This window comes from Lygodium microphyllum, chromosome 25 (assembly GCF_053477565.2).
Source record: "Lygodium microphyllum isolate KBCC chromosome 25, Lygodium_microphyllum_v1.1.10, whole genome shotgun sequence".
In the NCBI taxonomy this organism is placed as follows: domain Eukaryota; kingdom Viridiplantae; phylum Streptophyta; class Polypodiopsida; order Schizaeales; family Lygodiaceae; genus Lygodium; species Lygodium microphyllum.
Window position 1 is genome coordinate 12708398 of NC_141159.1, and position 144179 is coordinate 12852576.

Here is a 144179-nt window from a genome sequence, read left to right on the forward strand (position 1 = left end):
TAGGCACTTTGCTTACATGACTAAAGTGAGGGGTCACAAAGAGTTACAAAGTTCAGTGAAGTAGTTGATGATGAGAATTGGTGTGTAGCCATGGATGAAGTATATGCTGTATTGGCTAAAAATGACACTTGGGATTTGGTTAGGTTGCCTAAAGATAGAACACCCATTGGCTGAAAATGGGTATAAAAAATGAAATGAAAAGTAGATGGATCTCTAGAAAGATACAAAGCACCATTGGTGCTAAAGGGTATGCATAGTAGTATGGTCTTGATTATGAGGAGACTTTCAGTCTGATTGCAAAAGTGGTAATCGTGAGAACTATCATTACTTTGGTAGCACCAAAGGGATGGAAGCTTTGGTAGATGGATGCCAAAAATGCATTTTTATGGAGATTCTATTGAGAAAGTGTATATAAAATAGCTTGGGGGTTATGTATACCCTGATTATCTGAATCATATGTGCAACCTAAAAAAGCACTTTATGGGTTAAAACACGCATCGAGAGCATGGAATGATTAGATTAGCTCCTATTTATAACAACTTGGATATCAAATGGGAAATTCAAATCATAGTCTGTTCACTAAGTAGATAGACACATGCTATGTGGTATTGGTTATTTATGTAGATGATTTAATGATTGGAGATGATAACCATGGTGCTGCTAAAATTAAATCCATGTTATGGGTTGAGTTCAAAGTGAAAGAATTGGGAGAGCTAAAATATTTTCTCGGGATCGAGGTAGTGACTACACCTTAAGGAATTTGGCCTCTATAGAAATAATATGCATAGAATATGTTGATCATGGAATGATGGATTATAAGCCCATAGAAACACTACTAGATTCAAACATAAAGCTTGGAGTTAATGCTGGTAGTGAGATAGAGAAGGTTACAATGTAGAGGTAGATGGTGGGTGGCTTGATCTATCTTACCATTACTTGTCTTAATATCCATTATTCAATGGGATTGATTAGTCACTTTATGCAAAAGCCACACAAATCTCACTTGGATGTAGCTAGGAGGATTATATTGTATGTGAACGATACTTTTGATTATGGGCTATTTTAGGATTTTGGAAAGCCACTTGATTTGATAGGATATACAAAAGAGGATTGGGTTGAATGTGCATATGACAATTGGTCAACTAGTGGTTATGCTTTAAGTTTTGGAAGTATTATGGTCAGCTGGATTAGTAAAAAGTAGCCTACAATTGCTCTCTCTAGCATAGAGGTAGAGTATAGAGGTCTAGCCTTAGCTGCATGTGAATCAGTTTGGTTCTTGAAACTATTACATGACTTGGGTATACAGATGGATAGGAAGGTCACATTATATTGTGACAACATGAGTAGTATCTATTAGGGCTACCAACCCAGTTTACCATGCTAGATCAAAGCACATAGAAGTTCATTATCACTTCATCAAGGAAATGGTACTTGCAAGAAAGATATATCTGATTCATGTGAAGACTGAAGACTAGGTAGTTGATATTTTTACCAAATCACTTGGTAGAGATAAGTTTATTTACTCTAGGGAGCTACTTGGAGTACAACGGTTGACTTGAGCTTGAGGGGGAGTGTTGAGAATCAAGCTTAGTGGTATTCACACAGACTCTACTCAGTATAGTTATAGCTAGTTGTTACCAGTCATGTGTGGTATAATAATGAGTTGGTCAAACTAGGTTGCTAGAGATGTCTGGTTGGTTATGACTTACTTGCATATACTATCTGTGTCACTTAGACTTATAATATTTTGTGTGTTATATAATGAATGAATAATGGAAGAAGAGAGAGTACATTGGTCTTTGTTCATGGCTCCCATTCTTGTCTATCTCTTCCCCTCTCTTTGAACAAATGAGGATAATGTTAAGTGGGGATAATGTTAGCATTATCCATGCTTAGATGAGTGCCAATCCTATGGTACTCATTTAAGTGAGGAGGCAAGCTATAAAGGCTACATTAAGGATATAATGTGCTGGAATTATTAATGATAAGGTTTCATGTTCAAGGAGTGGTGGTTGTTGTTGATATTGATGTTCTAGAGAGTGATTGGTAGTCACATTTATCAATGAAGGGTTTGTTGGTAATTTTGCCAAGTGAGTCTAGTAAAGAAGGAACAATGAGCGACTGTTGGGATTATGTAGAGAAGGTAAGCACGTCTTTCATAAAGAATCCCATAAATCTAGCAATAGGAGCATATCTTATGTCTTTTGTACAAGACAACACTGAGAAGAGACCCATGCATTGTGATGAGGTGGATGCTAAAAAGTTGAACACTTATAGTTATTGGATTACATCAGGGTTTCACTCAATTCACGTAGCAAAGATATATATTCAAAGTAATACTACACGTTGTCTGGCAACCAAGCATTTATACACCATGAGAAATGCTAGAATATTACTTGATTGTCTTGTGAAAATGTACATTGAGCTTTCACGAATGAAAAATATGGAATCACATAATGTTATGAATAATGCCCCTTATGTTGAGCAACTTCAACAATTAAGAGATCAATGACTAGCATTTCTCTCCCCCCTCTCTTTCTTTTTCTATTTCTATCTCTTTGTTGCCTCATCCTTACACTAAAATATGAGATCAATGAAGGTCATATCCTTTTTCTTCAAATGGGATAAGGAAGACATGATTGATATGGAAATAAGGACTAAGCAAATCAAACAAAATAGGGTCCTAAAGGAGGAATTAGTCACTCTTTTCAATGCCTCATTTCCAGAAAAGTAGCGATGCGATGAAGACTTGGGAAGATCTTATTGATGACTATGATATCAATGATGAAGTCTACACAAAGATTTTAGGCATTTGCAATGATTGGGTATCAAAGAAGATCACATGTGGAGCTGATGCAGGGTCCCTACCAAATGGAGAAAAAGATATTATGAACTTCCTAATTTGAAAAAAGTAAAATCCCAATACATTCTTCTATAGACCTATATTTTGTGCTCTCCCTATGGGTATGTCTACCTCACATGTAGTGCAAAAGGAGTTTGTGCTAGTGCAATTAGAAGATGGGTCAAAACTCTAAGAAAGCTCAAAGTATTGTCCCATACTTGAGGACCCAATTGTTGAGAAGAGGTTAGTGCAATGAATTGATCAAGGTAATAGGTCATCCAAGCAAGCATCTTGACCTTAATGTGCCATGAGCCCATGTAGTGGGGGAAAGAGCCTAGGGTTTGAGAGCCTCTACATGAAGTGAGTGAAGATATATATATATATATATATATATATATATATATATATATATATATATATATATATATATATATCTCTCTCTGTCTCTCTCTCTCTCTCAAGATCTTAGGTAGCTTTGCATCTTGTGTAGCTCAATTATTTTGTAATGCCTTAATGCCAAATTTAAGAATCTTGAATCTTTTGGTTATGTTTGATTTTCTTGATTGTCTTTTGATTCTATGCCATGTAGCTTTGCCTTCAATCTAGTTGTTTGAGTGTTCCCTTTGATACTTTGGTCTTTATCATGCTCTTCCTCTAATTATATCTAAACTTGTAAAGTCCCCAAGCTCTATCAACCTTTCTAACAAAAATTCTTGCGATTTCGGCTCCTAAAGAAATTTAACAAGTGTGATATAACTTTTCTTGTGTGATCATTCTTGTCCAAGCCACTTGCTATGGCTACCTTGCTTGCATATGCCTTTAGTGACTTTTGTTTCTAGAGATACTTCTAGTTGTTGCAAAATTTTATCAACTTTGTGGCCTCTTTTTAGTGTTAGACTTCTAAGCTCATCTTGCAACAATTCATATAGCAAGGAGCCTTGAAGACTAGTCTCCTTCATACTGGGCTATGAATTAGAGTGTACATCTAGAATATTACAATTTTTTCTCTTTATACACTTGAGGATCCCTTTCTTTTTATTCATAGTCATCATTCTTTAGAGAATGGCTATAGGGTGCTGGCTAGACACCCTCACTAACTAAGTGTGACTTGCTACAATATCTTCGCCAAGAGACAAAGATACTTGGAGGTTGTGACGAATGAGGGGTTTGGATAGTTAGTAAATTTTTTGAGAAACTTATTGAAAGATGGCCTTGTACATTAGCCCCTTCTTGTGGGAAAGGGCAGAGGCTATATAATCAGCCTATGGGTCACTATCAAACTTGAGATAAAGTTTGATGGCAAAGATTTCCACCCATGGCAGTATAAAGTACAAAATGATGGAGAGAGGGTATTGGCCTTTCATTCAAGGCACTAGAGTTGTAAACTCTGCAAATCTGGTTGATGTAGAGGATGACCAACGTGCCCAAGCAATCATAATGTTACACTTAGATGAGTCCCTGATTCATCATGTTGATCAACTAAACACTGCTAAAGAAAAATGGGATGAGCTTGAAAAGCTCTATGGAGCCACTGGTAAAAATACTAAAATCTTCCTTAAAATTGAATTCTTTAGCTTGGAATATAGATCATGAGAAGATTTGGGAAAATTCATCTCTCACATGAAGGGACTTATGGCATAGCTTACCTCTGTACAAGCTCCAATACATGAAGAAGATGCTATTGCTATTCTCTTAAAAGTTGTAAAATAGGTGTTTCCTACTCTTGTAACCACTCTCACCAACATTCTAGATCCTACATTGGCAAGTACCATCCAATCTTGTTTGGATGAAGAAAAGAGGAACCACAAAGAAGGTAGCACTAGTCAGGCATCTTCAAATTCCCGTGATCAAGTATTGGTACATACAATTCTAACTAGATGTTCTTTCTGTAAGAAAAAAGGACATCTTGTAAACAACTATTGGAAGAAGTATCCCAAGAAAATGAGATGTAACAAATGCAAGAAGACAGGGCATATCACTAGTAAATGCCCTAACACTCCTGATGTACCCAAAGCATTGGTGGCCAATTATGCCTCCAATCCATCTGAAGATCGACTGTTTTGACTCTTTAAATCATCTACCTAAAACACTCTTGTAAGCCTGATTTATAAAGGCATCCTGGTTGTTTAAAGGGGGGGGCATCTTACATGCCTTGTAATCCAATGCCACCCTAGCATTGAGGGGGGGGGGGGGGGGGGGGGTGTTAAAAGATAGGCATAGGAATCCACTGTAAGCAAGGGTATATGAGGGCAGATGGGTGTGAATAGCCTTAGGGGCAGGGGAAACCCTAACCCTAGCTTGGCAGAGGCTATATAAATAGCATATGGGTCACTATCAAACTTGAGATAGAGTGTACCCAAGTTGTACCTTGAGCAACTTAATAAACAAGAATTTGTTCTTGTACTTTGAGCCTCTTTCTCCCTCTTGTGCACACATTCCAATGATGCAACTCTAATTTCTATCAGTGGCTACTTTCATCAATGTCTCTTCATATTCTCTCTTGGTTTCTCCTTCCACCTAGTTGATAACTCTCATCAAGCTCATTTTGATGGTCTCTTTGCCTAAAGGCATGAATGTGCTAGGGTCCTAATTCTTTGAACTTTAGTTTTTGCTTGTATCCCTTGAGTGAGTAGAGGAGAATTAAGTCTCCCTAATCAAATGATCTATATTGCACATGTTTATCAAACCAAGCCTTCCTGCATCCTTTCTCTAATGAGTGTGTGGGTGGTTAAAAGTTGGGATTTTGTTTGCCATTCTAATTCAGTGTGAGTTACTTGCTCTAGGCTTTGTTTCCTATGCAATGTTCTTATATTATGATGCATAGGTAGAGAATAGAAGACTCTATGGGCACAATAGTATCAGTACCATAGGTTAATCTAAAAGGGATTTGTCTTGTGCCCATTTTATATATTTTTTGATATGCCCATAGAGATGCCATAAGTCTATCATCCTAGTTTGATCATGACCTTGATACTCTTGACCAATACATTGATCAATGTTTTGTTTGTCAACTTAGCTTGGCCATTCACATCGATAATAAGGTGCCAACTTTTTGTTAATGATCGTGAGCATAGAGAGTAGGCACTCTACTACCTTGCTTATAAAATGCATTTCTCAGTCACTCATGATCTTTGTCAAGCATCCAAATCTAGACATCACATGTTAGGAATTTGGATGTTATCATTGTATCATTTTTTATTATAGCTCATGCCTCAAACCATTTTGGCCATTATAGTCAATAGTGACAATAATATATCTTGCCTACAAATATCGTGACATCGGGTTGATGGGTCCCATAAAGCCAAAATAACATTTGTCGAAGGGTTGATAGGCCAAAATTGGCATAAGTTCCATTTTATCTTACTTGATGTGCACTTTCATGCACTAGCATTTGCAAGAATGTTTTACACATTGTGATCCATCCTTGAATAGTGACTACCACCAATTTTTAGATTGCAAAACCTTTATGCAATAGTGGTGGCATCAAAATGGCTTCCATCTATTCCTATATGTGCTTCTTAGGACGTGTCTTCAATCTCACATGTGAATAAGAACATTCTCAATAATGCATCTTGCCCTAGCTTGTACAACTATGCTATGACCAATTTTTAATAGGACTTTGTTTTAATGACAATCCATGCAAGTTAGCCTTTTTTGTTGGGGATTCAGGTAGTCCATTTTCAAACATGTCTACAATGTCATCAGCCCAATAGAGTTTTAGGTCAATGCTCAACAACTAAGCCTCCTATTGTAGAATGAACAATTGTGAATCTAGAAGATTATTGTCAATCCTCATTACTTTTCCCCACACTTCACTTTGGACATGTGGTTTGTGATGCAATGATGTTTAGCCATTCTTACGAGACAATGTTAAAATTGAATTCGAATAGTAGTAGTAGCCATCTCACAATATGTGCTATGATGCATGGCTTATCCAACAAAATACAACAAGGCAATGGTCTACAAAGAGGTAAGGGGAGTAGTAAGGAGGTGGTCGCAAAAATTCTTAACAATGTGCACCATGCCAAGTCCTTCATGCTCTATGGCTTAGTCCATCTCAATATTCATGAGTTGCCAATTGGTAAATCTCACACAAAAATCCATGTTGGATTCTATATGGAAACATTGCTCCGATGGTAATTTTAGATATGTTATGGAATATTAGTTTCTAGTTAGGGGCTTATATAGGTGCACTAATTAGAGCATTTTTAAATTCTTTGTTAGCTCACTATCATTTGTTGATCCACTACCCATTCATCAAGAACTTGTACAGTAGTCTCATAATGGCTTCATAATCAAGCACAAAGTGTCTATAGTAACTAGCATTTTTGAGGAAGCATTGTACTCGCTTGACGTTTTTCGATAGCAGCAACTCTAAAATAACCTAAATTTTTTATGTTTAGTTGCAATCCCATTCTTGGACACAATATGACCTATAATGATGCCATGATTTAGTCAAAATTGAAATTTGAATGGATTCAATAACAGTTGTTATTTCCCATAGCAATGAAAGAACACTTAAAGAGAAGTTTCTCTAAGTGTTCACACCATGACGGATTGATGAAAAGATCATTGACAAACATCTTGAGGTACTTACAAAAAAGTATATCCTTGAATATCATACACATTAGGCACTAGAATGTTACACATTAATCGGCAAAGGTGACCTTACACCAATCATTAGAGTAAACCTACATCTATATCTCAAAAAGAGGTCGAGGAAGATATAAGAGAAAGATATAAGTTCTTTGCTTGCCACATGCTCAATCATACATTCTAATGTAAGGCAATAGATAGTGGTCTCTCTTGCTAGCTATATTCACCTTCTTGTAATTTATGAATACTTGGATGTTTCCCCATTTCTTGAGTATAACCATAATGGGTGATACCCAATCTATATGCTATATCATAAATGAACCCTACCTTGATAAACTTTTTTAGTTCTTCTCATACAAGATGTGCATATTTGGGATTCAATGGATATGATCTTTGCTTAGTAGATTTGGTATCCAAATTTATCAATATGGTGTGGGTGAGCATGTGTGGTGGTACTTCCTTGAGATTAGTATAATTCCATATAAATAAATCTTGGAATTCCTTAAGAAGTGAAATATGTTTTCTCTCATACTCTTTCAAAAGATCATCAATAATATATGCAGGTTTAGGATATTCTCCTTTACTTATTAGACTCGATTCCTTGATATTTGTGGATCCCTTGATTAGTTTGCTAGATTTTCCTTCTCATTTAGCTCCTAATAAAATGATTATGTGGTCCCCCTTCTTGTATCAAGTGAATCTTTTGGAGATATCCTACAACTTCTTTTGGCTATCATCATTAGAGCCTTAGCTCTTCCCAATTTCCTTCAACTTTCTCAACCTTAAATGCATAGGCAATTTCATTATAAATTGCTTGAATGAAGTTGGCTATGGAATCTGCAAATTTGAATCCATGCTATCGTCTAATTATGAGCTCGTTTTCTCTTATTATTAAAATGAGTCTTTATTCTTGCATTGTGCTTCTTCAGTCTAAGGATATCAAGAGCCGAAATGAGGTCCAAGGGGGCTGAAACCCTATTTGCTCGTGGTCAAGGACCTCCAACTATTATAACCATTCAAACAATGACTTCCACTCATACTACTCCTATATCCATATAGAGTCCTACTTTTTGGGATTTTGGATCTACTTTGATTTGTTCTAGACAAGAGGAGAGAGAGATGAAGCAACCAAGAGCACACACAAACAATGGAGACTTAAACACATAGAGAAGTATGGCTTAAACCGTTTTCTTCTTCTTTTACATAAAAAAATTTAGTCTATAACATAATAAAATACTATATGAAAGTACTAGAACAAATGTATATGTAGTCATGAAGTGTGAATCCACTAAGGATAGATGAGGTAGTTTAAGAAATGTTCCATAACCAAAAGTGGACTACATTGATGTAGTTGAGCCATAGAGTCATAGAGTACAATCCCCACTAGATGTGCCTTTGAAAGATCAAATTGCATATATTGAAGCTAATTCTAGATTTGTGTCACACGAAGCAAGAAAGATTGAGCAATATCTTTAGGTTCAAACTGCATGGATATAGTCTAACTCCCAAGTAAGCACAACTTCCTCGTAATTGTCATGCTCCCAATCTTCTAGAACATGATCTAGAATGTGGGGATGCAAAATAGCTCCAAACACCATGTACCATAATCGTTTCTACATAAAGCATGCTTTCATGACAATACTCCATGTGAGATAGTCAAGGCCATGAAGTTTATCGTTTTAATAGAGCAAGAGGGAAGTGCCATTTGGAGAGGATAGGAGAAGGAGATAAAGCAAAGAAGAGAAGTAGAGAGAGAGTATAGCCAAGACATTGCAATGTAAGACACACCATCAAATAAAAAAAAGATGATGACTGTTGCAAAGGGACCAAAACAAAGCCAGAATAGGAGGAAAAATGGCAAAAAAGACTTGAAAAATAGTTGTCCAGCCTATAGACACAATAAAAATTGAAACACAATGTCAATTCATCAAAATACATGCTATTTGAGCATTAAATGCAAGAAGACTTATGGAAACATGTCAATTTTACTAGCAAGAATGAAAACACAAGCACTAATGTAGTAAATGCAAATGACAGTAATCCAAAATGCAGGCTAAACAAGGAAGGAACATGCCAAAATTGGGCAATAGTAGGTCACTTGGACAATGAAAGACTGAGAAAACTGATCAAAAGAAATTTGTAGACCTACACTAATAATAGATTACAACAGGGCACCAAGCTCAAAATTTGATACCATGTCAAAAGTGAATGTAGCAACGAAAGTGTAGAAGAATGGTTTTAGTTTTTATCATACCCAATAACATATATAAAGGTATAGTATTCACTAGACAATATAAATAACTACTACATATCAAACTCCTGGTCCATTGCCTTTCGCAAATGCTCTAATTACAAAGCCACCTTCATGGAGGTGGGCTCCCTATCCTATATGGTACCATTTATCAAATAATAATTATTTGCACAAACAAGCTCGGTGGAATGTGCCTAGTTCCTTCTAGATCTATGCATGCTATCTTCTAACTACCACTTCTTAAGAACTCCCTCAATCCTTGCATCATGAAGTGTCTCACACAAATTTGTGGAACTCCCCTTATGGGACTCCGTCCTCATAGGTCCTCATAAATTTGTGGAAACAAGCTCCAAAGGTGCCTTTTCCCTCCATGAAGCCTTGCTCAAAATCACATCTCTATGTTTGTTGGTGCGAATGCAAAGCACACATAGTGGGTGACTCACCCTAATATATGGTAATCTACAAATTAGCTATCCACAACTTGCCTTCTAAAGATATTCATATGTTTAGAAGGCAAGTTGTGGATAGCTAATTCACGTGTCAAAGTGTAGTGAATGCGAAAGCGCACGACTAATTTGAAAGGCAAATAGAAACATAGAGAGAGAGAGAGAGAGAGAGAGAGAGAGAGAGAGAGAGAGAGAGAGAGAGAGAGAGAGAGAGAGAGAGAGAGAGAGAGAGAGAATAGAATACAAAAATCTGCAATGAAGAATGTTATAAATGAAGTAGATATGCACATGGGGTCTGTGTATGTATTTGAGCTTATATCTTAGCGAGATGCTATCTACCATTATCCATAGAGATGCATGTGCATTAATACATTGTCACACGTCCACATCAAATAAGGAAGTGCCCTAGCCAAAACCAAAACAAGGTAAATTTTTGTATTTAAATGCATAGATGGTAACCTGTTTGACTTTTGTAGAGCCTAATTTTGTTTTAATTAATTGAACTACGAATTTTTAAAATTTTTCAAAGTTCTATTAACTCATCCTTGGTGAAGGACACGTTGGATTTTGCAAGGAGATCAAAGATCTATATTTGCAAATATGACAAAAATGGAGAACAAGGTAAAATTTTGATACTATTAGCTCAAGCACATTCACAAGAAAAGGGTTCATGTGCAGTTGACTAGCAAATTTTCCATCACTACACTCGAGGGTTGTTTCCTTTCTTCTTCCAAACATTTCCATGCCAAGGGAAGGGAACATCCACAATTGCAACATCAAATGCACACTATAGGACACGATGCCCATTGCAGCTATATGCAACATAAACTAGATGCACATGCATTAAAAGAGAGAGCACCTCCCATTGTGCATGCACAATTTTCAAACTCACTATTGGAAATATTCTATCATGAGCCAAGAATCATGAGAGAGAGGAATAGGGGCAAGGCAAGCTTGAGGCTTGTGAAGGACTCTACCAACTCATGAGAAGGGTGTTTTGCTTTGGGCCCACATCAATTGGCCTAGTTTTTTTCTTGAGTGAATGTGAGAATTTGGACGAGATGGGATGATAACTTTTTGTTTTTCAAGAAAATTGAGGGGAGAGGCTAAGGACGTCAATAAAAAAATAAATTTGCATGTTGTAGTCATATTTAATTAGGCTAGGCACACATACATGACATTCATTCAAGCCTTGTTTGCTTAGAAGTACATCACATTACTTTACATGTGCATAGATCAACAAGCATGCATGTTTGAGCATGAATCATTTTTTCAAGCATTCTTTTATTTAGGAGCACCGCATTGTTCTCCTAATAATCTCAACACAAAAAAATTTCAAAGATTCAAAAAAGCTTGAGGAATTTTTTCTTCACAAGCAAGAATTGGAAGATTGTGTTGCCTTACATTTACAAAGGAAGGGCACAAGAACGCATGCAAGAGCAAGAAAAGGAAGAATTGTAAACAAATGTGCAGGCCCATGGGAATAGGTGCTATAAATACAAGAATCATTCCAGGAGCCGTCCCACCCACTAGAGCTCTTTTGTTGAGAAATAGAAAATGATGTATGCTCCATGAAGAGATGTCCTGAATCCCATATGGACAGTGAGGAGAGTGGAGAAGCTGAAAAGCTATAAAGACATGTACTTGGTTCACTTTTCAATGCAATACTATTTTTACTTTGTATTTCATTCTGTGTCCCTGTCATGGTCAGCTCAAGATTGTGTTTATGAGTCCAAGCCTACATCTTGGAACCTAATTCACTTGAGTAATAGTTTATCTTCTTGTCTATGTCACTATGAGTCTTGTTACAGACTTCCATCCTCCATAGTCAGTGCTATGCTCTAGATCCATGTTTTCTCACATGGTATCAGATCCCGGTCAGGCATGGCACTACTCCTCTAGCTTCATTTCACTCTTATCTAGCTCAACTTGAGCTCATACCAACTCAGGACACCAACTTAAGACAAGTATGGAACCCTAATTCCTAGTTTTTCTTCTCACTGCCCTGCTTGGCAGCCATAGCCAACACATTGCACCTACCTTCAATTGAGCACTTAGATCTCATTATACAAGCTATTTTAGCTCTTAGTTTCTTCATCAAAGTTTCTTCTTAGCTTAAGGTGCTCCTTGCTATCACATGAAATGATGACATTATGCCTTGCATAACATGGCATTATAGTTTAGAATACAGCAACAGTCCGTACATCTGTGCGCGTAGCTTGAGGCGCAATCCAAGCGGCCATCATAGGGCAATTGAATCCCAGTACCTAAGCTTTCTTTTCATTTAAAAAAACTCTGAAAATGATGGTGTATACAGCCAACATAGAGTGAAAAACTAGGCCCTTGTCCTGGAACCCTAACTGGCAACCATAGCTAAAGCTTGGAAACTTGATTTTTTCTCACTGTTCCTCCTCACTGAAGCCTCTGTCAATCAAACCTACTCAAATTCCAGCAAGATTTCCTCTCCAAGCCAACAAGAAAAAGCTTCAAGAAGAAGATTAAGCATCAATGCCCAACATTGAGCTCCAAGATAGTATCTCCTTGATACTCATGTAGTGTTGTTAAACACTAATCATCCCGTGTCTCTTGACACATTGAGAGACAACTTCCTTGCTGGTTATTTGAAGCTGATTGTTGTTGGTAAAAAATGGCAGAGCTTGAGCAAATAGAAAAGTTTAATGGGAAGTCTTTCATGCTTGGAAGAAGAAGACCATGTACACCTTATGTGGAAAGACTTGTGGGACTTGTTTGAAGATGAGGAAGAAGATGCAGATGACAAGAACAAAGATGTTGCAGAAGACCAACCTAAAACAAAAGCATGGAAGAAGATGAATGACAAAGCTCTAGGTATTATTGCATGGGGTCTATCAGGTGATGTATTACGCCACATCTCTGGCATCAAGGATGCAAAGAAGGCATGAGAAGAACTTGACAAGATCTTTGGTACACAAGCAAAGAACTCGAAGGTAAACTTACTTCAACATTAATCAAAGCCTCTCAATTGAAATTCAACATTCATTTCAGTCTTATTTCATCATGAATGCCACTTACATTGTTTTAATACATAACCCTAATTTCATTGTGTGATTCTCTTTGCCCACAAAAGAAATATTGTAAAGGATAATTACTTGCAATCTATGAGTCACTGAATTGCATTGGTAAATCCCTTAGCCAAATCCTATTTCTTGATTCCAATTTGCATCTATCAAATCTTGCATATCATTGAAGGCCAAAAGAAAATTTTAGTTATGTATCTCTTCCATGTTTGCTTAATTAACATGCTCTTACCATGCTAATATTCCCACCAAGGAAAAAGGTGGATGCTAAAGAGATAGTGGGGCATTGGGGAAAATTTTGCTCAATTTTTGGTGATTCGAAGACCGCGTAGGGAGCCTATCATGACATCATATCCCTCACCACAGGTACTGTGAGTGGAGTCATTAAAGATCTAAAGATTTTAGCAAGATAACATTGATCTAGACTCCATTGATAAGTTATAGGGATTATACAATTATCACAAGTTTACTATAAGAAAATTTCAGCCATTACCCTCCTTATAGCATGGGACAAGTGTATTCAGATGTGACAGGGCATTTGGACCTTGATTTCTGGTCCAATCCACTAAGGATTCCTTGGAGAAGTTTAGTTCTTCCACTAGAGATTCTTTGGACAAACTTAGTGCTCAAATCTCTATGCTTGTGGTAGCACAAATGGCAGACAAAGAGAGTAGAGATAAACAATCCTTTCAGCCATCAAATAATAATCCTCAACCAGGTATCATTGAAAAGAAGGGAATACACATAGCACTTATGAGATTGGGGAGATTTCCTTTAGGAATGATGAGCCTATTTTGAGCATTCATGGGTCCAATTCTCCTCAAGTAATTAGAAGTCAACCACCTATTCCTCTAGGCAGGTTTCAAACCAACTATCATAGGAGTGCCTCTAATCTTTCAAATCCCAATGACAGTTACATGGATATGTAGCCCCAAGTAACTAATGGACAAAGAGAGTAGAGATAAACAATCCTTTCAGCCACAATCAAATAATAATCCTCAACCAAGTATCATTGAAAAGAAGGGAATACACATAGCATAAATGGTAGTCAAAGAGAGTAGAGATAAACAATCCTTTTAGCCATTAAATAATAATCCTCAACTAGGTATCATTGAAAAAAAGAGAATACACATAGCACTTATGAGATTGGGGAGATTTCCTTTAGGAATAATGAGCCTATTTTGAGCATTCATGGGTCCAATTCTCCTCAAATAATTAGAAGTCAACCACCTATTCCTCTAGGCAGGTTTTAAACCAACTATCATAGGAGTGCATCTAATCTTTCAAATCCCAATGGCAGTTACATGGATATGCAACCCTAAGTAACTAATTGACAACAAGGCTTTGTTGAGAGTAAACTTTGTGATAAGATTGTGTTAACCGAATATAGTGGCCATTCATCATCACCAACTGATTTGGAGGAGTGGACTTCAAAGTTAGAGTCTATTTTCACATTTATTGAATGATCAAAAGATTCATTTGCTACACTTTACCTTACGGACTTTTCTCATTCATGGTAGAGGTACATAAAGAGGGAAAATCAACAGGTAGACAATTGGGAGGAATTCAAAGCTAAGATGGCTCAAGTATTTGTCTCTCCCATCGAGAAAGAAAAGTGGGCTAGAAGATGGTCTTAGTTGGGACAAAGAAGCCTATTAGTTAGAGAGTATACAAATCAATTTTTGAAACTTACTATATATATAAAGATTGTGAGCAATGATGCAAAGTTGTATAGGTGTATCTATAGTCTAGAGCCTAATTTGTTAGTTGATATTATGGCTCAAAAACCCACCACACTATTCCAAGCCATTGAGTTAGCAAAAAGGTATGCTCATACGTATATGAAGGACATTCCTATGTAGGCTTCTTTTGGATAGCAAAGGGTTGTTGCTAAACAATGTAACTTTGGTGGCAATTATGGAGGATACAATACTTCATTTAGTAATCCCAAAGTCCCTACATACCCTACTTTCAATGCTTCAAGATAGCAAAGTGCTTTAAATTCAACAAAATCAACCACCATAAAGTGGAGCCTAAGCAATATGACAATAGACCCTGAAATAATTTAGCAAACAATGGCAAGTTTATACCTATGGATATTTTTAAGAAACTAAATGAAAAGGGTCTATATTTCAAATATGGCGAAAAATATAAGACTGATCATGTATCCAAGTGCACTTACAAGAATGCTAAGACCAAGAATTACAATATAATAGTACGTGAGGATGTGAATGATGAGGTTATTGAAGAACCAACAATGAGTGCACAAACTGAATTTGAAGAGCATGATGAGGATCTTGATCCTAATAAATCTTATGAGATTGCAAATGGATTTCCATTTGACCTTGGTGGGCATGTTCCTTTTCATCCTGTGGGAGATATTTACCTTTTGCTGCCACTATCCTTTGTTCTATTTCTATGGATGCTTAGACAGGTTCAAAGAGCCCTAATACACTTTGTATGAAGGGTACCATTCATAGAAAGGATGTGTTTATCCTGATAGACAACAGCTATACATATAAGTTTGTGAGTAAGTAAGTTCTAGACAGGTTACATTGTTTTTCCACTGATTTATAGTAACCCATAAGAGTAAAAGTAGCTAATGGTGAAGAGAAAATCAAAACTCAAATGTGTCCATAGGTTCCCATACAATTAGCTCAAAATTATGCAGTACAGGTAAAAACCTAAATACCTTGGAAATGGGACCGATAGATATTGTGCTTAAATGTGATTGGCTGATGACTTTAGGAAAATTTACAATGGATTATATGAAATGTTTTAACTACAGAGATCTAAAAAAGATCACAATGAAGAACAAGTATCCAATTTCTAGAGTTGATGATTTTCTTGATGAGCTCAAGGAAGCTAGGTTCTTTATTTACCAAAATTGACTTGAGATTCAGATATCATCAAATCCATATGCAAGAGGGTAATGAAGTTAAAACTGCCTTTAGGACTGATCGTGGATTATAGTATTTCTTAGTGATGTCATTTGGGCTTAACTAATGCTCCAGCTACCTTCTAGTTTGATGAATAGGATTTTATAGGCTTTCCTCTTTCAATTTGTCCTTGTTTTCTTTAATGATATATTGATTTATACTAAGACTTTACATGACCATTTGTCATATATGAGGATGGTTTTTTTATGTATTGAGGTATCACAAAATCTTTACCAAGGAGAATAAGTGTTCTTTCATATATATTGAGGTAGTGTACTCATGTCATATTTATTATTAGTGGAAAAGGGATACATGCTGATCCTAAGAAGGTTCAGTGTGTTAGAGATTGGCCAACGCCTACCACTACTTTTCTTAGAGGATTTCTTGGTCCATTGTCATTTGGTTCATAGATTCATTAAGCATTATGTGGTTGTAGTAGCTCCGTTGATTGACAAGTTGAAGAAGGAATATTTCTTTTGGGATGTACTTGCAAATAGTAGCTTCAACCAATTAAAGGAACTACTTCCTTTTGCTCCTATTTTAGTATCCCCAGATTTCTTTAAAGAGTTTACCATATTATGTGATGCTAATGGCCATGGCATAGGGGTTGTTTCAGTATAGGAACATGAAGTTATTGCGTTTGAAAGTTACAAGATTACAGATAAGGAGATGGCTATGAATGTCTGACCAAGAGATATTGGCTATTCTACATGCGATACAGAAGTGGCATCATTATTTGTATGGCAAAGGTGATTTAGAGTTCAAAGTGATCATTGGGTCATAAACATTTTCTTACATAGTTTAATCTCACTCCTAATAATCATAGGTGGGTAGTTACCTTGAAAAACTATGATTTTGATATCACTCACATAAGTGGCAAAGACAATGTGGTAGCTAATTCTCTTTCTAGAATATGGGCATGTTAGGTTTCAACTATGACTAAGTTACATAGTGATTGGATTGAGAAGTTACAAGAGGCCTATCTTTTGGATGATGAGCTCAACCATGTATAATAGAAATTACAGTAAGGTCTCATGGAAAAAAACTCACATTATTAACTTAAAAATGGCAAGATTGTTATTCCCTCTACTTGTTTTTTCAAGCTGAAAATTATCAAGGAGTTTCATTCTTTGCCTATAACTAGACATTTTGGAGTGTTTAAGACCTATGATAAGATAAAAAAAAGCTTTCACAAGAAAGAATTGTGGAGAGATGTTAAGTACTATGCCATGAAGTGTATGCATTGTCAGCAGAACAAGGATAACACCCATAAGCCAAGCGGTTTGTTGTAGCTATTGCCTATCCATGAATGCAAATGGACACATATTACCATGTATTTCATTATTGGCTTATCTACTACCAAATTTTTTTGGAATAGCATTTATGTAGCAATGGATATACTCATTAAGGCAACCCATTTTATTCCTACCAAGGCCCAATTCACAACTTTATAGGTAGCTAGTTAGTTCATGGAGCAGATCTTTAGATTACATGGATTATTGCAGGTGATCATGGATGATAGGGATACCAAGTTCATGAGTAACTTCTAGCATGTAGTATTCAGCTCTATGGGTAGTAAATTTGCTCCTTCTATAGCCTATCATCCGCCACAAAGACTGATGGCTTGAAAAAAATGGTAAATAAGTGGTTGAAGACTTACCTTCACTATTTCTCTCATGATGTAAAACATGTGTGAGATTCATGGTTGCATTTGTCTGAGTTTACCTATAATGACTCCAATCATGCGAGCATGGAGTTTCACCCTTTGAGGATATGTAAAGCTATAAGGTGCCCCTACCCAGAGTTATTTCCAGTGAGAAGCTTTACTCTCATGGAAAAGAAGAACTCAAACGAATGCAAATCCTTCTTCAACAATATAAGATGAATCTTTAAAAAAGTCAAAATGAAATGAAGGTGTATGCTAATGAGAAGAGGCAACCCTTGGATTTCCAAAAAGGGAGAGTTAGTTTTATCAAAAGTAGCCAAGTCTCATTACTCTACTTTAAAGGATGGATCCATCAACAAACTTGTGCACATGTTCTATGGACCTTACATGATCTTCAAGTCTATTGGAGACTTGGCATATAGGTTAGAACTTCCCTCTTCCACCAAGATTCATAATGCATTTCATGTTAGTTTGCTCAAACCCTTTTATAGTATCTAGGTGGAAATAGTTGGTGAGTTGCCTCCTATGAATGAAGAATGACTCATTCAGTACATTCATGAGGAGATCATAGGTCAGTGCAAAAAGAAGCTTTGCTCTTGCTCTATCATTGAGTATTTGATTAAGTTAAAGGGTTTACCACTTGAGGAAGCTTCTTGGAGGCCAAATTATATTTTGGATGAGTTTTCTATCTATGGGATGCATTAGTGGTGGTTGAGACATAGTCAACAAGAGAGCCTATTGTGGTATAAAAATAGAGCCTAGATATTAGTTTGTTCTAGAATAAATTTTACTTTGTCTAATCTTTAGAAATATTCCTCCTATAGGATCAAAGTACTCTTCATTAGCTATGTTTTGACATGTGGCACACCATATTTGGATACTTTTACCAGAAGAGACTGATAACAACAACTCAAACTATGATGATGACTGCATAATTTGAGTTGCACTTTGATGTATTAGCTAGCCACCTAGCCATTGTTTGAGCTATGCTTTGGTTTATCAGCCTGCCACATGGCCAATTATGTATCATCATTTTTTTTTTTGGATTGATACTCCAATTTCATAAATATTAACTATGTCACTAACCTATTACGCTTATGTTCTCAAAGTGGCTGCATATATGGTGCATCTATCTAGTGTATCCATCGAGTAGTGTATGCAAAAGTGAGTGAGTGAGTGTGTGTGTTGTTTGAATGAGAATAAGCGAGAAAGAAAGAGAGGGAGGGAGAGATGAGTGTTTGAATGAGTGAGAATAAGTAAGAGAGATTGAGCTAAGTGAGAGAGAGATAGAGAGAGGGAGTGTGAGTGTTTGACTAAGTGAGAACAAGTGAGAGAGATTCAGAGTGTGAGAGAGTGTGGTTGATGATGGCTGAGTGAGAATAAATGAGAGAGAGAGAGAGAGAGAGAGAGAGAGAGAGAGAGAGAGAGAGAGAGAGAGAGAGAGAGAGAGAGAGAGAGAGAGAGAGAGAGAGAGAGAGAGAGAGAGAGTGTGTGTGTGTGTGTGTGTGTGTGAGCATTAGCATTACAGTACAAGAACATGTTCTAAATTGCATGTGCGAGCATCATTGTGCGTTAGGGCAGTGTAGTTGAGTTGTATACTAGTGCACTAGTACATTGATTTAGTGCTTGCACCCTAGAGTGTGATGATGTGGTGGTTAGGTACACTAGTGCAGAAGTTTGCACTACCACTATGCACCATGCATTGTGGTATGTGAGGGTTGATCTAATGGGTTAATGGGATACAATGAGGGCTATAGTCCACAATAAGTGCACTCAGATCAGGGGAGAGATGTGCACATGGGTACTTGTGGATGGGCATATTAGTACACATGTGAATTAGTGTGTGTGCATCATGAACTATGCACTGTGCACTAGAGTGGGACTAGAATTTGCATTGAAAGGTAGGCTAACATTCTAGTATGCTAAATTAAAGGTATAGTGCATGATGAGTATATTAGGGTGATTCTAGGTCGGTTAAGTGGTGGTGGAATATGAGCAATTGCACAAGTGCACATCTAGAATAAAGTGTGTGCATCAATGTATGTACATTGTGCACTATGCACTAGTGCATGCAATCTTAGAACTATTTAAACATTAGCAACTAACAAATCCTCAGCCCATATTTGAACAATTTGGTACGATTTGAGTTTATGAGATAGTGGTCTTGTACTAGGCTATGTGCAAGTTGGTGCCCCCTTGTAAACAAGGTGGGGGGGGAGAGAGAGAGAGAGAGAGAGAGAATAAATAGACAAAAAATAGGTGCACAAGTATGCAAACCTTCTACGTGCATGAAGGTCTGTGTATGTGCATGTGCAACATGATAGGTTAGTGTACAATCAATGTGTAGTGCACTTGCACTAGTGCACAATGCACAGTAGTGGGGTTATCCTAATAGTGGAACATGTATGCTTAGGCGTAAAGATATATGTATATGATGATGTACAAGATGGTAGGCAAGGTAGATATGTGTGTCTATGTGCTAGGGGGTGTGGTGTGTGGAAGGGTATAGTACAATAGTTTAGTGCACTAAGATAGGATAGTGCTCAATGATGTGCACGAATGAAGGGTGCACTAGTGCAGGTTAGTGCACAATGCATGTCAGTGTAGTATTCAAAGGTTAGTGCACAAGAGGACTATACTAGGATAGATAGTTGGGACTAGTGCACTATGGAGTAGACTGGGATGCAAAGTCCAATGTAAGGAGGTAGTGCACATATGCTACATTGTAAGCATGTACATTTGCACCAATATAGTGCATTGTATATGACGGTTAGTGTATAGGGATGGGAGTCATTCTAAGTACTATGCAACAAGTTATGGTGTGGTGAGTGCACTATTATAGAGCATTGGGGTGGATAGTATGGTGCAAAAAGGTACGGTGTGATTAATGCATTATTATAGAGCATTGGGGTGGATAGTATATAGTGGTACTCACTAGTATGTATACGATGTGCAATGGTGTAGTGCATTAGTGCATTATGCACTATGAACATGCATATGTGTGCAGTGATGTAGTGTAGTAGGATTGGTGTTTAAGGATAGGGTGAGTGCACAATTTAGTGCACTAGGTGCCAAGCAAGGTGTCTCCTTTCTTCTTCCTCCTTCCTTTGATTCCCCTTGTGCAAACAAGGTGACATCAGGGTCAAGGTGGAACAAGAGACAAAATGAGTATACAAGGTGCCTCCTTTCTTCTTCCTCCTTCCTTTGATTCCCCTTGTGCAAACAAGGTGACATCAGGGTCAAGGTGGAACAAGAGACAAAATGAGTATACAAGTGTGTTTGTACTCTAAATGCCAAGAGGTCTGCTATCTGTGTGTGTGCAATAGGACACGGCTAGTCTATGACGGTGTGTACTAGTGTACATGTAGTGTGCAATGTGCACTCTACATATATACAAGTGTAGTGTGTGCATGTGTATATCGTGCAAATATGCATTGTGCACTAGACAATGATTAGAAAAGTCAAAGAATTTAAAGCATCTTAAGCAACTAAGGAATATTAATAATTAAAGATTGTTAGGCCGCCAAATGTTGACCTCCTTCCATCCATTCTCTCTCCTCCCCCCTTGCGATTGTTAGGAAACCAAATGTTGACCTCCTTCCATCCAACCTCTCTCCTCTCCCCTTGTGAACAAGTTGGGAACTAAAAAAAGACAAGATGTCAAGTGGCTCCCCCTTATGAAAAAGGTGGGAGTCAAAAAAGACTAGGTGTCAAGAGGTCGCCCTCTTCCACTCTCTTTCCTTGTTTAATGCAACATGCCCTCAATCAATGATGACAAGTAGACATAGCTCAATGCTTGAGAGGAAGATACACAGTAATAAATACACTTGCAATAATGTGACAATTGTTGCTCCTCTTTGCCTACTACTGATCCTAGTGGCTCCTCCTCTCTATCAGTGGCTCTCCTCCTTGTGTGGCAACTCTACTCCCTCCTCTTGGCATCCATGGTAGGATGGTAAGGGTTGAGTATGGGGTATGGTGGAGATGTCAGGTTTTCCCCCCCTTTCTTTTTTAGGAAGGTAGCATTGAATTTTCTTCCTCTTGCATTTGATCCCTGTTGATTATTATTGCCATATGATGCATTTTGCTAGCCTCCTCTGCCATAACCATAGCCTCTACCATGGCTGCCATGACCCTGTTGATTGGAATAAAAAACTGCATCCTTACTTTTGTACTACTAGAGCCTGTACCCAAGCCAAGTTTAACCTCCTCATGGATAAGCAATGCAACCAACTCGTTGAAATCCGGCATTTTAGCCCACACAGACACAGAATTATCAAAAGACTTATACTCTGGACCCAAGCCATTCAAAGTCACAGCAACCATATCTTCATCTTCAACCTGAGTACCAACATATGCAAGCTGATCCGCAATGGTCTTGATCTCTATTACATAGTCTTGTATGGACCTGCCCTTTCTCTCCATGTTGTTAAATTTATGCTTTAATTGTATCTTCCTAGCACTTGTAGTGGTGCCATAGTACCTGATCAAAATATCCCACGCATCCTTAGGAGAGTTGCAGTCCATTATCTGCATTACCATGGCATCTAATATACATAGAGACAGCCAGTGCAACACCCTACTAGCTCTTTCTGTCCAAGCTCAATGTAGTTGTCTTTGATCAGGTGTAGGTCTCTTTGGGAGTTCAAGTTTGTCTTCTACTCCATTCACCAACTCCCAATATCCTTTTCCAATTAAGAAGTTCTCCATCTGGAACTTCCATATGGCATAATTAGGGCTGTCCAACTTCTCCCCCACAATCTGGGTAATATTGTTTGTCTTGTCAGCATTTGCCATGTCGTATGTTCTGCCTAACTACCTGCAAGCCAAAATCTTCTTGACAATTTAGTTTCAGCCCTTGCAATTGTTTATGATAGTTTTCAGCACTCTATGAGCTTAGACATTTTGTATTTTAGCCTGAAAAACAATGGTACATACACCTCCTAACACTTGGCAAACACCTAGGTATTGCAACCATGCAATGTATAGACTGCATTCAATGCAAAACCAGCATGTATTTGGGCAACCTATTCATGTATAGACAAGCAGTCTGTAGGATGAAAAATAACAGTAAACAGTAGCTTCTCTTTGAGCTCAACACAGAGGGTATGTGCCCCAAGAACACTTACAGCAGTTCAGAGATCTATCTCTCCATATAGGGTTCCAGACATGTCAATTTGACACTGAGTACATCATGTACTGCAAGTACAAGGGTAGAATATTCTATCTGCAAATTTCAGTCATCCAAGACCAGCCAATCACAATGTATTTCAGCCCACAAAACTCCTCACAGTGTCACATGCATATGCCACCATACATGGGAGTCAATACATGACCTGACAGCATCCAAGAGTGTCCTGTGTTTCGAGATGCAGTGGCATACAAAGCATTTACTATTCATTCTTCATTGACATTCAAGACCATGTCAAACCATTTTCTTTAGCTCTAGACATTTTCATCAACTCCATTCTCATTGCTCAATACATTTGACAGACAAAACTCAAGTCATCAAGTACTTAGAGCTAACCAGAGTCATCTAATTCTCTTCAAGAGTCAAGAGATACATGTAGCCTACAAATTTGACAGTTTTCAATCAATTAAAATGATTTAGATCTGAGTGCATTTGATTAGTAATCTTCAGCTCCAAGTCATTCAAACCAATAAATATGGCTTTCAGTGTATGACCAAGCTTCAGTTGTAGCCAAAGTACATGTCATATAGCTTGGGTGCATCAACAAGAGTCATGTATGTGCTACCTTGTCACTGTTCATAGCACGCCTGGACTATTTTCAGATCTGCATTCAACTGTCAGCAAGCTTATCCACAATGCATACCCCATGAAGCATTTAGAATGCCTATGATCCTTAATAAATCATCCATTTGACAAGAGTTCATTGAGGCCTAAACATAGTTGTGGCATTTAGAGACTGAACAATGGACTTGGACAACACCCTTCTGATCATTGGCACCAACCTTTCTCTCCCTCAAGAGCACAGGTTTGGCAAATTCAATCCAAAACAACATTGTTGTTGCCCAGTCGATGAGAGGGTGAAGCAGTATAGGCACACGGGGGGTTTTGCAAGTGCCTTATTATGTCCTTCTTGTGTGAGCTCTAGGTTCCTTTGGAGGAGTTTGGGCTTGCATATCTGGCCGCCACCCTGTTGTCCAATATCTCCACCTCTGAGAGCATAGACCACCCTCCTGCTATAGCACGCTTCTCATCTTCTTGCCGACAGTCGGCCCTCTTCATGGGTCTTCTTGTATTGGTTATCAATCCCCCGGTCAGTAGTAGCAGGCCATCCTCTTCAATTTGATCGAGGAGAGCGATGGCACAGACTCGTTTAGCTGGCTGACGTTGACTTCAATCTTGTAGAGGGAGAGCGATGGCATAGACTCGTTTAGCTGATTGACGTTGACTTCAATCTTGTCCCCCAGGGAAGAGGGGTGGAGGAGGATGGAGGAATCCTCACTTTCAAATGCATGCAGGGAGAAGATTCTCAAGCAGATGCTCATAGATCTAGAAGTCGCACTCTCTATGATTCATCAGCTTCTTCACTTCATCCTTCAGGTCTTCTTCCCACTTGCACTCCACAGAGCCCAGTCATGGGTGCTTTGATACCATGATGCAAGTGTGAGAAGATTTTGAGCAAAACAATGTAGAGCAAAGAGCTCACACAGACACACATCATTATTGTCAGCCATAACTCTAAAAGAGTACAACCTAAGGTTACACTAGGACCATTCACATCAAAGATAGCTAAGTAGAGCTTGAAGTCTAACATTTAAGATGAAATTCATCTCTTAAGAAGGATGGATTTTGTCAATAATGGGGATAATCCATCTACCCCAAATGTCGATTTGCATTTGGGAGTTGCAAATCAAGGATTTGCAAGTGGGAAATATAGCAAGACATGGAGGCATGGTATCTCAAGGGATGCAAGGAAAAAACATGCTTTGGCTAAAGCTTTGGAGGTTGCATTTATGGAAGAAAAGGTGGTGCAGCCCAAAGTTATGTCCCCCTTTTTTGTGATGATTGAGAGCTTATGTGAGGTGTAGATCAAGTGTGAGCCATTGTGCTCATGCCCCGACTTCCAAAATAAAGAAAAAGAAAAGAAGGAAACTTGGCATAGAAACATGTATATTATCTGTACCTAAAAGTATTGGGATTGGATAAGAATCAACATATGTTGATTTAGTAGCCGGCTCTCTCTTAGGGGCATCCATTTGTGCTTGGTTGGCCTAGACACATGAAACCCACTACCACTGTTCATTGGAGTGATCAATGTAATTTGGATGTGGATGTATTTTGATTTAGGCTGAGAGTGTGTCTTGGGCATTGTAACTTTTTTTAAAGTATTGTAAATAATGTTATGCCATTTTGGTATTGTTAGATATTATTGAAGCCCTACCAACAAAATGAAACTATTGCTTGCTTTCTTTATTTTCATTTTGGATTAAAGAATCATTCATATAGGTTGTATCTCTTTCTTGTTTTTTTTTAAAATTTGGGGGATTGTCCAATGGTTGTGTGTTCATAATTGCATTTTAGAATATGATATGATCTTGAATATTTACACTACCTTGTGGTGGAGTCTCATTAGCTTTTACACATCTCTTTTATTCCTTTCTATTTTGAATGTATCTTCCTTTTGGAATCCAGTTTCTTTTTTGGGCCTCCTCTCCCCTACATAAGTGGCCAAGCATAGATAAACAATTTTAAGTTGTTCACATTTTTGGTGTAGTACAAAAAGGTATAATTGATGAATGTCATGCAAATCATCATATTAGTAACTTAACAAATTGAATTAGATATTTTAAAGCTAATAATGACCCCTCTCCAAATGTAGAACTAAGACTCATATGGAGGACAAATCATTGGTTCATTTACAAATATGCTATAGTCATCCATGCCAAATAACCTATCTTGTTGCACATCTATTTTGAGAATAATTACACTTATGAGGTGCAAGAATAGGGGACTAACCATCACTATATTTTACTTGCTTTAACAGGACGGAACCTCAAACACTAGAGAATCTCTCAATGCAGATACTCAAAAATAAAAAACATATCTCTCTTTATCATGCAAAATGAAGCCAATTATGACAGTTTGGATTCCATATGCTAAGCATTGCAAAGAGATGGATGAGTTGGATATATTGGAGATGATCATGCCCATTGGACTTGGGTACTTGCATACCTATGGCATGATTACCACATTTGAAAAGAACTTCATGATCATGAATGATCCTCAATTCTCAATCATCTCATGAGTAAATCCATCTCATGTCACCTTTGTTTTAGATAGCTAGACACATCTTAAAATTAGGTGAGAAAGAGAAAACATTCATCAATGAAAGCAACTTTGGATATCCATCCCATCTTCTTTGATCAACAATTCCTTTTTAATTATCTCTCCTTATGACCTTCCAAACTATAGTCACCTTTTATCTAAAATCAAATTATTTGAGAACTATCTTTCTACATTTATATTATAGAATAGAGCTTCAAGTAAACCCACAAACATCCGAGTATCTTAGCACCAAACATCTGAGTATTTGAGAACTATCTTTCTACATTTATATTATAGAATAGAGCTTCAAGTAAACCCACAAACATCTGAGTATCTTAGCACCAATAAGCCAGTACCTTATGATGATTGTAATGTACCTACCCTTGGGGTTTTTAAAAAGTGAGTCTTTGGTTTGGACTTTTTAAGACTAATTTTTGTGTTGCCATGAATTTTTTTTTGAATTTCTTGAGTTATTTTGGAGATTTTAGAATGCATGGGAATAGTCATGAGTGTTGTGCAAATCGGATGCAAAACTTGCGTGTAGCGAGTAGAATAAGCTCTTCTTCACTCTCTTTTTCTTATAAAAATGAAAGCACGACTCATAAAACTCAAAGTAGACTTAAATAAGAGTAAAGAAAAATTGAGTGACACACTATTGGGTGCAATTTCCTCCTGTACATGGAGTGGGCATCTCCTCCATGTTGTATTTATAATATTAAAATGAATCTTGCTTTGCCAAAAAGTAGGCCCTTTACAATCACTCTTTTCGCAAAAGAGCTTGAGCTCATTGAATAGATGGTTGCAATCAGTTGCACAACTCACAATTGTTGAGAGCTATAAAATATTTCTAAAATATCTTCAATATATATCTTAGAATCTCAAGTATTGATAAATATTTACAAAGGGGATATACGCATGCCTTAGAATAACTGGTGATGCATCTATTTAAATAATTTAATGAAGAAGTTTATAGAATAAATTGTGCTTGTCATATCCAATTCATCTTACTCTACATATCAATTGCCAAAAATTTTGAAAATCATGTCAAAAAAATAAATAATTGAATAAATGTAGCTAGCCATAATAAAGCAAATAATAATTGAAATTTCATTAAATAATCAAATCATGTAAATGTTAGCACTTGAGATATGAATATTACGATGTCACCCACGTACAACTTCACTCGCTTCAGACCTACAAGTCTCACACTTGAAAATGATAGTTGTCCCCATCAATGTTTCACCCAAGATGAAAACTAATTCATTCTTAGGAATGTGCCCCATGCTAATTGAGAACCATTCAAGGCACATCCCATCAACGTGCACACAAGGGAGAACCATTGAAGGTGCTCATCCCCTTGTGTATCTGCCACTTGGCAACATACCCTTGGGGTAGGATAGCAATTGCCCTCAATTGCTATTGGCTAGATGTCTAGTCAATAAATGTGGAGAACTTTACAAGATAGTCAGGATAAGTATTGCCAATGCAAGTGGTTATATAATCAATATTAATAATAGATTCAAGGATTAAAAGCTCATCATCATCTTCAAGCAATGATGGAGAATCATGCATGGGATGGGTAAGTAATGAGCCTTTAAAGGGACGGAGAAGACTAATATGAAAGGTATTATGAATTTTCTAATGGGAAGGCAATTCAAATTTAAAAGCATTAGCATTAATACAACGAAGAATTTTGAATGGGCCATAAAATCTAGGTGCAAGTTTAACATTAGGATTATTCTCAAAATTATGCAATCTACGTTTCTCAAAGCGCAACCAGACATAATCACCTTCTGTAAAATGCTTAGCTCATCGTTTTTTATTAGCTTGCTTAACACAGTATTGCTGGGCTTTAGCAACCAATTGTTTAACTTGTTCAAAAATAGTGGAATGAGTATGGCCCAATCATTAGTAGAGGCACTTTGTGACTTAAATGAAATGTTGATGTTGGCATTTTGCAACCATATATAATTTCAAAAGGTGCTTGTTGGTGGTAGCTGAGGCGTACTATTGTAGGCAAATTGTAAAATATGTAAATGTTGATCCCATGTGCTAGGCGAAGAGATAGTTTAGGCATGAAATAAATCAAGAATAGTGCTATAACCAGCTTCTGTTTCACCATTAGTCACATGGTGAAAAACTGAACTAAAATAAATTTGAATACCAATGTTAGAGAATAGAGTTATCAAAAAATGATTGCAAATGGAGATCATGATCAAATACAATAAAGTGTGGCAAACCATGATATACAAAGATATATTTAAGAAAAAGATTAGCAGCTTCTCGTAAAGCAGCTAGAGTTTTCTTGCACAGAATAAAATATGCTTGCTTACTAGGTCTATCGATAATAGTCCAAAGCATTTTATTTCATGAAGAAGTCATTGGCAGACTAGTAATAAAATCTAATGAGATTTGTTCCCAATGTAAGTTACAAATAGGTAAAGGCTACAAACCATACTGCTTACCATGATGTCTTCTAATTATAGTTGGAAAACAAGACATTCAAAAACAAAGGTAGAAACATCTTGATTCATGTAAGGCCAGTAAAAATCTTCTTGCAGATTATGAAGAGTAGAAATGATACCATAATGACCCATATAAGGTGGATTGTGAACTTCTTGGAGAAAAAAATAATGAAAGGTTTGAGTAACACAATTTTTTTTTCATAAAAGAGAAATCCATCAGAGACAAAAAAATTATTAACAAAAATCTATTGGTTTTGAGAAAAATTCAACCAAGCATCATGAAAATCAGAGTCATGCAAATAAGTATTTTTTATAGCATCCAATGAAGATATAGAAAACACAAAATGTACTATGCTTCAAATCAAAAGGTTTCAACTTACAACTAAAGTATGCAATTGGCTTACATCAATACAGTACCAATGCCAAAACCACTAGTGTCAATAAATGACCAAAAAGTACGGTTTACTGAAATCAAGGGGTTGTAAATCAGACAGACATTAATTTGAAGATAAGTTAAGGAAGTGTTTGATTTTGTTATCTTGTCTTCGTGCCTGTGCCCTAAAATTACGTCAAGGAACCTTTGATTAACAGGTTAATTAAGGAAGTTGCTTTTATGTGTCAAACATAATGTGGTAGATAATTAGATAACTAAAACAACCCCCGAGGAAAGCGTGATGGATGTGACCAATGGGTCTATCCTATGGAAGGGTGGTCTCGGTTAGCCGAGAGCTTTCCTCAAAGGAAATGTTAACGAGAAATGTTAGAAAAAGTCGGACGATGACCTTAGACAATGTTGGGTAGAACCCTAATTCATACCATTTTAGGGGATCGGAATGGGATTATGCCCTACGTGCAGAGAGGTCAAGCGATGCCTTCCTCTCGTTTCCCATTCTCTTTGAACCAAGTGTGGTATGAGTCTGCTTGGGTCCAGTTGTATCTATGCAAAGTGGAGCGACTGTTGACCAATGCTAGAAGGCTGTTAGGAAGACTCGACTGCTAGGAACCCAAACTTCAGGTCGATCCTAGTGGGAATGGCCAGATAAGTTCCGTTGCGAGGCAGACTCGAAAGACCCTAGTTGGCAAACCCCGTGTCATTCCTTGGGAGTGCTGGGCAGCATCTTCTAGATTGATCTCTCGATGGGCTGCTAAGACGTGTCCACAATTTGAGGGGTGGGCACGTTACATTCTATCTAGTAGTCAACCTCCCTATAAAGCTCCTTATCGCCATTATCAGGTAGAACAAAAAGAAATCTAAAAACAAGTTAAAGAACTATTAAATAGAAAGTCAATCCAACCTAAAAACTCATATTTTGGAGCTTATGTTCTTTTAGTAAAGAAAAAGGATCAAACATGTCATATGTGCATAGACTATAGAGCTCTAAATAAAATTACTATTAAAAACCAATGTGCAATTCCTCATATGAATGATCTGTTATACAAATTGCAAGAAGTTACTATGTTTAGCAAGATATACCTTTAGTCTAGTTATCATCAAGTACGCATGGCTACACTTGAAATTTATAAATCTGCTTTTAGGACCCAATTTGGCCATTACGAATTTTTAGTAATGTTCTTCGCTCCTTCTCTCTCACTCAGCCTCTTCTTCTTGACGATGGTGATGGGGGCTGCGCTGAAGTACCTGAACCAAGGGGTTGCGCCTGTGATCATCGAGGGGGAGGGGATGTAGGGCTGTGGGTTGACATGGAGGGGGGGAGGGCTTGTTGCCTGCCACGAGATGGAGGGGGGGCGCACTGTGTCCAGGCGGAGGGGGGGCTGCCGGTGCTGACGGACGACCAGGGGGTGCCTTTATAAGGTGAGGAGGGGGAGGCTATATGCCAGGTGGAGGGGCGGGCAGCCATGCCACCCCCACTTGGCCACCATGGGGAGGGGGGAGGCCTTTGGGGAGGGGCCACATGGCTCCCTCTCCCATGCCCATTCTCTCTCTCTCTTTCTCTCTCTCTCTCTCTCTCCCCGGCATGCACATGGCAGGGGAAGAGAGAGGGAGAGTAAATTTTTTTTTGTCTTAATTTAAAAAAAAAACCTTTAAGGGGGGGGTTTCTTATGGGGGAAGGCACGGGGGAAACACCGGGGGATGTTACATCCTCTCCACCTTAGAGGAATCGAGATGTCCTCATGTCGAGAGAAACTGGGGGAGATAAGCACTAATGGGGCTTATGACCTGTGGGTTAAGACCCACCATGCATCCGCTGCGCTACTCTTAATGTTTCAAGTAGTGCACTCATATTATTTGAATTGACCATAGGTACAAGAGTAGGATTTATTCTCAATTGTGTTACATGTCGATTAAGCTTCTAGGAATTTTAGTCCTCCTAATAAGGTTTAGTGGGTTCTAGATCTTTGTCTTCATCTAATCCATCTATATATCCATAGACTGCACCTGTGTAGCTTTGTTTTCTTGGAGGTTCAATGTCTTCTGGACTTAGATCAGGGCAATCTACTTGGATGTGTCCTAGCTCATTACAATGGAAGCATTGACGGCGGTAGGGACATCTCCTACGGATGTGCCCTATCTCTCCGCACGTATGGCATCTCTTATCCTGATTTCCATAGTCATCTTTGTTACATTTTCCCGATTTAAGTTCTTGGACGATTGGATTCACTTGGAGTAATGCGTCTTGCAAGTCCGTTGGGCGCATTGATTCCAATCGGGTGTTTATGGGTGGATTCAACCCAACACAGAATTTTGACACCTGTTGTGTCATATCCATTGGGGGTGTATACTTTAGGAGTGAAACAAACTTTGAATAATATGCTTCAAGGGATAATCCTAGCTGCTTGAAGTCGTAGAATTCATTCATCTTTAGTGTGCGGTAGGCAGGTGGCAGATATCTCCCTCGCACAGCTTCCTTAAGCTTATCCCAAGTGACTGTCCCCTCCGAGATCGCTTGGTCTCTGCACCACTGTTTCCACCAAAGTCTTGCTTCGCCTGTAAGCTTAAGTTTGGTGAGCATGGCTTGGTTAGCAGGTGTAGTTCTTGCTACCTCAAAATAGTCCTCCGTGGACTCAATCCAGATCTCGGTGTCGGCTTGAACAGTCCTTCCCTTGCCATCAAACTCGGGTGCCTTAATTTGCTTGAGAAGAAATTTCTTCTCTTGCATGTCAGCATTCATGGGTGCAGAAGGTGCCTGACAATCAAGCCATACCACTTAGGTTATTTCAATTTAGGATATGTCTATGAACTGAAGACTAATCAATCATGTATCATTATGAAGTTTTGCTTTGATACCAACTGTAACATGCCCACCCCTCAAATTGCGGGACACGTCTTAGTAACCCATCGAGAGATCAATCTAGAAGACACCGCTCGACACTCCCAAGGAATGACATGGGGTTTGCTAACTAGGGTCTCTCAAGTCTGCCTCACAACGAAACTTATATGGCCATTCCCACTAGGATCGACCTAAAGTCCGGGTTCCTAGCAGTCGAGTCTTCGTAACAGCCTTCTAGCATTGGTTGACAATTGCTCCACTTTGCGTAGATACAAGTGGACCCAAACAGACTCATACCGCACTTGGTTCAAAGAGAATGGGAAACAAGAGGGAGGCATCGCTGACCTCTTTGCCCGTAGGGATAGTCCCATTCCGGTCCCCTAAAACGGTATGAATGAGGGTTCTAGCCAACATTGTCTAAGGTCATCGTCCGACTTTTTCTAACATTTCTCGTTAATATTTCCTTTGAGGAAAGCTCTCGGCTAACCGAGACCACCCTTCCGTAGGATAGACACATTGGTCACATCCACCACGTTTCCCTCGGGGGTTGTTTTAGTTATCTAATTACCTACCACATTATGTTTGACACATAAAAGTAGCTTCCTTAATTAACCCATTAATCACATGTTCTTTTACGTAATTTTAGAGCACAGACACGAAGATAAGATAACAAAATCAAACACTTCCTTAACTTATCTTCAGATTAATGTTTGTCTCCTGCCCATATAGGAGAATTAAGTGTCCCTTTCTGCCTCTACAGAAAAATCCTTCCGTACCTCGAAAATAAAAACCCGAAGGTTTATCCTACCAAGATTCTGCCTTGTAACTAGTATCAAGGCCTCGAGATCCCATCTCGAGTCACGTAGAACACTTGTGTAGGGTCCGGAGGCATTGGGATTTACATCCAGAGCCCCCCCTGGCACCCAAGCATCCTCCTACACCAAGTAATTTCCATGGAGAGACCTCTCGCGGCGGGTTCGGTCCACATTCCCGGCGCGGATTCATAACCCCCTTGGTTAGGGTTTGGCGGTTCGCGGGGGGTAGCTAGCGCCATCCTTCCTTATCTATCCCTTTAGGAAATCATCCACAACTGAAGCAACCAGCCCAATAGCATTTACTAGGGAAAACATCCCTTTTGTTCCCATGACAATTTATCCTTATAGTTCCCGCCATGAAATATAATCACTTGGATATTCATCCAAAACCACAACCAATCCTTAAGTATCCTTTCGGAAATAATCAAGCTGAAACAACCAGCCTAACATCCTTTAACTAGGAAAACATCCTTTCCTAATCCAACAAGTAACCACTCTGCCTAGCAATCACTTTTTCCATCTTTAACAAGATCGACCTTCGTTAATACCATTTCAATAGTTCTAAGCAACATGCTTAGCATAAATCAACTACCCTAAAGTTCGATCTCCCCCTTGAGTTAGGGCTTCGCAAGGTCAATTTAACAAATTCCTTCTAGATCCTTTAAATGATCTAAGTGATTTCACCTTGACCTTTATTAATCATGGCTACCTATTTAGGGTAGAAGATCAACCCATCCTAAGCCCTTTAATGGTGAATACATGCAATTCTACCTCTATTTCAGAATTCAAGATGCGTGAGAAGAATCTAAATCTTGGTACAACCTGGATATGAGCTATAGTTGTTGGAGGGTTGGTGGTATTCATGTCTCCGCTTGCATTGGATATGTTCCTAGCTCCGTTTGCAACTTCAGCACTTGTGCTCCTTGTAACTCGTCTCTTAGGTACCATCCTTGTGTGTTTTTGGTCTTGCAACCCTTGAGGTAAATCGACCGCTCTTGCCCTGGCAGAAGGAAGTGGTACGCGGGTTCACAAGGAGTCTAAGGCCAAACAATGTGACTTCAACATGCATAACTCTTCTTCTTCTTTCACCCTCTCCCCAATTTGTTTTCCATCTATCTCGCCCTCTCCATCTCATAGTCTTCTCTCCCTCTCTCTTTCTCTCTTGCTCTCCCTATATCCTCCCCTAATTATCTTTCACTTCTCTCTATCCCTCTTCTTCTTCTTCTTCTTCTTCTTCTTCTTTTCCTCTCTCTTCCTCTTCTTCTCCTCCTTTCTCCTCTTCTCTTTCTTCTTCTCCTCTCTCTCTCTCTCTTCTTCTTCTTCTTCTTCTTCTCTCCCTCTTCTTCTCCTTCTTTCTCTCCCTTCCTCTTCTTCTCCTTCTTCTTCTCCTCTCTCTCTCTCTCTTCTTCTTCTTCTCTCCCTCTTCTTCTCCTTCTTTCTCTCCCTTCCTCTTCTTCTCCTCTCTCTCTCCCTCTTCTTCTCCTTCTTCCTCTCCCTTCCTCTTCTCTCTCTCCCTCTTCTTTTCCTTCTTCTTCTCCTTCTCTCTCACTCATCCTCTTCTTCTTGACGATGGTGATGGGGGCTGCGCTGAAGTCCCTGAACCAGGGGTTGCGCTTGTGATCACCGAGGGGGGGGAGATGTGGGGTTGCGGGTTGACACGAAGGGGGGGAGGGCTTATTGCCTGCTGCGAGCTGGAGGGGGGCGCACTGTGTCTAGGCGGAGGGGGGAGGGCTACCGGTGCTGACATACGACCAGGGGGCGCCTTTATAAGGTGAGGAGGGGGAGGCTATATGCCAGATGGAGGGGTGGGCAGCCATGCCACCCCCCACATGGCTACCATGGGGAGGGGGGAAACCATTGGGGAGGGGCCACATGGCTCCCTCTCCCATGCACATTCACACACACACACACACACACACACACACACACATCTCTCTCTCTCTCTCTCTCTCTCTCTCTCTCTCCTCGCCATGCACACGACAGGGGGAGAGAGAGGGAGAGAAAAAAAAATTACCTTAATTTAAAAAAAAAAACCTTTAAGGGGGGGGGGGGGGTTTCTTATGGGGGAAGGCACGGGGGAAACATCGGGGGATGTTACATAGAAGGCCAATATGATGATACTTGGGTCGTGATGGAGGATGATGAATAGGCAAGTCAAAAGAAAAGCAATTAGAAACTTTATTAATAAAATTTTGCTACCTTATGGTTAACTTAGACTTAGCAGCTTCCACTTCATTAATTAATATGAGAAAAGCTTTAGATTGTTTTCAAATGGCATGCTTCGCTTGAGTGTGACTAATTAATGAGTATAACTTAGTGTCTGTTAGTCCTTCAAAAAAAAAACCTTCATGTTGAATATGCATTAAATGTGTGTCATAATCGATATTAGGATTAAATTGATGCCACCAAGGCATACCTAAAATTATATTGACAGATTGTAACCCTACTACTAAATTTTTTTATTTTTCTCTATAAGGTCTAATGTAAATTTCTAATCTATGTACTTCTTTAGTTCTGTTATATTATTGTCCTAAAAATGCAGCCTTGATTTTATAAGTGGACATAACATTTTTAAGTTGTAAAATTTTTACTATCTTTTCTGAAACAAAGTCATATTTACTTTTATCATCCTACAAAACAATCATTTCATTATTATGGATTGTGCAACTCATTTTCAATAAAGCATAGATAGATATTTTACCAACAATTTTGTCAGTATTGTTAGAGTTTTCTTGCATAAATGTGGCTTCATCAAAATCAGGCATTGGTTTGAGATATTTAGATGCTTTATCACCTTCGAGAGAATTTAAATGTGTAGTAGGCTTTTTCCAATCATGAGTGTCTCCCATAGGACAACAACTCACAATATGGCCAGAGCTTTTATATTTATAACAAATTACATTCTTGGAATTGGTATTTGAGACACTTGGATTAACATTTTTAGGTTCAAATGACTTAGGTAGATTAGAAGGCATATAAGAAATCTTCGGATTAGAATTTGAAGTAGGCTAGCTTATAATATGATAAAAATCTTACATCCAAGGTCGAAAATTAGGACGATTCTTTCTGAATTGAAAGTTGAAAGCATGAAAATAATCAAAATGAGAGTAGTTGTTACCCATATTATTTCCCATGGAAGTTGGAAGTTGCCACCGATCTTTACTTTATTTGTTTTCGGCTTCATGCGCCAAAGAGATAGCCTCATCCAATGTTGGGTTTAAACATGTTAACTTCAGCTTAGAAAAATAGAAGAAGGTCGGACATTTACTTCATTTTAAAAGTCAATTCGGCTATAGGCTCAACCATTTGCAATTGAAGCAAAGTCTTCCAGAATCTTTTAGTGTACTAAGGAATGGTCTCTCACTCTACATGTCCCATTGTTGTTGCATGTGAAGCTCAAATTGGGCAGAAAGAAAATTGACAAGAACCTTCTTACGAAATGCTTTCCATGTAAGAGGACGATCAGTGCTCTTGCGTGTGACATCCCACCATAAAGAAGATTTATCGATAAAATAATGTGAAGCACACTTGATTTTATCATTTTAAACATAACTTTTATTATCAAAATATGAGTTGAATTGACTTAGCCAAGAGACAACCTTACGACTACCATCATGCGTATTGAAGTGAAAGACATGTTTGCTTATATTTGCCTCTTTGGGAATGGATTGATCTTCAAGGGTGGCATTGATGGTATTGACCACAGCGTCGTCGAATTTTGGGGATAAAGGATGCTTGAGAGATTGTAGCTCTTGATCCAGCCTATATTGGAACTCTTCTTCTAGTTGCATGGCCAATAAATCCTTGCATTGCTCCATGGTTGATTTAGGAAGCAACAATGTAGAATCAAAATTTGCAGTGCTAGATGGTCCTTCATCAGATATGATGATTTTGTAGACGACTTGATGAAGATATCCGAATAATAAAGACATCTTGTAATTAAAAGACACTTTACCCATGGCAATAAAATTTTGGTGTGTAAGCACCAAAATAAAGAGTGGCTTCTTGACAAAATGATGAGATGGAATAGGCAAGAAATACCAAAAAAATTTATGGTATGTTAATGAAGTTTCTCATTTCTCTAAGAGTGACCACACAGGAATCCCCTCTTAAAATCTAAAAGTCAATAGTGATTTGAACTAATTAGAGAAGTTAGTAGAGGCAACTTGGTGTAGGAGAGGATCAAGTTGATTAAGTAGGCAACGACTAAGCAAGACTTTAGGCCTTATTAAAAAGCTTGACTTTAAAGGACAAGAATATTGCATCGATTTGATTTGCGATGGCCAAAAAATGCCCAATCACTTTTTTCTCAAAAGAGTTTGAGTTCACTGAATAGATGGCTGCAATCAATTGCACAACTCATAATTGCTGAGAGCCATAAAATATTTCTAAAATATCTTCAATATATATCCTAGAATCTCAAATATTAATAAATATTTACAAAGGGAATGTATGCACGCCTTAGAATAAACGATGGTGCATCTATTTGAACAATTTAATGAAGAAGTCTATGGAATAAATTGCACTTGCCATATGTTTCCAATTCATCTTATTATACATATCAATTTGCCAAAAATACGAAAAAGAATGTTAGAAAAATTAATGTAACTGAATAAATGCAACTAGCCATAATAAAGAAAATAATAATTGAAATTCCACTAAATAATCAAATCATGTAGGCATTAGCACTTGAGGTATGAATATTGTGGTATCACCCACATACGGCTTCACCCACGTTCACACCTACAAGTCTCACGCTCGGAAAGGATAGGTGCCCCCATTAATCTTCCGCCCAAGATGAAAGCAAATTCGTTCTTAGGAACATGCCCCATGTTAATGGAGAACTATTCGAGGCATTTATCCCGTGATGTGCACACAAGGGAGAACCATTGAAGATGTTCATCCCCTCATGTAGGTGCCATTTAGCAACAATGAGACTAGTTAAGGTTAAAAGTAATGAGGTATCAAGGTTTGATATTCCAATTGTTCTCTCTACTATACTTGTTTAAATAGGTGCATTGAATGACTAATAATAGATGTAAAGTCTTGCATATGCATAATGACAACTTGTGCATATATAGTGACATGTCAATATACCAACCAATTATGACTTCCTCAAATCCCACAAAAGTGTTTATTATTCATTATAATAAACCATACAAATATAACTTGTCATTTAAGTGCAATAATTTAGCCCCAAACCCTAAACCCTAAACCCTGAACCTTGTAAACATAGAAGTCCTCATTATTCGTAAATTTAGCCACTCAAACATGTGGTGTTTATAAATATTTACAAAGGGGATGTATGCACGCCTTAGAATAAATGACAGTGTGTCTATTTAAATAATTTAATGAAGAAGTATATGGAATAAATTTCACTTGCCATATGTATCCAGTTCATGTTACTCTACACATGAATTTGCCAAAAATACGAAAAAACATGTTAGAAAAATTAATGCAACCGAATAAATGTAGCTAGCCATAATAAAGAAAATAATCATTGAAATTCCATTAAATAATCAAATTATGTAGACGTTAGCACTTGAGGTATGAATATTGTGGTATCACCCACGTACGGATTCACCCACGTTCACACCTATAAGTCTCACACTCGGAAAGGATATGTGCCCCCATTAATCTTCCGCCCAAGATGAAAACAAATTTATTCTTAGGAATGTGCCCCATGTTAATGGAGAACTATTCAAGGCATTTATCCCATGATGTGCACACAAGGGAGAACCATTGAAGACGATCATCCCCTCGTGTAGGTGCCACCTGGCAACAATGAGACTAGTTAATGTTAAAAGTAATGAGGTATCAAGGTTTGATGTTCCAATTGTGCTCTCTACTATACTTGTTTAAATAAGTGCATTGAACGACTAATAATAGATGTAAAGTCTTGCATATGCATATGACAACTTGTGCATATATAGTGACATGTCAATATACCAACCAATTATGACCCTCAAATCACACAAAAGTGTTTATTATTCATAATAATAAACAATACAAATATAACCTATCTTTTAAGTGTAATAATTTAGAGTGAACCTTGTAAACATAGAAGTCCTCATTATTCATAAAATTGGCCACTCAAACATGTGGTGTTTATGCTATACTATATCTTCATGATCTCACTAGTGACAAGAATGGCCAAGGGAACTTGGATTCTATGCACATCATTGGCTCATTAAAGACTCTATAATCACTTTAACTATGATTTGTTATCCAAATTTCTCCTCTTATAATTTAGAATATGCATATAGGAAATGCCTCCAAATACTTTCAAACGAGAGACATTGGGATTGATAAAACGAGAGACATTGGGATTGATACCTGAAAATGCATCCTCTTGAGTGAGCTTATTGAGGGCTTGTATGAAACTTTTATTCATCAAATAGACTGAGTGAGATGTTAAGTGCTTCACTCCAATATACCTTTGGAAGATTTGATTCCTTGGGCATGGCTCTTGCCTTACCACTCTATTCTTACTCTTTTCCACTCCATTTTTTTGTGATGTGTAGGCGCATGTACATTGCATTGTGGCTCTCTGTACCTTTAATTTGATATGAGGAATTTGATAAATCTTCCACATTCCTTCTACACAATAGTTTTGAGTTGCTTAATATAGGAAATTCTTTAGATTTATTTTTAAAGAAATATAACCATACCTTCATTGACATGCTATCCACAAATGTCATGAAATAGTGAGCTCCTCCAAGAGATGTATTTTAGCTTGGTTCCAAAAGATCACTATATATGAGCACCAATGGCTACCTTGCACTATAAGTACTCTTGTTGAATATGGTTCTTTGTTGCTTGCCAGATTGGCAAGATGGACATGGGTGTAGTTCCTTATTGAACTAAAAAGATGATATAAATTCCAAAATTCATTCCTCCTTCAAGCGTTTGATGCTATGATGGTTGATGTGACCTAGTCTCTTATGCTAGATAGTAAGAGAGTTTGATGAAGCACAAAATGAAAATTTACCATGATGAGAGTATGTAGTTTCATCTTGGAAAGCCTTCTATTCCTTTTTATATGGGAAAAATGACATTTCCTTTATCATTTCTATACAATATGACCCCAATTGAAATCGGACTTTTAGTTATACCAAGGAGAATAAGAACGTTGGACAAGTCATTTACTTCACTTGTTGACATTATTCATGTGATTGTACCTTTCCCTTGCATAGGATATTGAGAAACATCTCCACTGAGGACTAAACTATCTCCTAGGTTGGGCTAAGCTCTTTTGATCTAATCAAGATGACGAATCATATGGTTGGATGTAGTTGACTCAAGATACCACTTGTCTTCCAATTCTTCTTGAAGATGAGCCATGTAAGTAGACAATAAAGCTTCCTTGTGTTGATTTGAACTTGAAGATGCATAACTGGATACCTCAATGTTGGCTGATCCATGCAGGACTTAGGGTTTTCCATTGGTGGTTGTGTTCCTTCAACAATCTCTTTACCAATTTCCAGGGATACCATAAATATAATAGTTACTAGGTATTCTTCCATTGACTCTTTTTATTGGACCTTGATGGTTGCCTCTTACTCTTGATGGTTTTGATTTGAATTTGATGAATTCATAATCCTAGAGTTGATGTGATGATGATTGTCTCTTCCGTACCCTCCACCTCTTGAGGTAAGAGTCTCTATGCATAACAAGGGCTGATTGTTGTGGCTTAAGCTTGATAGATATTCCACAAATACTCTAAGTCTCTCTTATTCTTGAACTAGAAGTGAGCTAAGATTTTCTAAATGATGGAAACTTCTCTCTTGCTATAAGAGTAGTGACAAAGTGCTTATAATCCTTTTCAATCCCTTTAAGGTTAGCTTGAATCATGTCTTCATCATTAAATTCCTCTCCCTTTGCTATAAGTTCATACTGTATGTTTTCAAGCTTAACCAAGTACTCATGCACACTTTCATTTGAGCTTTTAAGAGTGCATTGAGCTTGGACTTCAAATACATGACCCAAATGATACCTTTACCTCGAAACCTTTTTCCAAGATGCCCCAACCTTCCTTTGCTAATGTAGCACTCCTTATGTATCCTACCAAGTGGCCTATGACATTGATGTTGATGAAGCCTTGAGCTTGAATGATTCTTTTGTTCCAATTATTCCTTTGGTCTCCATAGGTTGGTCTTTGCTATTTATCTCTTGGAATCACCCACATCTTCTTGATTATTAGTAGAGTTTGCATTTTGAACTTCCAAGATACATAGTTGTTTTGGTTCAGCTTGCTCTCATCACCAAGAAGGGTTATTTCACTTGGAGTCATTTTTTGTGATAGTATACTAGATACTCTCTCCTCTTGGGTAGAATTCTCACATTCAAATAATGCAGGTAACTTAGAGGGCCAAGGCTAGAACATTTCTCTTGCTATTTCCTCATGTAAACTTTCTCTAATCATGTTTGAAACATGTGCTTATATAGAGCAGTATGCTTTGTTCAATGTGATAGTGTACTTTTTTAGTATTGTGAAATACTTTCCACTTTGCATCCCTGGGGGTCCACTAGGGTTTACCGTATGGTACCACATGAGTGTAAGGGAGGGGGGTTATTTAAGGGAAGGAAGGTACATGTTATAAGGTAAGGTCCCATAAATAGGGGGTAGATAAGGGGTATTTTCATATATTTCTTGCATGCAGGTGACGTCTCCTTATTACTACTAGTGAATCCCCTGTGCTTTGCATAGAGTGCTTTAAAATGCTACATATAAACACTTCATATAGTGATGATAGTAAAATGAATCAAGATAATCAAAAAGTAATATTTCAAGGCTTAATCAATATCACATGCATAATGATCAAATAAAAAAAACTTGATTAATGTCTTATGGCAACAACAAATACATCAAGATAAGAGTTTACAGAGATATTGATGAATCAATAGGAGAATGAGCTCTATCCTTGAATCTAAAATACTAGGCCAAGCCAAAAGCCCAAGTTTTCGCCTAAGTATAACTTCAAAGGAATTATTGGTAATCCTCATTACAAGCCTAACTCTCATTAGTCATTTCAATCCCTATTCATCTCAAGAAATCCTCACTATTGTCTCATATGTAATGTTTGCAAACAACAAGGTCATATAGAAAAGGACTATCATAAAAAATAGATTCAAAAAACATCACTCAAAGGGGTAAGCTCATTTTGTTAGCATTGGCAATTATGATACAGAAGATCAACTAGAAACTATCATTAGCCTAGCCACAAGTGTTTGGGTACCTCATTCAAACTCCAAAGAAGAATATATTGGGTTCCTAAACTCTAGAGCTACTCACCATATGACTTTTCATAAAGAATGGTTGGTCAATTTCAAAGAGATATCCACTCCACTCAATGTTACAATGGGGGACAACAACATTTACAAGCTCAAGGCTATGGCACCATTCAGGTGGAGCTTTCTTCCAATCACGTAATCAAGGTACATGAAGTCTACTATATTCCCAATCTCAAGAAAAATCTTTTAAGTCCACCTTCCCTCTCTTAACTTCCATTTTGTCAAGATTGTGCCCTCAGCAATGCCAGAAATCTTCCTTACTCCAAATTCTACTCCATTACAACTCAACCCCTTCAATTAGTACACTCTGATATTTGTGGTCCCATCAATTGTGTAACTCTCACTGGAGCAAAATATTTCATGGTACTCATTGATGATTACTCTAGATATAATGCGGTATATTTTCTCACAAGGACATCACAAGTATTTTCCAAGTTCTAAGAATGCAAGAAAGTAGTTGAAAATAAGCATGAATTATGACTCAAAGCTTTTTTGATAGACAATGGAGGAGAATACACATTAAATGAGTCCAAAGACCATTGTAAAGCTTTTGGTATTCAACATGAGCTTACCATACTATATCATCTGCAAAAAAATGGAGTTTCTCAATGTAAAAATCATACTCTACTAAATGTTGCAAGAGCTATGCTGTCACTAGCTCATCTTGGAAAAGAATATTGGGAGGAAGCAATTGCTATAGCAACTTATCTTCAAAAGAGGTTGTACTCTACCACTCTACACAATGACACTCCCTATGAACTATGATTTGGCCACCCTCCTAACCTATCACATTTAAAGGTATTTGGATGCATTACCTTTCTTGCCAATATAAATCACAAGTCCAAATTCTCTCCCTGAGCCACTACACAACGTATCTTTACAGGATATGGTGAGCCCTATGGTCATAAAGCTTATTTTATGATCCACACAAGAAGGCCTTCCTTTATGGTGTGTCATATTTAATGAAGTTAATCCCTTTCCTGTATGTTCCACCATCACACAAAATCAATCCCTGGCCCTTTATCTAGTTGCCCCATTTTCCACCACATCTTTGCATTCATCATCAAGCAATTCTCCTGTCATGCCCAGTATATCCACCACCACAAAATCATCTCTTTCTATTTCTTCCCATGGATGTGCTTGAGTATGCACCTCTCCCTTATCCCATCATAAAGCTTCCTCATCACTTGCCAAATGTGGACAAGCCCTAAATCCAACAATAATTAATTGCTCTACCTTAGCCAAATATTTCCAAGTACCCTCCAGCTCACGACTACATCAAAACAATGACCATCTGGTGCCATTCCTTGCACAAGAGTCAGGTCCAATCACACTTGCTCTAGCTTGTGACACAACTACGATTACAACACAACACTCCACACTATCACAATAGCCCACCGTAGATTCTAGTAAGCAGGATATGACACCAACTCAATCATGTCAACTTTCCACATAGGTAACCAGTAGTATCACTCCTAATCTAGCTCTTGTTAAAGCAACCATTTAAGCTTCTCATCCATCTAAATCCCCAAATACAAGCTCTCCAACTACCTCTTCACAATTATATAGTAGCCCCATGCTACCATCATTACATCTTCAAAAGCCCAAACTACTATAGCAAAACTAGCATATTTCAATCCACTCACAGTTACCTCTTTTCTCAAAAATCTTCTCCCTCCTTAATCATGAATGTCTAGGTTTCTATCTGGCTAGAGCGCAAGGACTCCTTGGCTTGGCATTACAACTTGTTGATCATTGAGTGCATGGCTAGGATTGGATACATATTTCTTTAGTAGGCTAGCAAGAAATACATTGTGAACTTTTACATTCTCCGGGAGTTGGAGTTTGTAGGCATTGGACCCTAGGCACTTGAGGATCCTGTAGGTCCCGCAATACCTTGGACTCTCCCAATGATAAGAAGCTCTTATTGGGTCATACATGAATAAAAACCAAATCTCCTTCTTTGAAGAGCCACTCTTGTCTATTTAGATCTACATAGGTTTTCTACTTATCCTTGGTGGCTCTAATGTCTTATCTGATGGCCTTGACCTGCTCATCCATTTCCTCTAGCATTTTCTTGGAAGCTTCTACTCTTAAGGTAGGATTTGAAAAATTCAATGGAGTACGATAGTCATGCCCATACAATGCTTGAAAAGGTGTCATTTGAATGCTTTGCTGGTAAGAAGCATTATAGGCAAACTCTACTAATGGTAGATATTGGATCCACTTATTGGGTTCATGGTAGCAATATGCTCTAAGAATATCTTCAATGACTTGGTTAACTCTCTCTGTTTGGCCATCAATTTGAGGGTGATAGGCTATATTGAATAGAGTTGAGTACCAATGGCCTCAAATATCCCTCTCTAGAAGTGAGATGTGAAGAGAGAGTCACAGTCACTAATGATCCATTTGGGCAACCCATGGAGTCTGAATATCTCCTTAATGAATAATATGGCAATATCTGAAGCTTTATAGTATGAGATGTGCAACCTTGGTGAGAATATCTACTATAATTACAATTTAATTGTATTCTCCTTGAACTGAAGATAACCCAACAACAAAGTCCATGCTAATAAATTCCCACTTCATTTTAGGAATGTCAAGAGGTCGCAGCTTCCTATGCATCTTGACATGCTCTGCCTTAATGCAGTGGTAAGACAAAAATTCCGTGACATATTTGAGTACATATCCCTTAAGTTTTTCCCAATGGTAGCTCTTCCTGACCACATTGAGGGCTTAACATATCTAGGGTGACCTGAAAAGGGGGAGTCATGTGCTTCCCAGAGTATTCCCTATTTTGAGTTTCTTGCTTGAGGGAATGCATAATCTTGTCCTAAAATAGGCAAGTCCCCCATTGACAGAGAATTCTTGATACTTGATCTTAAGTCTGGGGTTTTGGTCATTTTTCAAAATCCATTTATCATCTTTAGATATTTTGGGTCATGACTAGCTTCCTCCTTTAGCTAATTCAAGGATAGGGTTACTAGGCATTGACACCATAGTTGCTAATGATTCCACCATTGAAGGTTCCTCCATAATAAGAGAGTTGAGAAATGCCTTGCGACTTAAGGAATCAATGAACACTTTCTCTTTATCAGGCCTATACCTAATCTCAAAGTCATATTCTTGCAGAACCTCAATCCAATGATGTTGCCTCATATTGAGGTTAGCTTGGGTGAAGATCCATTTGAGGCTCTTTTGGTCCATGACCAAAGAGAACTTGTTGCCAAGCAAATAGTGTCGCCAAAGTTTGAGAGTATGAATAACTATTAACAACTCTAGGTCATGAGTAGCATAATTCTTTTCATGGCTTTTAGATTCCTTGAAGAATATGCTATAGGATGACCTTCTTGTATTAGTACACAGCCTAGTGCAAGTGAGCTAGCATATGTGACAGCTTCGAATTCCTTGCTCAAGTTAGGGAGTTTCAGAATTGGTATTGTCACTAAGCTATGCTTGAGTTGATCAAAGCTTGATTGTTCGATGGGCGTCCACTCTATGGCAACTTTCTTTTTTAATAGATTTGTGAGGGGTGCTGCAATTAAGGCATAGTCCTTAACAAAGATCTTGTACCATCCTGTTAGGCCAAGAAAACTACGCACTTCTGTGACAGTGGTTGGTGGAGGCCACTCTTGGATATCCTTAACCTTTGTAGGGTCTACATAGATTCCTTCTTCTGACACAATAAACCCAAGATATTTGATTTGTCTCTTGAGGAAGGCACACTTTTTCTTCTTGGCATAGAGCTTGTGTGTCCTCATGGTCTCAAGGACGATGCGAACTTGGGGTTCATGATCCTCCTCTTCCTTGGAATAAACCATGATGTCATTAAAGAAGACAAGTACAAAATCATTGAGATATGGTCTAAAAATGTCTTGCATTAGCCTATTAAATGACCATATCTAGTATTGAATGCCATCTTATGAATATCCTCACCCTTGACATGGATCTGGTAGTATCCAGACCTCAAGTCAATTTTGGAGAATATTTTTGCTCCCTGGATCGATCAAGTAACTCATATATCCTTGGGATAGGATACTTATTTTTTATGGTTACGTGGTTTAGGCCTCTATAATCGATGCAAAGGCGGTGTACCGTACTTCTTCTTCTAGAACAAGACTAGAGCCCCCCAAGGAGAACTACTGAGGTGTATGTACCCTTGATCTAATAGCTATTTGAGTTGTTCTTTTAACTCAATAACTTCAGGGATGGACATCTTGTAGGGAATTTTTGCAACTGGTGCAATACCTGACATCAACTTAATCTCATGATCCACTTCCCTAGGTGGTGCTAATTCTATCAGTTCTTTCGAGAATACATCCGCGTACTCATTTAGCCATAACGGTTCTTCATTGGAGTCCTCTACCTGTTCCAACTTGTTTAGCTTGATCAGATAGACAAGTAATCATTTTCTTATTCCTTGAGCTATCCTTGTTGCCTTGGCTAGCTGAATCTTTGGTTTACCAGCTTCTCCTTGAGTTGTAACTAACTCATCTTTAGGATTCCAAAAGGAAACTTGGCCCTTTCCACAATGGATGTGAGCATCGTTGGGGACTAGCCAATAAATCCATCCCGAGCAGGCACTCATGGACTCCTAAATTCATTTCCCTAAACTTAACAGATGTGGGCTCTTTTTCGAGTAGAAATTCCACCTTAGCAATTTGTCTAGTGCAAGTAATTTCTCACCCATTTGCTAATTTGACAAGAAAGGTAGGTGCATCTATAGTGGCTATTCCTAACCTTCTTGCACAAGCTGGTGAAATGAAGGAATGAGTATTGCCACAGTTAATCAATGTTTTGAATTTCTTACCTTGCTAATCCGATGGAGTTTGGATCACCGAAAATTGGCGATTTGGCCCCTTTTTATGGAGAGTGGCATGAATGAATGCCCTCTCAATCTTAGCTTCCATGGACGGGTCTTCTTCTTCATTGATTTCCTTAGTGGTAACGTTGGAAGCTTTTGCCCTTCCCATTGCTACACGACTGCGGCAACGGGTAACCCTGGCTTGCCCACTGAATTTTCCTTGATGACTGTCTTCGCCAAGTTTGGGACATTCTCTTTTGAAGATCCCTAATACACTTCGTATGAAGGGTAATATTCATGGGAAGGATGTGTTCATCCTAATAGATAGTGGCGGTACACATAGTTTTGTAAATAAGTCCATTATGGACAAGTTGAATTGTCTTCCCATTGACTTACAACAGCCCATAAGTGTTCAAGTGGCTAATGGTAAAGAAGAAATCAGCACTCAAATATGCCCACAGGTTTTGTTACAGTTGGTGGAAATTTATGAAGCAAAAGTAAACCTGATAACCTTGGAAATGGGGCCCATAGATATTCTACTCGGTTGTGATTGGTTGATGACATTAGGCAAAATCACTATGGATTTCTCATAGCTATATACGGGGTTTATCTTTGATGGACAACTCATCCATTTACAAGGAATTCCTAGTAGATCAAATTTTCAGCTTATCACCATTCAACAACTCAAAAAGGAGTACAAGAGACACTCACATATATTTGTCTTACACTTGAATAAAGAGATTGAAGATCAGTCCACAAATTTAGCAAGTCACCCAGTCTTGAAAGCTCTTTTTGAGGAGTATAGGGATTTGTTTAAGATGCCTACTTCATTGCCTCCTAAGAGAGCAGTAGATCATCCCATTGATTTGGAGCCCAATCAGAGCTATTCAATAAGCCACCCTAAAGATTATCCAAGTGTAAGTGGGAAAAAGTAGCCAAGAAAATCAAGGAGCTTCTTGAAATGGGATTCATTGAACCTAGTCTTGTTAGTTAAAAAGAAAGATGGATCTTTTAGGATGTGTATTGACTATCAAAATCTTAACAAGATCACAGTGAAGAACATGTACCCAAAACCAATTATTGATGTTGTTGGTGAGCTCAAGGGGGCTAGATTCTTTACAAAGATTGACTTGAGGTTAAGGTATCATTAGATGTATGTAAGAGGGTGATGAAATCAAGGTTGCTTTTAGGACTAATCAACACCTCTACCATTTTCTAGTGATGCCATTTGGGCTTACAAATGCTCCAGTTACCTTCCAAAGTCTGATGAACAAGATTTTCAAGCCTTTCCTCTTTTATTCTAGTATGCCTGGATTTTTTAAAGGAGTTTACAATACAGAGTGACGCTAGTGGCTGAGGCATTGGGGTTGTCTTGCCACAATAGCATGAATTGATTGCCTTTGAAAGCCATGGCTATAAATGTTTATGACCAAGATATGTTGGCTATCTTGCATACAATAAAGAAATGGCACCATTATTTGTATGGCAGCCTCTTCAAAGTTCATAGTGATCATAAGATCCTTAAGTATTTTCTCACTTAGTCCAATCTTACTCCTAAGCAGCATATGTGGGTAGCTACACTGCAAAATTATGATTTTGACATCACTCATACGAGGGGCAAAGACAATGTAGTGGATGATTCTCTTTCTTGTATGTGGGCCTACAAGGTTTTAGCAATGACTGAGCTACAAAATGATTGGATTGAGGAATTACAGGAAGCTTATCTTTTTTATGAAGAGCTTAGCCATAACTTTCAGAAATTATAGTAAGGTCTCATGGAAGATAACTTGCATTATCAGCATCAAAATGGCCTAATTTGGTTAAATGGCAAGATTGTCATTCCCTCTACTTCTTCTTTTACATGGAAAATTATGGAGGAGTTGCATTCTTCAAGTTTTCAAAACCTGTGATAGGATCAACAAAAGCTTATATTGTAAAGGACTATGGAAAGATGTCAAATACTTTGTCATGAAGTGCATGCCTTGTTAGCAGAATAATGAAAACACCTGTGACCCAAGTGGTTTGTTGTAGCTATTATTCATTCCTACAAGAAAATGGATGCACATTACCACGGACTTCATTTCTAGCTTGCTTACTACCAAAAAGAGATGGAATAGTATATATGTGGTGGTGGATAGGCTCACCAAGGCAGCCCATTTCATTCCAACCAAGACCCAGTTTACTACTTCTCAAGTGGCCAGTCAATTCATGGAGCTCGTTTTTAGATTACATGGATTACCGTAGGTGATTGTTCATGATAGAGATTCAAATTTCATGAGTAACTTTTGGCACAAGTGGTATTCACATCCGTGGGCACTAAATTGGCTCCTTCTACGGCCTATCACACTCAAATTAATGGATAGATAGCAAGGGTAAATAAGTGGTTGGAGACTTATCTTTGCCATTTTTGTTATGATGTCTAGAATTCATAGGATTATTGGTTACACTGGTTGAGTTTGCCTACAATAGCTCCACTCATACTAGCATTGGAGTTTCACTCTTTAAGGCTATGTATGGATATAAGGTGCCCTTACCCACAATCATCTTTAATGAAAGAATCAATTCTCATGGGAAAGAAGAGTTGGAAAGAATGTAGACCCTTCTTTAGCAGTGTAAGATGAATCTTAGGAAAGCCCAACACCAAATGAAGATGTATGCAAATGAAAAGAGGCAACCTTTAGAGTTCCAAGAAGGAGAATTGGTTTTGTTGAAGGTGCCCAAGTCTTGGCATTCTACTTTGAAAGATGGATCTAGTAGCAACCTTGCTCATAGATTTTATGGCCTCTACCGGATCCTAAAGTGCATCAGAGACTTTTCCTATAGATTGGAGCTACCCTCTTCCACTAAGATTCATAATGTATTCCATGTTAGTCATCTCAAGCCTTTCTATGGTAATCCTATTGATACAATTGATAAGCTGCCACGTATTGATGAAGAAGGCTAAGAAGGCCTGATTATATTAGATGAGTTTCCTTACCTAAGGGACACATTGGCGCGGCTGAAGCTTACTGACTATGGAGCTAGTTATGGTGCAAACACTCAGAACAAACTATTTTAAAACAATTTTTATTCTGCCTAATTTTAATATTTATGCCACCTACATAGGGTCAAAGTACTCTTCAAGAGCTATGACATGTGGCATGCTTCGTTTGGATACTTCTACCTGAAGTTATGGCAGATTTGGTTCAGCAATGTTTGTTTATATAGCAAGCTGTCTACTTCATTTTGAGCTTACTTATCAATTGAAGACTTTTAGGCTTCAAGTACTTTTGAAGCATTCTTGATCATGTATACAGCTGAGGCCTACTTCCATTCCTTCATTTCAGTCCATATGTCTTTCATCTTTCATTCATTTTTCCATTTGTAAAGCTGAAAACAAAGTAGTACTTTGTTCTATCCATCCTTTGCCAATCTTTGTAAGTTTGTTTTTGAGGGAAAAAACCCTTGGGATGGAATGGATTATAAGAAGGTGGGAAGAACAAGGATTTAGTGTTTAAATAATAGTGATACCATGTCACACTGACATAGGTATAAAACGAGGGGACATGTAAATTTTCTCATCTTTTAACACATTAATACATTACTGTCCTTCTGCTCATTACCTTGCTCTCAACTTCAATGGCTTCTTCCTCTTTTTTTTCTTCCTCTCTCCTCGTCACTCTCTTTCTCTCACTTTTGCACTTCATCATCTCTCTCTTTTGTAGTCTTCTCTCTCCTCTTTCTCTCTCTCCATCTCACTTCTTGACAAAAAGACATAGAGTTGTTGTTTTGACTTCATAATTTATATTGCCTATAATGAGAGCTTTAGGAATGCTAAAATCAATTCTAAAATCATATTTTCATGTTAGGAATATAACAAGGAATGAGAATGGATGTTTCTATGCACAAGATGTTTACAAGTGATTTAAAAAAATTTCTCTTATGGTTATGGTTGCTTTTGTATTCTGGTGTGATGGATTATATTTTTTTATAGATCTATGCTTATGATAGCTACACAAAGTAATGGATCCTATACTCTTGCAAGAGGTAGGTGTTTTTACTTTTTGGATCGAGTACCTAATAGGGTCAAAGGCCAAGTGGTAATTACCATTGTTATGTAGGATGCTATGGAGGCTCACAAAATCTTAGTGGGGATTTGAGCCACATAATTTCAAGTTTTCTATAGAAGGAGAATGGTCATATATATCCTAAGATTGTAGTTGGAAGGTGCCATCTAGGCATATGGTCTAAAAAGGTCCCTTCCACATGTTTATAGAAGGAGTATGGTCACATATATCCCAATCTTGTGGTGTTCGAAGGTCCAATCTACGTGAGATGGTTGTCTTCTCTTGGAGAAGAGACGAATTATGCACCACTTTATGGAGTGATGGTTTTGTATATCTTATGATGAATTGAAATGAAGCTTCTTCTTTTTTTAGGCTAAAGGCTATGTTAATGAGCTCCAGTGTTTTCCAAGAGGATAACAAAAGAAAACCATTTTTATATCTCAAATAGTGTGGTAGCATGCTCTAATTAATTAGATAACTAAAACAAAATCAACCAAGAAAGGTGAGAGACCTCATTATTGATAACCAAATGCTTATGGCAAGTTGGACTTAATAAGTTGGGTAGCTTTCCTAAACACTAGATAGATATGTTAGAATGTGACCTCTAAATTTCGTCAAATAATTATTGGGGCTTAACAATATTTTAGGGGATTGGTATGAGACTAGGCCTTACAGGAAAAGGGGTTGATGTTCTATTCCCCCTTTTTTCCAAATCTCATTGAGCCAAGTGTAGTGTTTACCCTACTCTTGCCTTTGATTGGTAGCAAAGTGATATTTCATAGAGGTGGGTGTTACACTACTATTAGGGGTGACCTGACTACGCTTGCTCTATGAAGTAGATTGGAGATTCCCATGCCTAACTAAGTCGATTTTTTCTAAGGGAAGATTGGATAGTGATGTGCATGGAATTAAGTTTTAGTCGACCACTAGAAAACTCCTATATGGGCTTACTAGAGGAAGAACATCACACTTCTTGAGAGAATTCCCTTAATCTTACTCTGCTTGCAATTGGTCAAGTTGCATCCCTTGTAGATTAAGTAGTTGCTCCAATTCTTTCAACAAAACCTTAACTGTCGGTATTTCTATTTCTATAGGAAGTAAAGCATTCTTCCCATAAATCAAATGATATGGATAGATTTGAATCCCTTTCTTTATAGTAACATTGTAAGCCCATTGAACTCCTAGAGTCCTATAATCCCATAAAAATCCTTGAAGGTCTAGATCCCAATTTGTTTTGTAGGCCTTCATGATACCATTATGTTGACGTACCATAGGGTAGTGTATCCATGTTTTGTGCCAAATTTACCATAGATGAACTTAGAAACTTCTTTCTCATTGACTTGTTGAATAGCATAAGCCTTTGCCCACTTTCATAAATATTCTACTACAATCAAAACATAGCTATTGTGGCCATTTGTATGAAATGATGAATAGCCTAGGATACTTTGCTAGCATCCTTTGAAAAGCTTTGTATTTGACAAAAGACAAGTTAACAAGTAGCATTTTTGAAACATGTGTAATATTTCCACACAATAAAAGTTAGTTGGTTAGTTCAAAAGTTAGTTAGTTAATTAATAAGTTAGTAAGATTACTAACTAAAGACTAACTAAGGTAAAAACTAACTAACATTAATTATTAATAATTTTTATTTAATTTAAAATATTTTATTTAGAAAAATCAAGAGTTGTAAATTCAATATTTTTTTCGAATTGGCAAGGACCGTGGCCATCCTTCACGTAAATTACAACGTGAACGAAACTTATGAGTTATATTAATCACTAGGATAATGTGTATAGTTTGGATGGTCTAAAAATATTAGACTTTTGGACAAGACTAGAATATTTTAGATATTTTAGAGATTATCTTAATTTTTTTTAAAAAAAAGAGAGATATGGAGATTTCTAGAACTAGATGTCATTTAAAAGAAAAAAACAAGTGATGTGTTAGTTAGTTTGAAGATTTTATAAAAAGAAAAATAAAGAAAAGTGACTGGCAAAATCGCGCGCGCCGCGATCGCAGTTTACAGGTAGTAGACAGCACTTCGAACAGAGAAAAGAAGAAGGAGTGAACTGAGAGCTTTCTAACCAAGTGTTTTGGAGTTTTACCCCCCTTTCGGAGCCAATGGAACCATCAGATTTATGATCTGAGCATCAGATCACTGATCTTTCCAAGATCCCCCTCCACAAAGAGCTCCACTTCTCAACCACAAGCCCTCTTCCCCAATTCACTATAAATATGAGGCATGGGAGAGGCATAAGGGACATAAGGAGACCCCGAGAGGCTGCGAGAGAGAAGAAGAGAGAATGAAGAATACTCCTTCAAGAGGCTGCGAGAAGCTAGAGAGAGAGAGAGAGAGAGAGAGAGAGAGAGAGAGAAAGAGAAAGAGGAAGAGAGTTAGCTCAAATCCCTTGTCTCGATCTTTAACTAAGCCATATTCTCTACCCTCTCTCATCTAAAATCTATCCCACCTTCCCTATCTCTCAAACTCCTCGTGGACGATGGCTCCAAAGCGACGAAGTGGAAAAACCATGGAAATCAACGCAACTGGTCAAGCAACGGGTATTGCCAATGATACGGGAGTGCCCGAGGTTGCGGGAATTGCCACCACAATTGGAACATCGGGTGTGGCTAATGCGAGCGCGAGTAAAGATGAAGTTCTTAATATCGTCATGCCGCCAAACCAGGTTATTCATTACTAGATTATCAATTTTACAATATAAGATAAATTACATAGGATATTAGCTTTCATATTCTTCGCTTACATATTAAATTGATAACTCATCTAGAAAGACATATTAGTTCAAGCATAAAACGATTAATCACTATGATTTCTAGCTAGAATAGTTGGGATACTAAGGCATAGAATCATGATAGAATTAATTGCCAAAGGTTATTGTACATATGTCTTTATGCGCATTCAATATAGTTATGATAAAATGCGACAAGGTTAAGAATTGATTAGTGAAGGTTATAGAAACTGGTTATCTATTTAGGAATCCTAAAGATCATCTCGTTGAGTTTATTGACACAATATATTCCCTTAACAGATTTTGCTTATGTTAGATAAGTGAATCCAAATGGAAAACTCATGCCCTGCTTAACATGTTTTAAGAGGTGTACTCAACACTTCTTTATGGGGAGAAGAATCCTCATTAGAATGAAAGGTTACCTTAGGATAAGGTCTACCTTGGCTATGTGAAACTGTGATTTACATGTTGGGATGATTGTCATTGCACTATTTGATACATATTTGAAAGGACTGTTTGTGTTTGCTAGAATCTAGATTTTTGATTGAAATTATTGCCAACAAAATAAAAGGAAGGATCGCGCTAGGCTACCCCCAAGCTAGCGGCGAGACCCTACTCCAAGGGGGTCATGATTATCGCTACGAGAGGCTTGGACCGGATCCGTAGGCGAAAGGTCTATCAGTAGGGATAGTCTCGGGCAGTAGGAATTGTAGGTGCCAGAGGGGGCTCTGGCTGTAAATCCTGCATTGTTCCAAGAATCTGACGAGCCCCTTCATGACCCAGGATGGGATCCTGGAACCCTAAATACTAGTTATGAGGGTGGAAACTTGGTGGACAGAATGTCCTTATGGAATTCTGTGTATCTTCCGCTGGGACGGAATGATGGAAATTGTAATAGACTTCCAATATAATAAAGAAGTTTGCTTTACTGTTCGAATTGTATGCGTGTTAGTGAGATAAATTATGTGAAGGAACGTGTGACTAAATGGACTAATTAAGGAAGCTGGTTGTATATGTTCCAATAAACGTGTTGTAGGTAATTAAAAAACTAAAGATGACCCATCATCAGAGGAAAGTGGGTGGGCGTAACCCCCGACGGGTCCGTCTAATGGTAGGGTGGTCCCGGTTAGCTAGGAGCTTTTCTACATCGGATATAGAAATAGGAAGACGATAAATTGACCAAGTAGTCATTAGGTAGAACCGACTTGCATTGTTTTAGGGGACCGGAATGGGATTTTGCTTTATGGGTAGGAGGGTTGACGTACCACACTCCCCTCCGTCTCCCATTCTCTTTGAACCAAGTGCAATGGCAAGTCCGCTTCAGATCGAGTAATCCTCTAAAAAGTGGAACTCGAAATTACTGACGCTAGCTGGCTGCTAGGAGACCCATCCGATTTTAGGAACCCAAGTCTTCAGGTCGATCCTAGTGGGTTCGGCCAGAACTCTCCCGTTGCGAAGTAGACTCGGTAGGGCCTAAGTGACAATCTCGTGATGTTCCAAGGGAGCACCGAGCGGCATCATTTATGGAAAAACCTACTGATGGACTACTAAAAGGTGTGCCGTGGATTGGGACTAGCGGACACCTCATAGTTGGTATCAGAGCCCACGTTAGTATAGATTACGACGTAAGCTTAAGAAAAAATACTATTTTTTCTAAGCATAGCCTAGGACATGTTTTCTTCTCTTTATTAACGTATGTTTTTTGAATTATGGCAGAGTAATGAATCTTGGAACCGATTCTTGATCTTTCAAGTAATGTTTATGTCAGCTATGCATTCATCCAGTTTTTCCTGGAGAATTCAGATGATGCGAGTACTAGATGAGTTGTACAACCCGTCGCCTCTATATCGTGAAAGACGGTGGATGATTAGTGGAGGATATTGCTATATTGATGCAAGCCGCCTAGCTTATCTTCAAAATAATTTGAAAAGGGTAAAATGGATGGAAGATCTTAAAGTTGTTAAGATCTATCTATTTCATGAGGCCACTGTAAACTCAACCCTGTATACTAGAGGCAAGAAGATCAAACTAAACCAATATATCTATGGGGAAGTTATGAAGATCCTTCCGGCTGACAGAATAAAAGTCATAGGTCGCTCTAGCCGCCGCAACTACAAAAAAGACGGATTTCCTGAACTCCCTCAAAAATATAGATTCCTAGATATTTACTCTCCGAATCCAAGTTACTTCATAAAGGATGAATCAGAGTGTCATACTTAGATTGTAGTAGGGAATCCTTTCCTGAGAGAAAATAAGATGAGCCTACGAGCCATCTGAATAATGTATTTCCTTCCATCTGATTACCTTGTACATCCGTTGTAATAAAAGATTGATTGATACTTTATCAATCAAAGAAATAATGCAATCTTATTTTTTTTGTCTTGAAACCTCTGAAATTGCAATTTAACTTTAGCATGGGAAGAGAGTTGATTTGAGAGTTGTTTCAATAAACTAAGCAAGAGATATTTTGAGTACTGAACTCTATTATTGACGCTACATAGAATTGTAAAATTTAACTTACGAATTACTAAAAATTTCCCAGAATCTCGCACCCACAACAATTCCCAACGAAGCTCAAGAGAAAAGAAATATTTTGAAGCAAGTCAAACCTCCAGAGTTTGATGGGAAAGGCGAAAATGTGGAAGCTGATGCAGAAATTTGGATCGAATCGATGGAAGATTATTTTACTGCTGTTGAAACTATCCCAGCCAACCAAGCCATGATAGCTAAGCTAAAATTAATTGGCGAAGCTCGACTTTGGTGGAAGCACTGGTGCCGAGATCAAGGTGTCCCTGAAAATACCATTACTTGGGACTTGCTGAAAGAAGCTGTAAGAGGAAGGTATTTACCTCCAGCTTATCGCACCCAAAAGATGAACGAGTTCTTCAATTTGAAGCAAATGGGACTGACCTTGGAAGCATACTACTCCAAGTTTGTTTCTCTTCTTAAATATGCACCCCCCATGGATACTATTCAACAAGTGTCCAAGTTTTGCAATGGGCTAAATTATCCTCTGAACACTCGTTTAGAATCAATGCGCCCCATAGACCTCCAGGATGCTTTGATTCGAGCTGCTCCTATTATGCGGGAAGTACAATCAAAGCCTAATAACAATAAGTTCTGGAGCTACAATAACCAGAACAAAGGAGGATTCAAAGGTCAAGCAAAAAGAACCCAAGGACAATTTTTCCAAGGACAAAAGAAGAAGGCAAAATCCAATGCAGTTGGAAATTTTGTTTCTACCCAGGGAAACAGGGATGGTCTTAGGTGCTTCCACTATAATGAGATAGGACATTTCAGAAGAGATTGTCCAAAGCTTGGTAGAAACCATCACCAAGGCCAATTTCGAGGTCAAGGCAGAGCTGCCCAAGGTCGTGGTCATGTAGCTATGGCAAGAGGAAGAACGTCAAATATTACCCTAAGAGAGACTAATAAGGAGGAAGACCCTACTATGGAAGAAGACATTGAAAGAGCAAGTGTTCATGCTGCATTCCACAGGAAAGGACCAAATCGTCAATATTCGGTAATATAGACACCGGCTAGTTACCAAGGTAAATCATTTAAAGTTTTGATTGACTGTGGAAGTACACACTCATTTATTTCACCCAAGTGTGCTAAGAAGATAGATATAGATACTGTAAATGCATCAAAGCTGCTTGTGGAATTAGCAAATGGAAAGGAAGTACTTTCTACATAGCAAACTGCCAAGGTAGAGTTTAATCTAGGGGAAAACCTTTCAAGTATGAGGTTCAGGGTAATGAACCTAGGAGCCTATGAATGTTTACTAGGAATGGATTGGCTGATTCCCAATGATGCTCATATCCATTGTGGAAAAGGTCAAGTCACATTTCAGGATTTGAATGGTGAAATAGCAACTACACAAGGTGAAACAGGGAAACCTAAAGTTCAATTGGCAAAAACTTCTCGAATTGTGAAAGGCTTGAAGAAAGGATTACCTATTTACTTGATCAAGCTTAACAAGATAAATCAAGATGATCATGCAGAAGAAGAACCATCCTGGTTAAAAGAGTATGCTGACATATTTCCTGAAGAGCTAATTGAGTTACCTCCGGAAAGAGAAGTTGATATGAGATCAAACTTGTTCCAAGAGCCGCTCCAATGGCAAAAAAACCTTACAAAATGTCTATTCCTGAAGCCATCGAACTAAAAGAGCAACTCAAGCAACTGCTAGAACAAGGGTATATCCGGCCAAGTAATTCACCATGGGGAGCCCCAGTATTATTCCAAAAGAAGAAAGATGGAACTCTCCGTCTTTGTATCGACTACCGAGGGCTAAACCAGGTGACAGTAAAGAATAAGTACCCAATCCCAAGGATTGATGAGCTTCTTGATCGTCTACAAGGAGCAAAGATCTTTTCTAAGATTGATCTTCGGTCAGGATATTACCAGATTAGAGTCAAGAATGAAGATATTCCAAAGACCGCCTTCAACATAAGATACGGCCATTTCGAATTCATTGTGATGTCATTTGGATTGACAAATGCTCCAGCTACCTTCAACATGTTAATGCAGGACATTTTTAGACCCCACCTTGATGACTTTGTCCTTGTATTCTTCGATGACGTCCTAACTTATTCTAAGGAGGAAGAGGATCATGAACCACATCTTCTCATTGTCCTAGAGACAATGAGAACACACAAGTTGTATGCCAAGAAGAAGAAGTGTGCATTCTTCAAAAGAAAGATTGAATACTTGGGATTCATAGTGTCTATTGAGGGTATATCAGTAGATCCTGCCAAGGTCAAGGATGTTCAAGATTGGCCACCCCGAACCACTATCAAGGAAGTGAAAAGTTTCCTTGGCCTAATAGGATGGTATAGGGTATTCATCAGAAACTATGCTCAAATTGCAGCACCTCTTACAAATTTACTTAAGAAGCAAGTTGCCATTAATTGGATGCCAATCGAACAATCTAGCTTTGAGCAACTAAAGCATAGTATGGTAACTGCTTCTATCTTAAGGCTACCTGACTTAAGCAAGGAATTTGAAGTTGTCACAGATGCCAGCTCTCTTGCATTGGGATGTGTACTAATGCAGGAAGGACATCCTATAGCTTACTCTTCAAGAAAATTGAAAATCCATGAGCAGAAATATGCTACTCATGACCTGGAGTTATTAGCTGTGATTCATGCTCTCAAATTATGGAGACATTACTTGCTTGGAAATAAGTTTTCCTTAGTCACAGATCATAAAAGTCTTAAGTGGATTTTTACTCAGCCTGATCTTAATATGAGGCAACGACGTTGGATCGAGGTTCTACAAGAATATGACTTTGAAATTAAGTTCAGACCCAGTAAAGAAAATGTAGTAGCAGATGCCCTTAGCCGCGTAAAGCCTTCCTTAATGCTCTTATCACTGAAGAACCATCTAGGTCGAAACTCTGGCTACAATGGTATCCATGCCGGCTAATCCTATCATCGAGTTGACCAAGGATGAAGCAAATAAGGACCCAGACTATCAACAATTGTTTTGGGAAGTTCAGAATAAGGAACAAGATCCCAAACTCAAGACTAAGTATCATGAATTCTCTATAGATGAAGATGAAGGACTTGTTTATTTCAGAATGAGACTATGCATTCCTTCAAGTCAGACTCTCAAGAGAAGGATACTTTGGGAAGCACATGATTCTCCTTTTTCAGGGCACCCAGGATATGCAAAAACTCTTAATGCTGTCAGGAAAAGTTATTACTGGCAAAAACTCAAGGGTGATGTACTTAAGTATGTCACTGAATGTCTAAATTGCCAAAGGGTAAAATCTGAACGTGTCAAGTTACCAGGAAAACTCCAGCCACTTGACATTCCCCAGATGAAATGGGAATTTATTAGCATGGACTTTGTAGTTGGGTTACCTTCTATATAAGGAGGATATAACTCAATAATGGTGATAGTAGACATGCTAACAAAAGTCGCTCATCTTCTCCCAACAAAAATCAATTACAAAGCTTCAGATATTGCTAGAATTTTTGTAAAAGAGATTTTTAGGTTACATGGGTTACCTAAAAGGATCATCAGTGATCGTGATTCTCTTTTCACATCACACTTTTGGAAGAGTTTATTTGAAGCCATTGGAACCCAACTTTGTTTCAGTACTGCTTATCATCCACAAACTGATGGGCAGACAGAACGAGTTAATCAAGTAATTGAGGATATTCTGCGTGCATATTGTAGCAAGGAACCTAAAAGGTGGATTCAGTATCTATCCTTAGTGGAATTTGCCTATAATGCCTCCTATCATCAAAGTATTCAGATGACTCCGTTTCAGGCACTATATGGTCAAGATTGTCGTATGCCACTTAATTTTTCCGATCCTACTCTAAGGGTAGAAGCCTCGAGAAAAATGTTAGAAGAAATGGATGATCAAATCAAGATCATCAGACAGGATATTCAAGCTGCCAAGGATCGGCAAAAGGCGTATGCTGATCTAAAAAGGCAAGAATGAATCTTCAAAGAGGGAGACATGGTCTTCATCCGTGTCCATCCAAAGAAGAGTTCATTGTCTTTAGGTGAGTTTAAGAAGCTAAGTCCAAGATATTGTGGACCCTATAAGATTCTCAAGTGCCTAGGACCAAGCGCTTACAAGATACTCCCTGAGAATATAAAAATCCACAATGTATTTCATGTTAGCTTATTGAAAGCATACGTAGCTAACCCTAACCATATCCTTGATGATGAACAAGTTGTAATACCTAGCCAAGGAGTCCTTGAGGTACAACCTGACAGAGTAATTGATGTAAGGGAGAGAAAATTGAGGAGTAGAACCCTTAGAGAATACCTTGTCCAATGGAAGGATTACCCTGAAGAAGATGCTTCATGGATAGATGAGGATGCTCTTCATCAACAATACCCACAGTTTCTCTCGAGATGAGGACATCTCGATTTCTCTAAGGGGAGAAGGATGTAATATTTCCACATAATAAAAGTTAGTTGGTTAGTTCAAAAGTTAGTTAGTTAATTAATAAGTTAGTAAGATTACTAACTAAAGACTAACTAAGGTAAAAACTAACTAACGTTAATTATTAATAATTTTTATTTAATTTAAAATATTTTATTTAGAAAAATCAAGAGTCGTAAATTCGATATTTTTTTCGAATTGGCAAGGACCGTGGCCATCCTTCACGTAAATTACAACGTGAACGAAACTTATGAGTTATATTAATCACTAGGATAATGTGTATATTTTGGATGGTCTAAAAATATTAGACTTTTGGACAAGACTAGAATATTTTAGATATTTTAGAGATTATCTTAAATTTTTTTAAAAAAAAAGAGAGATATGGAGATTTCTAGAACTAGATGTCATTTAAAAGAAAAAAACAAGTGATGTGTTAGTTAGTTTGAAGATTTTATAAAAAGAAAAATAAAGAAAAGTGACTTGCAAAATCGCGCACGCCGCGATCACAGTTTACAGGCAGTAGGCAACACTTCAAACAGAGAAAAGAAGAAGCAGTGAACTGAGAGCTTTCTAACCAAGTGTCTTGGGGTTTTACTCCCCTTTCGGAGCCAATGGAACCATCAGATTTATGATCTGAGCATCAAATCACTGATCTTTCCAAGATCCCCCTCCACAAAGAGCTCCACTTCTCAACCACAAGCCCTCTTCCCCAATTCACTATAAATATGAGGCATGGGAGAGGCATAAGGGACATAAGGAGACCCCGAGAGGCTGCGAGAGAGAAGAAGAGAGAAGGAAGAATACTCCTTTAAGAGGCTGCGAGAAGCTAGAGAGAGAGAGAGAGAGAGAGAGAGAGAGAGAGAGAGAGAGAGAGAGAGGAAGAGAGTTAGCTCAAATCCCTTGTCTCGATCTTTAACTAAGCCATATTCTCTACCCTCTCTCATCTAAAATCTATCCCACCTTCCCTATCTCTCAACTCCTCGTGGACGATGGCTCCAAAGCGACGAAGTGGAAAAACCATGGAAATCAACGCAACCGGTCAAGCAACGAGTATTGCCAATGATACGGGAGTGCCCGAGGTTGCGGGAATTGCCACCACAATTGGAACATCGGGTGTGGCTAATGCGAGCGCGAGTAAAGATGAAGTTCCTAATATCGTCATGCCGCCAAACCAGGTTATTCATTACTAGATTATCAATTTTACAATATAAGATAAATTACATAGGATATTAGCTTTCATATTCTTCGCTTACATATTAAATTGATAACTCATCTAGAAAGACATATTAGTTCAAGCATAAAACGATTAATCACTATGATTTCTAGCTAGAATAGTTGGGATACTAAGGCATAGAATCATGATAGAATTAATTGCCAAAGGTTATTGTACATATGTCTTTATGCACATTCAATATAGTTATGATCAAATGCGACAAGGTTAAGAATTGATTAGTGAAGGTTATAGAAACTGGTTATCTATTTAGGAATCCTAAAGATCATCTCGTTGAGTTTATTGTCACAATATATTCCCTTAACAGATTTTGCTTATGTTAGATAAGTGAATCCAAATGGAAAACTCATGCCCTGCTTAACATGTTTTAAGAGGTGTACTCAACACTTCTTTATGGGGAGAAGAATCCTCATTAGAATGAAAGGTTACCTTAGGATAAGGTCTACCTTGGCTATGTGAAACTGTGATTTACATGTTGGGATGATTGTCATTGCACTATTTGATACATATTTGAAAGGACTGTTTGTGTTTGCTAGAATCTAGATTTTTGATTGAAATTATTGCCAACAAAATAAAAGGAAGGATCGCGCTAGGCTACCCCCAAGCTAGCGGCGAGACCCTACTCCAAGGGGGTCATGATTACCGCTACGAGAGGCTTGGACCGGCTCCGTAGGCGAAAGGTCTGTCAGTAGGGATAGTCTCGGGCAGTAGGAATTGTAGGTGCTAGAGGGGGCTCTGGCTGTAAATCCTGCATTGTTCCAAGAATCTGACGAGCCCCTTCGTGACCCAGGATGGGATCCTGGAACCCTAAATACTAGTTATGAGGGTGGAATCTTGGTGGACAGAATGTCCTTATGGAATTCTGTGTATCTTCCGTTGGGATGGAATGATGGAAATTGTAATAGACTTCCAATATAATAAAGAAGTTTGCTTTACTGTTCGAATTGTATGCGTGTTAGTGAGATAAATTATGTGAAGGAACGTGTGACTAAATGGACTAATTAAGGAAGCTGGTTGTATATGTTCCAATAAACGTGTTGTAGGTAATTAAAAAACTAAAGATGACCCATCATCAGAGGAAAGCGGGCGGGCGTAACCCCCGATGGGTCCGTCCAACGGTAGGGTGGTCCCGGTTAGCTGGGAGCTTTTCTATGTCGGATATAGAAATAGGAAGACGATAAATTGACCAAGTAGTCATTAGGTAGAACCGACTTGCATTGTTTTAGGGGACCGGAATGGGATTTTGCCTTATGGGTAGGGGGGTTGACGTACCACACTCCCCTCCGTCTCCCATTCTCTTTGAACCAAGTGCAATGGCAAGTCCGCTTCAGATCGAGTAATCCTCTAAAAAGTGGAACTCGAAATTACTGACGCTAGCTGGCTGCTAGGAGACCCATCCGATTTTAGGAACCCAAGTCTTCAGGTCGATCCTAGTGGGTTCGGCCAGAACTCTCCCGTTGCGAAGTAGACTCGGTAGGGCCTAAGTGACAATCCCGTGATGTTCCAAGGGAGCACCGGGCGGCATCATTTATGGAAAAACCTACTGATGGACTACTAAAAGGTGTGCCGTGGATTGGGACTAGCGAACACCTCACAACATGGGTCTCTTGTACATCCTTTTGTAGATGCATAAATGAGGCTATTTCTTCCATGATCTTTTCTCTATTATCTCAACTCTTCCAATATTCCTTTCCCTTTCCTCTTTCTCATTTGAAAAAAACATACTTACATCATCACCACTACCATTAAATCCTCTTTCCCCCTATAGAAGACTTTCTATGATCATGTTTTAAGTTTCGTATTACCCCCTTCTATTCATGAGGGTAATTGTGCCCTTAGCCCAATCTTGTACAATTCTAGTTTTTCTTGGTCTACCAAGAATAAGTGGGAAAGTACTCAACCCAACTAGAATTACATGATAACCTACTTTAGTACTTACACAAAAAATCCTTACTTCTAGTTGCTCTAGGACACCTTGATATTTTTCTTTGGAGAAGTTATCATTTCAAATCCTATATCTTAATTCTCCATTCAACTCAAGTTCTAATCTTTCCACATTGGCTTGAGTCATAACTGGCTACAGGAGTTACCCAGATGTCTTTACAACATATGTCCAGCATGTGGCAAGGACCACACAACAGCACCCAAGGATGTAGGTTTGCTGATAAAGGCACAATAAACTCGATGATGACGAAGAAGGTTGCACTCCAGCGCACGGTCACTCAAATGGAAAGGGAGGAATAGTCACTCGCCCCATAACTCATATCACTCAAGTGAATAATGAAGGAAATCCACATTGCACACCCAATTTAGAAATCAACAAGGAAAATGGGACAGAAGGAGTATGCCAGGGTGCACAGTTGATGGTGCATTTGTGCATCCAACCCCATCTAGCATAGGTGCAAGCAAGAAGGCCAAGGAGCCTTGTTATGCAATGTACCGAAGAGGATGACATGTCTGATGATGATTGTAGAGATCCAATCTCGTGGGTGCAAAGGGAAAAAAAAATATACATTACTCTAATGTCGTAACATCCCTCAATCCTCACCTCTCAATGATTGTTTTGAGGACACACCAGTCACACTCTGACCCCTCCTCTATCATACACTCTGTTTGAGAATACAAGAGGGCAACCCGCTCCTTACATCCATTGATGTAATCCTCACTTGCACTTGTGCAGAATTGTTGCATGCCTTGTGTGCATTGGATGGTGCAATAGTGCATCCCACCATGTGCTGGCATATAGTACGAGAAGGAAGGCCAAGGAGCCTTATAGTGTAGTCCACAGAAACAGATCATGCCTTGTGCATTCAAAAGCCCATCCCGTGTGTGTAACACTCCATTCCACATAGCTCACCTCTCATTTGATTTGAAGGGAAAAGGATTGGTCACTCATCTCACCTTCTATCTCACGCTCACTGATAGATACAGAGGGTAGACCATACTCACAGCCCATCCTATTAGGATGAAAGCTCACATCACTCAAGGGGTTTTCGATGAAGATCTCTTTGTCCATTATTGTCATCTGTGTGTTGAAGATGAGGCGTACCCAAGGAGGTAGCCAACACGTCTGGTACTTCAATTGGGTTGGACAAGAGATCATCTATTGAAGGGATTAGATGAATTGATGAAGTTGCAGAGATAGCACACCAAGGGAGGTGGCTTGAAATTGTATCTGAAGAAGGTTTGTTGGTGAGTTAGCTATCCTGAACTGTGGGGTGTTACCACCTTTTCCACAGCCAACTTCCCGCCCAAGGGTGTTTACCACCTTTTCTTGGAACGAGGCCTGCTATGACAGGGAATTGCTTCCTTTTCTCCCATAGTATTTGTTTGTTTTCTCTTTTTTTTCTTTTTTTTCTTTTTTTGCTTTTTTTTCTCTTTCCTACTCCCGAGGGTGTTTTCACCTTTTCTCAAAGAATAGGTCAGCATGACAGGGACTTAAGTCTTTTTCTCCCATGATCGATATATCTTTTTTTTTCTTTAATAAAGAGAATGGTAGAAATACCATGTGTTAGGGCCATCCTCACCACCACTGTTGGATTAGACGCGAGGAGAACAGAGTAAGGATGGAAGGTGTCTAGGAGGGGCTAGGCAGAAGGATGCCACCTCATAAGGAAGAGTGTAACGGCTATCAGTAGTACAAGGAGAAGGACAATGCAACTCCCAAAAGGAAAAGGGTGGGTCAATTGTGATTGTCAAGATCCCCAGGGAGGGAAGTACTTCTTCAGGCAATAGCCATTGATCAGGAAGGGATCATCCGAGGCATCAACTATCTGGGCTTGGATGGCTTTAGCTTCACACCACTTTGTTACGTAGTCTGTACAGACCAAGATGTATCTATTCTACTTCCGTCCGGTTGGAGGATCAATGGGGCCCACGAAATCAATCCCCCACTTCTCGAACGGATTTAGGTGAAGAATGGGTTGTAAGGGCATGGCATTGGATTTGCTAGGCTTTCCCATTTGTTGACAAGCATCACACCATTTGTAGTAATCATAAGCATTCTTAAGGAGGGTTAGCCACCAATATCCTACAAGTAAGGCCTTTCTGGCTGTAACTTCTCCTGCGAATCGTCCACCACATAGCTTGTCATGGCATACTTTCAATACTATGCCAATTTCTTCTCCTGCAACACATCTTTGCAAGACTTCTTCCTTGCCATTCTTGTACAAAGCGCCACCTAACAAGGTGTAGGGGGGATGATTCCAACAAAAGCTTCTTCTTCTCACGGCTCGAGATGCCAGGAAGATACTATTGGGTTGCTAGGAGGTTGGCTATGTCTGCATACCATGGGGTAACTATTTTCGACTAGAAACAAGGAAGCATCAGGAAGGTCTAGATCATCTTGCTCTTCTTCATCATCACTTTGAGGGATTCGCGAAAGGTGATCAGCCAGGACATGAGAGCGACTGGGTTTGGTTACCTCTTCAAAGTCAAACTCTTGAAACAGAAGGAGCCATCGCATCAGTCTTCCCTTTGCGTCGGCCTTGTTCATCAGGAAGGAAAGGGCTTCATGGTCCATGTAGAATTTGAAATGCCTCGACAACATATAATGTCAGAACTTCTCCAAAGCAAACACCATTGCTAGACACTCAAGCTCTTTCAACTTGCATAATAGATTGGTTGATCTAATTTAGAGGGGCCATTTTGGCATAAGACTGCACCTAGGCCTTCAACTGATGCATCAATGTGAATATGGAACTCCTTCTTCCAATTAGGAGGCTACAGGATGGGTGCTTTAATCAAACACTACTTCAGGGTATTAAATGCCTCGTCACAATCAGTGGTCCATGTAAAATCGACATCTTTTCTTAGGAGTTTATGTAAAGGAGATGCCTTCATTGCAAAGTGTGAAATGAACCTTCTGTAATAGCCCACATGGCCAAGAATCCTCTCAATTGCTTAAGGTTAGTTGGGGCTATCAAGACGGCAATCTTCTTAATCTTAGTAGGATTTGTTGCTATCCCTTGTGCAGAGACAATGTGGCCCAGAAGAACTCCTGATGAGATGCCAAAAACACATTTGTCGCAATTGAGAGAAATCCCATACTCTCGGCATCTATTAAAACATTGCTCTAGGTGTCCCCAATGCTCACAGATTAGGCTATAGACACAGAAGTCATCAAGATACACCTCAAAGAAATCATGCAGATGGTTCTGGAAGGCAGCCATCATTACTTTTTGGAAGGTACCAGAAGCATTATAGAACCCAAATGGCATCACTCTTTAAGCATAGGTTCTCCATTCTGTTGTGAAGGTTGTTTTGGATTGGTCCTCTTCTGCAATTTGGACTTGGTTGTATCCGTTGAATCCATCCAAGAGGGAATAGAGCTCATAGCCTGCCACTATGTCCAATGGTTGGTTTATGAAAGGATAGGGAAATGATCCTTCTTCATCTTCGAGTTTAACTTTCAAAAGTCCACACATATTTGAAGTTTCCCATTATTCTTAGGTACGACCACAATGGGCGAAACCCATTCATTGTTAGCCATGGAATAAATGAACTAAGCTTCAAGGAGCTTCAATAATTCAACCTTCACTAGAGTAGAATAATTGGGATTCATACGCCTCTGTCTTTGCCTCACAGGTTTGGCATCAAGATCTAGATCAATGTGGTGTTGGCATACTATGGGATCAATCCCCTTTAGATCTTTATACGATCATGCAAATACGTCTAAGTTCTCCTTTAGTATGTCTCGCAGGACCACTAGTTCTTCTTCGGGAAGATTTAGACCCACTTTCAGGTGACGTTCAGTACTGTCAGCATCTAGGAACGTTAATTGCCTTTCACCTTCCACTTCATGGATAAATGTCCCAAGGATTGCTTCTGGATAAAGATCCAACTCCTTCAAGGGAGTGGTCTCATCCTCTTATGATGCACTAGAACTATTATTGTCTTTTAATGGAGGCTTAGCTCGCTCTTTGGGAGGCTGAAAGGGTATCATTAAGGTTTCGAGTTTGGGTTGGGGATGCTACTTCTTGACTTGAGAATTCGTCTTCCAAAGCTGTATCCAAGAATGTCACATAACATGAACTTCATGTGTTCTATTTGAGTTGCACGACCGAGGGTTGTTGGCAAGGTGCATTGTCATCATCTTCTTTAAGGAAGGGTAACTTTGGACGACAAGAGCCACTGCTGAAGGAAGGCCTATTCTTCTTAATCCATTTCTTATAAAGTCTTTGCGTATGACATGTTTAATGGATCAGTCCAAAGGGTACCACAATCATTCTGTCACACAAAAAGGGATCTTCTGCTTATGAGGCTTCAGGAGCATCTTCCTCATCTCTACCTTCTATGAGTAGGATAGATCCTTCTAGCTCGCTTTCATAATCTTCATCTGCATTATCACTTTCGTCCACTTCAGATTCTATTTCTACATCTGTGGGTATTCTGTAAGAGAATAACAAGCTCGTTATGTCCTTTGCTTCTACTTTTTCTTATGTCTCTACTTCTATTTCTACTTTTGTCTATACCTCTGACTCTGTCTCTGACTCTACGAGACTGCCACGGAGTGCAGTACATCCATGCTTCTATTTCACTATCAGATGTGATTTTAGAAGTCAATTCGATTTTAGGTAGGAGGTATTTTCCCATGGACAAAGACTTTTCTTCCTTCGATAGTTGGCTTACAATGCCCATTGTTAGGGACTGTGCCTCTATTTTCTTGGGAAAGATCTGTTTGACAGCTTCTTCCTCTCCTAATGTACCATTTGTTACTTCATTGGAGGAGTCTGTTATGACTTCGATGGACGTAGATCCATTACCTTTTTGCGATCCATACAACTTCAACACCACTTTATTGGGTCCTCTGCCTAGGGTTAGGGCTCCTTTGAACCAGTCCCCATCCTTGCTCTTGCTTCAAAAAGCCAAGGTCTTCCCAACAGCAAAGGGTATGAGGTCCCGTAGGAATTTGGTTTGACCACCAAATATACCAACCAATAGTCTCTTCCTGCAAGGGTTGTTTTTACATATGAGAGGATGCCCGATGGTTTGATTCTGCTTTGGTCTGCCAATTTGATAAGCCACTATGTAGGCTGCATTCCTTGCAAGCCTAGATCCTTCATTGTCACATCCGTCATTATGTTTACTGATGAGCCTCCATCAATCAATGCATTTCAATAAAGCATCCTTCTATCCATACGCCAATCTCTAGGGTTCCAGGATGCAGGAAGGTATTAGCCACATCTACTTCCTTCATGGGTTTTAAGGGTCTGTTGGACTTAGTTGTTGTTGGGGGAGAAATCTTTAGGCCACTTCTTCTTGTCAATATACTTTTAAATCTTTTTCAGCAACTTGGAGATAGTATTAGCAACTTTCAGAAGGTTAGGTTTGGTTTGAAGGTGTCTAGGACTTTGATCAAATCATACTCTTTGATAAGATCCACAGGCTTTTCCAATCGACTGGGAAGTGGGGCCAACCCACTTTTATCTTCCCTTTTTCTTCTAGGAATGGCAACATATGCGCTTCTTCTTCATGAGGAGGTACTTTTGCATCCTCTATTTTCTGGATCTCTGGTCTTGTCTCTACAATTGTCTCTGTAGCTCTCTATAGCTCTGCAAAACCCTGTACTACATTGTTCTAGACTGCATTGTTCTATTTTTCCCGAGGAAGGTTGAACTTCACAGTCTTGACAAAAGGAACGTTTTCTTTTGGAACTATGGGTTCTCCTTTCTTTGCACATGTTATAGCGGCCACTTTCAATTCCACCAAATTGGAAGCAGGTTCTTGGGTCTTCTATTGGGTATCAGAAGTAGATTTCACAAGGGCTGGACTTGGACAATCTTTTGCAGTATAGACTTCTCCTTTGCATCGACTGCATAAGGGTTTCTAATCCACAGATGTTCTAGGGTTTGGACAATTCGGTGAGATATGACCCTTTTCTCCACATCTCTAATACTCCACTTCCGATCTCTGAACACCGCCAGCAGTCTGTCGTCCTCTCTAACCATGAGAGGGAAACCTCCTTGGACCAAAATTAGGACCAAACTCCCTAGGCTTTGGTCAAATGTCCTGCATCGTCATTTTGGATTCCAACAAGTTGAATCTTACGTCTTCATCTTTCTTTCTTCGTTCGTGCATCTCTTTTAGAGAATAGATATCCTCTGTATGGTTCTTCCTTAGATAGTATGAATAGAAGGCTTTAGGAATGGTTGGTTTTCAAGTACATTTAATGGCTAAATGTCCCGCTTAATGGCACTTTCCACACTATGTATTAGAACGCATCACATCTCTCCCACCTCTTGTAGGAGTGGATATATTGGTGGTATTTAACTTCAACGTCTGTAGCTATTATGTAATAACATCCATAAGCTCTTTCTTGATACTTGCCACTGAATTGGATTGGTAGTCCTTCAGATTTTCACCTCTTGGAATACTTGTTGTAGGGTTTTGGGAAGTTTCTATAATTATTGCATACACTAGTTGGGTTGATCCAGGGAATCCTCTATTTTGGTTTTAATTCAAAGCTCCTGTTGAGACTTGGGATTATTGATTCCAGTGGGTAGGATCCCACTATTGTTGAGTTGCCATTGGAGGAACTATTTGAGACCACTATTGTTGTGGTTGAACCATCATGTGAGGCATTGTCATCTGTGGCCACAGTGGATTAGGTGCATTGTACTGCAGCACTATTTGCAGTTGGGGTAGGGATAGGGAACTGTCCATGGAACTACATTTGATGGGTATACCATTCATGGCATGGGAGGAGGTAAGACTCCTCTTCCTGAGATCATTGACAACCTTGCTTCAACTTCATCATATTATCTTGCACCTTCCACTGCAGATTAGTTGGTCTTCTTGATTCCACGAACTTGCAAACTTTTGGTTGTATGCCTCTGAGAGGAACACTCCTTTTTGGATGCCTTCATCCAAATGATGATTGATCCATCTCTTCAGGATAGATTCCATTTGCGAGACATAAGCTTCTACTCTTTCTACAGAGGACTGACTTAGGTTCATGAACTCCTCTCGTATCTGCTCTTCAAAACTTTCACGCGTGAATTTAGTGAGGAAGGCCAACTTCAGGTCATCCCATGTGCCAAATGTTCCTGCTGCTTATCTCTCATACCACTGAAACACCATGCCCTTGAAAGTGGTAGGGAATATTGCTGAACAATGCTCAGGGGTTCTGGCATTGTTATCCACACATGCTACCATAAACTCTACTACATGAAGATCAGGATCTTCATTGTACTCTCCCTTAAAAATTGGCAATGGGACTATATTTGCTGGCATCTCATCAATATTTCTAAGACGAATCTGACTAGAAAGGGGATCTTGAGTCACCATGGGGACTTCGGTAAAGAGTGCTTTTAAGGTGTCAAAGGAGGCTTCTGCTCTGCAAGCTCATTCTCGGCCTTGATTTTTGCATTCTCTATTTTCATATACCTCTACACTCATTCTAACGCTTGTCTCCTTATGGCATAATTCATGAGGGGGTTGGTTCCACTAAGTTGTTAGTGCTCCACAGAAGGATAACAGAAGGCTTTAGTCTCTAGAGGACTCTCTAGCCAACATTTCTTCTACTTCTTTCTTTTCAACGTCTCTGAATTCTGCTTTCATGCCACTACAAAGGGGGAGATATTCTGTTCTGAAGGTATCAAAACTCATTCTTCTAAGGATCGTTGTTGTGCCATCATCATAATAATGCCAGATTTTGATGGTTTCAATAGTGTATGTTGTGAAAAATACTCTATCCACCAACTTCCATTGGGTTGCCAATTGGACAAACATAAGTTTATTAGAACACCAAGCATCCCACATATCTTGCTGTTGAGCATCCATGAACAAATTCCAACTCTTTTCTTTCTTGTTTTCGTAAACCTCCACTGGCCATGACTTCTAAAGCTTTTTCATGATCGCCCACTTGATGATGTTTGAAACTTCTCAATGAATGCCAAATCTTCTATGGATGATCATTCTCTCTATTTCTGTACTTCAGTTTGTTCCCAAACAATTTGCCACCAATATGCAAGTTTCTGTTGCTTCAATAGGAAGAGAAAATAGTCCACCACATAGAGCCTACATCATGATGGTAATGTGTTTATGCCATTGTGGAATGAACTTCTTGTGGAAAGTGGCTTTGGTAATGAGAGTCTCCAACTCTTAAATGGAAGAATGAACTTTGCAAACATCCATTGAATTCTTCTCTTCTTGGTAATGCCATTTTCTTCATTTTCAGCCTCTTCTGATGCTTGTTGATGACAAGTTTCCCCGGCTGCGCACCAAAAATATGGAGCCCCAAGAGAGACACCAAGGAAAAGGGGTTTCTACTGCAATAAAATCTATCTTGTAACATCAACAAGATTTTGTTTCATTCTTTTGAGAACCACAACAAGGAAAATAACAAGTCTTCATGCACCATCATAGTAGATATCCCCCACGGATTTATCTTCAATAAAATTCATATTGCTCTTCATATTCTTCATATTTTTCATTGATAGACAAAGAGAACATATGAGACACACCACTTTGAATGGAAATAAGATCACATAGTATTCATCTTCATTGTCTTCATAGTTTTCTCTCTCAATCTCTCATAGAAAGATACATTGTTTTACATAGAATTGGCTATTTTCGACTCTCTCTTTCTCTCTCAATGAATAGTACATAATCTTCTCACTACAATACTCAATAATCACTCTGGGACTGAAATACCTCGACAGTGACTGTTTTTTTTAGTGGCTGAAATATACAGCAAGTATATTTTGTTTTGTACTTGCAACAAATGTCATACTCTATGTCAGAGTGACTTGACTGGGAACTCATATGTAGAGATAGATCTCTGAACTACTGCAAGCGTTATGGGACATGTATGACGTGTATACTCAATGTTTTTGGCCTTAAAATTATAGGCGGTTAATCACAGTTTACAGTTTTCAGACTGCATGTACATAAACCAAGAGAGACTAGCGATGGGCCAAATAGAAGAAATGGGCAAGCCTTACCTCAAAATCCCATTTATAAAAGCTAGAAACTAAATGGAGAAGCTCATTCTTATGGTGTGCAAACTTGAAAGCATGCTTGTTCCTCTACCTTCTAATCTATCTAGTTGTGCTTCATCTTAAGAGTGAGAGAGACTGAGAGTGTGAAAGTTATAGAGAGAGAGTGAGGAAGAGAGTGAAAACTTAAAAGGTTGTTTCTTATTCTAGCTTCTAATCTATCTACTCATAATAATCCTTCTTAGGTCATGGATACCCCTTCCAAGAGGTGTGTCTGATATGAAAGGTTACCAGAGCCACTACAATGACTCTTCACAACTCATCACTATCACTTCACTTGAGTCTTCTCTTGAGTCTTCAGTAGCTAACTTCTTCCACTTCCTTAAGCTCTTTTGAACTTACATTCACCTCTTTCAAAGGCTAGAAAAATTTCTCAAAGTCACACATACATTCCACAAAACACTTACAGAAGCATATAGAACAGAACAGAACAGGAACATAGGCTCTACAGAAGCTCATTAGAGGGTTACAAAAGGTTAACAGAAAACATAAGAACGTCATAACTCATACTAACACCATTACAAACTTTCAAAAACTATTTAATAAGCTTTCAAAAGACCTCAACCTTCATCAAATATCAATCCATGCTTCATACAGAAGAAAATCAGAACAAAACAAAAGCTAAATAGAAGGTATCAGAACCAATCGGAACCTCAATAGAACCTATTAGAATATCACAGAACCTCATATTTCTACTGAGAATCATCATGAGATTCCAAAACATAATCAATATCATCAAAAATACTCTCAAACACTTCCAAAACAACTAAACATCACTCAAAATCCATAAAAATCAACCATTCAAGCCTAAAAAATAACAAAAATCAACAAAAAAATCTAGTCATTTCAGCATTCAACAGTTGGCTATCTTACATGCAATAAAGAAATTGCACCATTATTTGTATGGTAGCCAATTTTAAGTTCAAAGTGATCACATGGTGCTTAAGTATTTCCTCACTCAGTCGTCCAATATTACTCCTAAGTAGCATAGGTGGGTAGCTACACTACAAAATTATGATTTTGACATCACTCATACAAGGGGAAAAGACAATGTAGTGACTGATTCTCTTTCTCATATGTGGGCCTATAAAGTTTTAGTTATGACTGAGCTACATAGTGACTAGATTGAAGAATTACAGGAAACCTATCTTTTGGATGAGGAGCTCAGTCATATTTTTTAGAAATTATAGCAAGATCTCATGGAAGATAACTCACATTATCAGCTTAAAAATGGCCTAAGCTAGTGAAATGGAAAGATTGTCATTCCCTCTACTTCTTTTACATAGAAAATTATAGAGGAGTTGCATTTTTTGCCTTTAATTAGACATCTCAAAATTTTCAAAACCTATGATAGGATTAGTAAAAGCTTTTATAAAAAAGGACTATGGAAAGATATCAAAGATTTTGTTATGAAGTATATGCCTTATTAGCAGAATAAGGACAACACCCATAAGCCATGTGGTTTGTTGTAGGCATTACCTATTCCTATAGGCAAATCGACACACATTGCCATGGATTTCATTACTACTTTGCCTACTACAAAAAAGGGATGGAATAGTATATATGTGGTGGTGGATAGACTCACCAAGGCAATCCATTTCATTCCAACCAAGACCCAGTTTACTACTTCTCAAGTAGCCACTCAGTTTATGAAGCAGATATTTAGATTGCATGGATTACCGCATGTGATTATTCATGATAGAGATTCAAAGTTCATGAGTAACTTTTGGTAGGCAATATTCACATCCATGGACACTACGTTGGCTCCCTCTACAGCCTATCATCCATAATTTGATGGACAAATAGAAAGGGTAAATAAGTGGTTGGAGACTTATCTTTGTCATTTCTGTTATGATGTGCAGAACTCATGGGATTCTTGTTTAAATTTGGCTGAGTTTACCTACAATAACACCACTCATGCTAGCATTGAATTTCACCCTTTGAGGCTATGTATGGTTAGAAGGTGCCCTTACCCATAGTCATCTTTAATGAAAGAATCAATCCTCATGGGAAAGAAGAATTGGAAAGAATACATACCATTTTTCAACAATGTAAGATGAATCTTAAGAAAGCCCAAGACCAGATGAAGATGTGTGCAAATGAGAAGAGACGACCTTTAGAGTTCCAAAAAGGAGATTTAGTTTTGTTGAAGGTGCGTGCCCAAGTCTTGATATTTTACTTTGAAGGACGGATATAGTAACAAGCTTGATCATAGATTTTATGCACTCTAGAGGATCCTAAAGCACATTGGAGACTTGGAATATAGATTGGAGCTACCCTATTCTACTAAGATTCATAATATATTTCATGTTAGTCAGCTCAAGCCTTTCTATGGTGATCATGTTGATATAGTTGATGAGTTGTCACCTATTGATAAAGAAGTACTTATTCAATACATTCCATAGGCTGTCGTAGGCCAGCATGAGAAGAAGCTTCACTCTCGCTCCATCATTGAATATTTGATCAAATGGAGAGGTTTGCCACTTGAGGAAGCTTCTTGGAGGCCTGATTCTATACTAGATGAGTTTCCTTACCTGCGGGACACATTAGTGGTGGCTGAAGCATACTGACTATGGAGCCAGTCATGATATAAATAGGGACTTGACATAAACCTGTTTTAGAACAGTTTTTATTTTTCCTAATTTTTAGAATTATGCCACATACATAAAGTAAAATTACTCTTCAAGAGCTACATTTTGGACATGTGGCATGCTTCATTTAGATACTTCTACCAAAAGTTATGGTTGGCAGATTTGGTTCAACAGGGTCTATTCTTACAACAAGTTATCTACTTCATTTTGAGTCCATCATTTGAAGACTTTAAGACTCCAAGGACTTTTGAAGTGCTCCTGATCATGTATATAGCTAAGGCTTGCTTTCATTCCTTTATTTTATTTTATATGTCTTAATCTTTTATTAATTTCCCAATTTATATAGCTGAAATCAGAGTAGTACTCTGTTTCATCCATCCTTTTCCAATCTTTGTAATCTTGTTTTTTAGGGCAAAAACCTTTGGTACGAGTTGGATTGTAAGAAGCTGGGAAGAATAGTAGTTTAGTGTGAAAATAATAATAATACCATGTCACACTACCATAGGTATAAAAGAAAGGGACATGTAATTTTTCTTATCTTTTGAAACATTAATACATTATTGTCTCTCTCCTCATTATCTTGCTCATAGCTTCAATGGCTTCTCACCTCTTTCTATTTTTCTCTCTCCATTTCTAGTCTTTTTCACTCTCCTTACTCTCTTTCTCTCATCTGCACTTCTTCTTCTCTCTCTTCTGCCGTCTTCTCTCTCTTTAGTTCACTTCTTGACACTACAAATTGCCTTTCACCAACAATAAATAGTGAGTATCACCATGTCAGGCTATATTCCTTCCCATAATTAAGGCCTTTGTATTCTACCGTGTTATTAGTAAAAATAGTGCCTAAATAAACTCCCATTTTCATAATGGCTCTATGTTGGGGGTCTTTAATAACCATATTGACACTCGTATGCTTAGTGGGTCCTTGTGAAGATCCATCAAAATACAAAGTATAGACCCATGCTTCATTGATAGGTGACACCATACTAATTAGGCTACTCGTACTACTGACGGTAGTCAAAGTTGAGACAAGAGAGAGGATGTATGACAAGTATAATCTCTCCTTCTTCACTAAACTCAATAGGGATGCTAGTAAGAACCCTATGACAATTGTGGCAGTCAATCTTAATATCCCATGTAAAAGATCCATCTTTCCACTCAGTAATATGATCATCTTTGCTCCCCCAGATCACTCAACATTGGTGGTAATGTTTCTCTAAATACAGATTTTCTAGATAATGAATGATTATGCCCATCCTATTGCATTGGCACCTACTACAAGTTTAAGTTGGATCCTAGAAGACTTGTAAAGGTACCAAGTCTGACATCAGTCCCTATACATAATAGAGCTTCAACTTATTAAAGTTTACTTTATTTTTAAACTCTACCCCCTACAAATCTGCTAAAAGAGTTGTAGAGCCATTCTTTCCTATACAAATAATCTTATAAGGGCCATCCCATTTGAGTTCCAATTTTCCTGGAAATAACTCATGATGTGCATCATAATATAGGACCAATTGACCCTTCACAAATTTATATCTTTTAGCACGAAGGTTATGAAGCACTTTCATCCTCTTCTTCCCTACCTTTTGATTGATGTAATAAATCTTGCAATCAAATCTCATCAAGATGTACTAGGGAGGTCAACCTTTCTTGCAATGCTTCCTCTTTACCCAAAAAATGGATCAATGCAAAACTCACAGTGGGTAACTCAATCACACTCTTCCCCATATACTAACTTAAATGATATGTGGCCTATTGCTCTCTTGAATTTTGTTCTATAAGCCCAAATAGCCACATGACGTTTCTTGTCCCAATTGCATTCACCCTCAGATACCATTTTGGATAAAATCCCTACAAGTTGCTTGTTGGCACTCTCTACTTGTCCATTCTCTTGTAGATTATATGAGGTGATTTTATTGTGTTGAATTTTCAAGGCTTCAATCAATGCTTCTATGATCTTATTCAAAAAGTGTATCCCACAGTCAAACACCAGTTCTTTAGGTGGATTGAAAAACGAAAAACTATTTGTTCCATGATAAAACTAGTTGTCTCCTTGGCATTGTCCCTCATCATAGCTCAAGCTCTAGGCCATTTTGTAAAGTAGTCCATCAACACAATGATCCGCGCGCAGACAAAAGATTGGTTGATCAACAAAATCAATGCTCCACTTCTCAAAGGGCAAAGTCAAAAGAATAGGATTAAGTGGTCACTTACGATTTTCCCTAATATTGTGTCTTTGGTAGACATCGCAATGCTTAACATATGCAAAAGTATTTGGAAAACCATTGGCTATCAATAGCTAGTATGTAAAGCTTTCTGGGCAGTGAGCCATCCACAAAATGGCCTCCACATACTGAATCATGGCATTTCTCTAGAATCACCCATTATTATTGAAAAGTGAAGTGCTTATTGATTAATCTTTCTCTTCTCGGCTTTAAAGAGTTTTTATCACATAGATAATGTGATATAGATACATATCATGATGGAATAGAAATTGCATCAATTTTACATAAATCCTCACAGTCACTAATATCATCCCACTCTTTCTTAAGCCCACCAAAATCTACTAAACACTATGATATCCTACAGCTTCAGTGGCTTACTCCTAATCTCATAGTCAAAATATCGCAAAGAAATCAACCACTTAGCTAGGCATTTAGGGGTTTGAAGCTTGTTTAGTAATAAGCATAATAAGCACAATCCCTCTGCCTTGGTAAAAAACACCACCTTTTCATGAAGAATATAGTGTCTAAACTTCTTGGTGGTGAATACCATAGCCAAGCAAGCCTTCTCCAAGTAGCTATAAATGAAGCTCTGAAATTCCAACTTTCAACTTGCAAATGTAATAGGATGATAAAGGTGTGCCTCCAAATTTAAAATAGGCAACGACTAATACTATACCTTGTCATGGTTGTGAATATATAGAAAACCTCACCCCTTTTTGGAGCTTCTAAAATCGGCACTTTGAATAATTCCACTTTAGCATCTTCAAACGCCACTTTACATATTCTTGTCCATTCAAAAACGTGGCTATGAGATAAAATATTTGTCAAGGGTAATGAACATTCAGCCAATAAATTAATCAATCAACGATAGTACCCCATGTATGAAAAAAATTTGTGAAATTCCATAGCACAAGTGGGTGGGCTTAGAGCCACAATAACAACCACCTTTTTAGGTCAGTGGCAATACCGACCACACTCACAACATGACCTAATAGAAAACCATAAGGCACCCGGAATACACATTTTCGAGGATTCAACACTGTGCATTACTCATGACATTACTCCAAAGCATGGATCTAGAACAATCGATTGCCTATGATGGGTCATGATAGCTGCTCCCAAATCATTTATGAAAACCTTCAACTCTTCAGAGGATATATCAGAAAATGTCTTATTAGCCATTCCTTGCCAAGAGCCAGGAGCATTACATGGGCTAAAATCCATCAATGGTATGCAAAAGTACCAAAGATTGTAATGAACGTAGTCTTTAACTTATTCTCTTCAGGTATGGCCATTTGATTATAACCTACAAAACAGTCCATATGAAAGATTGCAATGAACATAGTCTTTAACTTATCCTCTTTAGCTATGGCATTTTATTATAACCCACAAAATATTCCATGAAAGAGTATATCTTTTGCCCTGCTAAGCAGATTCAATTGATCTAAAATTTGATCGATAAAGGGTAGAGGATAATAGTCATTCACTGTCTGCTTGTTCAATTTCTTAAAATCAACACATAGGCAGATTTGATTATTCTTTTTCTTTCCAACAAAGGGGGGAATCCCCTTTAGTTTGTCAAAAATCCATGCGAATATATCTCTAAACTTATGTAGGAGTGCTACATAGTCCACACGCTCATCAGTAGATAACATAATGCCGAGCTTAATGAGCTTGGGATCATCAGGAGCCCCAAGATCTAGATCTATCACATCATTTTTACAAATCATGTCCTTTGCCTCTATTGGCTTATTCAAATATATTTGGTAAACCTTCTTAGTAATAGAACCCTCTTCAAAATCACTAGAACTTGAGGTTCCAACAACTAAAGTTTCCTCAAGTGCCTCCCATTCTGTAGTGGGACATAATTTTCTACCCAAAAATCAGTTGACCAAGTCGAATATCCACCAAATAATCAAAATCTAATATCCACAGATGTCCAAGCAATAACTGATAGATTGGCCTCCCAACAAATTGAATAACATGGAAGTCAAGGATGCACTCAATGTTAGCAGTTGTCATATGTACTTGCATTACCATTCCTTCCAATTATCTAAGGCTACATCAGCCATTTTTAAAACCATTGTGACATCCTTTTGGATTGGTAGGCCCAACCTCTCCAATAAATCCATACTCATAATGTTTATGAATGAGCGAGGGTCCACCACTGCATTGTTGATCAAGATTTCATTGGCATATGCTTACACCCTAGGGCACTGCTTCTCTATACATGATCCCACCATTCACTACCCACTCAATGGACACCAAAAGGTTCTATGACATAACCTGTTCGTAGGATTTTCTTGAACTCCTTATTAACATTCAGTGATAGCTGGATTAGTTGTAGCAGATTCACATTCGATTTGACTTCACATAGCATATTTTCTAAGTAATACTCATGGAAGTTTGCCACTACTCTCTTCTCTTTTCACACAAGCCACTCCTTTAATTTCTTGATAATCTTAGTACCCTCTTTTTCTTTCAATTTCTATTTTCTTTTTATCACAGGGTCCTCTAAAATACCATCATTTTTAAGAGGACCCACCTAGACATCTGAGTGTCTTTCAGTTTCTGACCCCTAATTACTACCCTAACCTTGTTAAGAGAAAAGCTCTCACTGATTGGCAAAGTTTCAATCAAACTTACCCCACTGGGCATGTCCTCGAGTGTGGCTTTACCCCTTTGCAAAATTTGCTTAGGTCTCTCTCCTTTAGTATTCTCATTATTCGGACAATGATTTACAGGCCCAAGTTGCTAACTACCTTGCTAGAGAGAGCTAATCCTACTCCAATAGGTAGTGACTAAGTGGCCAAACTTCTGTCATATATCACATTTGACATTAGGAAAATTACAAGGGAAATGCTACCCACCACACCACTTACAGTTGAATCGTGATGGGTCCCCATATTGGGCCTTGTAGTACCCATCACATTTTGGTAACACTTCAAAAAATTGACATCATGGTAATCTAATCGTATTGCAAGAAATATTTTCTGACCTTTGTATAGGGATGGGGCAACAAACTAAGATCATTGATGCCTAGAAAGCAAAGATATCTAATTTGCAAATTTAGTTGGTAGAATCTAAATCCTAAGTTGTTACTATGACTGAGGAGAGGGATAGGTTGTTGAAGGAGTCTCAAGAGCTAAAAGCTTTGATAGTTGTCCAAAGGAAAGAGCTTACGTTAGCTAATACCATCCTAGAACAAATCAATACTTAGATTCAACAACTCAATGAATAATTGAATCAGTCCCGTTGTACTTCACAAAGTCCTACTGTGCAGCCTAGTTCCTTCCTTATGCCCTATGGATTTAGCAATCCTTCAACGAAATGCCACCTTATGCCCTTTATTCCAAGACAAGGTGAGAAGACTTTAGTCCAAAATGGATTTTTTGTGGTCTTCATTTGAGCAATTTCAGGAATGTATTCCTCCCAACCACTCTTTCTTTGTTCATTATCAGCAACACAAGTTGGCATTCTATATCAAGCTTTCAATTATGGATTTGCCTCTTCTAGAGGATAGTTGGAGTGGAGCTTGGTCTATTGATTTGTTGATTGAAGTAGCTAGAATGGTTTTTGAAAATTCTGTGGCTACTGTCTCGCTAATGTCCTATATATACTTGTGAGGTGATTTGTTGATCCCAGATGATGAAGACTTAGTTTGGTATGTGGGGGATGTGGTATTATGACATGTTTTGTATGTCATACATTTGGAGTTGCAGATAGATCAAATTCTCTAGACATATTCCTCCAAAGTGACTGATTGTCCTGAGACTTCGTGGCATACCATGGTTGATTTTGTGATTCTAAATCAATACAAAACAAAGCTTCTGTTCACATGCAAAATACTAACTGAGGGTGGAACTCTTAGCCCACCTTTCATCAAAACAATCTCATTTTGATTCATCTTTCTTTGATGCCTATAATTGTAGATCTATCTTAGGTCCATCAGCCCATGGTTTATCTTATTATCAACAAACGGCCCATAGATATGATGCCTATCTTTCCCTTTATAAATCTAATTTACAACTTATTTTACCTCTTTTATTTCAACCCCAAGGTGCCACTCAAATCTCTATTTTCACTCAATATTCTTTTATTAAGGATCGTGTACTTTTCCCTTCTCCTTCTTGTCCTTCCTCATCCATAACTATTCCTTTCACTTTTCCAACATATTTATTAACATCATTTTTAATTGATTCCCCTAAACTCTCTGCTAATCCTTCTTTAGGTCATTCTTTCTTTTATGATTTTGCCTACCCATCCCTTCATCCTCTTTCACTTGTTTCTTTTCACTCTCCTACGACTTCTATCCCTCATCCCCCTCAGTTGGTTAGTGGTTACATAGGCTTTGATCAGAAGATTTCTAGACAATCGAGATGGAGTTTAGGTGATTCTTACATGACCTCAAATCAATTGGCCATTGATTCTAGGGGAATGGATGACTGCTAGTTAAGCTTTTCAAAACTATTTGTATTTTTCTCACCAGTATTCACAGTCTTCAGATCCTTCAATGAGATTGACTACTCACTTTGCTTGGTATTGGGCGTATATGCATTGGCATTCACATAATGATCAAAAGTCGATCTGGAAGCTGTGCATGAATGTGAATGTGACTATTGATTCTCAACAATTGGATATCTTGTACTTTCATGCCCTTTGTTTGCCTAGTAGATATATTGTATTGGTGGAGAGAATGTGTTGCTTGCATTTTTTCCAAAATCCTCCCAAGATTTTTGTATAGGAATCACCAAGCCTCTAATAGGGATCATCTTCATTGATTTTCATGAATGTAATTTTTTATAATTTATAATGTTATCTCTCTTTTGGAGGTGCCATTTAGATGGTTGTTTTGTGTTTTGTGTGTGTATGTGATGGTTATTTTATTCGATGGGATCGTAGTGGTTAGAGATTCAACATTGTTCAAGAAGTTATCTTTTCAAAGATTTGTAGTGGTGATAATGATGTATGGATAGCTCAAGAAGTAAAAGATGCAAAACCTCTTACATCCTCTAAAAGTTTGTCATGATTTTATCTTTCTAAGTTGTATTAATGGATAAAGGTGTTTTTCTTACATTGTAATTCTTTGTTAGACGAAAGTTATAAGTTAGGGTCATATTTGGATGGTATTCCTTGAAGGTGCTGTGGAAGATCGAGTTGAGCTATATTTTAAACTTTTATTCTCCCTCCTAGGATGTGAGGATGCTCCTTGATTAAGTGTGGGAATATGTTGAGGGGTGAGATGACTTGATTTTTTGGCTGATTTTTATTATTTTTGAGGACTGAATGGTTGATTTTTGATAGATTTTGTATGTTTATTAGTTGGTTTGGAATTGTTTGAGAGTGTTTTGGATGAGATTGAATAGGTTTGAGAAGCTCATGATGTTTTTTGGTGAAGATATAATGATTCTGATATGTTATGTTTGACATCCTAATAATGTCTGATTGAGTCTGTTGAGCTTTTGTTTTGCTTTGTTTTCTTAGCCAACCATGGGAAGAGATGGATACAAATTCAAAATAGCTCAAAGAAGTGGAAGAAGTAGCTGCTAGAAGACTCAAGTAAAGCCTGAAGTGATAATGACACTATTGAGCTACAAAAGGAAACTGTAGTGGCTCTAGTGACCTTTCATATCAAACATATACCTCTTGGGAGAGGTATCCATGACCAAAGAGGGATTATGAATTATTATTCTTACTTATTCAATTGTACTACTGAGAGATAACATGTATGAGAGAGTGTGTGTGTGAGTGAGAGATAGCCAAATCTATGCAAAACACATCTATGAGTGAGAGATTGTGAGAGAAAGCTATGGAACCTTTGAAGAAGAATACTATGTGATAATTTTCATTCAAAGTGGTGTATTCTCTTGTGTCTTTGTGGTTTCTTGATGATTTCTATGAATAATATGAAGAGCATAATCATTTTTATTCAAGTTAAAGTCATGAGAGAATTGTTTCTATGAAGTTGTGTGAAGATTTCTTATTCCTGGTGTTCTTTTCATTGTTGTGGTCACATAAAATATGAAGAAAATGCTTGTTGATGATACAAGATAGATTTTCTTGCAGTAGATTCCCTGGTTTCTTAGTGTTCCTCTTGGGGCTCTATTTGTGCCTATAATAGTCACATGGATTGAGTATTATAATGGTTACGGATGTTGGGATTCTCAATCCAAAGCTCCTTCGCATTCTACAGGACATTGAAAAAACTATCTTAAGCATGGCGATCCTATGCTTTTGTGAGAGATGGGTATTTCTACTTTTTGATCACCCAAGTGCTTGAGATGGAAAATGATTGAGTGATAAGTGCCCCTATTATTTAGGATGGCTCTAGAGGTATAGGGAAATCTTAGTGGTGCTTAGAGTTAGTAAATTCCATGTTATCCCATAAGAAGTGTGATCACATGCAACCCAATCTTGCAGGTTTAAAACATCCTATCCTAGGGTGGACAATGCCTTCTCTATGGGGAGATAGTGTTTGTGTCACTTTGCATAGTGATGGCTTTGATCATTTTAGTATGAAACAAAGTACTAGTGTTTAAATTGTTCGTTGTGTGATAATATTGAGTTTTAGGAATTGTGTTTAATGGGATAATAAAAGCAAGTTGCTTTTATGTGACAAAATAGTGTGGTAGTATGCTCTACCTAAGTTAGAAAACTAAAGAAAAGCCCAATTAAGGAAAGTGGAAGGCTTCAATCCTTATGATTGAACACTTACAACTGGTGGAACTAATAGGTCAAGTAACTTTCCAATACTAGATAGATTTGCTTACTTCGTGATACTTTCAAATTTGGTAGGTATAGTTATCATATTTCAAGGGTTGAAGCCGAGATTTTACCTTATGGATAGGGGGATTGAGTTGCACACTCCCCTATCTCTCACTCTCTTTGAATGAAGTGCAATGTTAGCCCTACTCTCACCTTTGATTGTTTACAAAGTGATATTTTTTAGGCAGGCACTAGTCTACTGGTAGGGGTGACATGTACATGCTTCCCTTATAAATTAGAACAAGGATTCCCATGTCCAACTAAGCCACATTTTTCATTTGGGGGGATTGAGAAGTGCCATGCATGGACATGAATTTTGATTAATTACTAGAGGACTCAAGGGGAAACCTCACAAATCCTAGCTAGTGATAGCTTTTATAAACTACATTAAGAGTCTTGGCATATCCTAGATATCCTGCAGCATGAGTCTCTTATAAGATCTTGGCCTTAACTTCTTGTTCCCTTGGAACACAAAGGTGATCCTAGTGGTAGAGACATATGTTACTTGCATGATAGTCCTTTATCTTGGTCCATTCCTTATCAAAACTTCCACTTTGGAGTACCTCGTCCATTAGCATCTCATATTCCTTGTTCTAAGAATTGAGTGGTGTACAAACTCTAGGATAAGTTTTCAGGAGTTGACATTACTCTCAAGCTTTGAATCTCAATGATACAACTAAGGAATGGCTTTTGACTTGATGCATCAATGAAACAAAATTTTTATTTATTAGGTGATATTTGATCTCAAAATTATTCTTTGTCTCATATTTAGGTAGGCTTGGATGAGAATCCACTTATGACGATAATGGTCTATCATTAAATCAAACCTTCTTTCTTAATAAATAATGCCCACACATCTTTAAGGTATTGATCATTGTGAGTAACTCAAGATTATGCGTGGCATATTGGTAATCATCTCATAATGTTAGGTGAATGTGGGAGCTTCTCACTCAACTGCCAAGACCAATGGACCGCTTATTGTTTCAAGCATTTCAAGCCAAGTGCAATGGCTACCTCTCACATAGCCGTACATGCTCTCACACCTACGAATGTAGTAAGCTTACCTCCATACTCAATCGAGTTGCCTCCTTCCTCAAGAACTTCCATAGACCCACGATCCAAGGTGTAAGCTCAAATAAGCTCGATCCTCAAGCTCCAAGCTCCATGCTTCATTGCCCCACACGAGACAAGAGAAGAAGAATAAAGGAGAAGATGGAGAGCTTCTCCACCACGTTCCCTCACCCTCACACACTAACTCACTCACTCCTTCACACTCCCTCTCTCAAGCACAAGCTCAAGCAAGCAAGCAAGCAAGAAGAAGAAGAAGAAGAAGAAGAAGAAGAAGAAGAAGAAGAAGAAGAAGAAGAAAAGGAAGAAGAGAGCTAGTTTTGGCCAAACACAAGAATGAGCCAAAACCCTAATCCCCTTTGGGCACCCATCCCTTTTTTACATGCTCGCTCATTTTAGCTTAGGTTCTCTTTTCCTATTCCCTCTCATTTGCATTGTGTCTTCATCGATGCCCGTCTACATTTACAAATTGCACAGGAGGGAGCCTGGCACTCTTTTTACAAGGATTTAGAGAGTGCTTTTATATTTAAAATGCGCTTTTCCTCTTTTGTGCTTGCCCTGAACTTTTAAGGTTGCCCTTGCACTTTTGGCCATTTTTCCTTTTATTTCTTCAATTGTGGGCTGCCTTTTTTCGATTTTCCCTACGTCTTCTTAATTTCCTTTTTGCTTTCTTGCATTGGGGTTAACAGTGAAGTCAAGGAGTTTTAGTATATTGGTAATATTTATGGCTTATTTGACTTTATCAAAGCTCTCTTACTGTTCAATCACCCATATGATCACAATGTTCTTCTTCAAGCAATCAATTAAGTGTGTTGCTATGTGAGAATAATCCTTGATGAAGATTCAATACCATCTTGTGAATTCTTAACATCTAAGAGATTCCATAGGTAGAGGAAATGTTTCCTAGATATTTAATTTTGTTAGAAAAGAATATACATTGTCTCTTCATAGGATGTAGTGATTTTCATAGAGGATTTATAATGTAATTCTTAGATGAACCTCATGATTCTCCAATGATTGGGAGTATAGCGGTGCATCATTAGAGAATACCAGTACACAAAATCATCCAAGTATAGTCAAAATGTATCTTACATGAGTCAGCTAAAACTTGTCACAAACCATATCTAGTAATGAAGGTGATTTATCTTCACTAATGAGATGAAGGTGTGTAGTAAGCGATTGACTGGTAATGGTAGTTTTAGTAGACATAAAGTAATCATCCATAGTTTTAATCCAGGCTTCCACAACTTGGATCCTTTTCCATTAAACTTGGGTGTGGTGATGTCTACTTCAAAAGGAATTTCTTCTCCTGGAGCTCCTTGTAAGAGTCATCTACTCACATTACTTGGTGATTCTAATAAACACACAAGTCAAATATTGGAGTTTAATTGCTCAAGATTTTAAGACCTTCCTCTGTTATACAATTCCATAATGGTAAGTTAACATAATTGTTAGTCACCTCAAAATCAAGATGCTTGAATACATTGGATCCGCAATCATGGACTTTATGCAATGGCATAGCTATAAAAGCAAGGGATTTTTTAGTTATTTCTAAGGTAATATAGGCCATAAGAAAGGAGGGTATTTCCTCTATTTGGACTCATCTCTTTGAATCATGTAATCATGCACATGACTATTCATGTAAATTTAAATTTAAAAAGTGTGAAATTTAAGAAGTTTTTTTAGTAATTTTAACAATTATAATTTATCCAAACTTGATTATTATCATTTCAACCTCTAAATCAGCTTGCATGCTTAGTTCACACAAGAATAAGTGGCAAGGGGTTAAGTGACAGTGTGAATAGACTTAATAGGAATGTACCATTGATGTTTCTTGGGCATGAAACCTAAACATTAGCAAAATAGGTGCCAACATGTGGAGATGTCAAAAGAGATTATGAATAGAACAAAGAGTGATGCTTCAAATGGATACCATGGCTAGAATCCTCACGTTTTCAAGATTAAGCACTTCCAAGGGTTTGGCCTCTCTTATGAGTGAAGATGGAAATCCATATATTTTTTCTAAAAGGGGAAGGTTTAAATAGAGGTTTAGGGAAGAAGGGCTTGACATGGTTTTCTTTCTTTCTTTTGTTTTTTTGGCACTCTATTTTTGAATTAGCCTTGTGTTGAACATGCCCTTCTCCCAAAAGCATGCTTGCTTTTAGCTTCCTATTTTTATCACAAAAGAAAAATTTGAATTTCCTTTAGTAGTTTGATTTTTTTCTTCTCTCATTATTATATTGTTCCAAAAGCAATTTTCCTCCTTGCTTTCTATGAGTAAGGTCTAGTGCATAATTCTGAGTGTCAGATTAATATGTCATAAATTTGTAGAGATTAAGGTTTTGAGATAAATGTGTCTATGCTATTAAATTTTTCCTAGCTTCAATGGTAAAAAATCTATTCTAAAATGTGTGGATTTATCTATCTTTTGACATTATTGGTTAGATACTACCAATTTCACTCGGCTTTAGTACTATATATATATGTGTAAATATATCAAGAATTCACATTTCATTGACAAACTTACTTCTTGAATATTTATCATGCATTAATTGGGATTTTTTGAAACTCGCTTTGCTTACTAATTTGAGTTGCATATTAAGAAGAACAAAGAATTGCTAATAAGAAGGTCAAATAAAAGAGTATTAAAGAAGGTGACAATGCGTTGAATAGTATCTTCCAAACTAAATTCACTTGAGATAGAAAGGACCATTTCAAGTACATTAGAAGTTTGAAAATGGGACATATCAACGACTAAAATACCTTTATGGTACACTTCACACAAGAAGAGTAAATGGCTATATACTCAAGAAGTTTTTTGATAGACTAATTGTTGTGATGCCAGATATAGATGAAGTCAAAACTATAGATGGTGCATATAAGGACCTACAAGAAGATTATAACATTATTGAGTTTTCGGATAATGAGCATAGTTATGCTCTAGTAGTTAGTAAGGAAGGGTAAACATGATGGACTCTTTTTCTAGCATAAGAATGTCTCTCGTACATTATGGTTTCTCACTACTATTACACATAGCTATGAAATACAACTAGGAACTACAAATATCCCTTGAGAACTTTTGTATGTTAATTGTTTGTATTTCTATTGTAGCTTTCTTGTCACAATATGAAATGTCATGCAAGCCTCAACAAATGATGATAATAAATATTTGATCCCTTCTTGGGAAATTGACACATTAAGTTTCCAAGGAACTTGGAAGTGTCTAATGGAAAGAGATACTAAGGGTGGTTTAAGAAAAGATACTCGAGGGATGACTTAAAAACTTAGTGAACTATGAAGTTTCAAGAAAATTTTTATATAGAAACACTCAATTTTGAACCTTCAAAAGGACTTTGACCCTTTTTTACATATGTATGGGGGTCTATATGGCTAGTAAGTGGAAGGTTTAAAGGCCTTATTTAAGGCTATTTGGAAGAAATATAGTCAACTTGCTTACATGATGATTGCATTGGATTTTTGACACTATTGGGTTAAAGGTCAATGGCCTATAGTTAGGCGGGCACCCCTTGTATATATACACAGTCTATAGTTATATATAAGTGAAGATAACAAATAAAAATGATACAATTTATTTTGTACTCACATAACTTTCTTTTGTTCTTCTCTCTCTCAATACTTTTGCACTCCATAGCTTCTATCTCATACCCCACCATTTATTTCCTCTCAACTAGTATCAAAGTGGTCTTTGGTGTTTGGGAATGTGCTTGGAGAGCGACGAGTGCAAGGAGTAAATATTGGTCACAAAGATCAAGGATTCAAGCTTCTTGTTTGATATTGGTGCTTGTTATATGAAACTTGATAGAGATACTATTCTCATCATCGAGCTCTACATCTAAGGCAACTAGTTTCTTTGACTTGAGCAACCATTGAGGCTTGATTTAGAAGCTTTAATAGCCCAATTTTGTTGAATTTGGGCAGCCATTAGTGGTTATAATTGATGCAAAAAAGTTTGTCTTTGGATGCTCAAAAAGAGACTTTGCATATGTAAAAAAATTGAGCAACATTGAAGCTTTTCAACAGAAGAGAAATTAGCATTCTCTTCCATTTTCTTATTCTCAAACATATATACAATATAGGAGAAAGTAAAATACCTTTCAAGCATTCACATGGAGTTATTCTATCCTTTTTGAGTGGATACAGAGCATGCTACTAAAGCCATGGATAGTTATGGTAGCTTAACAATACTTCCATATTTTGGTCATAACTTTTGCATACAATATCAAATTGAGGCTTTTTGTTTTGAAACAAAAAACAAAATGAGTTCTAAAGGTTTGAGCAATCATGGAGTTAATTTTTTCATATTTTTATTTTTCTATTTTCCATAGAACAAAATGAAAATAGAAAATAGAAAGAGAGGTGAAGAGACCAAGAGCACATATACAAAAAGCAATGGAGAATTGAGCACACAGAGAGGTAGGTCTGAAATCTTGTTTTTCTTTCTTCTTTTTCTTCCACATAAAAAAACTAAGTCTACAACATTATAAAAGACTAATATCAAAAGTACCACAATATATATACACATGGTCACTAAGTGTAAACCTGCTAAGGAAAGAAGAGGTGGCAAAATGAATGTGCCATAACCAAGAATGGACTACATGGGTGTAGTCCAACTATAGAATCACTTGTGTATCCTCATGTCAGTCACCCAACATGCCAATGAATAATATCTTGCCACATCACCAAGGTAGCTAGTGCATGCTAACTCATGTAGAGCTCAACATCTCAACACTCCCCCCTAGCTTAGCATGAGCTCGTGAACTCTAAGCATAGTCCTAAAGCATTGAAGCTTCTCAAATCCCAAGGCCTTGGTGAAAATATTAGCAGCTTGATCTTCTGTTCTAACATAAACCAAGTCAATATCACATGCCAAAACCTGCTCCTGAATGAAATGGTAACAGACCTCTAGTATGTGTTTAGTCCTGAATATACACTAGATTCCTAGCCAATTGAATGCTACTAAAGGTTATCATGGTAGATGATAACCTTCTTGTCCATCTGCATCCCCAAATTACCAAGTAGCTTACGTAACCAAGCTACCTCACATGCTATAATTGTAGCACCTTTATACCCTACCTTTGTACTAGAGGCAAGGCAACTATCGGCTGTTTCTTACTGCTCCAAGTAACAACAATACTACCAAAGGAAAACATAAAACAAATGGTAGGGGTCCACCTTATAAAACATGTAAGATATCACGTGAGTTCAAAAGAAAGGGTATTATATTTAGTAAAATTTACAGTGTTATATTTATAAAATAGATTTTTAATTACAATATTTTTTAATATACTTTTTAATAGGTTATATTTCTTAATATACTTTGAACACATGTTATATAGATACTACCGGCCAATGCACAAGCCACCTTTGTAATACACCTATTTTTCACTCAGTAACTTCATTCTGATGTGGATTATATCTACATGTATATTACCTCTATATACATTTTTTTGCAAAAAATAAGAAAACTCATTCAAGAGATATTCTCCCCCTCCATCTAACCTTACGTATTTAATATGCAACCATGTCACCTTCTCAACCAAAGCCTTAAAGCTTTTAAAGTGAGTGAACACCTCACTTTTCTCACACATAAAATAAATCCATACTTTATGAGTATGATCATCAATGAAGGAAATATGGTATCTCAACCACTTAAAGTTGCAGTCTTTGTAGGACCCCACACATCATAACATATCAATTCAAGTAGCTTCTTGTATACATGCTTTTCATGTGGAAGCGCATGCCTTGCTTACTTTCCAAATTGATGCTTCACATACTTTATGCATCCCATCAACTTTAAACTTGGGCAAACCATTGACAACCTATTCTGAGTGCATGTCTTTCAACCACTACAAATTCACATGACCAATTCTCTTATGCCAAATTTCAATATCAACCACAACACCTAAACCTTGTGCAAACATTGCAGCATCCATTTTAGATAGACTTTCATTAATAGTAAATAATCTTCTAGCATGTTTTCCTTTATAATCAACATGCAATCATTTTTTAGATCTTCTACTTAACAACCATCAGATGTAAATTGAACCTATAATTCCTGTTCTACCATCTGACCAACATAAACTATTTTTTTTGTAATATTTGGTATATGTAGCATATCATCCAAGTACTTAGTTTTACCATCCTACTACATACTCAAATGAACATTTTCAACATGAGTGATGGGGTGACCTATATCATCACTCATCTCCACATAGCCTTGAGACTTTGGATTGCACATCCCTCTAAACCACTCTCCATGAGAAGTCATGTGATTAGAGGCACTTGATTCTACATACCATACATAATTCTTTGATGAATATTGGAAAAATTTAAGATCAAAATATGCACATTTTTGTATACGGGGCTATTTTTTGAGTTTTCAAGCCTAAACTTTTAGCTCAATGACCCAAAAATTACATTTGGACTAAAGTGTGCCCCTAATTCTTGCCCTAATGAGAGCTTATGTATGTATCTAAGCGCGCGCGCGCGCACACACACACACACACACACACACACACACACACACACACACACTCTCTCTCTCTCTCTCTCTCTCTCTCTCTCTCTCTCTCTCTCTCTCTCTCTCTCTCTCTCTCTCTCTCTCTCTCTCTCTCTCTCCGATACCAAAGAGACTGTGCTGAATGTGTGCACAAAATCATGAAAAATGACAATATATGTGTTTATATGTATATGTGATACCAAATAGAGGATGTTAAATATGTGTACACATGTAATAAGTAGCATTATTTGATCCAAATAATGGTTCTTAAATAGATATTATGCCATTATTCAAAATTTAATCGAGTAATGAAAATATATTTGAGTGAAAAGTCATCCGATCAAATAATGCACAATTAGTTGAAGAAAAAGTCCTTTGATTGAAAGCTTTTAATCACAAAGTTTTGATTCAAAAGAATTTTGATCAAAATAGTAAATAGTAATGATATCGAAAGAATTTCAATCATTTCAAAAACATTTTGCTTGACTCTTACTCTCAACAAACTACTTCCCCTCTAATCACTTTCTATTTTCCTAGCTGCACCCATTCACTTGTGATTTTTGAATAATTATTTTATTTATACCGTAATAATTTTGTTATGTCAGAGGTTTACTTCACACTTTGAAAGGATTTTTGTCTTTTAGGTCTCCCTTAGTATTTGTGTTAAACGCTTGCTTCATTCTCCATAAATGGGATACTAAGATTAGTCACTTCATTCACTAATAGTTGTTTAACATCAACCTAATATGTGAGAAAATCTCAAACGCAATATGATGATATTTAAATATCAATAATAGATAATCTCTCAGATACTAATAAGTTAATACTAAAATTTTGTGTTTGAATTTCCCATGTAAAATAGATGCCACAAAACAAGCACTTGCAATTTGGCAAATCATCTCTAATGACACTAGAGGGTTGAATTCTAATCATTATAAGCTTTTGCATTTTGATTGAACTCTTTTTTGTAAAAAAACTTTCAATCAAAGTGTAAGCACTATTTGGCCATTTCTTGAAAGAGTGATGTGTCCCTAAATGATGCATTTGAATATTGATAGATAATGTGAAATTCAGCCATCATTCACATGCAAAACACTTTGTGAGTAATGTAAAATGCAACCTAGCCTACGTATGTGTAGGTTTGTTCACATGTGAGAAAGATTACATGAGAGAGAGAGAGAGAGAGAGAGAGAGAGAGAGAGAGAGAGAGAGAGAGAGAGAGAGAGAGAGAGAGAGAGAGAGAGAGAGAGAGATGTGTGTGTGTGCACATGCACGACATGTGCATGCATGAGTACACATTTATGAGTAAGAAAGCATGAGTGGACATTTATGAGTAAGACTCCATGAGTGGACATTTATGAGTAAGAGTTAAGCTACGTTGATCATTGTCTAGGTTGTGTGTGTGTGCACGCATGCATGTGTGTGTGCGTGTGAAATGTATGTATGTATTTGTTGTGCATATTATGCTTGTATGTGTGTATGTGCATGTGTGCATGCATGCATATGTATGTATGTGTGCCTACCACGTTTGTGTATGCATACACAACCATGCACTATGTATGCTAATCGGACAAATGTGGTGGTGGTAAAATCAACAAATTTTAGATTGTGATGGCATGAACTCACCAAGATTTAGGATTAAGACATATTAGTTGAACATATCTTAGAAAATCTAGAAGTACATACTATAGACAATTAGCAGTCAATCACTTGTTGTTGTGAGAAGTAGAAAGAAGTTCCTTGTTTAATTGTGTTATCACATGAGGTATGAAAGTAGCACTTGAAAAAGAAGTAGAAAGAAGTTCCTTGTTTAATTGTGTTATCACATGAGGTATGAAAGTAGCACTTGAAAACACCATTTAATTTCTAACTAGTGTGCAATGTAAGAATTTGAACAAATTCCATGATAAAGGTAATTGGTATAAGCATAGAGCCTTCTGTACATTGTTTCCAATAAAGGCTACACATAGATTGGAGATTGAAGTTTAGAAAACGAGGATATTGTTAGATGTGGTATAGGAATGGTAGGTTGGTGTAAGCTGGCTAGTCAAAATATCATTTGGGGCCCCCTCTATCTAAGAACTCAAAAAAAGCCTTTGTTGGTTCCCCTCTTTCTTATGTGCCATCATGAACTAGCATCGACCATATATAGGTTCTCTTGCACAAGCCACATAACAACGGATGTTAATCAACGAGAAGGCAAGAATCCATTCATTTGTGCAGTCCACTTGCACATAAGATAACTACGAAAGCGTCATTCTCACAAGATTGTGCCTGGCATGATGAAGGAAGATGGAATAATGAGGGTACAACTTCTACAATATATACGAAGTAATGGGGTGATTAGTATACCTAAGTACGGAGCTGCCTTATTAAAGTAGGGTCCATTAATATATGCTTTTCTTCTTCATTTCAGCGTTCTCTTTCCGCACTATCTTGTTTTCCTCTTTCCGCTTCTTCTCATTCTCTTGCAGCTTGCTTCACTATTTGCTTCTCTTTTCCTTTCCTTGTAGTCTCCTCCTTCTTTCAACAATGGTGCTGCGTGCCAGGAGCCTGCCTTATGCCCTTCATGGTCAGATCCGATGCTCCTGCAAATCAAAGAATCATTATTACAAGGGTTCTCTTTACACTCGCTTCAGTCAGAAACGCAGAGCGCAGCCGCATGATTTAGCTGCTGCATCCAACTTCGAGCTGCAATGTGGATGCCCGCAGTACTGCCTCCATCACAACAAGCCTCTTCATGACGACCAAGCCTTCCGCCTCAGTACTCTCGAGGAAGACTCCTCCCACCCATATCCTTTCTGCTCCGCCTCAGCTGCCTATGCAGACAATATAGCTTGCTTTCAGTGCCACACCGTCTGTGCAGGCTCTCTCGAGATCATGGCTTTGCGAGGTGACGGTGCCAAAAACTGCTTGTTACATGGCAGTATGACGCCTCCTTTTTCAGGTTTATGAAGGCTAGCACCTCTCCGTGATCTGTCACGGGGACGTGATTATTGTCTCATTACCTTCTTGCCAACCACGAGGATATTGTATCGAGCTGTCGTCTAACTTGTTGTAGCGCTAATATATATTTGTCCACACTAGTGTACCTATGCCAAGATATAACATTTCCAAAAGAGCCAAAAACAATTAGGGGCTACCTTCATGGTGATGTAATTATCTTTCTTGTTAATAGAGCTATGCATTAGGAAAAAACATATCTGAAGCACATATTTAACCACCTATATTACATTGGTCACTTGATCATGACCTAGGATTTCTAATGGAGATATCTAATGTGTGATCCATACATTGGTTTGCTTGAGAGCTATTGTGGAGTGAGCTACTATAAGAAATCTCCATATTTACTTTGTATCAATAATATGCATAATATACAAAAATCCAAAAATGTTCATACTTAGATTTATACAAAGTATATTCATATCGTTTGTGTGACTATATACCAAACACTACTATAAATAAAAGCTAGATTGTAACCCCTCAAATTTTAAATCTAATGTAACAACCATTGTGCTCGAACTTTCTCTTACTTTCCACATTAATATGAATCCAGAACAATTGACTACTATTTCATTGGAGCGAGCAAATCGATACTAATGTTTAGAATGAATAAGTCTAGGAAGAAAGACAAATGTTAAGTAGGAGCTTAGTAGGTAGAAAAAATGATTGAATTATCAAGGCAATAATGTTAGATATTATCAATACCTTGTCCTCAAAAGGTGCCACCATTGATCCATGGTGCTCAAAGTTGTAATGCTTTATTATGAGGAAAAGCCATGTATATGCCCAAGGGTATTGACTTCTATGTCAAATGAGGTTTATGTGATCTAATGGCAAGAAGTTGACCTTTGTGGGTCTAGCCTTTAGGCTAGATAAAGTGGCTAAGCTAGTAGCAACTCAAGGCACACTACATTGAGTTATGGGATATGGCAGTTATCGAGGAACTTTATTTTGGGTCCAAGGGCCAATGAAATTGCCTAGGCTAGAGGGGCCCTAGTTAACTACCAAAGGTTAATAGGTATGTCAGTTAGGCTGACTTAACCACCTTTGTAGGCTATAAAAGGAAAACCCCCTTAGAATCATGATCATCTATATTTTTCCTTGTTAGATTTCTTTTAGATAGCCTTAAGTCCTTCAGCTAGCTTCTGTGTAACTCGTCGTCTAAGCTTCACAGTGGAATCACATAGTGGATAGAGTTATCTTTATATCAATCTGTTGCAATTAAAGAAATTTCAAATGTTTCCTAATTTATCGTGCACTCTCTATTCCTTTCTCAAATTCTATATGTAATTTTTACATGGTATTAGGGCCTATCATGCTCTAAGGATTGAAGAGTAAGAGACAAAAGCTTCAATTGCAAAAAGGAGCAATGTCTATATTCCAAAGTGCTTTTGTAGTATCAAGAATTGGTGGCAAGTGCTATATCTAGAAGTAATTCTAGAGCTTCAAGAAGTGGTGATGCTATATCAATAATTCAAACAACAAGGATTCCTCCACCACTCTTTATAGAATGAGATGGTACAAACTATAACACTCTTTAGAAGTTTAAACTTACAACTATCCTATGAGCTTTTGTAGATAGTATTAGGAATAGACCAAGATTGATAATCCACCCTCGATCCATTAAATGAATGTAAGATTCCCTCGAAATGCTAATCTTCCATAGCTTGGAAATGAAGGAACAACAATGCTATATGTATCTTAGTTACAAGCACTTATGATAGTATTTTGACTTTGACTTACCACGTAACCCAAGCATTAGAGACTTGACACTTGTACAAGAGTAAATAGAAATGTGAAACTAGACAATAATCCAAAACCTAGAGAATAAACTAGCATAAGAGAAGTTTGCTAAAGGAGATGTAGTAGAGTAATATAGTATGCATGAGAGTGAGCCCGACCCTCACAAAATAATAGAATTCTAATACTAATATATCCATGAAGTAATACAAAAATAATAATACTTTAAAAAATAATGCATATGTCTATAGAGTAATACAAGTGCCCAAAACCTACATTGAAGATCCAAACATAATAATCAATCGATAAATAAATTTGATACCTTGACTTTGGATCTTATTTGACGTTATTTGACTTTTCTTGCCATATTTTCTACTAATATTACCCCTTCTCCAAGATGAGGGCTAGTTCCATAGCACTCATGACAAAGGTAAACATGAAATAATGGGATAGTCAATGAAGCAGTAGTCTTTATGGAGTACTAATGCATGCTACCAATGAAGGTGTTGACGAAGAGTGTCTAATGTTGTTATTAGTGACAAGATTTGGAGAAATTGGTGTTGCTATTGGAAGTACACTTGATTATTGTTTCTTCTAATGGTTAGCACTTAAATGGTCATGGAAAATGAATTGGATTTTGTAGAGAAAATGAGATTTGATGTTAAAGAAGAACTAATGGCTCATGATTCTCCATTAACTTTTACACATACAAAGGAAAATCTCACATGCATTCACTTCCTAGGGGAATGTGCCAAGCTTTTTTTCTCATGTGTAGGACATATGCTCTTATTGGTTTGGGAAACATGTCAAGAACTCCAAGCAAGCCTGAAGTCTTGCCCCACACTTGAGAACCCAAAAATGTGTCACACTTGTTTGAGGACCCAAAACCGTGTGTAAGTTATGGTGCAAACACACTATGAATACATGTGCTTGCATAGTACGCTAATACTTAGTTAGCAGACTAGTCCGTGGGTTCTTCTATTGATGATAGTTGAGGAAGTAAGGTATGTTGAATTGATGAGGATTGGAAGAATTATCTTTGCTAAGGGAATTTAATGAAGTTAAAAAAGATTGTGGAAATGGAGTCTAATACAATTAGCTCTTGAAGCTCATGGTTCTCCATTGGATCATCCCCATCTGATAGTTGATGTAATTGTTATCTTTTTGTTGAAGTATCTTTTCCATCTTTCTTAAGGTTGATTTGTTGGCACTATGGTTAATGAACTGGAAAGGAAATTGTGCAAGTTACTCAATGAGACTAGAGATAGGACAAGGCTAGTTGAGACTTCCTAGGTCTATCTTGACCTTGATGTGCCATGAGCAAATATGAGGGAAAATGGAAAGATGGCTAGGGGATTAGAGAGAGAGAGATAGCTAACCAAGGTCACTAGACACACCTAACTTGGCCCTTAGGTGTGGTGTAGTGCTTGTGAGTGTTTATTTCTTTTCCTTCCTTTCTTCTTCTTTTCTTTCTTTGAATAATAACAACATCATACAACTTGGCTTTCAGCCTTACAAATTTTAGAATTGAAGTAACAAAGATGTAAAGATTGTTTGTAGATAGTAACCTAGCTCCTCATAGAATGAAGGGTGCACTAGAGTGTATACAATGAAGATTAAGTACTGAGCCTAGACGTTAGAAGTATAGTGTCTTATTATTGTGGAATTTGTTGTTGAAGAAGAACCAAACTATTAATAAAGACTTGTGTTGTTGATGAAGAAATTTACAACTTCTCTTAAGAAAGTAGACAACCATTGGATGTTAAAGTCATTGTATGTCTTCATTGAAGAAATTGTGACTCATTATTGATGTTTTTCTCATGTCTTTGGCTCTTGTTTGAGGCTTCCAAGGTGATCTTATTGCCTTGATGTGTCTAATATTAAACTCTTGAGTTTGGCATTGCTTTTCTTTGTCGCCTATTACTTTGAAAGTATATAATGTAGATAAGTTAGTTCAAATAATAAAAGAGATTAATTATTATTGTGTTTATTTTTCCCATCGTAACTATCATGTTGTGTTGAGCTCATACATTTGATCTTGTCCTTACACAAGATGTAGCATTGTTTCAAAATTTGAGGGGTTTTAATTCTATTGGTACAAAAGTTTGAGCAAAAGAATAATATATGTACAAGTTAACTAGGGTTAGTCATATACAAGAGTTGGTGTTTTATAGTTTTAGGAATCAACTCATAGTATAAATTTGAGTTGTACTCTAATTTAGCAAGAGCATCCAAGTTGATTGGTTTATTGATTAGTCCACAAAAGTAACTAGTGAGATTACAAAGTAAAGAAGGTCCTACAAAGTGACTAACTACATAAAATTTCTCTTTAATTAGAATCTTCTCTTAACACTAGTCTTTGTAGCAGAAAAGCCACTTTTGTGGCAATTTGCACCCTCTATACAAAATTTCCATTTGTCATCAAGAAAAAATAGTTTTAGAGAAATGTGATCAAGACAAGGTAGTAGTTGAAAAAAATAGGATGGGTCAAAATAAGCTAGAAAGTGTATATTTATGTATCGATCTTTGAGAACAATTTTGTAGAAAGTCAAAAAATTTTAGTGCTTCTAACCGAAACCATCTATAAAAAAAATCAAACTAAAAAATTCATAAAAATACTTTGATATGTATAGTATGCATTCCCATAAGAGAATTGTAATTAGATAAAAATTGTCAACTTTTTTAAGAGCTTCCAATAGCATTGTTTAGTGTTATTTTGACCCATTTTCATGCACATTTGAAAATCAATTTTTTTTTGTAGAAAATGAGTTTCTATTATTTCAAATATGATGAAATATACCTTGATTTACTAAAGTGTCTTGTAGCTACTTTTGTGGCAAATTATGAGACTAGTGTTAAAAAATAGAGTTAAAGCAAGACCCTATTGCAAACTCTAGTTGCATGCAATTAGCTAAGGAAGATGATGTATACCTTGGTGCAACTTGTCTAGATGAAGGTGATGATGATGATATAGGCTACTTGATGCATGCCAACTAATCTTGCAGATGACCATAAGAAGCCCAAGTTGATGAACTTGACAACTCAATAATGGAGTCCAAAAGCAACAAGTAATCAAAAGACAAAATGCACAAGGCAAAATTATGTTTTCCTTTTTCTCAAGCCTCCCTTTCTTAATATCTTCTCTCCACAACACTATTGATACACCCATTTCACTAGGCCTTCTCTACCAATAGCCCTTCCCTTTTATCTTCTTTTTCAACCTCAAACTCAAACCTTTTACCAACAATGATCTGACATCCAAATGAGGAGAAGAAAAGAAAAGGGTGATGGGCACATGAGTGCTTCAATAAAACTTCCAAATAACAAGGAATACAAACCTCCTTTTTAGAAAAAAGAGTTGATAAAATAATTGGGTTAGTAAAATTAGCTAGTTAATTTTTTTTAATTGTGGAATTCAAGGTTAGTTATTTGGGGAAAGGCAGTGTATTGAGACCATTATGTAGCCATCAACACCTCCCTCCCCCCCCCCCCCCCCCCCCCCCCCCCTCCCTCCAATTTCTATCTATGACCAGTTAGCAAGCCTTCAAGGTGCCCCTACCCTCCCTCCCCCCCAAAAAATTATACTTCACTTCACCAACTTGCCATGAAGATACCCTAGCTATAAATTAGCTACCCTACTCACCACATCTCCATTTCCTTTACTTGCTTGCCTCTTTACTCTCAACCTCATCTTTCACCATCTCACCCCCCAAATGTCACCATCAGTTCTCACACAAACCTTTCCCTTGCCATTTATGTCATCATTCCCCCTTGAATAGGCTCAATGATGTGATATGCTCTCCTTATTCCCCCCCTTGGTACACATGGCTACAAAGCCAACTCTCCCTCCTCCCCTCCATGGTTGTCATACAGCCAAAGCTCCCCTTCCCTAAGTGACCACCAATGTAAGAACCTGGAAAGACATGTTGGTGAGAAAATTATTACTAATACCTTGTCACACTGACATAGATAACTAGCTCAAGGGAAAATCTCTTACACACCAAAGGAGCTATTGGACCTAAGGGAAGAGGTCGAGGATTCAACACTGACAACAAAAGTTGGATGGCATGTCATTATTGTGGTAAGACCGGCCATATTGCCAGTGAATGTCTCTACAAGAAAAGAGCACAGTAGATGCAGAATGACCACCATCAAAGTCAATTTATGAATGAAGAAGAAGAAGAAGAAGAAGAAGAAGAAGAAGAAGAAGAAGAAGATGCTTTCACTACCATCAACAACTCTGACAGATTGTTCTAAGGAATTTATTCCCATAGTGGATTTACTTTGTAAAAACCCTTGCCAAAGATGTAAAGTCTTAAGCTTTAACTTGATTAAGATGCCTATGAGCTAGTCTCCTGGGCCATGTTAACATGTAGGGGGAGCAAATGCCAGCAAGTGCAGGGATTCATCATTTGAGGGGGGGTGTTGAGAAATAACAAATGATGTATGCTCCAGGAAGAGATGTCATGAATCCCATATGCACAATGAGGAGAGTGGAGAAGTTGAAAAGCTATAAAGACATGTACTTGGTTCACTTTTCAATGCAATGCTATTTGTACTTTGTACTTTATATTGTGTCCTTGTCATGTTTAGCTCAAGATTGTGTTTATGAGTCCAAGCCTACATCTTGGAACCTAATTCACTTGAGCAATAGTTTGTCTCTTGTCTATGTCACTATGAGTCTTATTACCGACTTCCATCCTCCATAGTCAATGCTATGCTCTAGACCCATGTTTTCTCACATCCTTATCATATGAATCACAATGAACTCATAGAATTGAAGAAATAGTTACATGAATTGAAAGAGCAAGGTTTCATCCAATCGAGCAAATCCCCCTTCGGTGCCCTAATGTTGTATGTCAAGAAGAAGGATGGGGGACTTCGACTATGTGTAGAATATAGGGCCTTTAATAATATCACTATAAAGAACAAGTATCACATGCCCCTAGTTGAGGACTTCTTAGATAGGCTACATGGAGCCAAATACTTCAGCCATATAGACCTTAGGTCAGGATACCATCAGATTTGCATAGCAGAAGAAGATATTCCCAAAACTTCCTTTTGTACCCGATATGGCAACTTTGAATGGGTAGTCTTAAGTTTTAGATTGATTAAGTAATGGGTTGGGCACCTTTTTTGGCCTAATGGATGGAGTCTTTTTGCTTGAAATAGATGTCTCCATCATTATCTACATCGATGATCTCCTAATGTATAGTAAAACTCTAAAGGAACACAAAAGACATTTAGACCTAGTTTTGGAGAAGCTGAGACAACACAAACTATATGCGAAGCCTGAAAAATGCGAGTTTGCACAGTGAAGGAATTAGAGCTCCTAGTGTTCATTGTAGGATAGGCTGGCATTAAAGTGGACCCCGCCGTAAAGAATTGGCCTGTGTTGAAGACGGTAAGGGAAGTGTGAGAGTTCCTAGGCTTCACAATGTTTTGTAGAAGATTCATCAAGGATTGTAGCTTGGCCAAAATAACTACTTTTTGAGTACATCAAGTGTTTTGCTTTGTTCCTTATGCCCACCTAATTTTCCATCATGCACTTCATGTAAAATAACCTTCTTCAATTCCATGCTATTGGGAATGTACAATCTCGTTCCTACAAACAGAATTCCCTCCTCTAGAGTATACATGCCATGTGGTGTCTTGTCAGCTTTCACCTCTTCTATAATCTTGTGCATGCTGTGGTCCTATTCCAAAGCCTCCTTCACTAACTCAAGGAAGTTACTACTAACCACTCTAATGGCTTTCAAATAAGCTTTGCAACTTAGAGCATCTACAATCTTGTTGGTGGATCCTGGCTTATGTTTGATCTCCAACTCAAATTTTGCTAGAGAGTAGTGTTATGACTAGAACAAATGTAGATGACACTTATGCCAATGCTAATGTATAAACTTTATTTGTTAAGTATTTTATAGATTGTTAGCATGCCATCCATCGCTATGGGTTGTTGATAGCACTATGTTGACACTATATAGTATAAACTTTATTTGTCAAGCATTTTATAGATTGGTAACATGCCATCTATTGCTAAAGATGGGTTGTTGATAGCACTATGCCAACACTTTATAAACTGATAGCATGCAATCCATCGCTACACATGGGTTGTTGATAGCACTATGCGGACTATTGCATAGGCAAGCCTTAATGCGGAAGGAGATTGACGAGGATATGTGAAGCCACATGATGCTCTTTGATGATGCACTAGAGGTGCCATCAAGACATTGATTACCTTGACACTACCTGACCATCCAAGAGAGGGCACCTCAAGGGACTACCCCACAACTATGAGGTAGGTCTTTTTTCTAAATGTTACATTGAAAATGGGCTTTATAGTATGTTGCACTCACATTTCTTGATTCTTATATGTAGTAGGACTTTATTTTCATTATCTCTGGCCATTAGGGTTTGGGTTATGTCACTTAGGCAAAGGGACCAAGGTATAGATAAACCAAACCATATTGAACTTTGCAAGCTAAATTGAAACTCAGAATTATAGGCACTCTTAGCATTGATTCTTCTCTTGTTTATGTGCATCATTGAGCACCCAATTTGCAAGCACAGGAGTGAGACTTCCAAGTCTTCAATTTCACAAGTTGTTATAGAGGCCGTCCCAAGTGTAGTAGCTTCTACCTCTTCCCAGGAATAGGAGCCTTTGCCCCATGATTTTTTTAAAAAAGATCTTGAGTATATTGTGCATGTGCTTTGGAATTGTCTCTTATATTTCTTTATATGTTTGGATTCCTTTGTTCTACATGTTATACCACCTGCTTGGGGACATATTGTGTCACATGTGATATTGATGAGGATTGCAACATCATCTCACTCAGAGGAGGCTTAATCATTTTTTGAGAAATGCATGACATTATCGACCTTTCTTTGCCAGTGTTCATTTTACATGTGCATAAATATAAATCCAAGTTTATTTATATAATGTGTATCTGATACTTATGCTAACTTTGTTTATATCATTGTAATGAAATATAGAGATCAAGATAGCATGTCAAAGAATTTTCTTCGCACAATTGGAGTAGGAGTTTGGGATGAGCTAGAGCCAAAAGCAAGTGTTGAGTGACATTACTCTCTTATTGCAGCACCAACGAGACTGCATAATATGTTTACATTCATTGATTTAGCTTTCATATCTCATCATGAGCCATGCATACAAATTTCATTCTAGACAAGTTGATGTAACTAACACGTTCAAGACAAGTGATACAGTTATGATGTGATCTTGTTCTTTATGAATACTTCTATTCTTGATTAAATTCAGCCCTACCCTTCATTTTGAATACCCCTCTTTGTTAGCTTTTATGTTTCATCCCTATCTTGCATCCCAGCATTTGGCCCATCCTTGTGTGTAGGTTTCTCACTCCACTATGTATGTTTCATTCATTAGCCATCTACCATATATTGTCTACCCCTTGTCCTCTAGCCCTTGTGGTGTAGCCATTGTCAACTACAACAGACCTCCAACAACTAGTGCCTTGTGATCAGCTATCGCCTTGCTACTTAGACATCTCCTATAGTTGGGTTTGTAGTTTTGTTCCTATCACCAACTATTTCTCCTCTACTACCACTTGCCCAACCTTAGGTGATTAGTTTCCAGCCTTTCTTTAGTAATACACTACTACATTTATCAGTTTTTAGCCTCCAAGCTGCTACATTTTGGTGACCAGCTTGCTACCCTTCAACTACTCAATACTCTCTCAATTCTAATTGGTGATTACAATGATTGGGATTTGTCTTTATGGACATCGCACTCCAATACTATTCAACTCTACCCTTGAGCATTGTATACACTCTTTACATTCATTTACAACATTAATTCATCCAAGTCATCGTTCTCTTCTCTCTTTTTGTGTTTGTGCTTTTGGTTTTGAATTTTGAGTTTTAGGGCTTGTGTATATTGCATCCCTATCTAAGTTAATTGTGTTTGAGTCATGTTTATGCATTCTATATTTTCTTTAGTGAAAACCTAGCATATCTTCACAAGCCCACTATGATTCAATCCAACCCTATTTTGTGCTTATTTCTTTCCCTATATTTCAACCCTTCATATATTAGTTTTTGTTTTCCTATAGACTTTTCTTCTTTACCTTGATATCCACCATAGATCAACATTGTCATAATAATTCAAATTATCTTGTCATGATGACTTGAATCAACCCTGTCTATCCAAATCTTGCATTGTTATCCTTCCCCTTTGCATTTGATTTTATTCAAAAAGCACACAATGTTCTACTCCCTTTGCTACATCTGCTAATGTCGATGCTATGTTGAATCCCCATTTGCATTTTATAGGATTATGAATTATGATAACTTAAATTACAAAGAAATATAATGTGGTATTTTGTTCTACTTGGTCATTAGATATTTCCTGTTCAATTTTTAAGCAAAAAAGATGCAATGATCAAGGAGAACACGATATTGCCAACATTTTCTAAGGAGTCATGGAGCTCTTTTTGCTCAAAAATGTGTTTGCAAACCATATTGCCTTAACAAAAAGTATTCTCTAAGTATAGTAGTTTTATAGTATAATGTTTGTTTTTAAAATGTAAGAAGAGGGGGCCATAGGCAAGGCTCAAGTAGGCCATACATCTCATCTAGTACATATGGGCAAGAGAGGGTTCATTACCACATTTGTGAGTATTTGTGCATGTTTTTATATGTTCGATTTCATATGTATGTGATTTTGTTAAATCAATCTTTTGTTTTGTAAACAAGGAAAGAACTATGGTTGTCCACCCACTCACGTAAAGATAGAGGTATGACATATCGTGACTATTGAGCTTTGCAAATAAGATTTCCTCGAAGTCAACCCTTTGTAAGTGCCTACATATATTTATAAACAAATATAAATTACAACTAACACTTTATTTTGCTAACATATATATCCCACAATGTATAGGAGAATCATTGGGACATGCGATATGGAGACATTGCTCGAGAGGAGGCTAAGGATAGGCATCGAACCGACGAGCAAGCCGATATACAAGAGGGAGACCGGATCTAGGGAGAGGAGGACCATTCTTCTTATCACTCTAAGTCTGATATATGGAAGCATAATGATGACGATGACGACGACAATGGCAATGCGGCTTGTACATATTAATATCACCTACAAGCATTGTTCCAACTAAAGCACAATATGGAATAATTTGAATACAAGACACCTCTCATCAAGCCTTAACAAATAGATATAGACTAAAATTTAGCCCATATACAAGAATTTTGCCTTAGAATAGATAAATCAACCCCATATCTTTCATCCACACAACGTTTTGGCACTCCGTAGAACCACCATTTCAGGGCATGACACACTCGACCAAGTGTAAACAAATAAGAAAGGTTTAATAATTCAAATAATAGTCAACATTTTAGCACTCTGAGAAAGCCTAATTATTGATTTCAAACTTCTTCATAGTACATTGCCACAAGAGCATAAACTTGTCAAACATGATCATCTTAGGCCACATAAGCATCACTACAAAATAGGGGTACATAATTGCCAACATAGACAAATTCATCGACATCTCAATGTTAGTATGAGCATATGAGTGCCACCATAAGTGTCATTGCCAAGAAAAGTCAATGTGTTAGTATCCTTTGCAATTATGCTATAATCTCTGAGGCATAACCATACCGCATCCATAGCATCCATATCCCCATATCAGAATTGAGCCAATTCTCTGTTTTTGAGTCCTCAACTATGCAGTTGCCATGGAGCAAGATGTAGCACACTGGGAGTTCCATAAACATGTGAGGTTACTTTCCTTTGCATTGTATCACCAAGAGCAAAATGAGACTGGAATGCTAAAACAAAGAGGAAAGATGAAGGCATGGAACTCAAGGACATGAAAGTTAATGGCATTGAGTGACTCACAGCCTCAGTCTTATGCTATGGAGGTCAAGGATGTGAAATTCAAGTTTGATGCTGTTGATGAAAATAACGATGGCACAAATAAGGTTGATGATTCTAGAAAGGGTGATGATGGAAAGAATGAGAATGTGGATGTGAACGAAGATCATCCAAAAGAGAACAACAAGAAGGCCAAAACTGAGGTTACTGACAAAGGCAAAGATGGAGCCGACAATAAGGAAGCTCGATCCAATAAGACAGTTGAGGCCAGGCCAGAGCTGAAAGCTGTGTGTGAGAAGATGGATGGGCTTGGTTTGCAGGACTACCTTGTAAAGCATAAAAAGGATATGAATGCACTATGCAAAGAGCTGTAGTTTGCATTAAAGTGTGCAACAGATCCTCTTGCCATGGCTCTCAAGGTTGTGGAGGAGTATCAACCTTCAGAGCAAGGCCTAGGAGGCAAGAAAAAAAGAGAGTCTGGTGGTACCTCTGCTAGTCGCAAGGCATGCCTTCACATTCTTGAGGGTCTGGGTTCTTTGTTATAGGAGGGTCACTCCCTTTGTTGTGCTCTTGTCTGCTTTGATTCATTCTTCACAAACTTCTTCTTCTTCTTCTGCTGGAGTGTGAATAGTTACATTGTCAGGCAAAGGAATAGCAAGCCCTTGTTTGCCCTCCTTCGGATCCCAATCCAACATAATCTTAACCTTGATACCCAGCACTCCCTGTCTAAGTAAAATATGGTGAACAATAGAATCAATGTAGAGATTAACTGGGTGACCATATGAAATCATGTACCCATCCTTAAACTTCATGGACTTAGCTCTTGAGCTTTGAGTTTGCCACTAACAATGACATTGTAGCCCTTAGCACCACTTTCCATAGTGAATCTCAAAACTCTGTAGCAGGCCCTTCGAACTGCAAGACCACCCAAAAGCTTGTACCGCAACGACTCATCTTGGGCAATCACATAAATCCCACGGTTTTTGACCTTCTCAGCATAAATCTCGATAGTTCCTTCAGGGAAATTGAACCTCTTCTGAACTATAGAAGAGCAGAATCATGGCTCACATGGCTTCTTTGGACCATCTCTAAGTGGATGCAGAGGAAGGCAGGCCGCCTGGGCCCTCCTTGCTTGTTGATGTTGTCATGGTGGCAAGCCATGATGGTGTATGCTACTCGTGGTGATCATTGGAGTGATTTTGCATTAGAATTTCAGGCAGCAACTCGTGGTGATCATTGGAGTGATTTTGCATTAGAATTTCAGGCAGCAGCTCACGGTGAACATTGAAGTGATTTCACATTAGTTTCTGAAGATACCCGTTGACCTGGTCCTGGTATGCCCTTTCCTCCTGCTATTGGTGCTCCATCACTGCTTCTTATCGCTCCTGTGTGTCTTCCAAGAAAGTTGCCATCTCTGCCTGTTTACCTGAAAAGTAGGGTTTATTGTTGGAAAATGAGACTAGATTTGAGGGAAAGGAGAGAGAAAGGAAGGATCTAAAAGCTAAGCTCTGATACCAATTGTAATGAAGGAGACCTAGGAGAGAGAGAGAAGAAAGAAGACTGTAGAAGAGAGAGAAGAAGAGAGCAGAGGAGAGAGAAAGACTAGGAGAAGAGAGAGAAAGACAGGAAAAGAGAGAGAAAGAGGGGAGAGAGAGAGGGGAAGCCATGGGAGCTGAAGGTGAAGGTGAGGAGACAGATTTTTATTTCTCAAAAATGATCCCCTAATCAGGTCCTTGTACACCTTAAATACCCCGTCAATGTAACTGGGTATTCGCATGTGCTAACCTCGTGCAAGACCCTCTAATCCCCAATCTTTACATCCACAAGGGGGGGATTGGCCCATCTTCCAGTCCCTAGTGTGTTTTCAATCTCTCTCTCTCTCTCTCTCTCTCTACATCTTTCTTTTCTCTCATATGTTCTCTCTCTGTGCCAGTATAATATTCACCATATATCTTTTAGGTATATAAGAAAGTCAAGCGTGTATCTCGGATCTTATAACACTGCTCTACTCTAATAATAGTAGAGGTAGAGGTCATGGTGGTAGAGGCCGCACAGTAGTGGCCATTATGGGCATAATCGGGGGCATTCTCATGACTCATAAGAGCAAACACCTATAGGTGGTAAGGCTAGTCTCAAGATAGGGGGAGCCATAGAGAATGTCATCGATAGAATGTAGATTACAATAATGGAGAATTCTATAATTGTGGTCAGAAAGGTCATATTCCATTGCCTATCCAAAAAGAAAGAGGTGGAAATAGCAGAAATGGGAGAAGATAACATAACAATTATGCATCTACTAGTAATCAATTTGATCATGAGAAGTTATTTATTATGCAACATGTGATGAATGTAGCAAATGTAGATGTATTAGAAGTAATAGATGATTATGTAAGGTATGTTGACTTAGGTGTTTTTAACCATATGATGTCTCATGGAGAATGGTTTAGAGATATGAAAACCTTTGTAGCTAGCATAGGACAAAGGAAGAGCATTGGCTCTGATACCATGTGAAGATATGCTAGGGTTTGCACTAAGGAAACACACCATGTATGTTGAAGATATGCATGATGAAGAGGAAGGAAATAATGATGAATTTTATGATATTGTAGATAGTTTTCCTTTTGATCTGGGTGGTTCTTTATGTGCAATTTCCAATGATGCTTGGACTGGTTGTAAATGAGAAAATACCCTTAGACTTGAAGGGCTAATCAATAACAGAAAAGTTCATCTTTAGATTGATACGGGTAGCACCCATAGCTTCATTAATACCAAATCTTTGCATGGGTTGAGATTGCCTCCTCAACAAATGCAAGCGCCGTTGAAGTTTCAAGTTGCTAATGGAGCTTATGAATCAAGTAATGAAGTATGCCTACACACTCCTATTACCCTGTCTCCTTAATGTGTTATGGAAGTGGACTTGATCACCTTGGAAATGGGTCCCATATATACTATCATTGGTTGCGATTGGCTGAAAACCATTGGAAAGTTTTCTTTGGATTTACAAAACATGTTGATGGAATTCCAATGGAATGGACATCCTATGATATTGAAGGGCATTGGTCAAAAGCAAATGAAACTCATCTCTAGGAAGAAGATGTGTAAAGAAATCAATGCAGGTCATGCATATTCACTCTTTTGCTTGCGAAAGTGGATGAAGAGCAGTCTCACCAAATAAGCCATCATCTTCTTCAAAACAAAAGGATCCAAGAATGGAAAAGCTATTGGAAGAATACAAAGATTTATTTCATCAACCATAATCTTTGCCTCCAAAGAGAGAGGTAGACCACCCTATTGACTTGCTACCCAACACAAAATCCATCAACAAACCTCCCTATCGCCTGTCAAAGTTTGAAAGGGAAGAAGTGGAAATACAAGTTAAAGAATTGCTACAAATGGGTTTAATTCAGCCAAGTCAATCTCCGTTTGCCTCTCCTGTGCTTTTGGTAAAGAAGAAAGATGGATCTTTTCATATGTGCATTGACTATAGGGAGCTTAATAAGTCCACGGTGAAGAATAGATACGCGATTCCTCGCATTGATGACCTTTTGGATGAGATCAAAGATGCAAAGGTCTTCACCAAGATTGATATTCCTTCGGGTTATCATTAAATTTGAATGAAGGAAGGGGATGAATATAAAACAGCCTTTAGGACTGAAAGAGGGTTATATCACTTCTTGGTTATGCCATTTGGGCTTTCAAATGCACCCGCTACTTTTCAAGCACTCATGAATAAGATATTATAGCCTTTCTTGTTCAAAACAGTCCTTGTATTCTTTAATGATATCCTCATCTATAGTAAATCCAAGGTTGAGCATTTGATGCATGTTTTGACACATTAAGAAGACATACACTATTTGCCAAAATGTCAAAGTGTTCTTTCATGGAACATGAAGTGGAATACTTGGGTCACATTGTTGGAGAGTAAGGCATTCGTGTGGATCCTAACAAGGTGAAGTGTGTCAAAGAGTGGCCTACTCCTACGAATTCTACTTCCTTAAGGGGTTTCCTTGGATTATCTTCATTCTATAGAAGGTTTATAAAAAATTATGCTCATGTGGCGGCTCCTTTGACCAATAGGCTGAAGAAAGGAGCTTTCTTTTGGGACTCCATAGCCAACAAGAGTTTCAATGAGCTGAAATCTCTATAAGTTTTAGCACCTATTCTTGTATGCCCAGATTTCTCTAAGGAATTCATTATATGTGCAGATGCTAGTGAATGGGGAGTTGGGGCTGTTTTGTATCAAGACCATGGAGTTATAGCCTATGAAAGTCGCAAGCTTGATGACAAGGAACATCAACTACATGTCTGTCTATAAACAAGAAATGTTAGCAATTCTACATGCTACCAGAAAGTGGCATCACTATATATATGGCACTCATTTCAAGGTGAAAAGCCATCATCGTGTGTTGAAATACTTCCTTTCCCAACCAAATTTATCCCCTAAACAAAGAATGTGGTTAGCTACTCTTCAAAGCTATGATTTTGAAATATCTTACATGGCTGGAAAAGATAATGTTGTAGCGGATGCTTTATCACGTATATGGGCATATTCCTTATCCTCAATTTCAATCATACATAAGGATTGGATTGATGACATCCAAGAAGAATATTTGCTTGATGAGCAAGTATCAAAGATGACGAAGGAATTTCAGCAAGGAAAAGGAGAAGAGTATCCCAATTTTAATTGGCACAACGGTCTTTTATGGTATCATGGTAGAGTCTACTTGACACCACAATCCTCTTTCAAAGACCGTATTTTGCATGAGATACATTCTTCACCTTTAGTATGTCATCATGGGCTGTTCAAAACGTTTGACAACATCCATAAGAGTTTCTATTGGAAGGGCATTTGGCAGGATGTAAAAGATTATGTAATGCAATGTCTTCCGTGTCAACAAAATAAAGACTCATATCTTCTACCTAGTAGGGCTTACTTTAGCCACTTCCTATTCCTCAAGGCAAGTGGACTGATATCTCTATGGATTTCATAGTGGGATTGCCTACAACTAAGCATGGGTGGAATAGCATTTATGTAGTAGTTGATCGGTTGACTAAATCAGCCCATTTCATCTCTACAAAGGCTCACTTTACAACAAAGCAAGTGGCTCAAAAATTTATGGAATATATTTTTAAGCTTCATGGTTTGCCAATGAAGATTGCGTCTGATCGCGAAACTAAATTTATGGGCAACTTTTGGAAAAGTTTGTTCTCTTCAATGGGGACTCTTTCGACTCTTAGTATCGCATATCACCCGCAAACAAATGGGCAAACTGAAAGAGTTAATAAATGGCTAGAGGTTTATTTGAGGCACTTTTGCCATGAGACACAAAATGCATGGGACTAATGGCTCCATCTTGTGGAGTTTTATTACAACAATACTTACCATATGAGCATTGGCATGTCTCCTTTTGAAGCTTTATATGGCTACAAAGTACATGTACCTTTTGCATTGTTTCATGAAGATATAAATCCACAAGCCTGTGAGGAGTCAGAAAAGATGGAGGCTTTGATGAAGCAATGCAAAGACAACATTCATAGAGCTCAAGAGACAATGAAGGTCTATGGGGATGAGAAAAGAAGACATGTGGAGTTTGAGGAAGATGAATGGGTATTTTTGAAGGTTCCCAAGTCACGTTATGCTTCTCTTAAAGGAGGACACAACAAAATTGCTCATAGGTTTTATGGCCCTTATCGTATTATCAAGCGAGTTGGGGATCTTGCTTATCAACTAGACTTACCTTCCAACACAAGAATCCATAATTTCTTTCATGCCTCTCTACTTAAAAAGTATGTGGGACCTCAAATTCAAATTCTTGAAGAATTACCTCCCTTGGATGATGATGGTTTAATCATCTATGAGCCCGAGAAGATTATTGGCAAGCGGGAGAAGGTTCTAAGGAACCATATTCTTGTTGAATACCTTATCAAATAGAAGGGTTTGCCTATCGAAGAGTCTTCATGGAGACAAACATCATATTTGGAACAATTTCCATGGCTTCAGCAAGAGGACAATCCATAAACAGAGCAGTAAACAACTTGTTGTATCAAATATCTGTGACAGAGTAAATTTTCTTATTGGCTTCAAACTTCAATTTTGAAGGCATGACTGGGTACTACATGTTATCCTCTACATTTCTATATCTCAAACATGGAAATCGGCCACTTCTAGCTCAAGGTATGCTCCATTTTTGTACTACAGCTTGTTTTGGACAGTTTACAGCAGCTTGTTCCATTTATGTTGTCCATCTTTATCAACTTCTATGATCTTCATCAACATGGAGCTTTATTTCAGCATGAATTCCAAATGCTTCAAGATATCTTTGTAATCATCCTTGTGATTTATTCCCAATTCAGCTCTTTGAGGACAAAGCTCTTTTAGGCCAGGATGGCTTGTAATAAAGCATAAGTCACTTTAGTCTAAAGGAGGCTAGGGTTAAGTATAAAAGGGGGAGATGAAACTTGTGAGGAATCTTTTTTGCCATTTTCAACAATACATGTTTTGAGGTTCCTTCCTCCCACTAACTAAGAGGGTGCATGCTCTTAGCCACCAAGATATGGGATGCATACCATGTCCCACCTTGACATGAGGTGAATATTCATGTTGCAGCTTACATCTTTGATTCTCAACCTTCCATGGCAATATTACTTCAAGCTTAGCTATCTTGGCTATGGCTATTTTACAAACTTGGTGTATTTCTTGTATTTCTTGAAAGATTGGTATATTTCATGAATTTCCCATTAAATTCACTTGCTGTGAGAACTAGTTTATTACATCTTAAAATTTCACGCCTAGGTCTCTACACTGGACACTAAAATACTAAGCCTAGGATTTTATCCCTTAGGGAATTGATTTCAAGGCAGCATAGATCCAATGGATCTATATGCACATCTCCATTTAAATTCCTTTTAAATTATCTCTTCTTTGTCTTTATATAATAAAGCCCCCATATCTTCCCTTAGTTATCAATTATCCTAGTGGTCCTCCATGCTTTATTCTAACAATCATCTAAGCATTTTTAAAATGAATAACTTGTAAAATTTTAATATAGATATTGAGATGTCCCCTCAGGCCATTATATAAATAAATTGTTAATTTTATGTTTTTTATAATTTGATTAAGGATAATAATTATTTTCTATTTAGCAACTATCATAAAATACCCTTACATTCTTTTTTTCCATATGGTAGATTAACACACTTTGTATACTCTTAATTATGTCAAAACAAAAACACCATGTTTATATGGATATTTACTTTGACAAGAATAACATTAAATTGGTTTTTTCTTAAAGAAGATTTACAAAAGCATAAAAATTTTGACTTTAAGCTTTTTCATGGAAAAATCATAAATTTTTATTTATGCAAAACATAATTTTTAAATGAAAATTGAAATTTTTGCTTAAAAATAGCCATTTTTGAAATTTCCAACAAGTTAAATGATCTCCAAATATTATAAACAAAATTTAATAAACTTTTCACATCATAGAATTAATGTAAAAAATATTATAACTCATAATTATGTAACCAAAAATTTTATAAAAATTAATTTAAATAATTTTAGTTGTTTTTTATTTTTAAAATATAAAATCATACAAACAACCATTCAGAGTTGAAAAAAAAGTCTTAAGACATTTTATAAAAAGTATAAACTAAAGAAATATTTACGTTGAATCACTTATTTCTGTTAAACGAGTTAAGGCACTTACGTAAAGTAGGAGAGTCACAATTACGCTTTTGGAAACCGTGTCCTTTGCAGTCCGATCTACCTTTCGCCCAGTCTTCTTGCATACGAGGTCATCATTCTTTTTAATTCCTTGCCTTCTTAGCTAAGTGATTGACTTATTACGATAGGAGGCCTCTCTCTCTCTCTCTCTCTCTCTCTCTCTCTCTCGTGGCACTCTACCTCAATCAAGAAACACTACAGGACACATCACCGACCCACCAACGGACCAAAGTTATCGAGAGACACATGCTGCTATGCGACTCCGTATGCGCAAGAGCAAGTTCTTCTTTTGAGTTTCCATGTCTTTCATGAACCAGTTTTCCTTTCATGGCTCAAGCAAGTGTCTCTGTGCTTGGGAAATTCAAGCCCTGATGCTATCTTAAGTGCACAGCTTTGTTGGTGAGACTCGGCGTACAGGCCCACAAACCATACAATCTTCTGCAAGTTTCGTATCTAAACAATGGTGTCTTTGAATTTCTTGACTCTTACGGCATCGTAATCTATGGAAGAGAGGCTGCCTGCAAGGCTGAGAGGAAGCTCTCTTTCTTTTGATTTGCAGTCTCCTTATTAAGGATTGTGACTTAAGGTTAAAAATCAAGTATTAAGACATTGTATAAAATTTATAAACCAAAGAAATATTTACATTGAATCACTTATTTCTGTTAAATAAGTTAAGGCACTTACATAAAATATGAGAGTCACAATTACGCTTTTGGAAACCGTGTCCTTTGCAGTCCGATCCACCTTCCCCCCAGTCATCTTGCACACGAGGTCATCATTCTTTTTACTTCCTCGCCTTCCTGGCTAAGTGACTAACTTATTACGATAGGAAAACTCTCTCTCTCTCTCTCTCTCTCTCTCTCTCTCTCTCTCTCTCTCTCTCTCTCTCTCTCTCTCTCTCTCTCTCTCTTTGTGCCATGGCACTCTACCTCAATCAAGAAACACTGCAAGACACGTCACCGACCCACCAACGGACCAAAGTTACCGAGAAACACATGCTGCTATGAGACTCCGTGTGCGCAAGAGCAAGTTCTTCTTTTGAGTTTCCATGTCTTTCATGAACCACTTTTCCTTTCAGAAGATGGCTCAAGCAAGTGTCTCTTTGCTTGGGAAATTCAAGCCCTGATGATATTTTAAGTGCACTGCTTTGTTGGTGAGACTTGGTGTACAGGCCCAAAAACCATACAATCTTTTGCAAGTTTTGTATTTGAACAATGGTGTCTTTGAATTTCTTGACTCTTACGACATCATAATATATGGAAGAGTGGCTGCTTGCAAGGCTGAGAGGAAGCTCTCTTTCTTTCAAGTTGAGGTCTCCTTATTAAGGATTGTGACTTCTGCATCCTTCTCCATGGTAACATCTCTCTCTCTCTGTCTGTCATTCTTGATGGTGCCCCCTTCTTCTTTGTGACCCCTCCTTCTTCCCCAACATCCTCCATGGCCTCCCCTCTTGCTAATTTTCAATTTTTTAATTCATTTCCTCCCCCCCCTTCTTAACCTTAATAAAACCATTATTATGGTTCTTGCATCGATTGATGCAGCATTGCCCACATGCATTTTCTACATAGAACATAGTATTAACCCCCGAATTGATAGGGTAAACCACAACCCCCATTACCATTCAAAGCTGTAATTGTATCTCAACTCATGTGTCAAAAGATTGAGATTCATAGTCGAGGTTTCCACAATTTTCTTGTATATTAAATTGCTTGGGCACTTAAGTCCTCTATTTGAGAAATGTGAACAATATATTACAAGATAGGACATTTGGCCATCTATTTGCCTTATACACCTATATGCAAGATCTAACCCAAAGAACTGAAGTCCAATCAATGAATAGAGAAATGGCATAACAAGTGCAAGTAGCATCACATCTTCAAGTGGCTCTATACTTCTCTGGAGAGCTTCAAAGATTTCTAGCACATTACTGAAGAACTCGATGTCACGCAACCAATCTACTGACATTTCCATAAACCATAAAGATATAGGCAGGATTTGAACCTACGAAGAAGGGTTTCCAACAGATTTACAACAAAGAAATTTATAGGTATTTTTCCTTTTATCTGTACAAATTACTTTTCGAACATGCCAAATTCCCCTTTAAATGCTTCAAGAAATAATTCCCATATGGTGCGGGAGACTTTGAAACTGCCCCCTAATGAACTGTGCTTTGCATTGCGAGTTATGAGGGGCATGCAAGTGTTACTTAGGTGATGTACCAAACCACCACAAAGCTCCTAGACCTGCCTCTTTTCACTAAATCAAAATCAAATTTGGTGTTGGAAAGAGGGGAATCATGGGAGAGAAGAAAAAATATTATCTTCTCTAGGTGATAATAATTCCCTATGGGAAAATTTTAGATGGTCATGGCTGGGATTCACTAAGGAAATCTATCAGATTTTATCTATAGCACCACCTTTCTCTCATACAAGAATTTCCTTGTATCGTGGCCAAAAACTACAGAGACACATCCTCCAAAAATAGCAACAACAAACACGGCATCTGCATTAAATTAATGTAAAAAGTTGGTAACAATGTGCTAATTGTGTACAATTTTGCTAAAAATTTTGGACTAAGCAACACCATGCTTAGATGAGAATAGACTATTATAATCGTGGCACTGATAAGTGTAACCTATAGCATCCTGCATGATAGTGGTTCCATAGCGTCAAAAGTATGTGTGACAGTGCCAACACAAAAGCTGAGCATGCACAAAAAGATGCCACTGACACTGTCTACAACCAAAGGGTGAATGCTATTGCAAACAAAAAATGATCACAAAAGAAAAACTACAATAGGCCTCTCCTCTCGGTGCATATAAAAACCTGTCCTACGTCTGAACATGCGGAATACTATAAGGCTCAACATGAATAGGATCAGAACTATCAGCATCAAGACGAGGGTAAAGCGCATCCATCCACAGAAAAGCCATACCTGCATCCCATTAAAATCCCCAAAAAAGAAAAGAAATCCAAATATAAATTAGTTAAAGGATTATTCTAACCACTAACCTAATTAGACCTAGCTAAACTAAGTCACAAAATGTTTAAGGTGGAGGCCATTAACCCTATAAAATATCTCATTTTTTGCATTAATATCTTGTACATCAAGAGAACCAATATCATAAACTTTAACAACCTTAAAAGGTCCTAACCAACGAATTTTAAGCTTCCTAGGAAATTTATAATAGCAACTATCATATAATAAAACTAAATCGTCTTCTTTAAACTCTCATATTTTGATATTCTAATCATGCCACACTTTACGATATTTTTGCATTACTTCTAAGCTCTGTAAAGTTAACAGTCTTTCCTTATCTAACCTCACCAACTGTAAAATCCTTTGCTTCAAAGATTCAACCTCACCTAATCATAATGAGAGGGCAATTTGTAAAGTGGGCAACTCTTGCTCAATAGGAAAAATAGAATTGGTTCCATAAACTAAATCGAAGGGTGTATTTTGCACTGTCACCTTATAACTGGTTCTATAGGCCCACAATGCCTCATATAAATTTCATCCCAATCTCACTAGTGAGAAGCAATTGTTTTAGTTAAAATCCTGAAAATAATGTGATTGGTTTCTTCAACTTGATCGTTAGCTCAGGGATAATAAGGCGTTGATTTGCAATGCTTAATTTTATACATTTCCATTAGCTCCCTAATAAGACCATTCAAGAAATGGGAACCTCGATCACTTATTAATTCTAGTGGGTAGCCAAAATGCGTAATGATATTCTCATACATAAACTTAGCCACATCAATGGCTTTATCCATCTTAAGCGCTTTTACTTCTATCAACTTTGTAATATAATCAATATAGACAAATATATAACGATTAGATTTATATCTGGTAGGCGGATCAATTGGGCCCATAAAATTTGTAATATTTCCTCAACAAAATATTAAAGATCCTAAATCTCGCACAAAAGTGATTTAAAGAAACTTCCTGCAACAAAAAGACCCTGGGCTAAGTGCTCCATCCTCGCGCAATAGCAAACTCTAGCTCCGTGTCACGTATCGGAAGCCGTGGCTCAAAAGCCGTAGGCCTACACGGGAACACCCCTTCAAGGGGGGAAGAAGAGATAATGGATAAATTTTTGGAATTTTTTTAAATTGGAACTCCCCTCCCCTTCAGCCGTTGCATGGCGGGGAGGGGGAGAGTGAGTATGAGAAGGAGTTAAGTGGAGGAGGAGGATGGGGAGGGGAACATGCTGCCTGCCACGTGTGTGGCTACCCCTTCCCCCTTCTACCTATAAGAACACCCACTCCCCAAGCTTGGAGAGGAGGGGAAGAGGGATCGTGCTATCATGCTGTGCCCGCCGTTGCCCTGTGGAAGCCGCCACCTGTTGTCGCCGCCTGCTGCTATTCCCCACCGTCTTCATCAACATCATCATTATCATTATCATCTTCGTCCTCATCGTCATCATCTCCCAATCATCTCCCCACCTCCATGTCATCTGTTGTGACAGAAGCTTAGAAGCTTCTATTGGAAGCTTCCATTAAGGCTTCCATAGTCCTTGTTCACCCCGTGCCTTCAGGTTTTCAAAACCGTGACTGCAAGGCCCCCATTTTCTACGTGGGGGAGAAATCTCGGCCTAGTAGGCAAGCTTGGAAATCGAAAAAAGGGCAAGGAGAGTTCGTGGAATCCAAGTCCACTACGCTAATGGCTCCTAAGCAAAAGGTGAGAGGAGCACACGAGGGAGCTTCCCCCCCTAGTACGCGAGTGGACAACGCCCCGATTCTTAATGCCCAGGTTCCGATAATATTTCTGCATGAAAAGGATGCACTAGGAATGTTTAATTCTCATAGGAAAGATTAAATACATTGGGAAATATATTTGCTTGCCCAATTTACAAAATTTAGTTGCACGTCGTGCATTTGCAATTGCTTGCACTTCCGTGGTCAAGTTGCAATTCTAAACGTATGATGCATAAGTTAAAATACAAAATTGTGCATCTCCCAAAGGAAAAGATTTAAGAACTTGATGTTATGCAATTTGCATGCAATTGTTAGTTACAATTTAGGTTGCGATAAGTGGTAGAAGAAGGATTAAATCAACCATGTATTCATTAGCATCTCGTCACGAAAGAATGATGCATCCATGCATAGAAGCTCTTTTATCAAAGTTCGAAATTGGGAAAGGATGCATTTTTCATTAAAAGACTAAAGCCTTGAATTTGATGCATATACGTGGGATTTACAAGGAGTAGTTCTGAAATTCAATTAATACCGTTTAGGGCGAGGCAAAGAAAGGATCATTCTAGATCTTATAGCTGCATAGCAGGAAAGGGTCTATGGTCTTGAAATCACATATTTGCATGGAATGATACATTGCATACATCTTGCAATTACTTGCATCTTTTAGGGAAAAGTACTTGCTAATTTAGAAGAAAGTATTTGCATATTTAAAAGGGATGATCGTCTCTAATCGTGGGTTAGTTAAATCAACTAAGTAATTCGCATATATTTGAGTAGCTCACATGACAATCATAAAGGTACGATTAGATTGCATATGACGATCACCTCAAAGTGCTAGGTAGGGTTAAGTTACGTTAAAATTCTGCCTAGTATCGCACTTGGGATGCCAATTTAAGACTTTCGATCCCAAAGATCCTACCCACATTCTTGAAAATGTTAGGGTTATCTAAACACCCATGCAAGAATGATCTAGGGTTCTCACCCTAAGAATTAATTGACCAAATACTAAACCTCCATATGAATTTGGGATCCTTAGGGCCAAAGCGTTATCGGCCTAGTAGGGTTAGGGTTGGATTGGGTCAATAGGACTCCCAAACCCTATATCTTGGTCAAAGGTATTCTTGACCAAGGAATACCGTGTGATGGGAGAAATAATCCCACAAGTTAGGTGTGACACCCATCTCGTGCAACAAGTTACAACGTCGCATGGTTTTGTGTCTAATTCACAAAATTGTATTGCCACTCCTTAGAACAAGGTTGGCGAGTTCTAAGTACAAGTCTAATTTTCTAGAGGATGAGTAGTCATCCTGCTACATCACCCTTCATTGGGGCTGATTTTCCAAGTTAGGGTAATAATGAATTGCCAAGGAAAGCAATTGACCAGCCAAGTTAGGGCGACGAGGTTGCCCAGGATTTATTGACCTTAATATAAGGAAACCTAAGGTATTGACAATTTGAGTCAACAGGGTATAAAGCCTAACCCAAGGATAAAGGGTAAACAAGCAACTCAGCTTATGAAACGCTTAGGATCTTTCCAAGTCGCGATTGATCCCGAATCGAATGCTGGATGTATTCGGAGAAAAGGATTCACACCTTAGCAGTTAGCTATATAAACGACCATTGGAGTGTTTGTGTTTGTACACTTAGGAGCACTGTTTCTACTTCTTTGCTCAAGGAACTAATACTGGAAAATAACTAATGCTTCAGGTTGAAAGCCTGGAGGGAGAGGCAGCATCAATTACCTCCGACTGTCTGCTTGACCCTATCCAAGGGGGTTGTTAGCTGCATCGAGTACGTGGACCGAACCCGCTATGAGAGGTCTTGGAGCAGGAGGATGCCTGGGTGCCAGTGGGGGCTCTGGCTGTAAATCCCTTGCCTCCGGATCCTGCACAAGAGGCCGACGTGACTCGAGATGGGATCTCGAGGCCCGCATACTAGTCAACAGGCGGAACTTGGAATAGCGATCCCTGAGGATTGCTGGAATAGCCTTCAGGCTGGATTATATAATGTATTCCAAAGACTGATAAATAAATATCAAATGTTAAAAAGGAACTTGATTGACATTGTTTTTCTATGTTAGTGCCTAAGTTACGTGAAGGAACCAGTGATTAATTGGTTAATTAAGGAAGTTGTTTTTGCTTGTCAAACTAAATGTGGTAGGTAATTAGGTAACTAAAGCAACCTGAGGAAAGTGCGGTGGATGTGACCCTGGGTCCATCATACAGAAGGGTGGTCTTGGTTGGCCGGGAACTTTTCTCAAGGAAATTAACAGTGAGGTAACAATGACCTAGAATCTAGAGAGCTAGAGTCTTGATTTATGCTATTTTAGGGGAATGGAATGGGACTATGCCTTACGGGCAGAGAGGTCGAGCTTCACATCCCTCTCATTTTCCATTCTCCTTGAACCAAGTGCAGTATAAATCCGATTTGACCCTGATGATTCTGCACAAGTAGTTCGACGCTAGTTACCTTTTAGGAACTTGACCATTAGGGAAACCCTGATTCAAGTCGGTCCTAAGTGGGAACAGCCGGAATGCTTCCGCTTCGTGGTAGACTTGGGAAGACCTAGATCGCAAACCTCGTGACATTCCTTGGGAGTGCCAAGCGGCACTTTCTAGACTCTCTTCCTGATGGACTGCTAAGACGTGTCCTGCAAGCGGACATGGGGACACGTTATAGTTGGTATCAGAGCGAACCAATAGAATCTAATATTTACAGGAAAACTTAATGAGGGGAAGTAGAGCAATGTTGCCATTAAGAAAATTTCCTTACTTACCTATCGATGCTGGCTTGGAGAGTCATGAAGCATGGAACAAATTCTTAGTGTTCCAGGTTATGTTTATGACTGCAATAGGTGCTTCGGATTATCGACAAAGGCTAGCTATGATGAATATCCTAGACCGCATCTACAATCCTTCACCCCTGTACGTGGAACGGAGATGGACAGGTGAATCATGAATTTATTACATAGCTGCCCACCTACTTGCGTACCTTCAGACCAACTTGAAGAGAATCAAGTGGATGGAGGATTTAAAGATCGTGAAGTTGTACATCCTTGTCTCACGCAAACGCAACCCTACATGTCAGCGGTCGAAAGGTCAAGTAGAACAAGTATGTGTATGAGGAAGTGACTCGAATAATCCCTGCCGCGACAGAATCAAGGTGTTGGGACATTATGAGAAGAACGGATATCAAAGGAGATACCCCAAGCTTCCTATGACCTATCGATTCCTGAAAATCCATGACCCCACTCCATATTATTACTCAATTCCCATAGCCGAATGTAACACAATCTTATTCTCACCAAACTGATGTGCCAATCAACTTGTTCTACCTTCCCAAAAGAATAATTGTACTCAGAAGGGCTATGCCCACATGAATGAAATAGACTTTGATCAATGGCTGTCTTAGCTGTAAGTGTTGGTAAAGGAGTTAAGTTATTAGGCCACTTGGCTAAAAGCTGAACTGGGCATATTAATGTAATGTGAGAAACGCTTAGCAAGTTTTTAACATAAAGAATCTTATTGCCTAGGCACAACCTCAAGCGCAGACTCCTAGTCTGACCCCTGCACTAAATACGGCTGTAATTCAAGAGAAGAAGTTTCTTCTCAAACAAATCAAGCCACCAAAATTCGATGGTAAGGGAAGGACCCTCCAAACTGACGCTGAGGTCTGGATCAAATCCATGGAGGATTACTTCGAAGTAGCAGGTACTGCACCCGCTAACCAAGCGATGCTCGCCAAACTGAAGCTTACTAGTGAAGCAAGACTTTGGTGGAAGCAATGGTGCAGAGACCAAGGGATCTCGGAAGGGTCAGTTACTTGGGAGAAGCTTAAAAGAGCTGTGCGAGGAAGATATCTACCACCTGCCTACCACACACAGAAAATGAAAAAATTCTATGAATTAAAGCAGCTTGGATTATCCTTGGATGCATACTATTCAAAGTTTGTCTCTCTTTTAAATTACACACAACAAATGGACATGACACAACAGGTGTCAAAGTTTTGTGCCAGATTAAACCCACCCATAAACACCCGCTTGGAATCAATGCGCCCAACGGACCTTCAAGATGCGCTCATTCGAGCTGCGCCAATAATACAGGAAGTGCAGTCCAAGCCAAGAAATAATATGACTTGGTCTTACAAGGATTAGAACAAGGGAGTGTATAGGTCTCAGACCAAGAGAGCGCAGGGCCAAAACCAGGAACAAAGAAAGAAAGCTAGGGCGAACACTGCTAACAACTTTGTTCTTGCACAAGGTAATGGCCGCAATCTCCATTGCTTCCATTGCAATGAGCCTAGTCACTTTAAAAGGCAATGTCCTAAGCTTAGCATAGGATAACTTCAAGGGCCATCCCAAGGAGCCGCCTATGGACAAAGAGCCACCGTCAGGGCCAGGGGGAGAACCGCTAGTGTTGCCAACAAGGAGTTGGGTGATGAAGAAGACCCATCCATGGAAGATGACATTGAGAGGGCAACGGTTCATGCCACTCTTCACAAGAAAGGTCCGAATTGCCAATTCTTGATGATTCAAACTTCTTCGGATTACCAAGGTAAAAGCTTCAAAACCTTGATTGATTGTGGTAGTACACATTTCTTCATTTCACCAGTCTGTGCAAGAAGATTAGGAATAGCCACAAAAGATGCACCTACCTTACTTGTGGAATTAGCAAATGGTCGTGAGGTCACTTGTACCAGGCAAACTGCTAAGGTGAAATTCCTACTGGGTGGAAAGTCGACTTCGGTCAGATTCCGAGTAATGAACCTAGGTGTCCACGAATGTTTGCTCGGAATGGATTAGCTAATACCGAATGATGCCCACATTCACTGTGGAAAGGGCCAAGTTTCCTTTCGAAATTCTAAAGGGGAACTAGTCACAACTCAAGGAGAGGCTGGGAAGCCAAAAATTTAGTTGGCAAAAGCAACACGGATAATAAGAGGAGTTAGAAAGGGGTTACTTGTCTATTTGACTAAACTAAATAAGCTAGATCAAAATCAGGAATTTAGGGAAGAACCTTCATGGTTAAAGAAATACGCAGACGTATTTCCTGAAGAGCTGACAGAGCTTCCTCCTCAAAGGGAAGTCGATCATGAAATCAAGCTAGCGCCAGGAGCTGCTCCAATCGCAAAGAGACCATATAGGATGTCCATCCCAGAAGCGATTGAGCTGAAGGAGCAACTCAAGCAATTGTTAGACCAAGGTTACATCCGTCCTAGCAGTTCGCCATGGGGAGCTCCAGTGCTGTTCTATAAGAAGAAAGATGGAACACTTCGGTTATGCATTGACTCCAGAGGGTTGAATCAATCAACCATTAAGAACAAATACCCCATTTCCAAGAATATATGAACTTCTTGACCATCTTCAAGGTGCGAAGATCTTCTCCAAGATAGTTCTCAGGTCTGGATATTATAAGATAAGGATGAAGGAAGAAGATATCCCAAAGACGGCATTTAGCACAAGGTATGGACACTTTGAATTCCTAGTCATGTCATTCGGGCTGACAAACGCTCTTGCTACCTTCAACAGGCTAATGCAGGATATTTTTAGGCCCTATCTTGATGACTTTGTACTCATCTTCTTTGACGATACCCTAGTCTCCTCCAAGCATGAAGAAGATCATGAACCCCAGCTTCGCATTGTTCTTGAAACAATGAGAGCACACAAGTGTGCATTTTTCAAGTGACAGATTGAATATCTGGGATTCATTGTATTAGCGGAAGGAATTTCGGTAGATCCGGCCAAGGTCAGAGGAGTTCTAGAGTGGCCAACACCAAGTTCTGTCAAAGAAATACGTAGTTTTCTTGGATTGATAGGATGGCACAGGGTCTTTATCAAAAACTATGCTTTGATTGCAGTAATGCTGATTGATCTACTAAAGAAGCAAGTATCAATTGTATGGTCACCTGCTGAATAGTCCAGCTTTGACAAACTAAAGCAAAGCTTGGTATCAGCACCCATCTTGAAACTTCCAGATCTTAGTAAGAAGTTTGAAGTGTTAACTGATGCGAGCGCACTTGCTTGAGGATGTGTGCTCATACAAGAAGGTCATCGCGTAGCATACTCTTCAAGGAAATTGAAGAGCCATGAAAGGAACTATGCTACCCACGATCTGGAGTTGTTGCCTATCATCCATGCTCTCAAAATTTGGAGGCACTACTTATTGGGTAATAAATTTACCTTAGAGGAATATATTTTGAAATCAAATACCGGCCTGGAAAGGTGAATGTAGTTGCCGATGCACTCAGTCGTCGCAAGGCATTTCTAAATTCTCTAATTTTGCAAGATCCATTAACAGTCAGATCTCTAGCCACAAAGGTATCCATGCCAAACAACCCAATTCTCTAGCCACAAAGGTATCCATGCCAAACAACTTATCATCCCTAAACCGATGGTCAAACGGAACGAGTCATTGGGACTCAACTCTGTTTCAGTACAACTTATCATCCCCAAACCGATGGTCAAACGGAACGAGTCAATCAAGTCATTAAGGATATGCTTAGGGCACACTGCTGCCGCAAACCCAAAAAGTGGATTCAATATTTGCCACTAGTTGAGTTTTCCTACAATGCTTCTTACCAACAAAGCATTCAGATGACCCCTTTTCAAGCATTTTACGGCACGATTGTCGTAGTCCTTTAAGTTTTTTGGATCCAACCTTAAGGGTTGAAGCTGATGTTGGAAGATATGGATGACCAAATCAAGTCAATAAGACAATACATCCAAGCCACCAAGGATAGACATAAGGCTAACGCGGACCTAAAATGTCAAGACAGATCCTTCGTTGAAGGTGATATGGTCTTCATTCGCGTACGTCCAAAGAAGAGTTCCCTATCCTTGGGTGAATGCAAAAAGCTAAGTCCAAGGTATTGTGGACCCTACAAGATTCTCAAGTGCCTAGGGCCTAATGCTCACAGACTGCAACTCCCTGAAACCCGAAAAGTTCATAATGTATTCCATATCAACCTATTGAAAAAGTATGTGCCTAATCCTAGTCACGTGCTTGATGATCAACAAGTTGTAATGCCTAGCCAAGGAGCCCTTGAGCTACGGCCTGACAGGATCTTAGATGTTAGGGAGAGGCATTTGAGATCCAGGACCTTGAGAGAATACCTCATCCAGTGGAAAGATTACCCCGAAGAGGATGCCACTTGGATGGATGAAAGTACTCTCAACCAACAATACCCCCAGATCTTCTCGAGATGAGGACATCTCAATTCCTCTAAGGGGGAGGGAATGTAATATTTTCGCAACGAAATATTGAAGATCCTAAATCTCGCACAAAAGTGATTTAAAGCAACTTCCCGCAACAAAAAGACCTTGGGCTAAGTGCTCTACCCTCGCGCAATAGCAAACTCTAGCTCCGTGTCGCGTATAGGAAGCCGTGGCTCAAAAGCCATAGGCCTACACAGGAACACCCCTTCAAGGGGGAAAAAGAGATAATTGATAAAATTTTGGCAATTTTTTTAATTGAAACTCCCCTCCCCTTCAGTCGTTGCATGGCGGGGAGGGGGAGAGTGAGTATGAGAAGGAGTTAAGTGGAGGAGGAGCATGGTGAGGGGAACATGCTGCCTGCCACATGTGTGGCTACCCCTCCCCCTTCTACCTATAAGAACACCCCCTCCCCAAGCTTGGAGAGGAGGGGAAGAGGGATCGTGCTGTCGTGCTGTGCCTGCCGTCGCCTGCCGCCGCCGCTTGCTGTTGTGCCCCACCACCTTCATCAATATCATCATCATCATTATCATCTTCGTCCTCATCATCATCATCTCCCCACCTCCACGTCATCTACTGTAACAGAAGCTTAGAAGCTTCTATTGGAAGCTTCCATTAAGGCTTCCATTGTCCTTGTTCACCCCGTGCCTTCAGGTTTTCAAAACCGTGACTGCAAGGCCCCCAATTTCTACGCAGGGGAGAAATCTCGGCCTAGTAGATATGCTTGGAAATCGGAAAAAGGGCAAGGAGAGTTTGCGGAATCCAAGTCCACTACGCCAATGGCTCCTAAGCAAAACGCCAGAGGAGCACACGCGGGAGCTTCCCCCCCTAGTACGCGAGTGGACAACGCCCCGATTCTTAATGTCCAGGTTCCGATAATATTTCTGCATGAAAAGGATGCACTAGGAATGTTTAATTCTCATAGGCAAGATTAAATACATTGGGAAATATATTTGCTTGCCCCATTTACAAAATTTAGTTGCACGTCGTGCATTTGCAATTGCTTGCACTTCCGTGGTCAAGTTGCAATTCTAAACGTATGATGCATAAGTTAAAATACAAAATTGTGCATCTCCCAAAGGAAAAGATTTAAGAACTTGATGTTATGCAATTCGCATGCAATCGTTAGTTACAATTTAGGTTGCGATAAGTGGTAGAAGAAGGATTAAATCAACCATGTATTCATTAGCATCTCATCACGAAAGAATGATGCATCCATGCATAGAAGCTCTTTTATCAAAGTTTGAAATTGGGAAAGGATGCATTTTTCATTAAAAGACTAAAGCCTTGAATTTGATGCATATACGTGGGATTTACAAGGAGTAGTTCTGAAATTCAACTAATACCGTTCAGGGCGAGGCAAAGAAAGGATCATTGTAGATCTTATAGCTGCATAGAAGGAAAGGTTCTATGGTCTTGAAATCACATATTTGCATGGAATGATACATCGCATACATCTTGCAGTTACTTGCATCTTTTTAGGGAAAACTGCTTGCTAATTTAGAAGAAAGTATTTGCATCTTTAAAAGGGATGATCGTCTCTAATTGTGGGTTAGTTAAATCAACTAAGTAATTTGGGTATAGTTGAGTAGCTCACATGAAAATCATAAAGGTACGATTAGATTGCATATGACGATCACCTCAAAGTGCTAGGTAGGGTTAAGTTACGTTAAAATTCTACCTAATATCGCACTTGGGATGCCGATTTGAGACTTTTGATCCCAAAGATCCTACCCACATTCTCGAAAATGTTAGGGTTATCTAAACACCCATGCAAGAATGATCTAGGGTTCTCACCCTAAGGATCAATTGACCAAATACTAAACCTCCATATGAATTTGGGATCCCTAGGGCCAAAGCGTTATCGGCCTAGTAGGGTTAGGGTTGGATTGGGTCAATAGGACTCCCAAACCCTATATCTTGGTCAAAGGTATTCTTGACCAAGGAATACTGTGTGATGGGAGAAATAATCCCACAAGTTAGGTGTGACACCCATCTCGTGCAACAAGTTGCAACGTCACATGGTTTTGTGTCCAATTCACAAAATAGTATTGCCACTCCTTAGAACAAGGTTGGCGAGTTCTAAGTACAAGTCTAATTTTCTAGAGGATGAGTAGTCATCCTACTACATCACCCTTCCTTTGGGCTGATTTTCTAGAGGATGAGTAGTCATCCTACTACATCACCCTTCCTTGGGGCCAATTTTCCAAGTTAGGGTAATAATGAATTGCCAAGGAGAGCAATTGACCAGCCAAGTTAGGGCGACAAGGTTGCCCAAGATTTATTGACCTTAATATAAGAAAACCTAAGGTATTGACAATTTGGGTCAACAGGGTATAAACCCTAACCCAAGGATAAAGGTTAAACAAGCAACTCAGCTTATGAAACCCTTGGGATCTTTCCAAGTTGCGATTGATCCCGAATCGAATGCTTGATGTATTCGGAGAAAAGGATTCATACCTTCGTAGTTAGCCATATAAACGACCACTAGAGTGTTTGTGTTTGTACACTTAGGAGCACTGTTTGTACTTCTTTGCTCAAGGAACTAGTACTGGAAAATAACTAATGCTTCAGGTTGAAATCCTGGAGGGAGAGGCAGCATCAGTTACCTCCAACTGTCTGCCTGACCTTATCCAAGGGGGTTGTTAGTGGTGCTGGGTACATGGACCGAACCCGCCGCGAGAGGTCTCTCTGTGGGTGCTACTTGGAGTAGGAGGATGCCTGGGTGCCAGTGGGGGCTCTGGTTGTAAATCCCTTGCCTCCGGATCCTGCATAAGAGGCCGACGTGACTCGAGATGGGATCTCGAGGCTCGCATACTAGTCAACGGGCAGAACTTGGAATAGCGATCCCTGAGGATTGCTGGAATAGCCTTCGGGCTGGATTATATGATGTATTTCAAAGACTGATAAATAAAGATCAAATGTTGAAAAGGAACTTGATTGACATTGTTTTTCTATGTTAGTGCCTAAGTTACATGAAGGAACCAGTGATTAATTGGTTAATTAAGGAAGCTGCTTTTGCTTGTCAAACTAAATGTGGTAGGTAATTAGGTAACTAAAGCAACCCGAGGAAAGTGTGGTGGATGTGACCCTAGGTCCGTTTTGCGGAAGGGTGGTCCCGGTTGGTCGGGAACTTTTCTTAAGGAAATTAATAGCGATGTAACAATGACCTAGAATCTAGAGAGCTAGAGTCTCGATTTATGATGTTTTAGGGGAACGGAATGGGACTATGCCTTACGGGCAGAGAGGTTGAGCTTCGCATCCCTCTCGTTTCCCATTCTCCTTGAATCAAGTGCAGTATAAATCCGCTTCGACCCTGATGATTCTGCACAAGTAGTTCATTTGGGGCTTGACACTAGTTACCTTCTAGGAACTTGACCATTAGGGAAACCCTGATTCAGATCGGTCCTAAGTGGGAACGGCCAGAATGATTCCGCTTCGTGGTAGAATCGGGAAGACCTAGATCGTAAACCCCGTGACATTCCTTGGGAGTGCCGGGCGGCGCTTTCTGGACTCTCTTCTCGATGGGCTGCTAGGACGTGTCCTGCAAGTGGACAAGGGGACACATTACAAAATCAATTCCCCACTTCTCAAAAGTCACTAACGCCAATATAGGTGTCGAAGGTGTAGGCCACCAGTAACTAGCTAATAGAATTTTCAATGATGTTAATTCACCAGCAAAATGGCCACCAATGCATGGCTCATCATGCAATGCCTTAAGAACCACAGGGACTTCATCTTCCCTTATACATTGTCGATAGATACTCTCGTGTGGAAAGAATTTATAGAGGTAACCCCCCAATAATCCATAGGAGCATGCTTGCATTAAAATTTGTTGCTTTCATCGTTTATTAACACTAGGTGGATAACGAGGTGTGCTAAGAAATTTTGCAATATTAGCATACCATGGAATTTGCATCTCCCACAATAAAAAGTGATGCATCTGGTAAATCATCCACCATATCTTCTTACTTATCAAATGTTAATAATCGTGAAAGATGATCTACTAGAACATGAGCTCTACCAGAACGAGTAACTATTTTGAAAATCGATTTCTTGAAATAACATCCAACGAATTACACGTCCCGAAAGTTCTACTTTATTAAGCAAATACTTCAACGCTTCATGGTCCACATAAATAGTAAATTTGTTTCCTAATAAATAATGATGAATTTTTTCCACTGCAAATCCCATTAATAGGAAATCTTTCTTAGTGGTGGTATAATTTCTTTCTACATTACTTAAATTTTGGCTTGCATACTGAATTGGATGATCCACCTTATTGTCATCTCCTTGGCATAAAATTGCTCCTACAGCATACATAGATGCATCAACGTGAATATGGAATTCTTTTGTCCAATTCGGGGGTGCCAACACTGGTCCTTAAATTACTTATGTTTAAGAAATTCAAATGATTTCTAGCAAACATCATCCCAATTGAAAGGAGTATCCCTTTGTAGCAAATTTGTCAAAGGTGAGGCCACTTTTGCGAAATAAAAAATGAATCATTGATAATAATTTAGATGCCCCAAAAATCCATGCAATTGCTTAAGGTTTGTTGGAGGTGGAAGTACAAAAATCTTAGAAATTTTAGCTGGATCCATAGCAATGCCTTCTTTAGAAATGATATGCCCCAACAATGTTCCTTTGGGCACTCCAAAAACACATTTATCAGGGTTCAAGGAGATACCTACTTCGTCACTTTATAAGCGAATGTACCCCATTCAATAGTGAAGGTAGTTTTGGATTGATCTTTAGGATGAATGAACACTTGATTATAGCCGCTTATGGCCTACAACTTTACCAAGTACCTAATCTATAAATGGCAAAGGAAAATGATCTTTATGTGTTTTGCTATTCAGCTTTCTATAATCAATAAAAATGTGAATCTTCTTATTGTTCTTCTTGGATACTACCACAATAGGGGAGACCCATTCACTATATGCAATAGGATAAATAAATCCCACATCAAGAAGCTTAGTAATCTTAGCTTTGACCAGTTCTACATACACAGGATTTGTTCGTTGTTGGCATTGACATATGGGTTTTGTACCTAGTTCTAGATCAATATAATGCTGACAAAGTTCAACTTTAATACCTTTAAGGTCAGTATAAGACCAAGCAAATTCCCTAACATGTGCTCGTAATACCTCCTCCTTGGGATTCCAATTGAGCTCCTAGATTTCAATATTTCCCTTTTGCCATTTCTATCTTAACTACTTCCACTTCAAGCTCTTCAAGAAACAAAGAGACTATTTTTTGAGGCTTGATTGTAGATACATCCTTAGATATCCCCATTGATACATTTTCAAGCAAACTATTCCTAGCACTCAATTCTGGTTCTTCTTCCCTCCCATTCATAAAATGTACCAAGGGTAAAGCCCTATAGGGAATAATAGCGATATTTTCTTGAGTAGCACCATCAACCTCTATTATATAGACATTTTCTATCTTAGAAAAGGATTTTGCAATATAGCTTTTTCAATTTTTACCCAAGCAGCCATTAATGGAGTTTAAATTCTTATTAGACTTCATTATAAATGAGGATTTGATAGAATCAATTACGCCAAGTATCTGCTCTGAATCACATGGATATTGAGCATGCAACTTACGATGATATTGATATAAGATTTTATTGTTCTTTTCTAAAAATTATTGATCATCTAAACTCCAAGACCATTGGTTATCCTTAAGCTTAAAAATTAATAAATCCAGATCCTCATTTTCCTCACCTTGAATACGACAACCCAGATAATATATGACTTGTTTAAGTTCTACAAAATCCCTAGGTGTCGCAAGTTCAAACCATCTAAGTTGTGGTTCCTTTCCATCCCCATAGATAGTAAAATTCATCACCCTTTCTTTGGGATGAGGTAATACAACCTCTGGCATATTTTGCATATTAACCTTAGTGGATTGGACTCATTGATAACTAACTTGTAGTCCCTTAGAATAATGATATATCTTTTGCATAATTCCATTGAAGCGCTTAGAGGGATGATACAATAGAGCACTAGTAGGATTTTTCACTCGAGTTTCTAGTTCAAAAGTACACTTAGATTTATCTTTTTCCCAAAATCTATTAGTCTTTTTATATTCGTCCCAATAGTTCTTATCTATAGGTAAGGCTTGTTCCAATTGTGACTCCCCACTACTAAATTTCAACCTCTGTTCTTCTAAATACAATTCTAAAAGTGAAATTTCATCTAGATATTGCCTTTCTCTAGATTGAAATTCTGCCCTTTCCTTTTGTAACTCAATAATCTTCTTCATTGCTTCATTTATAGCAGTCATTGCTACCTCACGTTCTACTTCCAATGCCTTGTTTAATTATCTAATTATCCTAACATAATTACCATGATGTTCACTAGATGTTTATGCAAACCTATGTAAGACCGAAACTAAGTCATCCTCATCATCATGTGATATTAGTCTTTATAACGGTTTGCACCCATTTCTACTCCTCCATTCTCTTTCCTTTCTTTCTAACTGGTGACAATAAGTTTTTCTAGCTGTATTTGGCAATTGTTCAAATCCAAAGGGTAGAGCATTTTCCTCATAAGGGAAAGCAGTAAAAACCCTACTCTCAGGTTGGCCATTATTATTCTTAGTAATGTTGAATTCGTCCATATTTTCCAAAGAGGTTGTTGAGATGTCATCTACATTAAATGTCACTAACTCAAGCATCTCATCCTCTTCTAATTCATCCATAGAAATTGCTTTTGCCCTGCTATACATAAAAAATGTATCTTCTTGATCCATGGATAATCGGCAATATATTTCAAGTGAATCATCAAAGTATTTTGCTTCCCCTGTAGACAGCATTAAGCAGTCTAGGGTTGTATCTTCAAACGTAGACAACCAGTGAGTAATATCACTATCTGAATCATTGTCTGATGAAAATGTTACAGCATATTCACCAATACCCATCTATTCTACATTGTGAGGCTAATGTACCATATTTATCTCCACTTTTTATGCTCTTGTTGGGCATTGTGTTTTAAATAACTAGGCATAAGGCCCTTCATGATTGGTCCTCTCCATTTTCGAATCATAAAACTCACTGTTGGATTTCTCATCCATTTCACTAACCATCTCATCTCTTGACTCTTTCAAAAATCCATTTGAAATAACTTGTATTTTAACCCTATCATTTCTAGGACCAATCACAATTGAACCTTTGTACCAATCTTGAGTGCATCTGGCTTGGTATAGCCAAGGTCGTCCCAGTAACATGGAATATGACGAGATATTTGTATGTGAATGAACTATCAAATAGTTTACATGAAATTCTAATCCAGCTACCACCTATTTTACATTTTTTGAGTAATCCGAAAGGAGTCACTTTCCTCTGATCAACCACACGTAAAACGATATGGGTAGGTTCTAGATTCTTCAACCCTAATTCTTGCATTTTTTGTTATGTCATCAAATTGATTTTTGAGCCACCATCTAACTGCACTTCATTCAGCAAGTGGCCATTAATGGTAGTATCTATAACTGGAGCTCCTGGATCCACAAACAAATCTACTATTTTTACGTCCTTAGTTGCTTTTTTTGGAAGAATTTGCTCTTACTTTAGAAGAATTAATCTCATTCCTCTTCCTTCAACCTCGAACTAATTTATGATAAAGTTGCTTTCCCATGTAGGTGCTATTTCTAGCACCTGTCGAAGGTTAATAGTCAATGATATTTCTTCTAATGCAGCCCAAAGATCATAGGTCTTGTTTACTACTTTTGCCTGCTCTTTACGTCCTTCCTTGGGAGAAATCAGTCTTTTAGGAAAAGGAGCTACTCCTACTTGAATCTTAGGGTTTGCTAAAGGCACATGTAATAATGGATGGTCAAAGGAATATTGTGGAGAATCTGACTTAGGTAGCTCTACATTAGGATCTATATCCTTCATTGCTCCTTTTAATTGTGGACTCTCTTCCTCCAGGCCTTGCTTCTCTTGTTGCTACTTTTGCACTCTAATAACCATACCAATCATGGGGTCAGCCTTAAAGGTCACCCTCCGGGGTATGAATTTTGACCTAACTCCATTCACTTGCCTTGTTGTTTCTACTTCAACTAAATTTGCGGATGAGGTTAAGGGTTCATTGAAAACTTGCTTACCCTTGTCATTAGTTTTGCTATCTTCTCGCTTAGGGAAATTCTCTTCATGATTCATTTCACCATTACACCTCCTACAAAGAGGAGTAAAGTCTTAATTTTTATGTGCATTTGGACAATATGTAGCTATATGACCTTCATGTTGGCATCGATAACAAATTACCAGTTTCCTAGGCCTTTGTTGTCCATTTTGCCCCATTGGATTACGAAAAGTACCATTATTTCTTGTAAAAGGAGAATTTCTTCCTATGTTTCCATCATTATTGTAATTATTTCGGGGTACTGGGGGTCTACCTTGGGTTGGCAATCCTCTTGGCCTAAAAGGTTGATTAGGTGGTCCAATCACATAAGTCGTATTATTACAATCCATGTAATTGTAATTCATTTGCATTGAACGAGCTTGTTGTTGCTCTTGACCTATCTTATGCCAACAATTGGTATCTAGATGCCCTATTTTAAGGCAAAAAGTGTAAAACTGTGGAAGGCATTAATCTTGAAGGCGTCGAACACTTCGTAGCCGCATGGCCATACCTATGACACTTATCACACCAGATATTAGATCTAGGTGGATTTGGAGTTGAGTTGTTTGAGGATTGTTGTGCACTAGAAGACTGTGTGGTTATCGAATAAATTTCTTTCAAGGATGCTTGCACTGCGCCCATGATTTCCTCCTTCAACTTTCCTAGGGATTTTGCAGTAATAGCAGCTATTTTCACTTCATCAAGAGGGGATTGAGATTGCAGCATAGAAGGCATTCATGTCTGCATCATATAGGAAGGAATTGAAGTATATGGATTTAAAGGTACACTTGATACATTTGAACTCGCAGTTACCGATGATTTAAAGGAACGGTCACATAAGACACGTTCTTAGATATCCCACTTGAAGTACTTGGATATTTCATTCGAGGTTCTTTAAATAAATCCCTCCATCGTTGTTGGCTAAGTTGCACTTCTTCCCACCATGTAGCATGTATTTTAGCATTTGCCAACATAGCTGGACATTGTAGGGTAACATGTTGATGAACTTTAGGATTAATGCCATCAATAAATTTACACTTTTGTGTGGGCTCATCAAGAGCTAGATTCATCTTTCGAATAATTGTCTCCATACATTCAATGTAATGTTCAACACTTTTGGTTGTTCCTTGGGACAAATAATCCAATTGAAGGGCTAGTCTATCTTGGAAACCATGCCATTAAAATTTTTCTAGGAACATTCTTGATAAGGCAATATAAGTCACTTTATGTTGGGCATCTAGGTTCCCATACCACCTCGCTGCTTCATCTTTTAGTGTTGCAGGGAAGATGTGAAGCTTTTGGTCATCATCTACTATCTCATTGGCAACACAGGTCACTTCAAATCTCTGCAGATGCATATTAGGATCCTTGTTCCACAGTCCCCTATATTGCATGAAGTCAGCTAATTTGATCGGGTTGCGAGCCATTGTTTCTCTAAATAATATCTCTAACCCTAAATATTGGGTAATATCAAACCACTCACATTTCTTGGGCTCCTCAAATAAAGATCTTAAACCTAGATCAGGTACATCTTGACTTGGATCTTCTTGGTGGGAAATTCAAAACAAAGATCGTAGTTTAAAATTTGCTACTCCCTCTATCCACGGGACCTCCTTTAGCTCCTTAAATAGTTGGCGCAATCCAAAATTCACCCCTAAATCCTAATCAAAGGGCGGTTCAATATTCTGTACTGTAGCATTAGCTTCACTTCCCCTACTTTCACTATTTTGTCTACTCCTTTCCCTAGTGGTACTACTAGTGCTTGAGGCAACTTGATCCCATTAATATGAGTTTACTTCACTTCCCTTTGACAGTATTCTATCGAATGATATACTAGACCTAAAAGGTTCTACGTTTGACTTAGACACAACATCTATCCCCAAATTCAATAATGCATTCACCCTCTCAAGCCTTTCTAATAGCCAAGCCTCCTATCGCACCGCTCGTTCTCTAGCTAGTTGATCTCTAGCTTCATTTTGCTGCCTCTACCTCTCCTCTGAATTCATCCACAATTATTGAAATAGCTATAATTGTCATACTCCAAAATTTTGCACATTTTGTTTGAAGCTATAATGTTAGGTTTTTGGTTGCATACACGCTTAGAAGGTTTAGAATGATTGGTAACTCTGGGTCTATTTCTCCATAAGGCAACTTTTCTTCTTACTTAGGGATTAGGCCTAAAATTTTAGCGACCTCTCTAATGTCTTTTGTGTTGAAAGTGACTTTAAACATCTGGATACACGTATCCAAGGCCACACATCATCCCATAAAACCCTTCTAAAAGTTCAATAAGCATTACGATAATACCCATTGAAGTGGTATGATACACTAGTTGTATTTATTTCTACTACATCTATCAGTCCAACGGGTGTTGCTAATAAAACTATGTTTCGCACGCAATCGTTATAGCCCCAACTCCAAGAAGATAATTGTTCTACGTCCATAGTTAATTGCAGGTCAAAATATTTGCCTCCCTCTACTAATTCTGTGTCTCTTGCCCAACTCAATATTCTCCTTTGGCAATCTTGGGGAAAATTAGAAAAATAGTCCCTTAGAAAAGAAACCTCATGTTCACTCATAAATACCTAGGATTTAATAATCCTAGTGAGATCAATCACCCGTTCGAGTGTACTTGACTCCCAGCAAATGCACCAAAAAATAACCTGGCCAAAGACCCGAGCCACTTTTGACTGGGTTGTCAAGCCAACTCATGCGAGTTGTTGCACTGAATAGGTGATATTAGTAACCAATTCTTATGATTTATCTAGCCTTCCTCAATAGTTACAACACTCGTTTGTAGTAGTCCAACTAATCTAATGTCTAGAACTCAGTAAGCTTGCTTAATCCTACACTTCATCTCTTAAATCTTCATGGCTAGGTCTCTATAATGGACACTAAAATACTAAGTCTAGGATTTTTATCCCTTAGGGAATTGATTTCAAGGCAGCATAGATCCAATGGATCTATCTGCACATATCCATTTAAATTCCTTTTAAATTATCTATTCTCTGTCTTTATATAATAAGATCCCCATATCTTCCCTTAGTTATCAATTATCCTAGCGGTCCTCCATGCTTTATTCTAACAATCATCTAAGCACTTTTAAAATGAATAACTTGTAAAAGTTTAATATAAATACTAAGACATCCCCTCAGGACATCATATAAATAAATTGTTAATTTTATGTTGTTTATAATTTGGTTAAGGATTGTAGTTATTTTCTACTTACCAACTATCATAAAATACCCTTACATTCTTTTTTTCCATATCGTAGATTAACACACCTTGTATACTCTTAATTATGTCAAAACAAAAACACCATGTTTATGTGGATATTTTCTTTAATAAGAATACCATTAAATTGGTTTTTTAAGAAAATTTACTAAAGCATCAGATGAATTTTAGCTTTTCCATGGAAAAGGCATAATTTTCATTGATGCAAAACATAAATTTTAAATGAAAATTGAAAATTTTACCAAAAAATAACCATTTTTTAATTTTCAAACATGTTAAATGATCTCCATATATTATAAAAAAATTCAGTATACTTTTCACATTATAAACTTCATGCAAAAAAATATTATAACTCATAATTGTGCAACCAAAAAAGTTTATAAAAATTTATCTATACCATTTTAAAGTCATTTTAAAGCATTTTTAATTATTTTTTATTTTTAAAATATAAAATCAAACCTACATAAATACAAACAACCATTCAGAGTTGAAAATCACGTCTCAATGCATTTTATAAAAATTATAAACCAAAGAAATGTTTATGTTGAATCACTTATGTCTGTTAAAGGAGTTAGGGCACTTACATAAAGTATGAGAGTTGCAATTATGCTTTTGGAAATCATGTCCTTTACAGTCCAGCCAAGATCTACCTTTCACCCAGTCATCTTGCACCGAGGTCATCATTCTTTTTACTTCCTCGCCTTCCTGGCTAAGTGATTAACTTATCACGATAGGAATAGAAAGTTTAAAGCTATCAAGCTTTAATTAAAAGCTTTAAACCCATGGCCATGGCTTCTTCATAGTTGATGACTAAATGAGGAGAAAGTAACTAATTCCATATCTCGCCCGTCTCTCCACTAGCCTGCTCATGAAGTAGAGTGATTTTGTCATGAAGGAAAAATACAACATTAATATTCGCACCTTGGATTAATTCCAGCCTTTGTAAATTTAGCTTTAGCCTATGTGTACATGTGTGAATAGCCCTTAAGTTTGGAAGAGGGTTAGAATAAAAGGGACTAGAGGCCAAAGGCAAGATATCTTTTGATCATTCAATAATCTTGGCTTTACCATTTCTTGGAGTTAGCTTCTTCTTAGCCTATGAAGCACTCAGCCATGGCCGTCATGTATTCTTGAATCCCCAACCATTAATACATGATGAGGATGTCTTGGTGCAATAGATTTGTTAATTCTTTGTTGTAGCTTAGTTAATTTTCAATTTCTGTTAAGTCTCATTCCATGGTTGATTGCTTTCATTACATTGGTATCAGAGCATTAGCTTAGATCCTTGCAGAAGTCATTTTCAAGTACTAGATTCAGTTTCCTAGGCTAGAGAGAGAGCAAACCATAGTTAGAAATTTGAGTGACAGGACTTGACAGGACATGAAGGATTCAAACCGGAGTTACTTGTGAAAGACTGCTACAAACAGGGATGAAGATGGTGATTCTTGGCATTAATAATGGAAGAAATGGAGGGCTCCAGTAAAATAGCAGGACGTGATCAAGATTTGAGCCAAAATTTGGGGTAAGTGTACAAACAAATGGTTACAGGACACTTTAACTGTGGTTACTTTTGAGAAGAAAGGGTTTCTTCTTCCCTTTCCTCATTCCTTCAAGCTGTCCACAAGAATCCATGGCCAAGACAACATCAGATCTTCTCCTTCTCACTTCTATCATGAGAATGTGTTGGATGACCTTTTTCCCTGCCTCAAGAGCTTCAAGTGGAGTAGCTAATATAGCTATTTAGCACCATTGTGGATTTCTGGTACGTGAGTATGTACTCACGCTGTTTGCGCCGCCTGTACATACTCTTATACTGCATGAAAAATTTCAGAGTGATGATGCCTCTTGAGCATTGCTATTGATCTTCAAACCCTGGGCAAGAGATCTCTCACAAATTTCTTCAAGATCCTTATTAGTTTGGAGTTTTCCCTCTTCTTCAAAACCCTGGTTATGGAGTTTTATGACAGTTTTGGACAGCACTCAAATTTCTCAGATTTCTTCATCAAGATCAAAGGGTTTTTGCTCTATTATACTCCCTGAGGCTTCTACATACATCCTAGTACCAACATTGATTGATCTTGAAGCTTGAAGCTTTGTTGGAGCTTGGATATGGAGATTGCAAACTCTATGTGTAACAGTTTGGGACATCATTAAAGATTCCTGAAATTTTTAAAGCAATTCATGGGGCTTTTGTGGGCAAAGCATCTCTGAAGCTTCCTCAACCATTTCCCCTCAAGAATCCATCAACATTTGACCGACATTGAAGAGATTGAAGCCAATGGAGGTCTAGGTGTTCAATGGACAGCATGAAGCTTTTATGCCATTAAATTTTGGCATTCCCTCTCAAATTTCGGGATCTCTTGGACACATTGAAGCCCTCTTTATTACCTATTGCAACCTACTTCAAGTAGAGAAGGTATTTGGTCTTCATCAACCCTCATTTGGAGCATTCATGAAGTCATGGAGCTTTCATGGGATTAATGAAGCTGAAGCTTATCAAGGAAGGGATTATCCTTGAATATTGAAGATCTCTTGGACTGATTTTAGTCGGATTATCAAGCTCAGCTCACCTATGTCAAGCATTATGGATTAAAGGTCATTCCATCAACAATGCTCTTCTCCAATCAATTAAATGAGGTACTCTAATCACTCTTAATTTCTCTTTCCATCCAATTGCTGATCTCATTTCCAATTGCTGAAGAGAAATAAGAGGATTAATGAAGCTTTCATTCATAGCTTAATGCATTACATGAAGCCTATAGGTTATGCCAGTCATGGTCTTTGCTAAACCTTTTCAATTTACTGAAATTGCCATCTCTAAATGTCTCAAACTCTTCCATAATGAATGAGCATTACCCATCTACTTTCATTCACTGAAATCAGTAATTTCTTGAGCTTCATTACTCAATCTTTATTGCTTTCATTACATTGTGATTTGAAGAGAGGAAACTCTTCTCCAAGCCTATAATCTCAGTTTGGGTGGGTACATTGAAGCTCCATTTCTATGTTCAAAGGGAAGGCATGGCGATGATCATGCACAATGCATAAATTTCAATTCTCCCCTCTTTGTCTTCTCCAATTACATTTCTTTGTCTATTTCTTGGTTTTGGTCGGGCTCAAAAATCCTCTTCCTCTCTCCCTCTCTCCAATGCGCCTAGGAAGATGGCCGCTCTTTCATCATGTTTTTTCTTTTTCTCTCTCTCAATCTCGCTCAAAATCATAGCAAGCTGATATGCATTTCCTCATGGAGTGATCATCAGCTGCCAAAGCCCCTCTATGTCTCTCTCTCTGTCGTGGTGCTCTACCTCAATCAAGAAACACTCCAGGACACGTCACCAACCCACCAATGAGCCAAAGTTACCAAGAGACACATGCTACTATATGACTTCATATGCACAAGAGAAGGTTCTTCTTTTGAGTTTCCATGTCTTTCATGAACCAAATTTCCTTTCAGAAGATGGCTCAAGCAAGTGTCTCTCTACTTGGGAAAATCAAGCCCTGATGATATCTTAAGTGCATTGCTTTGTTGGTGAGACTTGGTGTACAAGCCCAAAAACCATACAATCTTTTGCAAGTTTCGTATTTGAACAATGGTGTCTTTGAATTTCTTGACTCTTACGGCATCATAATCTATGGAAGAGTGGCTGCCTGCAAGGCTGAGAGGAAGCTCTCTTTCTTTCGAGTTGCAGTCTCCTTATTAAGGATTGTGACTTCTGCATCCTTCTCCATGGTAATCTCTCTCTCTCTCTCTCTCTCTCTCTCTCTCTCTCTCTCTTTGTGCATGTCATGCTTGATGACGCACCCTTCTTTTTCGCGACCCCTCCTTCCCCAACGGCCTCCCCTCTTGCTAATTTTCAATTTTTTCTTTTAATTCATTTCCTTCCCCCCCCCCCCCCCCTTTCTAAACCTTAATAAAACCATTATTATGGTTCTTGTATACTAATAGTGGGATCACTAAATTCAAGGACCTTTTGAAGAAGAAGTTTGAGATGAAGGATTTGGGTGAGCTGAGGTACTCTTTTGGTATTGAGATGATCAAATTTGATGATGGTATAGGGTTTTCCCAAAGGCAGTATGGCTTGGATATGTTGTCCAAGACTGTATGTATGTAGGTTCCAATGCCATTGGAGCAAAATGTAAGTTATGTATTGGTGTTAGGGATGAGATAGAAGACCCTACTATATTGAGGAGGATAGTAGGGACTATCACAAGGCTAGGCTTGAGCTATGTTGTTGGCCTTGTCAATCAATTTATGAAGATGCCTAGAAAGCCTCATTTGGATGCAATTAGATGTATATTGCACTATATGTGAAGTCCACTTTGCATTTTAGACTTTCTTATGAGACAGATAAGGATACATAGATGTTTGGATACACAAATACAATTTAGGCTAATAACATATCTAATATAAGATCTACCAATGGATTCATGTTTTTCCTTGGAAGTATGGTAGTTATGTAGAGCGGAAAAAAGCGACCAATGACTACTTTATTGAGTACAGAGGCTAAGTACAAAGTTGCTAAAATGGCAATAGGTGGGATGGTATGGCTATAGAAGTTATTGGATGATTTGGATGTACAAGTAGATGGTCCAGTTATCATTCATTGTGACAACATGAGTAACATACAATCAGCTAAGAACCTTATGTTCCATGCTAACACAAAATATTAAAATACATTACCATTTTGTAAGAGAGAAGGTAATTGTAGGTGAGATTGACTTGGTATATGTTAGCACATAGGATCAGATAGCTAATATCTTCATGAAACCATTGAGCAGAGAGAAGCTTTGAAAGTTTCAAGCTTACTTGGAGTTGCAAAGATGTAGTTGAGCTTAAGGGGGAGTGTTGAGATGGCAATCTCAACACATATAAACATTGATGATGGCCCACATGGTTAGATGGGTTTGGATATCTACACTTAACATGTTGGTAGTCATTATGACTCTTATATGGCCACTAACTTATTACTTATTATATTTGGTTATTTACACCTATCTATTGTTGGCATAGTTATAGCACTAGTCAATTAGTATAGTCTATTATGCATTGTTTGACTTAATAGGCCAATTTTATTTATGTTGTATCTTATCTATACTTTGTATACATTGAAAAGTGTGTAAAAGAAAAATAAAAAACTAGCAAGAAAATATTTTGGCCTCCATCTCTCTTCTTGTGTTCTTGAGTGAGCTTCCTCTTGTGTGTACGGTATGTGTTTAACACAACAACTCAAATAAGTTCCCCCACCATGCGATTTGTGACAAGGTGGTAGCTATTAGTCCCATTCTTGTAGCTACTATTAGGATGGGTAGCTACCAGGCTACCAATAGCTATTTGTCCCAATAATAGCTAGTTGGTAGCTATAGTAGCTACCAACTAGCTACCCTAGTAAGACTAGTATTTCCAAGTGTGGACTTGGTAGCTATTTTCCATCAACCACTTCGAGCTATGAGTCCTAGTGCTAGCTACTATTTCTAGAGTAGTAGATTGGTAGCTACCATGATCACATTGGTAGCCCTAAACCAATAAAATAATAGCTACCACTCTCAATGTGGTAGCTAATAGTCCTAGTCTAGTAGATTGGTACCTCCTTGTCTAGGACCCCAGTACATACCAAAGTCCCAGGTTAGTAAATTTGTAACTATCAAACCACCATTCTAGGGTTGGTAGCTCTCAGGTTGGTACTGGTAGCTACCATTGGGAATGTTATCTTTCAATCTAGGCTGGTAGCTATTAGTTTGGAAGTGGTTGCTATCAGTCTAGGATTAGTAGCTACCATTGTACTAGTTTGGGATTAGGAGCTACCATAGGTGGGACTAGAGTCTTACACTAATAGCTACATACAAGCTATTAGTAGCTACCATTGTATTAGTTTGGGATTAGGAGCTACCATAGGTGGGACTAGAGTCTTGCACTAATAGCTACATACATACTAGTTTGGGACTAGGAGCTACCATAGGTGGGACTAGAGTCTTGCACTAATAGCTACATACAAGCTACCATCATTGCTAACAATGCTATAGTGATACATTGGTTCCTCTACTAGTACCTACCTATTGTTCCATTGATTCCGCTCCTCTAACTAGTGATTTCATGCTTACAACTTGTTATGATTGCAAAACCTAAGTCTACACAGAAGATGACAATTAAAGAAACTTCTAAAGACTAATCGATAAACACTAACATAAATGTGCCATATGCATTTGTAGATGGACCTAAAGAACGCATAGTTGCCACAAAGGATGATGTAGGGTTGGAGTAAGGTGTTATGAACCCGTCTCACAATGAAGAAGACAATGTTGCTACCCCCTCAAATATGTGTTTGGATGACAAGTCTATGCATTCTTCAAAAAAGAAAGATGATGCATAGAGGGAAAGGAAAAGAATTATTATACATGGTAATTGACTTTATTGTGACATTATGTGATGTTGTGAAAATTTTGGTTTTAATCATTACAATTGTATTCATGTAGGAGATGGCACAAAAATCCTAGATAGTAACAATATAGATCTAGATATCAAAAGTGTGCAAGGAATGTCAAAGGATCAAGAAGACATTTAACCAATGGAGGTGCTTGCAAAGACAAAGACACCTAGTGAAGTTGGGAGGAAATGTGCTACAACCACTAAAGTCCAAAAGTGTCTATAGATATGGTTTTTTTTCTGTTAATAGCATAACTACAATTGTCTTCTTTTCAAGATTTGAGCCAGTTTGGCATTGCAAAATGGCTTATCTTCATTCAATGAATGAAAAGTCTCAAACTTTTAGCT